The sequence below is a fragment of the Melanotaenia boesemani genome, chromosome 13 (assembly GCF_017639745.1).
Source record: "Melanotaenia boesemani isolate fMelBoe1 chromosome 13, fMelBoe1.pri, whole genome shotgun sequence".
In the NCBI taxonomy this organism is placed as follows: domain Eukaryota; kingdom Metazoa; phylum Chordata; class Actinopteri; order Atheriniformes; family Melanotaeniidae; genus Melanotaenia; species Melanotaenia boesemani.
The window spans coordinates 1,938,770-2,082,948 of record NC_055694.1 but is presented as its reverse complement, the minus strand read 5'-3'; the positions used below and the strand labels follow the sequence as shown (position 1 = coordinate 2,082,948).

Genomic DNA, 144,179 nt, shown 5'->3' with positions numbered 1-144,179 from the left:
TATTGTTAGCTTGGATTTGTTTTGATTATTAGAAGTCTGCCTGTGAGCGTGTATTTATTTTGTTTGTAGTATTCCGCCTGTGAGCGTGTATTTATTTTGTTTGTAGTATTCCGCCTGAGAGCGTGTATTTATTTTGTTTGTAGTATTCTGCCTGTGAGCGTGTATTTATTTTGTTTGTAGTATTCCGCCTGTGAGCGTGTATTTATTTTGTTTGTAGTATTCCGCCTGTGAGCGTGTATGTATTTTGTTTGTAGTATTCCGCCTGTGAGCGTGTATTTATTTTGTTTGTAGTATTCCGCCTGTGAGCGTGTATGTATTTTGTTTGTAGTATTCCGCCTGTGAGCGTGTATTTATTTTGTTTGTAGTATTCCGCCTGTGAGCGTGTATGTATTTTGTTTGTAGTATTCCGCCTGTGAGCGTGTACGTATTTTGTTTGTAGTATTCCGCCTGTGAGCGTGTATTTATTTTGTTTGTAGTATTCCGCCTGTGAGCGTGTATGTATTTTGTTTGTAGTATTCCGCCTGAGAGCGTGTATTTATTTTGTTTGTAGTATTCCGCCTGAGAGCGTGTATTTATTTTGTTTATAGTATTCTGCCTGTGAGCATGTATTTATTTTGTTTGTAGTATTCCGCCTGTGAGCGTGTATTTATTTTGTTTGTAGTATTCCGCCTGAGAGCGTGTATGTATTTTGTTTGTAGTATTCCGCCTGAGAGCGTGTATTTATTTTGTTTGTAGTATTCCGCCTGAGAGCGTGTATGTATTTTGTTTGTAGTATTCCGCCTGAGAGCGTGTATTTATTTTGTTTGTAGTATTCCGCCTGAGAGCGTGTATGTATTTTGTTTGTAGTATTCCGCCTGAGAGCGTGTATTTATTTTGTTTGTAGTATTCTGCCTGAGAGCGTGTATGTATTTTGTTTGTAGTATTCCGCCTGAGAGCGTGTATTTATTTTGTTTGTAGTATTCCGCCTGAGAGCGTGTATTTATTTTGTTTGTAGTATTCCGCCTGAGAGCGTGTATTTATTTTGTTTGTAGTATTCCGCCTGAGAGCGTGTATGTATTTTGTTTGTAGTATTCCGCCTGAGAGCGTGTATTTATTTTGTTTGTAGTATTCCGCCTGAGAGCGTGTATTTATTTTGTTTGTAGTATTCCGCCTGTGAGCGTGTATTTATTTTGTTTGTAGTATTCCGCCTGTGAGCGTGTATTTATTTTGTTTGTAGTATTCCGCCTGAGAGCGTGTATTTATTTTGTTTGTAGTATTCCGCCTGAGAGCGTGTATTTATTTTGTTTGTAGTATTCCGCCTGTGAGCGTGTATTTATTTTGTTTGTAGTATTCCGCCTGAGAGCGTGTATTTATTTTGTTTGTAGTATTCCGCCTGTGAACGTGTATTTATTTTGTTTGTAGTATTCCGCCTGTGAGCGTGTATTTATTTTGTTTGTAGTATTCCGCCTGTGAGCGTGTATTTATTTTGTTTGTAGTATTCCGCCTGTGAGCGTGTATGTATTTTGTTTGTAGTATTCCGCCTGAGAGCGTGTATTTATTTTGTTTATAGTATTCCGCCTGAGAGCGTGTATTTATTTTGTTTGTAGTATTCCGCCTGTGAGCGTGTATGTATTTTGTTTGTAGTATTCCGCCTGTGAGCGTGTATGTATTTTGTTTGTAGTATTCCGCCTGTGAGCGTGTATGTATTTTGTTTGTAGTATTCCGCCTGTGAGCGTGTATTTATTTTGTTTGTAGTATTCCGCCTGTGAGCGTGTATGTATTTTGTTTGTAGTATTCCGCCTGTGAGCGTGTATTTATTTTGTTTGTAGTATTCCGCCTGTGAGCATGTATTTATTTTGTTTGTAGTATTCCGCCTGAGAGCGTGTATTTATTTTGTTTATAGTATTCTGCCTTTGAGCATGTATTTATTTTGTTTGTAGTATTCCGCCTGTGAGCGTGTATTTATTTTGTTTGTAGTATTCCGCCTGAGAGCGTGTATGTATTTTGTTTGTAGTATTCCGCCTGAGAGCGTGTATTTATTTTGTTTGTAGTATTCTGCCTGAGAGCGTGTATGTATTTTGTTTGTAGTATTCCGCCTGAGAGCGTGTATTTATTTTGTTTGTAGTATTCCGCCTGTGAGCGTGTATTTATTTTGTTTGTAGTATTCCGCCTGTGAGCGTGTATTTATTTTGTTTGTAGTATTCCGCCTGAGAGCGTGTATTTATTTTGTTTGTAGTATTCTGCCTGAGAGCGTGTATTTATTTTGTTTGTAGTATTCCGCCTGTGAGCGTGTATTTATTTTGTTTGTAGTATTCCGCCTGAGAGCGTGTATTTATTTTGTTTGTAGTATTCCGCCTGTGAACGTGTATTTATTTTGTTTGTAGTATTCCGCCTGAGAGCGTGTATTTATTTTGTTTGTAGTATTCCGCCTGTGAGCGTGTATTTATTTTGTTTGTAGTATTCCGCCTGAGAGCTTGTATTTATTTTGTTTGTAGTATTCCGCCTGAGAGCGTGTATTTATTTTGTTTGTAGTATTCCGCCTGAGAGCGTGTATTTATTTTGTTTGTAGTATTCCGCCTGAGAGCGTGTATTTATTTTGTTTGTAGTATTCCGCCTGTGAGCGTGTATTTATTTTGTTTGTAGTATTCCGCCTGTGAGCGTGTATTTATTTTGTTTGTAGTATTCCGCCTGAGAGCGTGTATTTATTTTGTTTGTAATATTCCGCCTGAGAGCGTGTATTTATTTTGTTTGTAGTATTCCGCCTGTGAGCGTGTATTTATTTTGTTTGTAGTATTCCGCCTGTGAGCGTGTATTTATTTTGTTTGTAGTATTCCGCCTGAGAGCGTGTATTTATTTTGTTTGTAGTATTCCGCCTGAGAGCATGTATTTATTTTGTTTGTAGTATTCCGCCTGTGAGCGTGTATTTATTTTGTTTGTAGTATTCCGCCTGTGAGCGTGTATTTATTTTGTTTGTAGTATTCCGCCTGTGAGCATGTATTTATTTTGTTTGTAGTATTCCGCCTGTGAGCGTGTATGTATTTTGTTTGTAGTATTCCGCCTGAGAGCGTGTATGTATTTTGTTTGTAGTATTCCGCCTGTGAGCGTGTATGTATTTTGTTTGTAGTATTCCGCCTGTGAGCGTGTATTTATTTTGTTTGTAGTATTCCGCCTGAGAGCGTGTATTTATTTTGTTTGTAGTATTCCGCCTGTGAGCGTGTATTTATTTTGTTTGTAGTATTCCGCCTGAGAGCGTGTATGTATTTTGTTTGTAGTATTCCGCCTGTGAGCGTGTATTTATTTTGTTTGTAGTATTCCGCCTGAGAGCGTGTATTTATTTTGTTTGTAGTATTCCGCCTGTGAGCGTGTATTTATTTTGTTTGTAGTATTCCGCCTGAGAGCGTGTATTTATTTTGTTTATAGTATTCCGCCTGTGAGCGTGTATTTATTTTGTTTGTAGTATTCCGCCTGTGAGCGTGTATTTATTTTGTTTGTAGTATTCCGCCTGAGAGCGTGTATTTATTTTGTTTGTAGTATTCCGCCTGTGAGCGTGTATTTATTTTGTTTGTAGTATTCCGCCTGAGAGCGTGTATTTATTTTGTTTGTAGTATTCCGCCTGTGAGCGTGTATTTATTTTGTTTGTAGTATTCCGCCTGAGAGCGTGTATTTATTTTGTTTGTAGTATTCCGCCTGTGAGCATGTATTTATTTTGTTTGTTTGTAGTATTCCGCCTGTGAGCGTGTATTTATTTTGTTTGTAGTATTCCGCCTGAGAGCGTGTATTTATTTTGTTTGTAGTATTCCGCCTGTGAGCGTGTAGCCTGTTTTAGGGACATTTTGGTTTGTTTGGTTTGATTATTAGTGTTAAAATAATTGTTAATAACCCAGAAGGGACATTTTTGGTTTGTTTATTTTGTTTTATAGTTAAACCATAGCCAGAGAAGGATTGTTTGTTTGTTTTTAGGAACCCATTTTTGTTAATAAAGAACATTGTATTTTATTTATCCTTGGTCTGGCTTCGTCTGTGTTACTGTCCTATTGACCCCTGGACAAAAGGGGGACGTAACATAGTGGGGGCTCGTCCGGGAGTTTATTGTTATATTTAATAAGAATTTATTAGGTAGGTGTGTGTGACACGTGGTATGAGTATCCATCGTGGTGCGAGTGGTTGCTCATACTATTGCGTGTTTGTGTGGCTCCTTTTCAGGCACGGTAAGTAAAACTGAACTCAGTTTGTTTGGCATTGTACGTGTAAGGATAATTGTAAGTTTGTGAAATGGCTATGCAACGTGCTCCGTTTGATCTGGATCGGTTCATAGTGGAGCCGACCCTGGATTGTTTGGAGGAATGTCGTAAGGATGATTTAGCCTTAGTGGCAGACCACTATGACATTCCATGGCCGAAACAGAGTCAGGAAAAAGGAACTGAAGTCATTAGTGCTGGCAGGCTTGGTGGAACAGCAGGTGCTTCAGGTGCCTGAGGTTGCTGGGAAATCAGAGGATTCTCCTGATGAGGCTGTTCCCTCCACCAGTGTGGGTGGAGTAGAGGCTGAGCAGAAGGCTCAGCTGGGTCGGGTTGACATGGATGAGGAAATTGAGGATGGTGATAGGCCTGAGACGCCTGTCACGCTTCCCCGTTTTGATCCTCTCCAGTTAGACAGCGACTCTAGTGCCTCAACGCTGAGTGCACGTTATAGGTTGAAGCTTGCCAGACTTCAAATGGAAGCCCAGGAGAAGGCCAACAAGCAGCGACAATTTCAGCTTGAAATCAAAAAGCTGGAAATTGAAGCCGACAAAGCAGTGCGTTTACGGCAGGTCGAGCTGACTGCCCAGGCCAAGGTCACCTCGCCGTGGATCTCTGCTGCACCTTCGGGGTCTCAGAGTCCCATGGCTCCGTATGACATCTCAAAGATCATTCCTTTTGTTCCGGTGTTTGGTGAGTCAGATGTGGACAGCGTGTTTTGCAGTTAGCTCATGACGAGTTATGGTCGGGGCATATGGGCATCTCCAAAACCTTTCAGAGGGTGTTGAAGCATTTCTTCTGGCCGGGAATGAGGGCAGATGTAGTGCAATTTATAAAAAGCTGTCATCTCTGCCAGGTGGAAGGTAAACCCGATCAGCTAATTCCCCGAGCTCCGTTACACCCGATTACAGCAATAGGTGAGCCGTTTGAAAGATTAATAATCGATTGCGTAGAGCCATTGCCAAAAACACGTTCAGGGAATGTTTTCCTGTTGACACTGATGTGCGTATCAACTCGCTATCCGGAAGCCATCCCACTGCGCAGAATAATTGCTAGATCGGTGAGTAAAGCCTTAGTTAAGTTCTTTTCGTCATTTGGGCTCCCGCGTGTAATCAGGCCAATCAGGGGACAAATTTCACATCTAGGATATTTACTCAGGTGCTGCGCGATCTGAACATTTGTCACGGGACCTCTAGTGCCTACCACCCGGAGAGCCACGGAGCTCTCGAGAGGTGGCATCAGACATTAAAGGCAATGTTACGTAAATATTGTTGTGCCGACAACAAGCATTGGGATGAGGGAGTCCCTTAAGCATTGTTCGCCGCACGTCAGGCCCCGCAGGAATCCTTAGGATTCAGTCCTGCCAAGTTAGTTTTTGGGCATAACCTTCGTGGTCCCCTTAAACTCCTCAAGGAGGAGTTGTTAGACATACAGGCTTCCCCGAGCCGTAATGTTTTAGATTTCGTGACAACCTTCCACGATCGTCTCATTCACGCTCGTGAATTCGCCCCAGCTATGCTGAAGGAGTCGCAAAGTAATATGCAAAACAAGTATGATAAGACCGCTGTCGCTAGACACTTTAGAGAATGGAAGAAAGTTCTGGCATTACTCCCGCTCTCCAGTACTGCTTTGGCTGCTCGCTTTTCAGGGCCATATGTCATTCCGAAACAGTGAAGTGACACCAACTACATAATAGCAACACCCGATCGGAAACGGAAAACCAGAGTATGTCATGTCAACATGCTTAAGGCGTATGTTTCCCGTGATCCGGGAGCAGTGAGTGAACAAAACTCTGAGATTTCAAGTAGCATTGTGCTAGTGGTAACAGAACTTAATAGAACCGATGTTGGGCTACCCTCGCGAGTAGAGACCTTGTTAAAGCCTCGTCTGCCAAATTCCCAGATGCTGGAAGCTTTGTCAGCAGTGCTGCAGCATCTATCAGAACAACAAAGGGCTGATGTGTTACTTCTCGTTTCCAACTACTCGTGTTTATTCAATAACGTACCAACTCAAACGACTATTGTCAAGCATGACATTAATGTGCAAGGGGCTGTTCCCATTAAACAACATCCTTACCGCGCCAATCCAACCAAACGCGCTTGAATGAAAAACGAAACGGAGTATTTGTTAAGACACAGTTTAGCTAAATGCAGTAGCAGTCCTATGGACCACTGGACAGAAGGGGGACGTAACACTCGTTATCATGAGATAACAAGAAAATCACGGTTTCCATAGCCCTGGTCATGACCTGAGCCTCGTTTCTAAACCTGAGCGTAGCAAAGCGGACTACCGGTGGCGTGCGTAGGGGAAACAGGAAATGCGGCGCACAAAAACAATCACAATCAACCCTAAAGCTGTGCACATGAGGGAGCGCCTTGCCCCGCCCACATGGATCTATATAAATCCCAAAATTGACTATATTTGGCATATGCAGTTTTTGTACCTACACCAGCTTTAGAAATGAAGCCCTTGGACATTTATATCACCCGCCTCACACACAACGCAGTCAGCATTGTGAGGGACTCCAGCCCCCTTTGCTTAGCCTGTTCAGCCTCCTGCCTTCTGGAAGAAGGTACCGGAGCCTCGGGCTGCTCTAGCAGACCCTTGAACAGCTTCACCCTCCAGGCTGTTAGAAAGCTGAACTCTCCCCTCCATGCCTGGGTGCATGTATATGAAAGGCTGCTACATGGTCTGCAATCCTGCACCTGGCCACAGAAACTGAGAGACCTCCCTCTTTTTCCTCCTCCACAATGATTGGTCGCCTCCGGTTTTGCATTCCTTCGGGGGGGTCAACCCTAGAGACCTCGTTGGATGACTACTCCACAGCGCTTCCTCATCAACAGCCAACCAGCCTAAAGACTGGCCTTAAGAGCGAGGAGGCATCAGAAATCAGGGCAGCTGTGTTCCTTTGACCCACAGCTCGCCAACTCTGGGATTGGCATTAGTCGTGGCTGGTCTGAGTAACCTGTAGTGGTTTGTAAGTGTAGCTGAGTAAATTTTCTACATAAATGTAATAATCATTTAATTTTATGAACGTTCTCAAAACCTGTTGATATTCTTTATTGTGAAGTTATCATTGTCCCGTAGAAAACATTTGCTTGTTTGGTACTGTTGCCAAGGTTCCTAGTTAGCTGTTGTAGTGAGGGGGACTTAATTAACGACGCACTGCAGGAGCATGTGTGACGTTTTTCAGCTTCGTGGCAAAAGCTGGAAAACCATTGTGAGGGTAAGACGTGTTAAAATGCTGTCTCTCCCTTTGTTAAGCTAATTACTTGAAAAGCAACTTGTTTTGGTTTAAACTCCTAAAAAAAAAGTTATTAAATAGCTGCCGATCTGTGTTTTGAGTTCTTTTTTTGGCATTAAGTTTTGTTAATGTTATTAAATCTGTCGGGGATTTTCCCTCGCTGCTTTCTGGCCTGCTGTAGGAAACTGGGAGAGACCGTGTTGCTGTCTGACCGTGTTGCTGTCTGTGTCTGACTGCCCCTCCTGCTATCCGCAGGTGCGTGTTTTCAATAAATGTGCAGATCCTGATCCCTGCTGTGGCATCCTCATTTGTCAGCAACCATTCAAGAGCCGCTACATAAGCGCATTGATAATCCCTTTAAGTTTGAGTATAATTGAGAATCTGTGCTCTCTTCCTTTTGTGACTTTTGGTTCACAGATATCTCTTGGTTTGGGTTGAATAGATATTTGATTTGGTTTGTACAAGAAAGCTCTATTTTGTATTAAGGTTAATTGTGAGGGTAATATTTCAGTTTGTAAAGTACTTTTGGATTTAGATTTGGAAATAGTTTTTTTGTTTTGTAATTAGATTAAGGACAAATAAAGAGATTTTGGTTTTGTATTTAAAAGGGTTTTGTTATTGTTAATTATTTGGTTAGTTTTATGTTTAATTATTAGCTCAAATGAGGACACGTTTTGTTAAGTTTTCTTTTACTGAATTTGACTACTTTGGTTGTTTTGAAATTTGTTTTGTAATAAATAATTGTAAATATCTTTACGTTTGGCCCAACTTCTTTTGTTACCAACCTGAATATCCCTGGATTTGAGTAGGGGTCGTAACACTGAACTATATATATATATATATATATATATATATATTTAAACATACTCATATTTTTTCTTCTCTAATATATTTTTTCACACACTTTTTCTTTTCATTAAACTATTCTTTGTATTTTTGCACCGTGGGATGGAGAGAAACAACGTTTTTGACTCCGGTGTAGGTACTCCTGTAGGGCTGGGTGGTTAATTGAATTTTAAACTCAATTATGATCTGGATTTTCAACGATCATAAAAATGAAATGGTCTGATTATTTGCTCCATCTCAGTTTACTCTTATGCTATTTTAAGTTGCAAATCGAGCGCCACTCGCAGTGCTCTGCTGCAGACTCCTCCCCCTGCTGCAGACTCCTCCCACAGACCCCTAACCGCTTTGGTTAAATTCAACTCGAGCTGAACACACCTCTCAAGTTATGGGCTGGACACACGGGAGGCGACGTCGCTCCTTCTCAATCATTTTCTATGGAACTTGTGCGATGAGGTGAAAATCGCTGCCCTCTTCCAGCTCAGCAACATTCGTGCATGGAAAATATTGTATCGCTCAAGTGGACGTGCGACATGAGAGAAAAGAAAATGTTCAACTTTTCCCTGCTGCAGCGGTGCATCTGATTTAATCAGGAGAGAGCGGATTTATTAAAACGAAGAGACGTTTCTCTTTGTCTAAACCCATGCAGATAGACATCATGAAAACTGCTCCCAAAAGACAATGACAAACTTTTTATTTATTTAATTATTTTTTTAATAAATGCGGTTTTAATTTATGCCAGACAGCAAAGGTAAGACATGCTTTCTGACTTTTACAAGCGTGCAGCATAAATCGGGTCTTCTTCTGCTTCTGGTTCAGTGAATCTTGGTCATATTAAGATGAAACTTCCAGCTGTGGAATCTGTGAGATGTGAGCTTTCAGTAGAGGAGCCGTTTGTTCGTGTTCATGGGGAGACGCCATCTGTGTTTACATGTTTTTTGGACTTTGTGTACCTGGTCTTTGAATTTGTTGTCTTAACTGTGTTTGTTGGTGATAGAAATGGTTTTATTGAGCTGGTAGCTGAGATTCTGGACTTTCTGTGGACACCACACATGTTTATAGTTACATCTACAGACCTGACGCTACACCCGGAAACCAGATGTTAACCCTTAACTCCCGGTAGCGGAGGCTGCAGGTGCAGAGGTGAAGCTAAACAGTCAAGCTAAGAATGAAAGTTTAGAGAATTTATATCCAGAAATGTGGATAATGAAGCAGTGAAGGTGCATGGATGGAAGTTATTGTGCATATTGTGAATATTTCTCTCTCCTCACCATCTAGAAGCTGTGAGATTCTCATCCTGCTTTCTGTCTGTTCACCTGATGCTGATATTCATCACATATTGTTCCTTCTGTGTTTACAAGGAAGCAGCTTCACAGCTTTAAATGCATAACAATGCGATTAATCACAATTAAAATTTTTAATCGTTGCCCAGCACTATAACGAACATTTTTTTCTCACCAAAGACCTGCGCTCAGTTAACACGGTGAACAATCAGGATTTAAGAAACTCATCAACACTTCAGACTAACTGCATCGCTGCCACCAGTTTAATCGTGTCTCTCCTGCCCTGGATGATGAGTGTGGTGAGGGTGTTGTGAAGAACTCGGTTACAGTCCAATGTTTCTCCACCACTACGAACCTGTGGTCAAGCCGCACCAAAGAGCCAGATATGACTCACATTTCAACGTATTAACAAAATGTCTCCAGTTTTTTCCAGACCACACCGGGCAGAACATAGCTGCTCGTCTGAGACAAACTGTAGCTACTGGGACCTGGAGGAAAGAAACTAGTCTGGCTTACCACATACAAGCTTCAAATGTCACATTGGTGCCCTACAGGCCTACAGGAAGCTGAATTTCCTGCCCATGAAGACAAACCAGTCACTCTGATTTTTCTTACAACTATTTTTTAAAAACAAGAAAGACATTAATTTGAATACAAACATTGTCATTTATTTATTTTAAATTAATTGGAAAAGAAATGACAAATGTCCACAGAATAATTCATGAAATAACAGTGATAAAGAGCTTTACCCTCTCATTAAAAATATAACAAACACTGTAGTTAAACTATTCACTGAAGCTTGAAGCATAAGGCTGCATTAAATAAAAATGTCTGCAACAGACGTTTCTAAATCAAATTTTATTTATAAAGCACGTTTCATACATGAGGAGCACAAAGTGTTTCACATAATAAAATGCAGATAATATAAAATAATTAAAAACACACCTTCTCCGGCCCCCCACCCACAGCCATCCCCATGGCAACAGTCCTCCAGACCAAGCAGGAAAAGGTCTCAATGTGGTGGCTCTCCATGAGAAAAATGTTAAGAGAAGAAAATCAAATAAACCTAAAAACAATAAGAACAATTAGAGCGACAAGAATGAAAGTTTAGGTCAAAGAAAAAGATCAGCAACGCTTAAAGTTTCATTAAGTTGCACCAGGTTTGATCAGCTGTGCTGATCCAGTTGATCCTTACTTTGTCGGCCCAGGTCTTCCTCTCCGGGCTTCTGCTGGCCCAGGTCTTTCTCTCAAGGGTACTGCTGGCCCAGGTCTTCCTCTCCGGGCTTCTGCTGGCCCAGGTCTTCCTCTCCGGGCTTCTGCTGACCCAGGTCTTTCTCTCCAGGGTACTGCTGGCCCAGGTCTTCCTCTCCGGGCTTCTGCTGGTTCAGGTCTTTCTCTCCATGGTACTGCTGGCCCAGGCTTCTGCTGGTCCAGGTCTTCCTTTCCAGGCTTCTGCTGGTCCAGGTCTTCTTCTCCAGGCTTCTGCTGGCCCAGGTCTTCCTCTCCAGGCTTCTGCTGGTCCAGGTCTTCTTTTCCAGACTTCTGCTGGACCAGGTCTTCCTCTCCAGGCTTCTGCTGGTCCAGGTCTTCCTCTCCAGGCTTCTGCTGGTCCAGGTCTTCCTCTCCAGGCTGATGTTGGCCCAGGTGTTTTATAACAGGCTGTGGCTGCAGTTGGGCCGGTCTTTGTCGCTGTGGCTCCTGATGTAGATCTGGTCTTATTCTGGTTCTGTTTTCTTCGTGCAACTCCAGGTCTTGCTCTCCAGGCTGCTGTTGGCCCAGGTCTTCCTCTCCAGGCTGCTGTTGGCCCAGGTCTTCCTCTCCAGGCTTCTGCTGGTCCAGGTCTTCTTCTCCAGGTTTCTGCTGGCCCAGGTCTTCCTCTCCAGGCTTCTGCTGGTCCAGGTCTTCTTCTCCAGACTTCTGCTGGACCAGGTCTTCCTCTCCAGGTTGTGGCTGCTGTTGGCCCAGGTGTTTTATAAGAGGCTGTGGCTGCAGTTGGGCCGGTCCTTGTTGCTGTGGCTCCTGATGTAGATCTGGTCTTATAGTTCTGTTTTCTTCTGGCAACTCTCTCGTTTGTTGTGTAGAAAGTGGTGGTTTAACGGACTTTTCAATCAGCTCTTCAGTAAAATCCAGACATTCTGTCCATCTGCCTTCACGGATTTTGCTGAGATAGTTTCTAGTCAGCTCACCTTTGGCTGCTTGCCGCAAAGTTTCTCTCAGCTCGTTATGTCCCTCTTTCAACAAGAGTTTGTCATAGATAAGTTGAGATCTTTTTCCAGAACAGCATCTTTTCCATTCGCACATTGATGCCAAGGCTCCCAGAAAAAATAGTCCAAAAAGAAGCCAGTACCCAAAAAACTGCAAAGAGAAGCATCAGAGACGGATTCAGCAGGAATTTCATGGCTTGCAACTGGAATAAAACTGAAAACAAAGACTCACCCTGGAATCATTTTTCAGTTGAATGATGGCCATTTCCTCCCCAGCCGTCATGTTTTCTTTCTTTAAGCAGGCTAACGGCTTTTGTTGATCAAACCTATAGACTGCGAAGCAAACATACCAGTCTCCATCAATGAACAAAGAGACGACCCACAGATGGCCGACACAAAAAGCCCTGATAACACGAGCCACCAAAAAACAGCAGAAAGTCTTCCGGTAGCCTTTTCCTTTACCATTAATTTGACATGCAAATGTATATTTAGAGGCCTGGTGACACGTTTTATCTGTCCAGAGTATCAGGAAAATAAAAATACCACATGGCAGAAACATGTGAACTAAACAGTCCCGAACTACGTCCTCGCAGTTACACTCCATATCCCCGTTCAGCAGAATGTTGTAGGTGAAGCTCACAACGATTGTGAGGAAGACGCTCACTTTTGAAAAGGGAAAATTTGCATCTTTGGAGGACGGGTTGCATCTGCTGAGAGTTGAATGTGAAGACACAAAGACCCTGTCGAAGATACCACAAGCTTTTCCTTTTCTGTAGAGATCATCTGCAGAAAGCTTTGCAGCCCTGAAGTCGAAGAACATGTTGAGGTAGCTGAGCTGTGGAGGACTGAGGGTTTGTCATGGAAGAATAAATGTTTTCCAGTCTCTCTATAACCTTAATATAAAGATCAGGAACAAGACAAACATAAATATTTCCTGTAAAAGTCCAAACTGTCAAAGTATCTGACACGTTTTAGACTCACCTTCTGTACACTTCGGTCTGACTTTTGTCTTTTAGTTTAGATAATAATTTAGTACAAAGTAATAACATCTTAAAATTTGATTTAAAATGTAAAGAAAAGAATTGACTTTTGTTACCCGTAAAACATGCATGGTAAGGGTTATGTGCATGTGCAGAGCTGCAGCTTGTACCCTCCAGCTTATACCTACAGGAAGCTGTATTTCCTGCCCATGAAGACAAACCAGTCACTCTGATTTTTCTTACAACAATTTTTTAAAAACAAGAAAGACATTTCATTTTAATACAAACATTGTCATTTATTCATTTTAGATTAAACTGGAAAATAAATGACCCAAGTATAACCCAAGAAATAACAATGATAAAGAGCTTTACCCTCTCATTAAAATATAACAAACACTGTAGTTAAACTATTCAGTGAAGCTTGAAGCATAAGGCTGCATTAAATAAAAATGTCTGCAACAGACGTTTCTAAATCAAATTTTATTTATAAAGCACGTTTCATACATGAGGAGCACAAAGTGTTTCACATAATAAAATGCACATAATATAAAATAATTAAAAACACACCTACTCTTCCTCTCACACACACCCAATGCCGTGATGACATCCCCAAGAGGCAACATGTACAGATTAAAAAGTATTGGGCCTAAACTGGAACCTTGGGGAACCCCACATTTTATTTCCTTGATTCCTGAGGAGGAGGATGTGAGAATAAAACCAGTGAAGAACAGAGACATCCAGCCATGTTTAATAAAATGTGGTGATCTACTGTATCGAAAGCTGCACTTAGATCCAGCACAACTTGGACTGAAAGTTTTTGTGAGCCCATGTGACATCTGAGGTCATTAACAATCTTTAAAAGGTCGTCTTGATACTGCTGTTTGCCCTAAAACCAGTGATATTTTTTCTATAATATTGTGTTTATTCAAAAACTCATGTAACTGGATAAAATCAACTTTTGCTATGATTTTACTTTAAAACAGTAAAATGGATACAGTTCGTAGTTATCAAGAATGTTTGAATCTAAATTCCTGTTCTTCAGGAGGGACCTCACCACCGCCATTTTTCAGGCAGATGGAAAGACGCCCATCTGAAGAGAGTGAAATGTTTTTAAAGGCAATGTGGGAATTGGGTCTAAAAGGCAGGTTGTTGAATCTAATAGCATTCATTTTACTTGTGAAGTGGTCTGCAAATTCCTCACATGGGGTACATGGGGTGGCTACTCAACCAGTTGAGCGAAACGCTGCTCCGACTGGGATTTTAAACTCTATGTAGGAGCCAAATTATTGTGTTATGTTTTGATGGATTTATATTGTTTCTGAATGGCTGTTATTTGTTCTATTTGCTAGTTTATGAGATAAAAATGTGAAGTATTAGGATTTGAATTATGAGTTGAACTAAATTAATGAATTGTTTATTTTGATTGTTTACTGTTGCGCATGGTTGATGCCGTTTCTCATCTCCGCCCCCTCTTTATGGACAGGTGACTGCAGCACCTGGGCTATATTAGTGTTGGCTATTGGGGCCAGGTGAGCTCTCGGTTTCAGGCACGCAGCTATACAGTTTTAGACCGCGGCCAGCGTTGGTTATTTTTGTTTTGTTTTGATAAAAAGAAAGAAAGATGCCTGCCAGTCATGTCATGGTGCGGTAAGAAACGCTAACACTTTTGGAAATAAAATCATTGATCCAGAGGAAAGAAATGTTTGGACTTCATGATCATTTGTTTTGAACCAAAGAGCGCTGGAGCGCGTCGAACTTGGATGCATGTAAGCGGAGAGCAAAGAGCGTCTTTTATAAGAAAAGAACGCGCTAACATTTCGTCTAAAACTTAACTGCCTAAGGGATGTCAGCAGCTTGTAGTGGAGTCAAGCGGGACACACAGTTCAACTCTGCTTTGTAATTGTGGAATACGTGTACATACACGGAGGATCTTCAAACTTTTGTCTGCCAACTGGAATCATGAATGAATGAGCTTGTGGACACGCCCACACAGGAAGACGCTGTTAAAAGAATGATCCCGCAACAAGTCCTTGAATTCAAAGGAGTGAGCACTCAAACACTGGTGGTAATCAAACAACCACGACTGACTAAACTTGGAACAGAATCCATGAGAGGCCTTGTGACGTTTGGAATAAATAAATAAAAGAAATGGATGAAGAAGTGTCGGCAAAAAATCTGTCCAATATTCAGCCACAAGGGGGTGATGTTGAGTCATGTACTGGAACGGAAAATGAAAGTTTGACGGAACCCGAAAAGGAAAAAAGGGTTGTTAAACACACTGCAAAAGGTTTGGAGTTGTTTTTGGTGAATACTCAGAAATCAAGAAACTCAAAATGCAAACAAACTAAAATACTAATGGAAACAATGAAAGAGCTCATGCAATCAGATGGAAATGCAAATAAAATAAGACGTCATTTAGAGGAAACGAACAAGCTTTGTGATGAAGCATATGAATGTCAAAATTCACTGAAGGGTTTTCTGCCTGAAAATGAATTCGAAAAGCAAACCCAGTGGCTTAAACAAAGAATGGATAAATATTCTGCTTTTGAACAGGATGCGCAAATATGGTTGGGTGAATGTAAACAACCAAAGGTTTGTGATGAACATCAAATAAGTTTACCCTCCATTATTCAAGGTGACAAGCAACCCAGTGTTGTAAACTCGGACATTGGACCGAGTGACAGCGTTTCAAATGCTCCAAAATCAAAAGTCAAATCTAAGTCTCTTGCATCAAGCACGTCATCAACATCACATGCTCGCATAAAGGCAGAAGCTGAAAGAGCTGCTATCATGGAAAGGTTTGCAGCACTAAGTAAAAAACATGAGCTGGAAGCACAACAAGAGCAATTAAAGAAAAGGCAAGAACAACTGGAATTGGAAACAGAACTTGCAGCTGCAATGGCAAAAATCAATGTACTGGAGGTCATGGGATCAAAACTGGGCTCTGAAGCATCCAGTGGAAAGGATGGGATGGCTTCTTACTTCAGAAAGGGAGCTGCTCAAGCTGCACATGCTCATTTGGAGCAGCCACAAGTGGTGAAAGCAAAAGTACGGAATGGAACACGATCACCATATGTCAGCACTCAAGGGATGCAATACCACTTACCCTCTGGCAGGCCTCCTGATCCGCAGTATTCACTGAGACAAGACCTGCAACTGGACCAGAAGTCTGTTGTGCAGCAGCGCACACATGCCATGGTTGACAGGCCCAACATCATATCCAGACAAGAAAACAATAAAGCACACAATTTGACAGAGATCATGGAAAAACAAAACAGAATAACAGAAGCTCTTGTAAAACAACAAAACATATCATTGTTACCTTCACTCACCATACCAGTTTTTAGAGGTGATCCACTGGAATATCAGTTTTTCATGAGGGCTTTCGAACATGGTATTGAGGAGCGAACGGACAACCCTAAAGACAGACTTCACTTTTTAGAGCAGTTCACAACTGGCCAAGCACAGGAGCTGGTGCGCAGCTGCCAGTATATGCCATCAGGAACAGGATATGTGGAGGCAAAAAGACTGCTGAAAAAACACTTTGGAGACGACTACACAATTGCCACAGCCTACTTGAATAGGGCATTTAGCTGGCCAGCTATAAAAGCGGAAGACGCTGAAGCTCTAAAGCGTTTCTCATTATTCCTAAATAGCTGTCATAATGCTATGAACACTGTGGACTATATGGAGGAATTGGATCATCCAGCCAACATGAAAGTCATTATCTCCAAGCTTCCTTACAAGCTAAAAGAAAAATGGAGACTTAAAGCTTGGGAGCTACAGGACCAGACCGCAAGGAGAGCTAGATTTGCGGAGTTGGTGCAGTTTGTGGATAAGCAGGCTCAAATTGCATGTCATCCAGTATTTGGCAGTTTAAAGGAGATTGCTCCAACCACAAGAGGGAGCTCCTCTGCGCAACAACTGCCAAGGTCCAGCAGGGAGAGCAAGAGTGGTTTTGTCACCAGTGTGACACCAGTCACAGAACTCACAGCAGGAGGCATTGTTGTTCACGGCCCATCTGCTACAAGAAAATCCGACAAACTTTGTTTATTTTGCAATGAATTTCACAAACTTAACTCCTGCTCCCAAATTAAAAAGAAAGCCCACAAAGAAAGGCTGGAGTTCCTGAAAAAGAAAGGAGTGTGCTTTGGATGTTTGGAGGTGGGGCACATGAGCAAAGGATGCTCTCAAAGACTGACCTGTCAAGTATGTTTCCTCAAGCACCCCACCATTTTGCATATCACAAACAGTAAGGCCATAACAAACCTTCAAGACAAAGAAAAATCTATCACAAGTGGTCTGGTGGAAATAAAAAGCCAGATGCATGGGCCGGGTAAAACGGGGGCCGGTGTATTTGAATCTGTCCTGGCTATCGTTCCTGTGAAAGTAAAAAACAAAAGAGATGATAAAACAGTCTTGACGTATGCCTTCCTAGATCCAGGCAGCACTGATTGTTTTTGTACCAAGGCGCTTCTCAAACAGTTACAACTGACTGGAAAAGCAACTGACATACTGTTACGCACGATGAACAAAGAGCAAGTCGTCAAAACAGCTACTGTGTCCAATTTGGAGATATGTAGCTTGGACAGTAGTGAATACATTGATCTTCCTGATGTTTACATGCAGAAAGAAATCCCTGTACAAAAGGAAAACATTCCTGCAGAAAAAGATTTGGAACAATGGCCATATCTGAAAGAAGTTAAGCTCCCACGAATTGATGCAGATATTGGTTTGCTGATTGGCAGCAATGTTCCCAAGGCATTGGAGCCATGGAAAGTCATAAGCAGCAAGGAGGATGGACCATATGCCGTGAAAACTGCATTGGGTTGGACTGTAAATGGTCCTTTTCGAAAAACCAGTGTCTCAAAGACTGGTAAACAGATTGTCATGGCTTGTAGGATTTCTGTTGTCAAGTTGGAAGAATTGATGCAGCAGCAAATTGAACAAGACTTCCCAGAGCGACGGTATGAAGAGCATCTTGAAATGTCACAGGAGGACAGAAAGTTCATGGAAAGTGTCTCAAAGTCCATAAAATTGGTAAATGGACATTATAGTATTGGACTGCCGTTAAGAAAAGGAGACACCAAATTTCCAAACAATCGCTGTGTCGCTGAACAGAGGGCACTTAATTTGAAAAGGAAGTTTGCAAAGAACAGCAAGTTTTATGAAGGGTACAAAATGTTCATGATGGACATGCTGAACAAAGAATTTGCTGTTAAGTTGACACCTGAAGACAAGGCTAAGACAAGCCACAGTAACAGAATTTGGTACATAGCACACCACGGCGTGTACCACCCAAAAAAACATAAACTCAGGGTGGTATTCGATTGTGGTGCTAGCTGTCAGGGTACCAGTCTAAATGATCACCTATTGCAAGGTCCTGACCTGACCAACAGCCTTGTTGGTGTGCTCACTAGATTTCGCCAGAAACCTGTTGCCTTCATGGCTGATATTGAAGGGATGTTTCATCAGGTCAGAGTCCCTGAGGAAGACTCTGACCTGCTAAGGTTTCTTTGGTGGCCCGACGGAGATTATAGCAAAGAGCTTGAGGAGTACAAAATGGTTGTACACATATTTGGAGCTACGTCTTCTCCAAGTTGTGCGAATTTTGCTCTGCGGCAGTGTGCAACAGACAATTTGGAAGAATTTAATGCAGAAACCACCTCTACAGTGCTTAGAAACTTTTATGTCGACGATTGTCTCAAGTCTGTAGAGAGTGAGGAAGAAGCCCTGTTCCTTGCCAAGAACCTGAGCACTTTGTGCGCCAGAGGAGGCTTTAAGTTAAACAAGTGGATCAGCAATAACAGAGCATTGATTCTTACCATAGACGAGGAGGACCGAGCCAAGGAGGTCAGAGATCTGGATTTTGACCAAGACATCTTGCCTGTCGAAAGAGCGCTAGGTGTACAGTGGTGCATTGAGACAGACTCTTTTAAGTTCATGATTCAGCTCCAAGATAAGTCACTCACCCGGCGTGGGATCTTATCAATGGTTAGTTCCATTTATGACCCTCTTGGAATGCTGGCCCCAGTCATTCTTCCTGCTAAACAGATCTTGCAGGAGCTCTGCCGCTTGAATCTTGGATGGGATGAGATTATTCCTGAAGGTCTCCGTCAAAAATGGTTTACCTGGTTGAGAAACTTGAGCTTTGTGGAAGACTACAAGGTGAGGAGATGCCTCAAACCTGATGATTTTGGTCAACTTGAATCTGCACAGCTTCATCATTTTGCTGACGCGAGCGAAGGTGGCTATGGCACCGTCTCCTACTTGAGGATGTCAAACAAGTATCAGCAAGTTCACTGCGCCTTTGTTATTGGCAAAGCTAGAGTGGCTCCTCTAAAGCCTGTAACTATCCCAAGAATGGAGCTCACAGCAGCCACTGTAGCAGTAAGAATGGACCGGATGTTACAAGAAGAGCTTGAAGTCCCTCTTATGCCATCAGTCTTCTGGACCGACAGCACTTCAGTGTTGAAATACATAAGGAATGAAACATCTAGATTTAACACCTTTGTCGCTAATCGAATCGCAACTATTCGATCTGCTTCCAGTGTTTCTCATTGGAGATATGTGAACAGTGGCCTGAATTCTGCTGATTGCGCTTCAAGAGGGGTTTCTGTCCCCAGCTTCTTAAAATCAGGGACCTGGATTTCAGGCCCAGAGTTTCTGTGGCTACCCGAATCTGATTGGCCTAAGACACCAGATTCAGATTATACTCTCACTCCCGAAGATCCAGAGGTTAAGATACTTGTATCAAACGCTGTCATTGTGGAAGAGAGCGCAAGCGTTATCGGTAAGCTGTTCTTATGGTACTCTGACTGGCACCGTCTTAAAAGGGCTGTGGCCTGGATTCTTCGTGTCAAAGCTATACTAAAACTGACAATCTCAAAGAAAAAGGATTTCCCTAGGAATAAAAGGAATAAAAGGGACATACAAGCTCTATCTGTGCAAGATCTGCAAGAAGCAGAAGTTGCAATCATTAGTTTCTGCCAGGAGACAAACTTTGCTGATGAAATGACTGCCTTAAAGAAAGGACACGCAGTGAAAACAAGCAGTCATCTCCGCAAACTGTCACCAGTTCTTCAGGATGGCCTGATAAGAGTCGGTGGCCGATTAAGCAGGTCTGCTATGCCGTCGGAATCCAAACACCCTGTCATCTTGCCAAAGAACCACCAAGTGACACAGCTCATTATCAGACACATCCATGAGAATGTTGGACACAGTGGAAGAAGTCACACTCTGTCACGTTTGAGACAAAAGTTCTGGATACCAGGAGCCATCTCAGCTATTCGAAAGATAATCTCCAAATGTGTCATCTGTAAAAAAATAAGCGCAGTGAAAGGTGAACAATTCATGGCTGACTTACCAAAAGAAAGGGTCAGTCCGGATGAACCGCCTTTTACCAACACGGGTGTAGACTTCTTTGGCCCATTTGACATAAAGCATGGAAGATCTACTGTAAAGCGATATGGAGTCATCTTTACCTGTCTCAATATTAGGGCAGTTCACATTGAGATTGCACATAGTCTCAACACAGATTCCTGCATCAATGCAATTAGAAGATTTGTCTCCAGAAGAGGCCCAGTTAAAGTCATGAGGTCAGACAATGGGACCAATCTTGTCAGAGCAGAGCGTGAACTGAGAGAGGCTGTTCGAGCTCTGGACAACTCTAGAATTCAAACTGTCGCTTTAAAAAAAAAGGCATTTCTTGGCTGTTTAACCCACCTGCAGGATCTCACCATGGAGGAATCTGGGAGAGACAAATCCGAACTATCAGACGGATTCTCAGTGCTCTCCTACACCAGCAAACATTGGAAGATGAAGGACTTGCTACCTTACTTTGTGAGGTAGAAGCTATCGTTAATGATAGACCAATCACTACAGCAACCAATGACCCCATGGATTTGGAACCTTTAACACCAAACCATCTACTACTTCTCAAAACAGAACCTTCCATTCCACCTGGAGTGTTCAAACCAGAGGATTCTTACAGCAGGAAGAGATGGCGTCAAGTTCAGTACATGGCAGATGTATTTTGGAAGAGATGGATAAAAGAATATTTGCCTGAACTACAACAAAGACAAAAATGGACAAGGAAAACACAAAACTTTGACAAAGGGGACATCGTCCTAATCATTGATGATACAGCTCCAAGAAGTTCATGGCTTATGGGCCGAATCACAGAAACCTTACCGGATGCCAAGGGGCTTGTTAGACAAGTGCAAGTTCAGACCAAAACCAGCACTCTCCGTAGGCCTGTAACCAAACTTGTTCTTCTTATGGAGGCTCCATGTCGGGACTGAAATCCAAACAAGTACACACATGCCCCCCACAACCCCCCACGAGTCCCTTACACACACATGCACACATTCTTGGACGATTATGCTTACTGCCCACAAGGACCTGTGGACATCGTAATGGACTTTAAAAAAAAAAAAAAAAAAAGGGACTTTGGCTCCTAGGTCTTATTTTTGGTAATTGACATTCGTTCCTACATGCCAATTAGGGGCCGGAATGTAGGAGCCAAATTATTGTGTTATGTTTTGATGGATTTATATTGTTTCTGAATGGCTGTTATTTGTTCTATTTGCTAGTTTATGAGATAAAAATGTGAAGTATTAGGATTTGAATTATGAGTTGAACTAAAGTAATGAATTGTTTATTTTGATTGTTTACTGTTGCGCATGGTTGATGCCGTTTCTCATCTCCGCCCCCTCTTTATGGACAGGTGACTGCAGCACCTGGGCTATATTAGTGTTGGCTATTGGGGCCAGGTGAGCTCTCGGTTTCAGGCACGCAGCTATACAGTTTTAGACCGCGGCCAGCGTTGGTTATTTTTGTTTTGTTTTGATAAAAAGAAAGAAAGATGCCTGCCAGTCATGTCATGGTGCGGTAAGAAACGCTAACACTTTTGGAAATAAAATCATTGATCCAGAGGAAAGAAATGTTTGGACTTCATGATCATTTGTTTTGAACCAAAGAGCGCTGGAGCGCGTCGAACTTGGATGCATGTAAGCGGAGAGCAAAGAGCGTCTTTTATAAGAAAAGAACGCGCTAACACTCTAACTCTGACCAATGAGCTGCTGTGGATAACACAAAGGCTGCAGGATTTTCTCAGAGCGACCCACTGATGCAGAGCCCAGTCATATCGAGGCCATTGCTGGCATTCGTTTAGCTGGACGACCTTGGTAAGGCGGCACCAACTGTGCTAACACTCCGCCAACACTCTGCCAACACAAATTTTTGACACTGCCTTCATCAAATCAAATCAAACTTTATTTATAAAGCGCTTTTCATGCCATAGGCAACACAAAGTTCTTTACATGATTAAAAACATAAGAATAAAAACACTCAATGAAATCTTTCACACATTCACACGCTCACACGTGTACACACACATGCCAATCCCAATACCCCCCCCCCCACCCCACCCCACTTCCAGCTAAAAATGACTGACTGAGTAATTAAGTGAATAAATAAGTAACTAATTTTAGTAGTTTGAGTAAAATGAAAATAAAATAAATAACATGCTCCATTCATGTGAAGCATCGATGGGCAGAGAGTATTGTTTGGAAACAAATACTGTGAGTTCTATCCAAAGCATTTACTAGAATTTGAACTGACTGCTCAGGTTTATCCTTTTTTATCTATATTTTCCTATAATTATTTAATCTTGTATAGCAGATTTTATTTAGGTACATATTTTGATTGTTTGTCATTCTTATATATTGTGAAGTTTTGTAAGATATTGTGAGAACGAGCCAGTCTTTTGAATGGCTCTTTGTAAGGAACAGCTCCTCAAGATCCGGCTCCCTTCAAAGAGCCATAAATCCCATCTCTAGCCAGGACTTCACCAACACTCCGCCAATAGAATAGCTAGAATAATATAGCTATTCTAGTCCCCTGAGTTGGATCAGCTCTCTTGAAACCACCTGTATGTGTCAGCTATTATCAGCATGACTGAATTTCTTCTTTCAAATGAACTCCCACTAAGGGAATCCATAGATTCAGCTGTTTATGGAGTTCAGCAAGACGGCACCTGTAAAAGTTGAAGGAATGTTTGGGTAGTACGTCTAAATGATTTTCTCACAATAAAAACACACATTTCATTATGCAAACAAGTTTATTCCAGCACCACGCGACCCGATATACAAAGACAAACTTTACCACACAGTTGGAAAAATGACTGTTCACAAAATTGATAGAGATAAGGAAATAAAGCTGCTAGGGTTAGCATAGCAAGATCCTAAAAACCAAGAACACTTAAACAGAACACAATTTACTTAAAAAAAGAAGAGCTGTCTAAAGATTGTAAGGACATTGTGCAAACAAAAGAGATGCACACAGATGCTAACTCTCCACTTCCTGATTCGGCTCCATGAACAACTCTGCCGAAGAAAGGGAAAACAGAGCTGACGCTCTCTGAACTACAATATTGTGCAGCTGGTCACTGAAAACATGAAAGTAAGTGCTGAAAACCTGACTGCAATGGTCAAAAGAAATGCTACTGAGGATCTCAAGGAGACTTCAGATTTCCTATTCAAGGAAGCCCAAGATACCAAAAAGGATGTTGCAGTTATTATTATTATTATTAGTATTATTATTATTGTTATTGTTATTGTTATTGTTATTGTTATTGTTATTATTATTGTTATTGTTATTGTTATTATTGCAGTTAGATTCCAATGATGTATAAAAAAATGCTAAATTAACCTTTATTTGCATAAAACACAAGCTTACAACATGAAACCAACATGCAGAATAATTAGCATAAAAAGAGAAATACTGAACAAGATTAATGCACATTAGAAGACTTACAAGCTGTTAGACCAATGCTGTCTCAGTTTAGAAGTGAATCGACAGCAGCTTTTCAGAGGGCTCATCAAATTGATGAGTCATTGTGCAAAACTTAATAGGCTGTTGGATCCATTTCATTTGAGTAAGGTGTGTTGAAACAGGAAACATTGAAAACCTGCAGGACAGCGGCCCTCGAGGACCAATTTTCGGCACCCCTGCTGTAGTTTGACCATAGCTGACCAGTATAAAACAGTGTGACAGGTTCTGAACATTGTTCCATTGAACTGGGAATGTTTGATGGGCATACCAAAAGGCTAAAACTTGTAGGAACACCTCAGTCTAGTCATTTAAAAATAAATTTTTCATGACTGACTCCATCAAAAGAAATACTGATTAACTAAGGCTGTGTATCCAAATACAATCTCTGTAAGTGCATAGAAACACAGGTCAGTACTGTACATATAAACACATTTATAAACATACTAAAAATAAAGCTTTTTTTTTTTTTTTTTTTTAAAGGCCGCTGTAGGAAATAGCTGCCTTACCAGTGTCTCTTATGCACCCGAGTGTTTCTTTCTTTCTTTCTTATCATTTTATTCCTTATTATATATATATATATACATCCTATTGAATATTTTTTAACTCTAGTATGGCATTTGCAAGTCGTCTTGTTTATTCAAGAGATCAACTTTTTGCATGGAAGACTAATGTCGGAATGCAGCACAACGTACCGACAGAGCTGAGGAGGAAGTACAGAGGCTGGAAGTCAGGATCTAAGCTAAAGGCTGCTGGATGACGTTTGAAGCCAGTGATCCCCTCTGTTCTAATAGGGAACGTCAACTCACTACCTAACAAGATGGACGAGCTGTTGGCACTGAACAATCAACGGAGTTATTGTGAGTGCAGCTTCACTGAGACATGACTCACTGATGCGATACCGGACGCTAATGTGGATCTACCGGGTTTCACTGCTGTGAGAGCTGACAGAGACATGAACGCCTGCGGTGAGAGCAGAGGTGGGGGGCTCATCATATATGTGAACAAACGTTGGTGTTGCCCAGGACATGTCTCAGTGAAAAAGGAACTGTGTTGCCAGGACTTGGAACTGTTAGCCGTTAGTCTGCGGCCATATTACTTGCTGAGGGAGCTTAGTCACGTGATCGTGGTTTGTGTTTACATCCCGCCCAGCACGGATGCATCAGCTGCCTGTGAGAAGATACACACAGTAACAGCAAGGCTGCAGACAAAGCACCCCGAGGCGTTTATGGTCATATCTGGGGATTTTAATCATGCTTCCCTGGACTCTACCTTGGCCTCCTTCTACCAGGCTGTAGACTGTCCCACAAGAAACAACAGAACAATAGACCTGCTGTACTCCAATGTGAAGGATGCCTACAGAGCCACCCCCCCTCCCCCCACTTGGAAAGTCTGACCACAACCTGGTTCACCTACAGCCACAGTACACCCCCCTGGTCAAAAGGATGTCTAAAACCACACGCTCAATCAGGAAGTGGTCACCTGAGGCAGAGGATGCTCTGAGAGACTGCTTTGACATCACTGACTGGGATGTACTGCTGAGACAACATGGTGAGGACATAGAGGAGCAGACTCACTGTCTGACGGACTACATCAACTTCTCGCTGGACGTAGTCTCCCCCAATAAGACTGTCCGTTGTTATCCAAATAACAAACCTTGGATAACACAAGATGTCAAAGCTGCCCTCAACAGGAAGAAGGTGGCTTTCATGAACCATGACAGGGAGGCAATGCAATCAGCACAGCGGGAGGTGAAACAATGCCTGAAGATGGTGAGGGACACCTACAGAAGGAAGGTGGAGGATAAACTGAGTGAGAGCCGTATGAAGGAGGTCTGGGATGGTGTCAACACCATCACAGGCTTCAGATCAAAGGCCATAACAGCGGGGGGGACAGTGGAAGAAGCAAACAGGCTGAACATCTTCTTTAACCGCTTTGACCAGCCCACTGTCCCCCCTCCCCCACTGCAGTACACAACCCCCCTGACTTCATCCCCTGTGCAGCCCCCCTGCCAACCTTTACCCCTCCCCCCATCTCAACACCCTCCACACATAACAGCAGAACAGGTGAGGGGAGAATTGAGGAAGCTCCACCCATGGAATCAAGTTCATCTGGATAAGGGGAGGGGCACAGTGAGGATCCTCTTCTTGGATTTTTCAAGTGCCTTCAACACAATCCAGCCCTTGATGCTTCTGGACAAACTGAGGGAGATGCAGGTGGACCCCTGCGTGGTGTCTTGGATTGGTAACTACCTCAGAGAGAGACCGCAGTACGTCAGGCTAAAGGACACCACATCTGACACTGTTATTAGCAGCACAGGAGCACCCCAGGGGACGGTGCTGGCCCCCCTCCTCTTCACACTCTACACCTCAGACTTCTGTTACAACTCAGAGCTGTGTCACATCCAGAAGTTTGCAGATGACACAGCCATCGTGGGGATGATGATGATGGAGAGGACGAGTACAGGAATCTGGTCAGTGACTTTGTCACCTGGAGTCAGATGAACCATCTCCAACTTAACACCTCAAAGACTAAGGAGCTGGTTATTGACTTCAGGAAGTCCAGCCCACAACCACGTCCAGTGACCATCAGGGACGACAAGGTGGAGATTGTAGACAACTACAGGTACCTCGGGTTGTGGCTGGATAACAAGCTGGACTGGACATGCTGTACAGATCACCTGTACAAGAAGGGCCAAAGCCGTCTGTACTTCCTGCGAAGAATGAGATCTTTTAACATCTGCAGGAAACTCCTGTGGATGTTCTATCAGTCTGTGGTGGCTAGTACGCTTTTTTATGCTGTTGTCTGCTGGGGGGGGTAACATGACAAAAAGGTGTGCTAACAGGCTGGAAAAACTCATCAGGCGGGCGGGCTCTGTGGTTGGCATGAAGCTGGACTCCCTGGTGACAGTGGCAAAAAGGAGAACACTAAAAAAACTACTGGCTATTGTGAATGATGCCAGTCACCCTCTGCACACTGTCATCAGTGCACAGAGAAGCCTGACCAGTAACAAGCTGCTCCTCCCCAAGAGTAGGACCAACCGGCTCAGAGACTCCTTTGTCCCCCGAGCCATCAAACTGTACAACTCTGCATTAGGCAGGAGGGGGAGAAGGAGGGGGGAGAGGGAGGGGGAGGAGGAGGGGGGAGAGGGAGGTGTGCAGTCCGCCTGATACAACACATGCACAATAACCCATACAAACAGTTACAATAACTTATATGTGCAACAGTGAACTGGGAATCTGTACCACCTCTACTGTGTGCAATGCTTGTTTATATTGTTTTATTTAACTTATCTTATTGTTATTATTGTTATATTTATTGCATTCTATTTGCCTCTATTTTGCTTTGTACTTGTTTATATTGTGTCTTGTGCTTGTCCTGCTTTACTGTTGGTGTTGTATTGCTACTGGTACCCAAATTTCCCTGAGGGCTCACTGAAGGGATTAATAAAGTATTTCTATTCTATTCTATTCTATTCTATTCTATTTCTATTCTATTCTATTCTATTTTATATTACTCTATAAAATCTTAAACTCTGCTACCTGACACCTGAACAGAGGTGTCTGGTCTCAACCGGCTCCTCCAGGAAGAGAACGTTTAACCTCAGAGTGAACAACGATGCAGGATGTGCTTCATGTAAATTCAGACATGGTAGAGAATGAGCTAATACAGACACACCACCATTATTCTATAAAACCATGTCAACAACCATGCCTCAGTTATAGAAAACATCTTTTAATGCTTTATTAACATAAAAGTGCTTCCTGGTTTTATAAGTGTCTATGGAAATAAGACAAAAAAAGAAAGACATTTATGAAAATATGCTTCAAAAGAGTTTAAATAAACTTACATCAACAGTAGATATGACATAAATACTTAATACTAAAAACACATTTTTCACATATGCACAAATTTAATTGATAAACTACTGTTGGTAGTTTATAAAGTTTTATTTTTTTTTATAGAACTGTAATAATTTTTACACACAAACTTCAGAAAAGAATCTGAGTAGAAAAGGTCCACCTGAAACTTTCCCTCTGAGCAGACGTAGCCGGTTCAGGCTGCTGGACTACAAAGCATTAAAAACTCGAGGAAGGGTGGATTGGGAATCGGCGTGTGTTCGTCACATTGACGTCATGTCCTCGAGTTGTGCGGCTTCGCTGTCCGCACCGTACAGCAGACAGTAGAGGACTCAAACAGGTCCACTCTGGTACCTGCTTCATACCTGGTCGGTTTCATCGCTGCTTCGTGGGGATGAAAGGGTGGTTTGCTGAAATACTTCAGCAGTTTTGCTGCAATCCGGCATCGTAGGAGTGGCCCCTTAGTCTGAAACGTGTAAGCAGAGAAACTGAAAGTGAAAGTGGCCTCATGTGAGGATCAGCAGCAGGAAGCTTTAGTTTAAATAGACGGACTCTGCTGCCCCCTGCAGGCGGAGCCAGAAACAGCCCAACTGGAGAGGACTGAACCAGGAGATGAAGCACCTGGAGATGTTTCTGGACCAGAGCTGCAGGTTTCAGATCGTTTTACTTTTATTACAAATCCAAAGAGTTTATTGTGTGAAGTAAAATGAATAAATAAAAAATTTTAAAAACTCCTTTGAAGAATGAATTCTTCCAAAATGCATGAAAATGAGTTTGTGATCCTGGAGATGAGACGATGTCTTTTGTAACGAAGGTTCAGACCTTTACATTAAAACGTTAATGTTTGCATGCCGAAAAGAAGCCAAGGATCTTTTTTCTTTACATTCTTTACAGGAGCTATTTTTTACTTTTAGGGCGTTTGAAATAGAGACGGCTCAGACACGCTGGCTTACAAATGTTCAACCTCTTCATCGCAAGTCTTCCTCCTCTTTCAAAAAACAAATGAGATGTGTGAGATTATTACAGAAGTGTCAGAATCGAGATATGTGCCACTGTGTCCGAGTAAAAACCAGTAGAAAGTCTAAATATGATCTCCTCCTAAAAGTAAACCCCCTACTGCGCTCAGTCCAACGAGCCAGACTTTTTATATGATGTGTTCCTCTTTTTGCCAGAGGGGGCACTGCATCAAGAATTACTGAGGAATAAGACGAGACACAGAAGAAGTAAACTCACGCATCTATTGGTTAATGCAGGACAGAAAGGACACAATCCTGGATAAGAGGTCATACCAGAAGTTACTGGTTGCATCACAGGCTGTAAAACCCAAACAAAAGTTTTAATTAAAACAATAACTGGCCGGATTAACTGTCTATAATATACCTTTGATGAGATGACTGTTGTGAATCATTGTAAAAATTAATCTAAATTGAATCTTGATTGATCAAACAGTTTTGACCTCTTTATGCTGACGATGCGGTCACCTGGATGTAAACACCTGCAGAGATAAATGTGAATCATCATGACGCGTCCTCCAGTAGATGGCGCTAAACCTGCTGTGATAAAGAGCAACGATGTTCAGGTTTACCAGAGTCACCACAGGACCAAATAAACCATTTCTACTCGGGTTCACGAGACCAGACTGGATTCACATTTAAACTTTATTAATGATTTAAATCTCCAAATAACAAAGAAAAACTTCAAGATTAGTTCAAATGTTCTGATGTCTGATGCAGTAAAACCAGTTAGAAAAAAGATCCAGAAATTTTTTTGTAGTTTCAGTAGAAACAGAAACGTCATTTCATGTGAACAAGAGGAAAAAATTAAAATAAAATCAGAAACTATGGAAGTTCATTCCTGCCACTTATTACAAATATCATATAGTATATAAAGCATCTCTTAATTATGAAATTTAAAGTCATAAATTTGAGAAGTCATTATGAGATTAGGTTATTTATCTTATAATCATAATTTTTATTGTGACTTTTTATGTTTTGTATCGTAATTTTGACTTCACACAAATAGTTGTTTTTTTATTTAATTCATTCAGTTTACAGCAAGATGTTTAAACAGACGGCCAAACACGAGTCTGAGCTACTCATCTGATCCTGGATCTGCCCTCCTGCCGTTTTCTCCTCGTTCTGGCTGAGCCGACATTTTGATCAGCTGCTCAGCGACATTGAAACATTCCTCCCATCGACCATCTCGAATCTTACTCTCAAACTCCTCCGTCAGCCTTTCTCTGGCATATTTCCTCAGCGTTTCTTCCAGAACCTTCCCCTCCTGCTCCAAAATCAGCTTATAAAACAGCCTCTGTCTTTCCCATCTGGAAGGTTTCCTCCATCCGAGTGTTGACGCCAGCGCCGGGACACAGACGAGACCGAAGAGCAGAAAGGAGCCGATGCTCTGCAACAAGAGCAGAAACGATGAGCTGAGTACTTTGTTTTCACTCTGCAGAAGACACAAACTCACCCTGGACTTGTTCTTCAGCTCGGTGATGGCGGCTCGCTCGCCGTCCGTCAGCCTCCCGGCGGCCCTGCAGGCCAGCTGCTCTTCAGCCTGATCCTTCATGCAGCAGGCGTACCAGTCTCCACCAATCAGCACGTACACCACCCACAGCAGAGCGATGAACGCCGCCTTGATGACGGAAACGCAGGAAGAAGCCAAGAAGCTGCAGGTGTGACGACGGTCGAAGGACAGCAGGTGTCTGCCGACTCTGTGGAAGGATCTGTCCGTCCACAGCATGAACACGAAGGCGGTGAAGACCGGCAGCGAAATGTGCAGGTTGCAGTCGAACTGCTGAGGATTGCAGGAGCATTCGAAGGCCTGGTCGAAGACCAGGAAAATCACAAACACCCCAAAGTAGGTGGAGAACCGTCCAGAGGCCCAGCCAGACTCTGTGTTCTCCATCTCTGATGTTTGTCTGGCAATCTGCAGCTGAAAGCCTCTGAACATGCAGCCCACAGAGTCCTCTGCTTCCTGTTTGAGGGCAGCTGAGTCAGCGTTGCTAATGCATCACAGCTGGAACGTAGCTGAAGAGTTAGCGAGGAAAAGGCTTCATGCACAAACTGTTCAGCTTCCTGGTGTAGCGGCAGCCTGACGTATGTAAGTCTGAGAGCCAGTCGGGACCACATACCACAGCTATGCACACGTGGTTTGCTCATGAAGCTGCCGAGAACAACAAGCCACAACAAGCTTATTGAGAGGGAAGTCAGGAGCTTTTCTGAAATGCAATGAAAGTTGGGTCCTACAAAAGCTCAACAGCTTCACTAAAATATAGACTTTAATATCAGTTTGGGTTTAGATCAGTTACGTCTACTTCACACAGCCGGACAAAGACGTAGAAAAGCCTTTCCCTGAGGACCCCTACATGCAACAACCCCCCATGTTTAAACCATGCTTGGTCTTATGATTTATTAGCTGCTTCTCACCATAAATGATGAATTTTGATTCCTTTGATCCATGCCACGCTGGGAACCAGTAAATAACAATGAATATGCTGTGGGCTGTGGGAGACTTTAAAGAGCATTTAATTCTGTAGATCAAGCCTGATCTAAAGTTCCAGCTTCTGTTCAGCATTCCTGGATGAAGAAATCTTAACGTTACATGAAGTAAATATTGTCATTTTGCAGCATCTCAGTTAGCATACATAGATAAGAAAATAGAAATATAACAGGCAACATAAATCAGTAAAAAATATAGACAAAATAGACCACATACAATCATAAATGCTGTAAAACCCAGAACGTTGTAAAACTACGGAAGCTGTAAAACTTTGGACGCTGTAAAACTACGGAAGCTGTAAAACTACGGAAGCTGTAAAACTACGGAAGCTGTAAAACTACGGAAGCTGTAAAACTACGGAAGCTGTTAAACTACAGAAGCTGTAAAACTACGGAAGCTGTAAAACTACGGAAGCTGTTAAACTACGGAAGCTGTAAAACTAAGGAAGCTGTAAAACTACAGAAGCTGTAAAACTACGGAAGCTGTAAAACTACAGAAGCTGTAAAACTACGGAAGCTGTAAAACTACGGAAGCTGTAAAACTACGGAAGCTGTAAAACTACGGAAGCTGTAAAACTAAGGAAGCTGTAAAACTACAGAAGCTGTAAAACTAAGGAAGCTGTAAAACTACGGAAGCTGTAAAACTACAGAAGCTGTAAAACTAAGGAAGCTGTAAAACTACAGAAGCTGTAAAACTACAGAAGCTGTAAAACTAAGGAAGCTGTAAAACTACGGAAGCTGTAAAACTACAGAAGCTGTAAAACTAAGGAAGCTGTAAAACTACAGAAGCTGTAAAACTACAGAAGCTGTAAAACTACAGAAGCTGTAAAACTACGGAAGCTGTAAAACTACAGAAGCTGTAAAACTACAGAAGCTGTAAAACTGTGGACGCTGTAAAACTACGGAAGCTGTAAAACTACGGAAGCTGTAAAACTACGGAAGCTGTAAAACTACGGAAGCTGTAAAACTACAGAAGCTGTAAAACTGTGGACGCTGCAGGTGTGAAATCTGAATCAGGTGCCATGTAAAATGCGTATTAATCTTGCTTCTTTGCTATTTGCTAATTGCAACGTCTTAAATTGCTAAATAATTAAAATGATTCATCGTTCAGCCCTGCCTTGAAGCCCAACTCATCGAGTACGTACAATGAGAATTAGACCCAGGAAAGAGGTTTGAACTTAAGTTTGATTGATCAGTTGTGGCTTCTAAAGTTCAGGGATCCAGACGGTGCTGAGAGCACACAGACAGGTGAGTTCATGAAAGCCAGGAATTCCAGGAAATTTCCTGAAAGCCTTGGCTTGATGCAGCTGGTATGATGGGACCATGTGGGAAGCAGTAGGTTCTCTGAAGGTCTGCAGACACTGGAGGAGACAAGCAGGTAGTGATCAGCGGGATGATGGCCTCTGACAGGAAATCATGTAGACACAGTAATGCTCCAGCATGGAATGAAGATCAGCCTAGAGCAGCAAAGTGAAATTAGCTGGATTCACCGAAGCTAAGGAACATCAGCCACTGGACACACCTCCTGTATGGACCAACAGAAAGAGGAAAAAACTGCAGATCCTGGGGACCCATCACACACTATTAGTTTAACAGATTCTCTCTTGGTTTAGTATGTAATCAATAACTAAAGCAAGTCCACTTCCAGTTTAACAGCTAATACCTTGTCAGATACACAACATGATCTAAGGCAGGTTCATCTGAACGTAGTGTTAAATTCATCAACGCACATTTTTTACCAGACAAAAACTAGACTAGACGAGACTAAAACCCCCATTAATAAAGGATAACTGGGACTAAATCAGAATGCATGTTCGTGGACTAACAGCGACAAGATATAAAGTTCACTACATAAAGACTGGACTGAAATCTATGGACATTTTAGTTCACAAACAAAGACAAGATGAAAATTATATTATTTTACGATATGATTTAGTAAAATCCTGTCTCCTCCTTCTTGGTTCTCACTCACACCCCCTTTCAAACCTGCAGTGGGCAGGTGAACAAACACAAGGGACAGACGAAGTTAAAAGTTAAACATTAATGGCCATGCTTTGCACGGGGCCCAAGAGAAAGTGAAGATAAGATAAATGGACCCATTTTCGCTACACTGAAGTGGAGAAAAAAAAACCTGAAGCTGGATTTTAGTGGAAAGAAAGGACTGTGGTCTGGAAATAAAGCTGGAAAAACACAATAAATCTGAAGAGACACGTCGCAGTTCACCACAAAGACATTGTGGTAAGTTAACAAAAAGTTTGGTGGTGGTTGTTTATAATATAACATTAAACTACCAGCTGTAATGTTCCAACAATAACGTTAAACTGACCGCGAACGGCTGGCTAACTTACTAGCTTCGTAGCATGTAGCGACCATAGCCACTTGGTGATAGGATTGTGTGTGAAGTTGAATTTATGCTAACTTTACTACATTATTCTGGTCGGGCAACTATGTTTTCAGTTTTATTGTAAGTTTAATTAAAGCAGACAGAAGTATGAGCTAATCTAGAAGCTGACAGCGAACTATAGTGAACACAAAACACCTGGGCGGCTACACATGGATGCAAACTAAAACCTAAAACGTACTGAAACAAATAATCTAGATAAAGTAATACACCACACTTAATTCAAAACAACTTTAACCTACATTTTCATACATGAAATAGTCTAAATGTGCTATAAAAGTAAGTAAAATTGTGTTTTGAATGTTTGGGGTCGTCAGATTTTTGTGATATCAAGATGGGGTTCCAAGTTAAAAAAGGTTGGAAACCACGACTCCAGGAGTTTACATCCCAATGTTTTTATTTGGTGACATAAAATGCTGTTCTGTTTGTCTTCAGGTTACCATCACAAGGACATTTGATTTGAATTGGCATCAGTATTAATATAAATAAATGCATGTAAACAATTATTTCTGCATAAAATAGGATAGTTATGTTTTAAGTATGAATTTTAAATGGATGTAGTTTAACAATGTTAAACTACATTTAACAATGTTCTCTTAACTACTAACAATGTAAAATACTACTAACAATGTTCAGTATAATCTGCCTACAACAAAAAGTAAAAGTGTAAAATGATTGTCCTGACTAAAGCTAGACTAAAATGATGTTTCCTTGACTTTTAGTCAACTAAAACTAAATAAATACGAGATGAGGTTGACTAAATGTGATAAGCGCGATTGAAACTGGACTAAAATTGAGTACGTCACATTTCACAACTCAAAGCGCTTTACACAAAACATTAAAGCATTACAGCAGGGTGCAGAAGCAGCATTAAAATAAACTAAGAAATAATAAAAGACATGAAATAGAAACAGAACAAGCTACAATTGAGAGAAAAAGACACATATGAAACAAACAGATGTCTTCAGGAAAAATGCAGCGTTCGCAAGAAGGTACACTACCTGGCCAAAAAGAGTGGCCACCTGGATTTAACTAAGCTAACAGGTCGGAGCCTCCTATTGGATAATTCCTGCAGGGTGATCATCTTCCAGCTGCAACTAGTTATTTACCTCCAGCTGATGCAACGAGCAGCTTCTCATTTTTTAAATAAGCATGTGGAAAGACACGTCCTGTGGTCGTGGAGAAGATGTTAGTCTGTTTCAGAAGGGTCAGATCATCGGCATCAAGCAGAGAAAACATCTAAGGAGAAGCAGAAACTACTAGAACTGGCTTCAGAACTGTCCAACACGTGATTATAAAGTGGAAGGATGGTGGGAACCATCGTCTTCCAGGAAGAAACGTGGTCAGGAAAACATCCTGAATGATGGTGATTCAACGTTTGGTGGAACCAGATGGAAGAAAAACAGCAGTAGAACTCAGGACCATGTTTAATAGTGAAAGTTAGAACATTTCCACATGAACAATGTGAAGGAACTCAAGGGACTGAACAGCTGTGGAGCCAGAAGAAAACCACTAACCAGTGATGCTAACCGGAGAAAAAGGCTTCAGGTTGCTAGGGAGCATAAAGACTGGACTCTGGAGCCATGGAAGAAGGTCATGTGGTCTGATGAGTCCAGATCTACCCTGGTCCAGAGTGATGGAGCATCAGGGTAAGAAGAGAGGAGGATGAAGGGATGCAGCATCATGACTAGTGCTGCTGTACAAGCCTGTGGGGGCAGTCTATGACCTGGGGTTGCTGCAGTTATTCAGGTCTAGGTTCAGGTCTAGGTCCAGCAACACTATGTGTCAAAAAGAATGAGGTCGGCTGATACCTGAATATACTGAATCAGCAGGTTATTCCATCTTCCCTGATGGTATGGCCATATTCCGATGGCCAACATCATTGTGTAGCATCTTCTGATGCTACTTCCAGCAGGATAATGCACCATGTCACAAAGCTCAGATCATCTCCACCTGCTTTCTAGAACATGACGATGAGTTCACTGGACTCCAACGGCCTCCACAGCCACCAGATCTCAGTCCAGTAGAGCAGCTTTGGGATGTGGTGGAACGGGAGATTCTCATCATGGATGCAGCAACTGTGTGATGCTGTCATGTTAATATGGAGAAAACCTCTGAGGAAGGTTTCCACCACCTGCTTCATCTATTACACCAGGATTAAAAAGGTCCGACCCGGTACTAAAAGGTGGACCTGATGAAGAGGACGACCCGGTACTAGAAGGTGGAGCTAATGAAGAGGACGACCCGGTACTAGAAGGTGGACCTGATGAAGAGGACGACCCGGTACTAGAAGGTGGACCTGATGAAGAGGACGACCTGGTACTAGAAGGTGGACCTGATGAAGAGGACAACCCGGTACTAGAAGGTGGAGCTAATGAAGAGGACGACCCGGTACTAGAAGGTGGACCTGATGAAGAGGACGACCCGGTACTAGAAGGTGGAGCTAATGAAGAGGACGACCCGGTACTAGAAGGTGGACCTGATGAAGAGGACGACCTGGTACTAGAAGGTGGACCTGATGAAGAGGACGACCCGGTACTAGAAGGTGGAGCTAATGAAGAGGACGACCCGGTACTAGAAGGTGGACCTGATGAAGAGGACGACCCGGTACTAGAAGGTGGAGCTAATGAAGAGGACGACCCGGTACTAGAAGGTGGAGCTAATGAAGAGGACGACCCGGTACTAGAAGGTGGAGCTAATGAAGAGGACGACCTGGTACTAGAAGGTGGACCTGATGAAGAGGACGACCTGGTACTAAAAGGTGGACCTGATGAAGAGGACGACCCGGTACTAGAAGGTGGACCTGATGAAGAGGACGGCCTGGTACTAGAAGGTGGAGCTAATGAAGAGGACGACCCGGTACTAGAAGGTGGAGCTAATGAAGAGGACGACCCGGTACTAGAAGGTGGACCTGATGAAGAGGACGACCCGGTACTAGAAGGTGGACCTGATGAAGAGGACGGCCTGGTACTAGAAGGTGGAGCTAATGAAGAGGACGACCCGGTACTAGAAGGTGGAGCTAATGAAGAGGACGACCCGGTACTAGAAGGTGGAGCTAATGAAGAGGACGACCCGGTACTAGAAGGTGGAGCTAATGAAGAGGACGACCCGGTACTAGAAGGTGGACCTGATGAAGAGGACGACCTGGTACTAAAAGGTGGACCTGATGAAGAGGACGACCCGGTACTAGAAGGTGGACCTGATGAAGAGGACGGCCTGGTACTAGAAGGTGGAGCTAATGAAGAGGACGACCCGGTACTAGAAGGTGGAGCTAATGAAGAGGACGACCCGGTACTAGAAGGTGGAGCTAATGAAGAGGACGACCCGGTACTAGAAGGTGGAGCTAATGAAGAGGACGACCCGGTACTAGAAGGTGGAGCTAATGAAGAGGACGACCCGGTACTAGAAGGTGGAGCTAATGAAGAGGACGACCCGGTACTAGAAAGTGGTCCTGATGGAGAAGACAAAGAAATAATTAGGGTTTTCTCACTAACTTTATTTTATCCGTCCATCCATCCATTTTCTTCCACTTATCCAGAGTCGGGTTGCGGGGGCAGCTGCCTAAGCAGGGAAACCCAGACTTCCCTCTCCCCGGCCACATTCACCAACTCATCCGGAGGGATCCCGAGGCGTTCCCAGGCCAGCCGAGAGATGTAGTCCATCTAGCATGTCCTAGGTCTTCCCCGGGGCCTCTTTCTGGTGGGACATGCCCGGAACACCTCACCAGGGAGGCGTCCAGGAGGCATCCTGACCAGATGCCCGAGCCACCTCATCTGGCTTCTCTCGATGTGGAGGAGCAGCGGCTCTACTCTGAGCCCCTCCCGGATCACCGAGCTTCTCACCCTATCTCTAAGGGAGAGCCCGGCCACCCTGCGGAGGAAACTCATTTCAGCCGCTTGTATTTGCGATCTTGTTCTTTCGGTCACTACCCACAGCTCATGGCCATAGGTGAGGGTAGGAACGTAGATCGACCAGTAAATGGAGAGCTTTGCCTTTTGGCTCAGCTCCTTCTTCATCATGACAGACCGGTGCAGAGTCCGCATCACTGCAGACGCTACACCCATCCGCCGAGAACTTTATTTTATTTAAATAGAACCAAACAGAATCTGCTGCAGCTTCACTCAGTAGAAGTTGGATAGAGACACGTTTCTATTGTGGTTTCTGTTATTGTGGTCCTTCATAGACATGGACGTCCTCCATACCTTCCCACCTGCCTCTGATAAGATCCTGGACCATCATCTCTGGGTCTCTGCAGGATTTAGAGCTTCTCTCATTTTCCTGCAGATCATCTCGTTTCATCAGGCTTGATGGAAAAGTCTGTAAACTTCCATCTTCTCGGACCTGATAAACATATTTTGTTTTGTGTACAGCTCAGTCAGCAGTGAGGTGAAAATCTGTTAATGGATGTTAAGTGAATATCACACACATATAGAAAATCCTCTGGAAAGAGCTCCTCTCTGCCTTGGTGGACTTTCCAGCCTCACAGAGAAGCAGTGAGGCATCATCATGCTTTCAGTCTTTTCTGAGCGGTAAGTCCTGATGGGACAAGGATCCTGGGTTTCCTCTGTCAGCAGAAATATGTGCAGCCTCTCCTCTCTGCCTTTACTTTTCCATCCTTCTGCTTTCTGTTCCTGCTGGTTTTTCATCTTCCTCTTTTCTTTTTCTACTTTCATTCTACAGCGACCACGAGTATATCCAGAGCGTGACACGATCACACAGAAGGAGAAACAAGTAAATCAACAGGATGAGCTGCGGTTTAAAATAAGTCAACCTTCACTTTCATTTTATTGAAATGATGCATCGCCACCTCCAGCTACAAGAGTAAAACTCTGGCACACAAAGAGCTCAGATATCAGACCGACTGGAGGGTCTGAAGATTAAAAGTCTGCCTGAAGTCTGGTTTTTAAAAAGCTGAAATGTGCAGGTTTGATTAATTTCTTCAGTGTCAAAGAAATACCAGTTTCCTCTGCAAAGATCTGATTGGCTTCTTTTAGCTCCTGCAGCTGGAATAGTTTTGTTTGAACTGTAGCCATCTTTGAGTCTTCTTACCTTTTGCCAGGCGTCACCAGACAGCACCTGCACCACGAACAAAAGGTGGTGGGGCCACAACACTTGAGCCTTCAATGTGACTGACCACAAAATGCTCGACTGCAGAAACAAGAACCACTGCATCCGTCTGTGGTTTGAGCAGCTCTATAAATTGAGGAATGGCAATAGGCCAGGATCTGAGCAGACCCCCAAACGTGTACTACAGCCTACAGGATCTGCAGCATCCTGCAATGCCCAGATAATAAAAGAATAATGCAACTGGTATGAGGTTAACTTTGTAAAGAAGTCACAGGACTTTACTCTACTAAGGTCAGGCTGGATCAACACGGTGCTGACCCCCACCACAATGTTATACAACACAAAGTGGAATGTCCCTGAACACAGGAAACCGTTAATGAGTTCAGACTGATCCGCCCGACAGCCTTTAGAGAAATGCTCAAACAAAGAACTCGGACTACAAAGGGTCCTTTTCCACCGAGCTGGTTCCAGTGCTGGTTCAGAGCCACTGCCCAAGCTCCGGCTCCTGGCTCTCAGAACTGGTTCTTAGCTAGCTCCAACTCTTTGCTGGGCCAGATCTAAGAACCGCTTCAGGTAGGTTGAGTCAGCGGTTGGAGGCGGGGCTACTCTGCTCCAAGAGTACACTGAACTGCCGTCTTCAAACCAGAGAAGCCATGGATTGTTAAAACCATAAAATACCACTTTTATTGACAAAGCATGGTTGACCAACGTCCAGCACAACAATAAAACAGAAATGATTCATGTAAACATTAAAAAAACAAAGAAACAATAGAATCAGAAGACAGTAAAAGCCACGTCAAGCTCACGCCGGGTTAAAAGCCAAAGAAAAAATGTGTGTTTTTAGAAAAGATTTAAAAACATCGACTGAGGGAGCTCATCTTATATGAAGCTCATCCCAGAGCTTTGGGGCCACAACAGAAAAGCTCGATCACTTCTCATTTCTTTGTGATTTAGGACCCACCAGTAACATCTGGTCAGCTGATCGGGGGGAAAAAGAAGGGGTGCGCCAAGTCGGACAAATATGCCTAAAGAACTAAAAGCAAATAACAGACCCTTAAATTTCACCCTGAATAGAGAAAAACAAAGTTGTTCCAAAGAGGAGACCCCGTGTTTCCTCTGACATTCAGCATGAACTGGAGGGGTCCATCGGACAAACGCTGCTTCCAGACAGAAAGAGATGCTGCAGCAGCCTGCGATAAAAAACAGCTCGTAAAACACTGAAAAGAAGATTTCAGGAACATAATGGAGCTGGAAAGAAGCAGCAACGCTCCATGGGTTCAGAGCGAATGTCACTAAAAGGCCTGAATGTCTTTCCTGGTTTGAGGTGGAAAGCAGATTGTTGGTTGATGGTTTTCATCAGGACTGACAAAGACCCATTTGTTTTCTACAAAAAATGGTCTTTTAGTAAAAATACTAACTATTCTACAGGCCCGCTGATGGAGGTTGTTTTACCTTGTCAAAATCTAAAACTACATCAGTTAAATGTACAATTATTTTCTCTTCCAAACACGTTTCATATACACAACAATATATATGGTTTTAAAAAGACACTAACTAGAGGAAATTCTGGAAATGAGTAAGTATTTTTGGTGTGTAATGAACCTATGGGCATTTTATTTTTCTGTAATATTTTAAATTAATTGAATATATTTGTATATTATTATAGATTTAGTCGGAGCCTGTCAAAAGGTGTGTCTGAGTTTATTTAAATGTGTGATTTATCAATGTTTTAATTGTAGTAGATGTACAGTATGGTACGTTATGTATTTGTTATTGTATTGTGGTGGGCAGTGTGAATGTGTATTGTTGTATAGTCACCATGTAAATTGTGCAAACCCCAAAAAGAATAGCTGCTGAGATGCTGAAACTAATGGCAACCCTAAACAAACAGGTGACAAAGAACAAGCCTCATTTTAAAAGATTAAATTCTGCTCCAGCACAGCTCCGTCCGTCCTCCTGCACCTGGTGGACAAGTCCACGGTGGGAACCAGGAACACCACTGAATCCCTGTCTTATGCAGAGCTGCTGGAGAACCTGGAAAAGAGAGAGGAGTCACTGCAGGAGGACGGGGAGAAAGTTGACCTCTCATTGGCTGCAAAGTCTGAAATTATTGAGGACAACAGCAGTTCAGTATATTATAACACGGTAACTAATTATGTAATTAATTGCGTGGCATGACAAGCCTCATATATCCATCATTTCCCCGTTATGATGGCGGAACGTGGTGAGACGCCAAATAATAATCTAATAATACAATTAATGGTTTGTAAAGTTATGTAAAGAAGAAACGAAATGTCAGACAGTTTATTGCTTGTCAGGGTTAAAATACTCATTAAAGCCGACCGGACGTCAGTCCCTTCCACACTGGCTGCATTCACCGCCAGTAGCTCCTGATGTTGGACCAGGATAAACATTCAATGATGTCTCTTCTTCAGAGCTGTGGTGTGTTGCTGAGCTGGTCCACTGCAGAGTCCAGCACCGGGTTGAGGTCCCCTCCCTTAACCATCCGAGAGTGAAGCAAAAAGAGTGAAAAAGTCCATGTTCATTCCACGTGACAAGCAGAGCACTCGGGCTTTAGTTACCGGTGTGTGTGTGTGTGTGTGTGTGTGTGTGTGTGTGTGTGTGTGTGTGTGTGTGTGTGTGTGTGTGTGTACATGCGCATGTATGTAAATGATGCTGAGTGTTCTGTGAGTATGTGTATGTGTCCTGGCTAATCGTGTACTGAAAGTGTGTGTTAGACCCAGTAAAAACCTGATCTCCATTCTGGAACCTCCGTGTTTGTTAGTATTCCCATTTAACACGAGTAAATTAGCCAAATGGATTTTTATCACCAACACTAAGAAAACAGAAGCGATTCAAACCGATCAACTGAGTTTAGAAGTTTAGATAGACCCTGTAGACCAGCCGGTCCGAGATGACCGCACGTGAGCCACCCTCCTTCAGACTGGGACCAGAATCTTTCGGCGCTCCAGGATCTCCTGGGAGTTCTGGTCGTTAACGACGAAGGGTCATTTAAGGTTTATATTTATTCTTTCTCCTTTTCAACGTGTGGAAAGAAGGAAATGTAAAGGTGTAAATGCTGGAACATGTTTGAAACTAATTCAAGTTTCACCGCTTTCATCTGTAAAGTAAAATCCTGCCAGCAGCTTCAATTAAAAGTACCCTACATTCGTACTACTACTTGGCAACTTTTAAACTATGTCAGTATACACACACACACACACACACACACACATATATATATATATATATATATATATATATGTATATATATATAGTAGTTTGGACACACTTTCCCATTAAATCCAATAAGTAAGTGTTGTTACTGGTCAAGTACATAACTTCCATACAGACTGGATGGAGGCTGTGGTGACTTTCTTTTTCTGTCCTTTCACACTTGTGGTGTCAACTTAAAAATTCAAACAGAACTTTCTTAAATTGTCTAAATGTAAAGAAAACATGGGAAGAAAAGTATATAAATCAAATTTATAGCAGCAATCTGACAGAAACATATCATCAATAATCATTTTCAACTGTACAATGATGAAAACTATTAGAAACATCTTATTTTATTTAATAATAAGACACTGTTGATACTAAACATAAAAAGTCACGTTCAAACAGAATCCAAGGATAGTGCACTTCCTTCCTCATTACAGCTGCTTTAACCTATCAGTCCGTCCGTCCATCCAGTGGGGATATTTGTTTTTACAGTATTTGTCGTAAAAATAGCAGTAGATTTTTATCATTTTGTAGTTTGTACTTAATCAAAAGAGCGATAAAATCAGCTTAATTTAAAGGTCCCATATTATACACTTTATTCCCAATCTGAGACCATTCATTAATATCTAAATGAAATATTTCCGCCATGGTATGGACAAATCGACCCTCAGTTTGAGTGCAGCGGCTTCTCTTCACCTCCCTCTTTTTAGCAGCTTCAGAAATGTGCCGTTTATGGTGGGCGGAACCCTGGTGGAGCAGCTCAGCTGTTGGCTCCGCCCATCGCATCGCCCGTCATGAGGTGATTGACAGGTTAGGCCTTAGCGGTAACTAGACGCTGATTACAGCGTAGTGAAGGATAAACAAACGCCGGAACACCGGAACCCATTCCTGAAGCCCCCATTACCGACCCAAACCGCGACGCACGGAGAACACAGCCAGCTACGCTCATCAATCTGATGCACAATGGCACCGGATACAAACAGTAGAAACAGTGACTTGGCTACATTTACAACAGTGCTAATATATTTTCAAGCTATCAGACTAATAAGGCCGAAACGATAAAATAACTGCCAGCTCTTACCTCTCCAGCTGTGTCACGGACAGTTGGTATTGAACCTGGCTTCAGCTTCAAACGGTTGGCGAAGCCTGCTTTCCATGCCCCCATGTTGTGGAAACAGTCCTCTTTGAAATGCTGGCCACAGACATGCAAAACCTTTGGAAGTTTTCCGGGTACATTTTCTCCAAAAATAAAATTAATCCACTCAGTCCTCGTGGGTTCAGTGGATGGAAGTAAAAAAACGTTTTCGTGTTCATTTATGCAGCCACAAACAGAACAGTGCTTCTGTCGCTTAGCCATGTCCGCTAACGAGGGTTGCCGAAAAGGATAAACACTGGGCGCTAGGTGATTTTTAGAGGGCGGGCTTTGAGAGCCGGTAGACGGGTCCATCGCTCTGTGGGGAGTGGTTATTGTCCCTTATGACGTCATAACGTACACGCTTTCAAACAAGCTCATTTCAGCGCTTACTTCCCTAGAGGTGGAGCAGGGGGGAGAGAGAGCGCCTGAAAGAGTTTCACACTTACGGGTCTCCTACACATGCGGGGGGACCAGTATGACTGTTCCAAAACCATTAAAAAGTGAATTTTGCATAATATGGGACCTTTAAATCTGTTTGCATAAAATCAGAATGAACAATAACAAAATGTAGAAAATTGAGATCAGTGTTTCTAAAATATCTTTATAAATTCATCTGAAGTCCAAGATGATGTCAGATGTTGATCATCCTAGAGAAAAAGAAGGAAGGGTTAGACTGTAAGGCATAAAAGCAGAAGGAAAAGTTGGATTTTGGGCATGTTGGGAAAAAAATAGCTCATCTTAAATCCGATGGCAGCAAAACAATTTAAAAACAGCTGTGATGGAAAAGGAAGTTATTAAAAAGCAAACTGTAGGAGCATCGTTTCAGCTAATCAGGTTGATAATCAACAGGTCAGAAACATGACTGGTATAAAAAGAGCACCTTAGAGAGGCAGAGTCTCTCTAAGGTGTCTACAAACAGTAGAAAACTTAATGTGTTCCTCAATTTAAATTTGAGAATCTGGAACATCTCTGTGCACACAGGAGGAATGAAAATTATTTTTTCAGGGTTTTTCTTCTTGGCTTTATTCCAGCCATAGAGGAGCATTATTTTTCTTCTTTTCACACACACATAGAACTTTCTGCTCACTGGTTGATCTTTGGCTGCTACTGATTGGACGTTACCGTCAATCTAAGCTCTCTGATTGGTGGAAAGTCTGACAGGAAGTGGCTTCATCATCATGTCCAGGTCTAAATAGAGGTCTCTTAGCAACATAGTAGTGATGGTGATGTTTTTATGGTGAAATGTGATAAATAATGCTGTTATCATGGATCATTGTGGATTTACCAGATAGAGTCTCTGAATAAAACTACATTTAGTGGCTGGATTGTAAACCTCCTGGACGGGATAGAAATGCCTGGAAAACTTCCGTAGATCATCTAAAGGGTTAAAAATCCATCACATTTACCCCACAGAGACACACACCACCGCTCCTGAGACGCTGGTGAGGATAGACGTGATCTTTTTTATGAGCATTGATTAATCACCTTCTCTTCAGCTGCAGCATCAATCAGTTCTTCAGCAGCATTAAAACATTTCGTCCACTCTCCATCTTCCATTCTGCTTGTCATTTCTTTTTTTAACTCATGATTTGCTGTGGTCCTCAAAACTTCTTGCAGTACGTATTCCTCTTCTTCCACAATCAGATGGTCGTAGATCATCTCTCTGTCACAGCAGTTTTTAGCTCAACATTTCCACCATTCCATCGGAGACATTACGATGACCAAGATCAGGATTCCCAGGATCACGTAAAAGCCAATCTTCTAAAAATAGAGCAGAGGTGAAAGCGCTGCAGATCTGCTCTGATGCACAAGCTGAGCAGGTCAAGTGAGAAGCCTTGAAGTTTTAACACTCACCCTCAACTTGTTTTGAAGTTTGGCGATGTCAGTCTGCTCGTCAGCTGTGAGGCTGGTCTTGTCTCTGCAGGCCAGCTGAGGATGTGCAGTTTGATTGTACTTACAGCAAACAAACCAGTCTCCATCGATTAGCACAGACACCACCCACAGCGACCCAACCAGAGCTGCTTTTAATATGCAGATGAACAACATGTCCAGCAGAAAATTGTATGTGAAACTCACTACGATGGTGATGAAGACGCTGACTTTCTGAAATGGAAAATCTGACAGGACATTCTTCATCATCATCACAGTTTTCTTCTGCTAAGAGATGAACCCTGAACGTGCATCCACACAGAGACTGAGCAGGTTGTAATCCAAAACTAAAACGCTTTCAGTTTCATGAGCTCCAACCACAGGTTGAACTCAGGTAACCACCTTCAAATTGCCCTGGAATTTACCGACTCATCTCCTAACTTTGCAGCTAAATCTCACCTTGATTTGCCATAAAAGACTCAGGTGGTGAAACCTTTACAGCACCATCACAACCACAAGAACTAGAGGAAAAACTCTGATCCTTGAGGGTTAGGGTTTTGCAGGTTTTAGAAATCTCCCTGCTTTAACCCCTGCCTTAAGTCCCTTTTATGCTTGATGCAGAAAACTGATACGCAGACGGACACTTTTGTCCATCTCTTGCATCATTTACATGCAGATTCGGTGTGTTTTCAGGGGCCTTACGGATCCATTGCTTGACCCAGCAAATGGAGCAATACCACCGGAAACCACAGGGGGCAGTGTTGAGCAGTATAGCTGACATGTGACCAGCGAAATAAACAAACCAGAGAAGGGAGGAGGAAGAAAACAATGACAAGGACAACTGTAGAGATGGTTAGAGCTTTTAAAGAAAGGCTTTGTCAGTGTTTTTGGTGGTTGTAGAGGAACATTACTGTCACTAACCGGTGTCTGAAACTGACGTCAGAACTAAGAGTCAACCCAGAACTCAGCACTGCCTACTAGTGGATAAATTGACTTCATAACCATGGCAACGCAAAACATGCTTGGAAGTATGAAGGGCGGCAACGTACGACATGATTGTGGTGTCACTTATAATTTATAAGGGTACTATGTTTATGTTGTTATTAACCCTGTCCAGCACTTTGATAAATATAAATCAAATCATAAATAAAATTTGACTGATTGATTGATTGATTGATTGATTGATTGATTGATTGATTGATTGATTGATTGATTGATTGATTGATTGATTGATTGATTGATTGCGTTTGAAACGGACATATCTGTTTACGTATGTAAGGGTAGATAAATGGGCCTTTACTCCTTGTTTCTGCTGAAAGCGAAACTTTGGGGCTGTTGTGAGGCTTTACAGCTGATTGCTGCAACTTTAGCCAATCCAAGCGTTCGCATCAGGTAACTCTAGCCAATCAGAGGATTCCCACCAGGCGTGCCTCAGTGTTTCTGAAGCACTGTGATGCTCTGCTTCCCCAAAAAATAAAAGTGGATCCGTTTAATTTTAAAAATAAAAAACTATGTCCAGACATTGGACTGTGTTTTACTTTACTTTAAAACAACATTACATCAAAACCACCGATTCCAGTACAAAACCATTGAGTGAGAAAGGGTCTCACATGATACTTGACACCATTTATCTCTGAGATGGAAAGTCGGCATATTGTAGGACACAAGACATAAGTATAGCGCATGTGAGACGCGGGTCGGACTGGCCAAATAATCTTTATATTTCTCTTTACATGTCCATAAGTGCAGCAATGATTGCACCATGTTGCAACCCTTGCATGATGGAATGAACTGGAGAATTCAGCAGAGACGCGACATGCTCTGCTCTGAAACTCTCCTGGTGTGACAGGACACCAGGTGGAAAGCTCGACGTAGCCGCAACGCTTTGCTTTCATGATGCTACATCTTTGTGCGGAACTGAGGGGTCAGACTTGAACGCTGAAACCCAGGTGCAACATCACACGGCATCCTGTATTAAAAAGTTGTGAAGTGGTTTCTCAGCCTTGGGACGAGAAATGTAGATAATAAACATGACTGTAGCATCAAAATGAATTAGAAGCTCACATTCTTAAGGTCACAAAGTTACATAACGCTTCTCTAACAAGCAACAACAATAACTAGAGTGCAGTCATATTATTTAATTTATACATTTACATATATGTGTGTGTTTAGGACCCTTTAACAGATAAATCTAGAGTGCAGAAGTCGTCATTAACAACATCACTTTCTACCACTGGTTTATCAACACAGTTTGAAATCTGTTTTATAGTTTCAAGTATGTCGTGTCGACAGAGAGTGGAGACTCTGCAGCGGCATTTGCTGCTACGTCATCTAAAATCAGACGGGACGTGGCCCCATCGTTGACCCCAGAGGGTCAGCATGTAAAGCAGAAGACAACATCAGCCTTTAAAGACATGCTATTTTAATCTTGTTCATAGTTAAATAATAACAGCAGTTTTTACTAATCTTTGTGGGACTGTTTTCAGCATTTTTGGTAAATTTTAAGTCAGTAACTTTGACTGACTTTGAATTGAACAGCTCCTTTTCTCAGCATCGGATATGGTAATGGACCATTCTGCAGAGTCATCTGATATGGTCCATGTTCTGACTGGTTCTGGGTGCTTGATGGTGGTGGAGAGGGTGCTGGAACTTGTGGACTCAGCTCCCCCAACGTCAGGCTGAGGGTGTGAAACCTCTTCCAATCAGAGAAAGAACCGGATTAGTGCAATTAAACACAGGAATCATAAAAAGCTTCTCAGCAAATTTTTTTCTAGTCTACAATTTATCCTAACATAGTGAGGCTGTGTCTATGGCAGGTTCTTGTTGGAAAGAAGAAATATTTATGTAAATAAAGATAAGGAAATAAAGAAATAATATAAAGAAATAATAATTTCTTGTAAAACAGCTTAGAACGGGAATACCTTCAGGAATAGGGGAGATGTGATGGAGCGGCAGCTCTGTGTCTTTCTCATTTTCATCCTCTTGGCCCAAAAATTCTTTTAAAGTTGATGAAGCTTCTGCAAACAGTATAAACACAGAAAGAGAGACATCATCAAAAAGCGTGACAGTAAGTCCTAACCCTAACCCCCATCCTATTTATTGTATTGTTGCCTTATCTTGAGGTTACAAAGTTCTACTTCCTGTGATGTAAATTTTTCTCTTTAACCTAGAAGGGATCATCAACTCCGAACCTCTTGATCAGGGTCCTGCAGGTTTTAGATGTTTCATTGCTGCAGGTGACTCAAATAATGGGTCATCAAGAGGCTGGTGCAGAACTCAACAAGCAGTTGAAGAACTATTTCATGTAAACCAAGTCTGTCACAGCAGGAAACATCTAAAATCTGCTAGACACTGACCCAAGAGGTCCGGAGGTGCTGATCCCTGTCCTGCAACAGGAAGGTAAGAAAGTTCTGGGAGACGGCGAGATCCAAAACTGGCAAACGGCCTGCCACTCTCACTACAACAGTGCCGTTTCCTCACCGGTCTGTAGCTGCTCTAAAAAGGTCAAAGCCACTTCCCACCACTCATACAAATATTTAGGCGTCACACTTAACAATAAGCTGGACTGGTCCACCAACACAGACGCCATTTACAAGAAGGGGCAGAGCCGGCTGTACTTCTTAAGGAGGCTCAGGTCCTTTCACGTCTGCAATAAGATGCTGCAGATGTTTTATCAGTCTGTTGTGGCGAGCGCCATCTTCTTTGCTGCAGTGTCCTGGGGTGCGGGCATCAAGGCAAAGGACGCCAACAGACTGAGGAAACTGATCAGAAAGGCAGAGTCTGCTGTCGGCTCTAAACTTGTCACCCTGGAGGAGGTGGTGGAGGAGAGAATGCTGGCAAAACTGCTGGCAATCAGGGACAACCCCTCCCACCCCCTCCATAACACACTGGACAAGCTAAAGAGCAGTTTTAGCAGCAGACTGATCCAACCCCGCTGCTCTAAGGAACGGTACAGGAGATCGTTCCTTCCTGCTGCAATAAGACTCCATAACTCATCTACCTCTGCCAGAGACACGATCACACAACTGGACTAAGTCAACCACTGAACTTACTGCAACCTATAGTTGTCGCTCTGATATACAATTATAAAATATTTGTATCCTTTGCACATCATTCAACATTCTGTATTATCTTTGCACTTCCTTTATTTACATAGTCATATTTATATATCAATATCTGATAGCTATTTTCATTATTACTTCATCTTGCCACTGCACTTTATCTGCCAATTCACTCTGTATTCATATTTTTTTCTCTAATTTATTCCACTCTGGATTTTTTATGTTATTACTGGACTACTGTAACAACGCAATTTCCCTTCGGGGATAAATAAAGTTGTCTGTCTGTCTGTCTGTCTGTCACCAGCAGTCGCCGACCCCTCAGCGGTCTGCCACTGTGGGCTGGTTGCAGACCTTCCACATTAGTGCCAGCTCCTAATGCCTGTGCAAATTTCATAGCAACCACCCATATTTACAACAAAAATGCTTTTTGTGTTGGTGTGTGATGTGCTTTGGAAACATGCAAAAATAATATGATGATATGAAATTTCTGTTTAACTGTACCATCTCAGCATAGCCGCTCAGCCAGGCTGTTTCATCTATTTACGACTGAATGATCAACAAAATGAATGATGTCACCGATGGCGGCATCACTTTCTTTTTGCATCACCTGAGATACCTGACCTACCACCATCCTGGTATTTAAACTCATTTCTGCTTTCAATTGGTCAGTTTTGGTAATAAGTTTCTAATCCTGGCAACACTTTACTTGAACTAAATACCCAAGTATCTCTGAGTATCCAGCTGTCATACAGTCAGCTTACAATGTCTTTAGAAGGACCCTGTAAGGCAGGGATGAGCGATGGTGGTCCTTAGGGGACTACAGTACTAATGAATTTAGACATTTTCCTGTTTGAACCAACCTAATTCAGTTGATTGGTCATTGTGCTGTAGGATCCATTTGGTTTGAATCAGCAAGAAACACTTAAAACCTGCAGGACTGGCCCTAGAGGACTGGAATTACCCATCCCTGCCTTTAGGGGGTGTTAGAGTAGATGTAATGTACAGACTGGTGACCCGAGTGTGAAATGTAAACGAGGCTTGTTGTCATTTGAATGCCATTTTTATAGTTTTTCTGTTGGGGACCCCAACATTGGCCTGGTTTGATTGTCCAAACAGCGTCTGACTTGAGCTTAAATTAAACTAGTAACTAATGTTGGAGTGATGAGCTGTGACCTCCTGCAGGAACATTGCAGAGCTGATTGGTTTTAAATACTCACGTGGTTTTCTAGACGTTGGCTCGGCTTCAATCAGTTTTTGGGCCACATTTTCACATTCCCTCCACAGTCCGGCTTCAGTTTTATTTTTCATTATTTCTTTTTTTTTTTTTTTTTTTTTTTTTTTTTTTTTTTTTTTTTTTTTTTTTTTTTTTTTTTTTTTTTTTTTTTTTTTTTTTTTTTAAACTTGTCTTGTCCAGCATCGTTGCAAACAGAATGATTGTCTGGCTGCTGTCTGGTGCTGGGCAATTTTACTCTATCAAGCAGGGATTTATACTACATGTATAAAGTCCCTCTTGATGACATGAAAAACTTTATTAAATCAGACTCTTAATGCTGGACTCGACCGGAGGGGACAGAGAGAGAGAGAGATAGAAAAGAAAGTAGAGAGAAGAGGGAGGGGAGAGAGAGGGACAGAAAGGGTGTGGGGAGTGCGGGTGGGGACTTAAAACATTATACAGAAAACCATGTAATCCATACTACTTGCAACATATATAGCTAAGATCATCCTGGCCAGTAGGTCATTACACAACTAGTTGATAATAGTAACAATAATAATAATCACAATAATAGTAATAATAATAATAGTAGTAGTAATAATAATAATAAGAGTAAGAGTAATAATAATAATAAGAACAGAAATAATAAAAAAAAGAAAAAAAAATATGATAATAGATATAAGTGAAACTGCTGTATCCAAGAACACGCGCAGAGAAACCTGTGTGGATATGCTGGAGAACTCGGCCACATGGCGACGCAAAGACTGTGTGGAGACGTTCAGGAAGGAGTGACCATGCAGAGTGATCATGCAGATGCCACCTCACTTGAACAGAGGCCAGAGTCAGGCCAGCGGTCCCGAGACCCAGGCCACCAGCCCCCCCGTAGGCTACAGATCCCGACCGGTCCACAGAGACGACCACTCGCCCGCCCAGGAAGGCAGCAGCAGGAGACCCCAGCAGGAGCCGCCCCGCGGACACAGGGCACCGGCCCCGGCAGGCCGAGGCCAGCAGTCCCCGACCCCCCCGGGCACCGGCCGCCCGGGACAGACGGGGCAGAGGGCCCGGGCCCAGGAGCGCAGGGACACCCCCCACCCCCACAGGCCAAGGGCCAGCACGCCACCCGGGGGGACCCGGCCCGCCCAGACGGCCACCGCCAGAGGCCAGCCCCACACCCCAGCGCCCAGCCGCACACCCCGAGAACCAGTCCTGCCCCCCCCCCCCAGACCAACACACACAAACACACGCACTCTCCTTCCACTCCTCCATTCATCCTCCCACACATACACCATCCAACCCTTACATACTCTGTCCTCCCACACACACACACCATCCTTCCACCATCCATCCTTCCACACACACACCATCCTTCCACCATCCATCCTCCCACACACTCACCATCCTTCCACCATACACTCTCCCACACCTACCCCATCCTCCCACACACACATCATCCCTCCACCACTCATCCTCCCACACATACACCATCCTCCACCTTCACACCTCCCACACACACACACACACCATCCTTCCACTACCCATCCTCCCACACATACATCATTCTCCTACACATACACCGTCCTCCCTCTCCTACACCAAACATCCACCTTCACGTACCCCATCCTCCCACACACACACACACCACCCCTCCATCACCCACTCTCCCAAACATACACCACTCCCCCACACACACACCATCCTCCCTCCCATACACCATCCATCCTCCTGCACACACACCATTCTTCCACCATCCATCCTCCCACACACTCCCCCTCCCTGCACCATACATTCTCCCACACATACCCCATCCTCCCCCACATACATCATCCCTCCACCATTCATCCTCCCACACCCACACCACCCCCCCTCCCACACACCACACATCCACCTCCACACACCCCACCCTCCCACACACACACACCATCCCTCCACCACCCATCCCCCCACACACACACCACTCTCCCCCCCCCCCCCCCCCCCATACACACACACACACAAACAAACACCATCCCCCCACCACCATCCTCCCGCCACCCCACGCCGCGGGGGGACAGCCCCAGCCAGGAGGCGAGGAGACACGAGCCAGGCCCCCACCCCCCCCACCCCGCCCCAGTCCCCCACTCCCCACCCCCAAAACAGCACCTTCCCCCCAGGGCCAGCAGCCAAACCCCCCGGGACAGCCCGCCCACGCCCCGGGCCAACGCGACAGGCCACCCGGCCCACCCCGCCCCCGGGCCATCCATGGAGACAGGGGCGCTTGAAGACCCCATCGCCCCTCCCTCCCCCACTAGTGAGGGAATATATTATGTGCTGTTTGCAATTAAAAAAAGAGGGTTAAAATTGGGGGGCAGTAACTGCATTGAGGAGGGGGTGGGGCCACCTGAGCAGTCCCACCCACCTGACCTCGCATGTTCCACCCCCCAAAACGTGTTTGTATGTTGCAAATGTTATTTGTGCTCAGTGACTAAGTGGAATTAAAAGCTGGGAGGCATGCTGCCGCTCGGCGAAGCAACGGGGCCACTATGATGACCCCCCCTGCCCCGCCCAGCGCAACAAGCACACCCCCCACGGCCCTACCTGTGTATGTAGTGAAGAGTGGGGAGGGGAGGGGTCAGGAGATGTAGGTCCAGAGGGGGGTAAGCCTCCCCCCTGGAAGACGACCCGCCAGTGGCTCAGGGCGCCCCCGTCCCCCGCCGGCCCCGAAGGGCGTCACAGGCCCAGAGCAGGCACCCCAACCCAGGCACGCCACGAACCCCCCCAGGGGCCAGCCACCAGCCCAAGGGGCCACTTTCCTCTTTCTGAGTGGGAGGGGGGCGAGGCGAAGGAAGGGAACCCCAGGCCCCCGCCCCCAACACCCAGCCAGGGCGCCCCCCAGAGGACACGTCCTAACCCCCTGCAAACGCACACACTCCCTTTTTTTTTTTTTTTTTTTTTTTCTCCCCAGCCACTCACACACACTCTCACACACCTCTATATACCAACACCTCAATACGTGCACATACCTCCACACACACACGTCACGCACATACCTATAAACACACACACCGGTGCCCACATACACACACACTCTCATACCCCTCCATACACATACACCACTACACACACACTCACATACATACCTGCATATACACACAAGCACCTCCATACATACTCACGCCTCCACCCACTCCTTCACTCCTCCACACACACCTCGACCTCCACGTGCACACACTCATATATACATACCTTCACACACACCCACATCCCACATAGACCTCCACACACACACCCGCACACTACTCACACACACACATACACGCACACACCCAGACCTTCATACACACCCACACACACATACGGCACACACGTCCCTCTACACCCACCCACACACCAGCATACCCACAGACACACACACACACACACCCACACACAAACACACCCCCACCCAGGTTCCGGGGCTGCGACCAAGCACCAGGGCACGGACCAACCCCCGGCACGGCACATCCGGACGGGCCCAGCCCCCCCCAGCAGCGGCAGACCCCCCACCCCCAGGAGCGGGGGGAGACCCGACGCCCCAGAGCCCGGGGCCCCCACCCGGCCCACCCCGGGCCCGACCGGCCACCCGGCCAGGGGCCGACGGACACCGACCCAGGCACCCCGGCAGCCACCCCCCACCGCCACGAGGCAGCCCCACCCCGGGGCCCACCCAATGCCGCCCGCCCAGACCGGAACCCCCAGCCGACCCAGCAGCGGAGCAGCCTAGATCCCCACCCAGGAGACAACCGGAGACCTGAAGCCACCAGGGACCCCCCACCCACATCCGCCCCCATCCCAGCGAAGCCGCAATCCTCCACCTACATTAAGTGATGTAGCCAGTCACAGGGGACCAGAGGGAATGAAAGTCATCTGACTGGTTCCTGGAGGAGGCAGACATTGTCTCAATGCTGATGTGATCTAACAGGAGATTTCTAAACTGCTGGATAGACAAATTATTCTTATCTTTCCAGTTCACAAGAATAGTTTTCTTTGCGATGCATAAGACTGCGAGGACCAAGTTTATGGAGTGTATTCCTATGTTGGTGTCACCCAGGTCGCCCAGTAGGCAAAGTGTGGGGTTTGCAGGAAAACTAGTTTTAAACCATTTTGAGAGATCTTCACACACCTTAATCCAGAACCTTTGGACAGGTGTGCAGGACCACAGCGCATGGATGTAGCTATCAGAGGTGTTCTCAGAGCAGTGTGGGCAGATATCTGATGGTGAAAGGCCCATCCTGAACATCCTGTGTCCTGTATAATGAGTTCTATGGAGAATTTTGAATTGTATTAGTTGTATATTTGAATTCTGAGTCATTTTAAACGTGTTTAAACATATTTGCGACCATCTTTTCTGATCAAAGTTATTAGATAAATCATCTTCCCATTTTGAAGTCGGGAGAGATATCCTGTCTTCTAGCTTTGCAAGTAATCTATATATTTTTGATAATAATTTTGGAGTATTATGATTCAGGAATTCTGCTATTCTGACAGGAAGCTGCAAGTCTAACTGTACAGGGGTATACTTCTTACATATAATTGATTTTAGTTGGTGGTACTCTAAGAATTTATTGCTGTTGATTCCATACTGTGAGACAATTGTGTTGAAAGATACAAAGTTTCCATTTTCTATTATCTGTCCTAACTGTTGTATTCCTTTAGTCTTCCATTGAGTGAAGTTTATCATCTTTTTGTTCTGCAGGATGTCAGGGTTGTTCCAGATGGGTGTAAGTCTACATGGAAAGAGGGAAGATCTGGTTATCTTACAGAATTCCCACCAAGCCATTAAGGAAAAACGGATGTTAAGGCTTTTAAAGCACTTATATGGTTTAATGGTTGAGCTGATGAACGGCAGGTCAGAGATGACTAAGTCCTCACACAAAGCCTGCTCCACATCTAGCCACGGCTCATCCAGATAACTGGGTTTGAGCCACTTGGAGATGTACTGCAGCCTGTTAGCTATAAAGTAGTTATTAAAGTTTGGTAGGTCCAGTCCTCCTCTATCTTTAGTCTGCTGTAAGGTTTTAAGACTGATACGTGACGGCTTGTTTTTCCAAAGAAACTTGGATATGAAAGAGTCCAGAGATTTAAACCAACTGGTGGAGGGTTTAGTGGGTATCATTGAAAATAAATAATTAACTTTAGGTAGGATCATCATCTTAATGGTGGCAACTCTTCCCATTATTGAGATGGGTAAGCGCCTCCACCGTAAGAGATCATCTTCTATTGTTTTTAGTAGCTGAACATAGTTTAATTTTGTTAAATCTGATAATCTGGGGGAAATATTTATACCTAAATATCTAATGTTTCCTGTCTGTATTTTGATATTAGGGATGTTTTGTAGGTCACAGTTGATGGACATGGCTGTAGTCTTAGACCAGTTAATAGAATAATCAGATATTGATGAGAACTTATTAATAACCGTGATTGTCTGAGAGAGTGATGTTTGTGAGTTCTGAAGGAAGAGTAATACATCATCTGCATAAAGACTTATTTTATGTTCTATATTTTTGCCCTGGATTCCTTTAATTTCTATATTTTGTCTAATAGCAGCTGCTAACGGCTCTATGAAAATGGCAAAAAGTGAGGGGGAGAGTGGACAGCCCTGTCTGGTGCCTCTCTGTAAGCGGAAGCTTGGAGAAGTTTGATCGTTGGTTTTCACACATGCATTTGGGTTATTATATAATATTTTAATCCACTCTATGAAAGAAGGTCCAAACCCAAATTTGTCTAGTGTTGCAAATAGAAACTTCCAGTTTACCCTGTCGAAGGCTTTTTCTGCATCTAGAGAAATGATTGTGGATTCTAGATTATGTAAAGTAGAGTAATCAATGAGGTTAATTAGTCTACGTGTGTTAGTAGATGAATGTCGACCTTTTATAAAACCTGTCTGGTCCGGATGTATTATAAGAGGGGTTATTTTTTCTATCCTTCTGGCAAGAGCTTTACTAATTATTTTCAGGTCTACATTTATTAAAGATATGGGACGGTAACTGGATGGAAGTGTGGGGTCTTTGCCTGGTTTTAGCAATAGTGTTATATTAGCTAAGTTCATATTTTGCGGTATTTTTTGTTTTTCCTGTATTTCTAACAACATATTATAAAATGTAGGAGCTAGCGTTGTCCAGAATTCCTTGTAAAATTCTGCTGAGTAACCATCTGGACCCGGGGCTTTATTGTTGGGCATATGTTGGAGAGCTTCGTGGAGTTCATCTACAGTAATAGGTGCATCTAAATTTATTTTATTTTCATTTTTTAGTTTTGGTAGATTAATGTTGTTTAAAAATTGTTCAATATGTTCATCTGTTGGATTAATCTGTGATTCATATAATGTTTTATAGAAGCTTCTAAACGTGTCATTTATCTTGTCTGGGTCATGGCTGATGTTTCCGTCTTGATCTTTAACAGAGGAGATTGTTGTTTTCTCCTTGTTTGTTTTTAGTTGATTTGCTAAAAACTTTCCAGATTTGTTACTGTGTTCAAAGTTCTCCAAGCGAAGTCTTTGCACTAAAAACTGTGTTTTTTTATCTATAATTTCTTTAAGCTGCAATTTAGTTTTCCTTATATTATTCATTGTGTGCTCTTCGGGGGAAATGCGGTAAGCCTCCTCCAATGATTTAATCCTGAGTTCTAATTCTAAAACTCTTGCTGTTTCCTTCTTCTTCTTATGTGAGGAGAAGGAAATTATTTTCCCTCGCATTACTGCTTTTCCTGCTTCCCATAGGAGACACGCTGAAGTTTCAGGCATGTCATTTTTTTCTATATAAATTGACCATTCTTTTTTAAAATAATCAATGAACTCAGGATCTTTCAATAAAGAGGTGTTGAATCTCCAGCTTTTACCAATCGGTTTATTATTTTTGTTTCTCAGAGTGAATGAAACTGGTGCGTGATCGCTAATGCTGATTGGATGTATCTGAGTCTCTGAAATGTCGCCCATTAGTGAGTTACTATTTAATATATAATCTATTCTAGAGAAGGAGTGGTGAACTGAAGAGAAGAAGGTGTATTCTCTTAGTTTAGGATGGTGAGAGCGCCAAGCATCGCAAAGACCAAAATCCTTCATGTACTGTTTGATAGTTTCTGACGACTGCCAGACTCGATGACTACCTGATGTGCTGCAGCGATCTTGTTCAGTCAAGACTACATTAAAATCACCAGCTAGCACTATTCTGTTATCTGAATAATTCTGGAGTGTAGCAAACAGGGAGTGGAAAAAGGAGGGATCATCTGCATTGGGGCCGTACACATTGGTAATACATAATTTGATATTACAAATAGATAATAAAGTTATCAGAAATCTGCCTTCCGGATCCGCTACTGTGCTATCTATGTCAAAATTTAGTCTCTTATTAATAAGAGTAGCTACTCCTCTTTGCCTAGAATTGTAACAAGCTGAGTAAACATGAGGAAACTGAGCTGTTTGAAGAAGGTCTATGGTTGAGTTTGTTAAATGAGTCTCTTGTAGTAAGACAATGTCAGCCTGCAGCTCCTGTAATTTATTAAAGATCTTCAACCGCTTCTCCCTGGAACCGGCTCCATGTACATTCCAACAGACGATTTTTAACATGGTTATTGTGAACGGTTTAATGCTTCATGCGTGTTACTGACGCGTGTGTCTTTGTGCGCCCCTCTTGCGTGTTCGCGCGTGTTTGCATGCAGCCTGATTGCGCGCGTTTGTCCGTATGTTAAATGTCCGTATATGTACCTTAATGCGTGTTCTCTCATACATAAAACGCGAGTGTTTATATTTATCATGTATGGTGCGGCTGTGCGTCCTGACGGTTTTTCGACCGGCCGCGTGCGCTGCTGATATTACGAGCTGGATTACAATTAACAGTGAAAGCGTGAAAGATAGTGAAAAGTGAGAAAAGTATTTGTGTGAAATATAAAAACAAAACAGAAAAAAATACATCGATCTAGATGTAGAGGCTGTGGTGAGACGAGCAGTGTGTTCTACTGTCAGTGATCTATAATGGCGAGTTAAGAGTGATCATTTGGAGAGATTGACATACAGCACCTGGGATCAGAAGAGCCACGGAGTGACGTCCGGGTCGCGGTACAGTTGTCCATTAATAAACAGTTTATCCACCGCGATGACAGCGCGAGCGCCATTAGCCATAGATTTCCTTCTGATGGGAAACAGGACTCTCCGTCGGTCCAGAATCTCTCTCGGATATTGGTCGTTTACTCCGAAGTTGGTCCCCTTCAGTTCGCGGCCCTGGTTCTTCACCTGCTCCTTCTGTTTGAAGCTGACGAACTTCGCTACGATGGGTCTTGGTCTGCTGGACCCGGGTTTCCTCCCGCCGAGCCGATGGACTCTGTGAAAGGAGATGTTTTTCACCGTTTCCTCCGGGAGCTTCAGGTGGGTTTTGATGAAGTTTTTCACCGTGGTCTCGGGGTCCTCCTCCGTCTGCTCTGGAATCCCTGCAAATACCAGGTTCTCTCTCATGCTCCGCGCCTGCAGATCGATCACCGTTTCCTTAATCTTCTTATTTTCATCTGAGAGACGGGTCAAGCCCTCGGTGAGGGATTTTACTGTCTCTCTGAGACCGGCATTTTCTGCAGCCAGACTTTCCACCTGCTTCTGGCTGAATTCTAATGATTCACGTAGCGCCTGGAACTCTTTGTGGAGAATTTCTACCAGACTCAAACGCGCATCAAAACTACTGAGTTTCTTATCTATGGAGATCAGAACATCTGTTGAGTCGTTCCCCGGTGGTGAAATAGCTCCAGGTGAATCCTCATTTCGCTGTCTCTTGGATTTAGATGAGGTGGAGGGGGTGGAGGTGTTGTTTGGTTTCCCCATGACGATTCTGTCGTAACAACGATCTATAAAATCTGTCAGGCTGGCCAAATCCTCCCCGCTGTGCTCCAGAGTGTACCTTTTAAAGACACTATAGTCCTACTTTAAAGAATATTTTTTGATTAAGTTGGCACAAAATACAATCGAATGAAAGTAGAAATGTTTGGGCGCGCCTAGTTTGAATCTGCCGTCTCCCCCGGAACTACGTCACCTACAGCATTAGCGTCACTTACCTCTTAGCGTCACTTACCTCCTTCATTATTTCACTGAACCCATCTTTAATCTTTTCCCTCCAAATCTGCTCCATTACTTGTTCTTCTTCTTCAAAAAACAAGTTAAAGTACTGAATGTGACAGCGTTGCATCCTCTCAAGCGGAGAGATCAGAGAGGCCAAAGTTACAACAGCAAGGAGCAACCCGAAGCCGATGGTCTGAAAATCAGAAATACTCCGAATAGAATCACACTGACTCATTCTAACTACAGTTTCATCAGGGAAGAAAGAAGTAAGACTTACCTTAGATCTGGTTTTCATTTCAGTGATGTACAATTTTTCCTCGCTTGTAATGTTGCTTTGGTTTTTGCAAATTTGCTGCATCTCATGTTCACAATGATTCTCATTACAACACACATACCAGTCTCCATCAACTAACATGGCGATAACCCACAGCAGAGCAACAAGCAATGCTTTAGAAAAGCCAAAGAGAAATACTCTTGACAGCATTTTCAAGTATAAAAATCGAGTACACAAACCCTTAAATACAAATATGAAGGCTCTCTGAAACGATTGATCTGCCCACAGTTTCAGAAAAAAGAGGACGACAGCTGGAACAACCATGTGAACGTTGCAGTCATGAACAGAACTGCCCGACAGAGTTTCATCAACCATTGCATGATAAGCGAAGCAAGCAGTTATGGTGAAAAAAAGGGTGAACTGTCCAGATGGAAAACTTGTTAAAAAGTCTTTCATCTTCAAACGTGTATAAAGATCTCAGCAGCTCCTTCCTCCTGCAGAAGAACAAAAAAATGACGCTGTCTTTTAAGCTTTGAAACTTTGCCTCCAGGTCTGAAACGTGAAGGTTTTCTCCTGTGTTGCCATTTTATTCCCTCGAAAGAGAAAGTAAACAGGCATTATTACTGAGAAATAAAGCTCAGATTTAGATCCACCCTTCACTAAGAGACATTTGTGGTGTAAAAAATTCCAGATGGTCACCGGTCACAGTCACCTGACCAAACTTTGACATCATAGCGGTTCTGTTGATTCTCAGGCTGAAAATCATGCGGTCATGTGATTTACAGAACACCATCATTGACATGAAAGCCACAATGCTATAAAGCTTCAAATTCCACCTAGAGTTGTAATGATATTGTTTAAAATTTATTGATATTTCAGGAATTTTAGCTGCTGACACCAATAAAAGACACAAATCAGATGATTAATTTTATTTATTTTTTATGCAGATGACTGACAGATATATGCCCCTTAAAAGGACTTAGGAGGATGTTCTACTGTGCCTCAAGCCTGGTCCACATAAAGATTTTCGGACTCTTTTTGTCCTAATTTTGCCTCTTCCTGACCAAGGATGGCAAATCATGAGTTATTATGAGTCTTATAAGGTTTCCCTGTACAATTATCATGTGGTCTGCGGTTACGAGCAGATTTGTCCCGAAAAACAGGCCGTAGCCAAGAATCGGAAATATTGAACACGTTCAACATTTACAACCCGATATCTTCGTATGTGTGAGGAAAGCTGACGACTCATGAATTGTGACTGTGTGGATGGTGACGTGGTGCGGAATATAGCCAATCAGGGAGCGAGCTGGCTGGGGAACAAGGAAGTAAATGAAGTCCGTGTTCACGTCGTCTCCAGTCTGTTATTTTTTTCAGTTGTGGCGTTTTCTGTTAACAATAGTCCCAAGACCTCCATCATTCCCTCATCCTGTATATCCCCTTCCATGATGGTGTTATGTTTTCCAGTTGTTGCTATGGTTCTTCTTCTACGTTTTTTGCCGGTTGTTGCTATGGTTCTTCTTCTACGTTTTTTGCCGGTTGTTTCTATGGTTCTTCTTCTACGTTTTTTGCCGGTTGTTTCTATGGTTCTTCTTCTACGTTTTTTGCCGGTTGTTTCTATGGTTCTACTTCTACGTTTTTTGCCGGTTGTTTCTATGGTTCTACTTCTACGTTTTTTGCCGGTTGTTGCTATGGTTCTTCTTCTACGTTTTTTGCCGGTTGTTTCTATGGTTCTACTTCTACGTTTTTTGCCGGTTGTTTCTATGGTTCTACTTCTACGTTTTTTGCCGGTTGTTGCTATGGTTCTTCTTCTACGTTTTTTGCCGGTTGTTGCTATGGTTCTTCTTCTACGTTTTTTGCCGGTTGTTTTTATGGTTCTACTTCTACGTTTTTTGCCGGTTGTTGCTATGGTTCTTCTTCTACGTTTTTTGCCGGTTGTTTCTATGGTTCTACTTCTACGTTTTTTGCCGGTTGTTTCTATGGTTCTACTTCTACGTTTTTTGCCGGTTGTTGCTATGGTTCTTCTTCTACGTTTTTTGCCGGTTGTTTCTATGGTTCTTCTTCTATGTTTTTGTTAGATCATGCTTGGTGACGTGAGATGTCCGGCTCGGAGGACTAGATTGTAGATCAGTTGTGGAACAGCATTGTTAAGTGTGTGTTCTTCTGTGATTAGATTATCGGAGGACACCACACACAGTATGATCAAAACTGTTAAATGCCAGAATTTTTATCTTCATGTGTGAGGTCTGGACCAGATAAAAAATCTTATAAGATTAAAAAAATCCTTGTGTGTACCAGGCTTTAGGGACATTAAGGAGATGCTGGACTCCCAACTTCGTGAGTTTTAATGAAAAGAAGACTGAGGTAATTTTGTTCAAACCCAGGGGTTCCTCGAACGGTTTCCATGACTGATCTGATCTCTGGACTCCTTGTCACCTTTTGTTAAGCCCATTGTTATGAGTCTGGACAAAGGCTGACTGAGTTGAAACTGGACCAACAGATTCATAATATGGTTAAGTGTAGCTTCTTTCAGTTGAGGCAGCTAGCAAAAATTAATCTTGGTTTGTTAAGAAAGGAGAGAGACTCATTCACACTTTCATAGCGACAAGGCTGGACTACTATAATGCTCTGTATGTAGGGGTTAGCCAAACTTCTCTCTCTCGCCTGCAGATGGTCCAAAATGCAGCTGCTCGCTTGCTAATGGTCACCTGTAAGTCATAGAACGTCTCGCCTGTTCTGGCTTCCCTTCAATAAATTCCTGTTAGTTTTAGAGTCCATTTTAAAGTTCTTTTAATGTATAAATCCCTAAATGGTCTAGCCCCACCCTATTTATCTGACTTGCTTCGGCCCTACACGCTGTCAGGACTTTAAAGGTCTGCTGACAGCAGGTCCTGGTGGTTCCTAAGACGAGGCTGAAACGTAGAGGGGATCAGGGTTTCGCTGTGGCAGCACCAAAGCTGTGGAACCAGCTGGCTTTAAACATAAAACAGGCCTCCTGCTGTGTAGTTACAAAACTGAGCTGATGCTTTTTTGCTTTTAATGTTTTTTATTTTGGGGCATTTTATAATTACTTGACTGACAATGTTTTAGTGTATTTATAAATGATTTGCTGTTTTGGTTTTCGGCACTTAGGTCAACAATGTTTTAAGTGCTCTATACTGGAAAAACCCTGATTTTTAGTTTCCTTGAATTCCTATTGAATATGATTGAAAAATCAATTTTTTTATTTTTATTTTTAGTTGTTTTTTTTACTTTTTAATCTGTATGTTGTGTCAGATTCACACGCATTTTTAATATTATAAAGAGTTTCACATCATTTATATTTAAAATAAATCTTTTGATTTGGCTTTATGTTTGCATCTTATACATTAGCAACATCTTGCCTAAACGGTTTAGGTTATTATAAAATATCTAAACTCAAAGAGCAAATAATTTTTAGTTTCAAATCAGTTTTCACCCATCACAGCTCAGCAGAACCAACCGTCATATGATGTTTTTGTGCATTCACATTTTACTTTCTGTTTCACATCAACACAAAGTTAATGGTGTAGAGTTTCCCGACAGCATGCAAGTCGACCACAGGTGTACCAACTCATGCACAATAAACATTATCTGAAAATGTTTCTTTAACAGAAAAGTAAGACAAAGGCTGGTTATGTTAACCAGTTTTAAAATCAAATGGAGAAAAAATCTGAACAAAATCAGAAAGAGGCCTTGGAGAACCCAAAGAGAAAAGCGCCAGTTCAACCCCCCAAGACATTTTTCTATTTATTTCCTCCTGTTTTTTTTTGTTTGTTAGTTTTTTGTTTTTTGTTTTGTTTTGTTTTTGTCATTATTTTATAAACCAGTTTGTAGCAGCTAAACCTTTTAATGACAGTCAGCATGCACACATGATGTTTCCAGGACAGCCTCAGCTGTCAGATTATCAATGATGGAAAATAAATGTTTTAATAGATATAGCAGCATAAAGATCATTTAAAGTATCCATGTCAAGACTTCCCTCTACCCGGTCCACCTTTTCCAGCTTGTCTAGGGGGGGATCCTAAGAAGTTCCCAGGCCAGCCAAAAGATGTAGTCCCTCCAGCGTGTCCTGGGTCTTCCCCGGGGCCTCCTCCCTGTGGGACGTACCCAGAACACCTCACCAGGGAGGCGTCCAGGAGGCATCCTGACCAGATGCCCGAGCCACCTCATCTGGCTCCTCTCAATGTGGAGGAGCAGCGACTCTACTCTGAGCCCCTCCCGGATCACCGACCTCACTGCCGACTAGGAGAAAGCACTACACCCTTTTCCGGCTGAGGACCATGGTCTCGGACTTGGAGGTGCTGATTCTCATCCCGGCCTCTTCACACTCAGCTGTGAATCGCTCCAGTGAGAGCTGAAGATCACGGCCCGATGAAGCCAACAGAACTACATCATCCACAAAGAGCAGAGACCCAATCCTGAGGCCACCGAACCGGATCCCCTCAACACCTCGGCTGCACCTAGAAATTCTGTCCATAAAAGTTATGAACAGAATCGGTGACAAAGGGCAGCCTTGGCGGAGTCCAACCCGCACTGGAAACGATTCTGATTTACTGATTCTGATTCAGCACACCATACTCCCGGAGTACCCAGAAGAGGGGACACAGAACCCCTTTGCTCTTCTCCAAGTACAACTACAAAGCACATGTAGACTGATTGAGCAAACTACCATGTCCTCTCCAAGACCCTGAAGAGGGCGTAGAGCTGGTCCACTGTTCCACGACCGGGACAAAAACCACACTGTTCCTCCTCAATCCGAAGTTCGATTAGCCCCTCCTCTCCAGGACCCTTGAATCACCCTTACCAGGGAGACTGAGAAGTGTGATCCCCCTGAAGTTCCCCGATGTCCACGTGTTGCTGCAGGCGTGTGTCAACAATATTGTAGTGAGTGGGCATGGTGACGTGCCCTGATTACTGGAGTGGGATCACCTGTGGTGGAGGGGAGTGGTGAGAGGTATGAAAAGGAACTGTGTGTGTGTGGCCAGGTGGTTCTGGAGAGTGGAGCTTGGCGTGTGTCAAAGGGGAAACCCCGCCAGGCAAACCGTAAGCGTTCACGGACTTGGACTGTTTGGGAGGGTGCCGATCGCAGCCAGGTAGGGCTCACAGTATTTGTTTCCAAACAAAACTCTCTGCCCATAGATGCTTCACATGAATGGAGTGTGTTGGACATCAGATTTCTATGATGTCACATGTTATTTATTTTATTTTCATTTTACTCAAACTACTTTTTATTTACTTATTTATTCATTTATTTATACATTCAGTCATTTTTAGCTGGAAGGGGGATTGGGCTTGGAGTGTGTATACATGTGTGCGTGTGACTGTGTGAAAGATTTCATTGAGTGTTTTTATTCTTATGTTTTTAAAGAACTTTGTGTTGCCAATGGCATGACAAGCGCTTTATAAATAAAGTTTGATTTGATTTGATGAAGGCAGTGTCAAAAATTTGTATATAAAAAGAATGGCTCACAAAAGAACGGCTCACAGCTGTGAATCGGTTCCCATCGTTCATTTTAGAGAGTCGTTCAAAAGAATCGATTCGTTCGTGAACGTCACAAATCTACCAAAAACAGGAGAGCCAACTCCCGGGTCCCCAGACTTCCTCATCAAAAGACATTTTGGTTGGATTGAGGAGGTTTTCAAATTATTACTTCCACTGACAACATCCTGAGTCAAAGTCAAAAGCCCCCCATCGAATTTCCTCAAAGCTCTCTGGAAGTCATTCTCCATGGCATGTTCAAGCTCCTCCCATGTCCACATTTTTCCCTTAGAGACTGTTAAAGCTGCGCTTTGTTTAAAGGCAAAATAAGTAGCTTTGACACTTAGTGTTTCAAATCAGAACTGCAGTCAAAAGAGAAAAATACGGACAGCGTTTTCGGTTTAGTTAAGCAAAATTCTGGTACTTATCTACTTTGCCAGCTCTGCATCCATCTTGAAATTAGTTTGGTTTCTCAGATTTCCCACCTTTCAAAAGAATTTCCCTGCAAGGGATTAATAAAGTATTTCTGATTCTGATTCTGATTCTCCAACATTGATCCTGGTTTTATTCTGTTTTTGGTCGTTTGCTTTTTTAGCAGGATGCCGAGGCTTTTTAGGTTTTTCTGAAACTGTTTCTGGTCGCTTCTTTTACCAGCTTCCATACCTGCAGGCTGCTGCTCTTTTACCAACATAAAACACCAAACGCTGCCTTTTGTTGCTAGGCAACCTTGAGAAGTTGCATATGATTGCTTAAGGAACCAGGAAGTAGGAAAGAGCAACGCGGTGCACCCAAGTTATTCCGGCATGGATCTCTTATTTTGAAGGAGAAAAACTTAACAAAGACATTGTTGATGTAGGAGACATATTGTTTTTAGGGAAGCTTCCTTTTGTCCCTCACAACAAATGAGAATATTTTAAATGATTTTTACAGAAAAAAAATCCTAATTATTCAGCCTTTAACTTGCCTGTACCCATTAGCTGCCTCTGGAGTCTGACAGGCCGATAAGACTCATCCTCTTCTTGTTACCCTATTGCCTGTTTCATAATCATGAATAAATTATCCTGTATTTACCAAAGTAATAACCATGTTATATCTTTACCAGGCTCTAAGGCTGAACATCCAGACTCATCTGAGGAAAATGAAATGAACGATCTTCATTCCTTATATGCTTAGATGATTAACTCCATCTATCCAGGATACGACAACATGAACCGTTAGATGTAAGCTGACCAGTTTTTAATCCTGTGAAAGTTACAGATATTCCTGCTTCATCAGATAGTACAGATCACTCATTTATCTTTGTTTTATTACTTTAACAAATAGAATAGACCCTCTCATCAGAGACCACACCCAAACACCTCCAAACGTTTATCTTAGCATCTTTAACCACTGAAAAAAAAACTACTCAACTGGAAAGACAAAGAAATTATCAATAAATTAATGAACCATTGGCTGAACTCGTTAACTGATTGTGTAAGTTTAGGGAAACTGACTTATATCTCAAAATAAAAGAAACACTGGTTTCCATCCAGAGCTGATTCCTCTTATAAAAACCGATCATGAATGCTGCATAAATAATGATAAATAACAAAAGAGCTACCAACCTTTAACCTGCCCCTCCTGTTATAGAAAAACAAATTATTAAGAGTCTGGATGAGTGAGGTTTACTGGTAAGTTTACTTATTCTCTTGGTTCGGGTTCGTCGGTTTCAGCCATGACTTTCCAGAGAACCGAATGAGGGGTCCCCCTTTCAAAAACAGAGGCTGAAATTCAGGTTCAGGTCGATCAGACGCTGTCGCTGGGTTCTCCTCGGTCACTCGAGAAAGGAAAATAAATAGAAAAATAAATGATCCTGAGTCTTGATCCTCGTTTTTTTCCATTTTTGGTCGTTTTTAGCAGGATGCCGAGGCTTTTTAGGTTTTTCTGAAACTGTTTCTGGTCGCTTCTTTTACCAGCTTCCATACCTGCAGGCTGCTGCTCTTTTACCAACATAAAACACCAAACGCTGCCTTGTTGTTGTTAGGCAACCGTGGGGAGTCGCATATGATTGGATAAGAAACCAGGAAGTAGGAAAGAGCAACGCGGTGCACCCAAGTTATTCCAGCACGGAACTCTTATTTTGAAGGAGAAAAACTTGATAAAGACGTTGTTGATGTAGGAGACAGATTGTTTTTAGGGAAGCTTCTTTTTATCCCTCCCAACAAATGAGAACATTTAAATTATTTTTAAGGAAAAAATCCTAATTATTCAGCCTTTAAGATTAATAAAGTGAATAATCAAAAGAATAATGAATAACAATGAAACTTCTTCCAGACTCCGGGTCCATCTTTGCTTTTATTATGACTGTTTTGGTTTTGTAGTTTTATTGGGATTTTACTTCATATTTTGTTTTACGTTTTGTCATTGTTTTTATTTGCAATGAAAATAAATAAAATGACATTTTTGTTACTGAGTTCATGTTTTAAAGAAACATTTTACCTTAAAATGTTTGCTATAAAAAAACAAGACTTTTATGTAAGTAAGAGTTCGGAATTTGAGTTGATCTGAAAACTTGTTTTTTTCTTGCCTGCAAAATTTATAGTAAATATGATAGAAGCTTCTTTTAGTTTCTATTCATAAAATTGTAATGTCGAACATTTTGTTGGATCAGTTTCATAAAATGGGAAAAACTTAAATGTCAGACCGTACAAAAAGGTTCAAGCTTAAAAATAAAAACAGATGAAAATTAATTATAATTGTGTATGAACATAATTTATCTCAGTTTATCAGCAACTAACGGAAAATATGATATGTATGTATTTAGTTTATTAATGTTTCTAAAAATGCATAAATTTAGATTTATTGTTTCTTAAAAATAGTTCGAATATACAGCAGTTTGTACGGAGAAGATGAATTTACTATGACAGAAATAGCTGAGCGTTGAACAGTTTTACACAAAAATCTGCTTTTTAAGTTAATAACCTGAAATAAGTTCAAATAATTATACAAAGAAAAAATGTTTAGTTCACAGTCAGATGAGCCAAAACCACAAACATCCTCCAACAGAAGAGAAAATAAATCAATATATTAATATATTAATGTACACAGTCACAAGAGGAACAAAAAGTTGATTTTTTTCTTTTTTTTAAATGAAAGTAAACATTTCCCACAGAAACTTTTCTCCAAAATGTTCATACCAGACCAGAATAAACCCAGGATACAAACCAGGATAAATCTGGGATAAAACCAGGAAAAAACACAGGATAAATCTGGGAAAAAACCAGGAAAAAAACAGGATAAATCTGGGATAAAACCAGGAAAAAAAACTGGATAAATCTGGGATAAAACCAGGAAAAAAAACTGGACAAATCTGGGATAAAACCAGGAAAAAAAACTGGATAAATCTGGGATAAAACACGGGAAAAATTAAGGATAAACCCGAGAAAAAAATGGGATAAAACCAGGACAAATAAATCTTAAATCATAACTGAGCAAGTGCAGTTTATACAGGAACAGTCAACACATCGAACACATGAAAACAGCTTTACAAGCAGAGAACCAATAAAAGGATCAATATTTCTAAGCTAACGTTGGACGTCCACCACTGATTCACACGACTGAATATTAACACCTGATCAGATTTAATTATCATTAAACTCAATGAAACGTTCTTGTTCTGTTGGCTTTTCTACCATTAAAAACTAAGTGAGGCCCCAGTACAGCTCCCTGAGGAACTCCAACATGAAGTAAAGAAGTCCGAGACGTTTTCTCCTTTTCAGTCCATCCAGAAAAACCTGAAAGTTCATTCCTGACTTGTTTATGTGCTTATCGTTGGCATTCAGCGGCTTGATGAACAAAACTAGTTTTCAGAGATGAATCCCTTCTTCACGTTCTGGTCGTCAACAGAGAAAAACTACTAATCTTAATCAAACTCTACGGATGCAGAGATTGGCCATAGTTGACATTATTTTCTTTTTTTATTGTGATGTTGAGGTAACGAGTTAATCCTCTAACTAGGTCGAGTTGTAAAATTACATCAGAATAAAACAAGGTGTTACTCCAGGAAGAGCTGAAAGCTGTTACCACTTCCCACCACTAGAGGGCAGACATCTGCATCTTCCATCCTAATGTTACTTTTAACTCCTAACGTTACTGCAGTCCTTCCACATTTCCTCGACATCACTGAGAAAATAGTCCGATGCTCTTCTGCTCCGACACGTACAAAAATGCCACCGCAGCGATGGAGGGTCTACTTCTGGTGCCTGGATTCGTCTATTAGCCCATTTAAAGGAAGCCATGCTGCGTGACGGACGTGTGATGATCCCCATACATGTACAACAATGGAAACGGGTTAACATGCTGGCTGGTTGCAACCGTTTTAGACCAGATTTCTGCTCCAACTTAATCAGATTTCCCCTTGGACTGAATTTCATGAATCACCTTCAGCTCATTTATCTACACCGTCCAGTTTTTACGCAGCCATCAACACTGCTCTGGATTTATTCCTGTTGGTCGGTTCGTAGAAGCCAGTCGTGTCGTGGATTGTCGCACTTTGCTCTGAAAACACAAACAAATCCAGGAATTTCCCAGGATGCTAATCTTTTACCTGGTATCAGACGGCGAATGCTCCAACCTGAGGATGTCTGTTTAGTATTTTTGTTTGAAATAATCCTGAGAATATTTTTTAAAATCATCTCCACCTTCAGCCTCACTTCGCCTGGAGCTCAGTGATCAGAAATAAGACAATAAAATGCTTTAAGACCAGAAGAGCTTCAACAATTTAGAGTTTTCAACTTGTCTGCAGGTTTGATCAGTTACAGCAGTTCTCAGCACAGCATTTTCATCTATCTACCTACCTACCTATCTATCTACCTACCTACCTACCTACCTACCTACCTATCTATCTATCTATCTATCTATCTATCTATCTATCTATCTATCTATCTATCTATCTATCTATCTATCTACCTACCTACCTACCTACCTACCTACCTATCTATCTATCTATCTATCTATCTAGCCAGTAGCATAAGCTTGTCTCAAAGATTAAGCCATGTCAATGTAAGTAGACACGGCCTGTACAGTGAAACTGTGAATTGACCATTAAATCAGTTATCAATACATTTAGTAATCCTGTTTGTTCTGGAAGCCGGTTCAAAGTGGCCGAGGACAGGAGAATCCCAGGAGGCTACACAGCTCCTACACTCCGCTCTTCTCCTTTATCCAGTTCCGGAATTTGGTAATCCGGGTGTAGACGCCCGGTTTGCCCCGGACGCCGCAGCCTTCACCCCAGCTCACCACGCCCGCCAGGAAGGCCCGCCCACCGGGGTTGGTGACAGTCAGAGGCCCACCAGAGTCGCCCTGCAGGAGTCAGAGAGGAGAGCTGGATTACATTTCAGCCATTTTATCCTCAGATTCAGTCAGAAAACAAACTTACTGTTGGACTGAATAGAAATTTAACCCTTAAACCTCCTACAGACGTTTTCCAGCATTTCTTTCCCGTCCAGAAGGTTTACAATCCAGCCACTAAATGTAGTTTTATTCAGAGACTCTATATTAGGGGTGCCCAAGTCCGCGAGATCTACTATCCTGTAACTTTTAGATGCTTGCCTTCTCCAACACACTTGAATATATATATATATATATATATATATGTACATATATAAACACATTTTTATTTGCATTTTTTTCTTTTAAATCGAGCTTTGATTTTGCACATTTAAACTAATGAATGGCAGATTTTCCTAGCAAGTTGTTCCTAACAACAGCTAATTCAGCATCCATCTTCATCCCATCTCTTCTCTGAGATCTCTCCGGCCAGTGAAAGTCAGCAGTCTGATGTTGACTTGTCACTTTATTCCTATTCCTCTCCACTGCTATAATGTCCTCTTGGGTTTATTTGGTGGATCAGCCAATGGTGCGTGTTTAAAGCGCCCGGTGTGTTGATATCCAGCTGTTAGCTTGTGACGCGGTGTCATACAAGCGAAACCTGGCTAAAAAATGATGCAACATCCCAGTTCAACAACAGCTCCAGGAATGTAAAAAATAAATGTTACTGCACCATCAAAATGAACCATAAACACATACTTTTACAGGTCAGAACATCGCTTTTTTTCTTGGAGATAAAAGTTAAATTAAAATACTGAGGACTATTTTCAGCCATGGATTAACACACATCTGCCCACAGAGTGGTCGGTACCTGACAGGCGTCCACGCCTCCTGTGAGGACTCCAGCACACAGCATCCTGTCGGTGACATCGTCCGTCATCAGACTCTTACACACCGTGCTGTTGACGATCCGAACCGCCGCCTTCTGCAGGACGCTCACTGAGGACCCTGAAACACATCATGAGACCAAACGAAGAACGCTGAGTCTTTTCAAACTGCTACCGGATCCACAAAATAAAAACAGGGTCAGCGAATAAATCTGATGGTCAACAAAGAGATTTATTCTATTCTACAGTCATTGGGGCGAATGAAGCAACTTACATCTGAGAGTAAACAAAGTCTTTATAAAGATTTACAAAAGTCTGCAGGAGGAACCGATGTACAAGCCTGAATCAGAAATAGTTCAACAGCTGGTTGAAGTGGTGATCTGGTATCAAAGATCAGCTTCCAAGAAAGAGAGGCGGATCAAAGATATTCAGAGAATCAGTGTCCTGTGATGGTACGGGGTAGGGCTGCAACAATTAGGCTACGTTGTCGACAGTAGTTGACAATAAAAATAGTCGACAACGAATTTAGCCGTCGACTATTGTCGGCAAAAAAAAAGAAAAAGAAAAAAAAAGAAAGAAAGAAACTACAGAGTGAGATATTGTCTTCTAATCCTATCTCTGCTGAGAGTTGCACAATGCACATGCGCAAAGAGGGGAAAAACAAAGAGTGAGACGTCGCCTTCTTTTTTTTTATCTCTGCTGAGAGTTGCACATGCGCCATAAAGTCCGCCAGGGGAAAAACATGGTGTCGGACCAGGGAGGAAAACCGCGGCGGAGATCGTTAAACGTCTGGGATAACTTCACGTTAAACTTACAAAATAAATTAAATACATGTGAGATTTGTAAAGCGGACCTTGTGTACCACGGAAGTACGTCTGCAACGCTCGAATATTTAAAGTGGAGACACGTCGGACTTACTTAACAACCTCATGCAAGATTTCAAAGCTGAAAGTGAAATAAGATCCATTTAATAATCATGAGATACATAATCCGATTGGTCGACTAGTTGTTTTAATAGTCGGTGACTAATCGACCATCAGAATAGTCATTATTTGCAGCCCAAGTACGGGGTGGGATCAGGGTTTTGTGATGGTACGGGGTCGGATCAGAGTTCTATGATGGTACGGGGTCGGATCAGGGTCTTGTGATGGTACGGGGCCGGATCAGGGTTCTATGATGGTACGGGGCTGGATCAAGGTTCTATGATGGTACAGGGTCGGATCAGGGTTCTATGATGGTATGGGATCGGATCAGGGTTCTATGATGGTACAGGGCTGGATCAGGGTTCTGTGACGGTACGGGGTCGGATCAGGGTTCTGTGATGGTACGGGGTCAGATCAGGGTTCTATGATGGTATGGGGTCGGATCAGGGTTCTATGATGGTACAGGGCTGGATCAGGGTTCTGTGATGGTACGGGGTCGGATCAGGGTCTTGTGATGGTACGGGGTCGGATCAGGGTTCTATGATGGTACGGGGTCGGATCAGGGTTCTATGATGGTACGGGTCGGATCAGGGTCTTGAGATGGTACGGGGTCGGATCAGGGTTCTGTGATGGTACGGGGTCGGATCAGGGTTCTGTGACGGTACGGGGCTGGATCAGGGTTCTATGATGGTACGGGGTCGGATCAGGGTCTTGTGATGGTACGGGGTCGGATCAGGGTCTTGTGATGGTACGGGGTCGGATCAGGGTCTTGTGATGGTACGGGGTCGGATCAAAGCTCTGCAGAATTAATCCTTTACAGCAACATCGGAGGTCTGCATACATCGACATGGTTCTCTTCCTTCTAAAAACATGAACTACATCACTTCCTGTGTCTTAGACTGATGCGGCTGCTCTGCACGGCCTCACCTCCCTCTGTGGTGGCGCCCCAGCCGGTGATCCACGCCTCCTGGCCCGAGGGGAAGTCATAGGTGGGGGAGGGCAGGCAGATGGGCCAGATATGCTGGTTGAGGGCGACGCTGGCGTCGAGCTCCATCAGGGCGATGTCGTTGTCATAGGTACGAGGTTCGTAGTCCTCGTGGGCGATGATTTTTATCACTTTCCTGCTCACTGTCCACTCATTGGTCTGACCCTGCACATGCAACCCCAGGAAGACCTGCCATTGGTCAGTCTGGGAGAATCTGGATCAACACAGTAAAGTCAGATTTTACTGATTTTTACTGACAAGAAACTTTATTAATGTTAATATTAAAACAAAAAAGTCTCTGCATCTAAAGAATATGCAGACAGTCCTGATCCAGAGTCCTGATCCAGAGTCCTGAGCCAGTCCTCACATCTTCTTCTCTGACTTTGTGATCTTTTTAGCGCCTCTGGAGTTCAGTTGTTTTTAGCTTTATATTTCAGCTTTAAACCAGTTTACCTCCCTTGTTTTTTCATTCTTTTCATCACAAACACACACGTGTAGTTTTAGTTATTTTTTTACTCTGACCTCTTAATCTTATATTAACACACTGGACCAAAAATCTAGACCTTTAAACTAGATTAAACTAGATTTTTAGGTTCTTTGTTCCAAATTCTTTAGTTTCATCTGTAAAACCAGCAAAGATGAGACAGTCTTACAGAAAACAGGATTTCAGCAGCAACAAGGTGCAAACAGCTGGTAGCTGGAAACCTGGCATATCTCAGCTTGGAGGCTGAAACTGGACACGTGGAGGACAAAAGATGAAGAGTCAGGACTAAAAACCATCTACAGCAGATGAACAGAATCTAAAATCCAGCAAGGACTTGAACCAGGACCTGAGAGATGCATCTGGACCTTCAGCTGATCCATCGACTGTTGGCCGAAGCCTCATAAGAAATCATCTCCATGGAAACATGGCTGTCAAGAAGCCTTTCTTAAGGAAGGAAAACAGGTAGAAATGGCTGAGGTAGGTCACATGACACAAGAACTGGACTGAGGATCAGTGGAAACAGGTCTGATGAAGGAATGGATGCTCCCTAGAACCTGGACCTTAACACGTCTGATGGAGGGATGGATCCCAGAACCCAGACGTCAGCATTACTGAAGCAGTGTGGGATCATCTGAACAGAGAACAGAACAAAAGACAGAAACATCCAAAGAAGAGTTTTGGAAAGTCCTTCAAGGATCCTGGAGAACTATTCCTGAAAACTATCTTGAGGATTGGTGGTAGTTTAGATTTCAGCTATTAATCATGTGACCTAGGACCCTTATCAAAATTCAGCATCATTATTAATGACAAACTTTAAATAAAGGCACCACTGGAGGAAACTGGAAACTAATGTCTAAATATCAGTATTGGTCTCAAAGGTCTGTTAGTCTGTTCATGTCAATCATTCCAGCTTTAGAAGGTCCTTCAAGAAGCCTGGAGAACTGTTTCTACCAGGGTTCAGACGGAAGAAGAATAAAGCTACTCAGACCTAACATTTACCTTCAAGATCCTTAGAACTGGACTGATTTCCTGTTGTCATGGAGACGTGAAGAAATGATGGATCAGGAGTTTGGAACAGAACTGTGTGGCTCCTAAAACTGTCATGACCATATTGATCCCAGTAACTCCAACATTGGAACCAAACTGCTGATTTTGTTAATAAAAGGGACACAAAGTGGAAAACTGGGAAATTCATTCAGGAACGTAACATGTCAGTGTTGAAACTGATCGGGCTCGTACTTGTCCTGGACACAGTGAGCGGCAGTCAGCAGCCAGCGGGCGTTCAACACTGATGCTCCACATACGTGTCCAAAACCGGTGGCGTGGAGGCTGACCTGCCATGGCCACTCCCCCTCCCGCGAGATCTCCCCGCCCACAATCCGGCTGCTCTGGAATGGTCTGATCCCACACGCTGAAAACGCACACATAGGTTACCACACGCCCTGCGTCGGCTCTGACCATGTGTCCGCGTGTTGCAAACATACAGCAGTCGGCCTCATCGGACCCGTCCTCACAGTCGCTCACATCATCACACTCGGGGTTCTGTTTGCTGATGCAGCTTCCGGTTCCACAGCTGAAGGTGAACTCGGAGCACGGCAGCGGCAGGGCTAAACAACAGAAACACAACATAAACACACACATTTCCACTGAAACACACACTTGTAAGTAAGTGGTTGTTAACATATTCTAAACTCTGATACACAACCCAAAGAAACAGATAAATACCAGAGAAATGTGGCTAGCCCTGGCTAGCTCTCCGGTTAGCTCTTTAGCTCGCTCTCCGGTTAGCTCTCTGGCTAGCTCTCCGGTTAGCTCTTTAGCTCGCTCTCTGGTTAGCTCTCTGGCTAGCTCTCCGGTTAGCTCTCCGGTTAGCTCTCTAGGAAGCTCCACTCCATTAGGTCAACGTTCTAGTACCAGATTGGACCCTGTTTTTACTTCAGAACCTTAATTTTTGGAAGCTTAGAGTCAAGAGGTTGTAGGTAATTTGAGCTTTGTGACATGGTGCATTATCCTGCTGGAAGTAGCATCAGAAGATGCTCCACTGTGGTCATAAAGGGATGGACATGGTCAGCAACAATACTCAGGTAGGCTGTGCTGGTTAAACCAGGCCACGCTGGTACTAAGGGGCCCAAAAACCTTCACATTTCAGCATCAAATGTTTCCTCTGGGACTCAAATATTGATGCTTTAATCTGTTTTTATTCAAGAAAGGTCAAACACTAAATGTCTCAATTAACTTTAAGTTTCTGATGTTATATAAAGAGACTAAAACCAAAGAATCTGATTTATTCCTTTCCTTTAGTTGTAGAATGTTTCTTACATTTCAGACACCGGGACTCATCAGATCCATCGCCGCAGTCGTTTTGTCCGTTACACTTCAGATTCTCTGAGATACAGCGACCGTTTCTACAGGAAAACTGAGTGCCTGAGCATTTACCTGCAAAACAGAGGAAAAGACTCCAGCTGAGAGTCTTCACAGAGATTTCAGACTTGCTTGTTTGTGCAGAAACACAGTTAAACTCAGTAAACTACCAGAGGAACTCACCACAGTTTTCTTCATCAGTGTTGTCACCACAGTCGTCCATGCCATCACACCTCCAGATCCCCGGTTTACAGAGTCCGTTTTTACACTTCACCTGAGACTCCTTACACTCTGAGAACACAGAAACATGTTGGTCAGGCCCATGCAGGGAAAGATCATCCCCAACATCATCATCATCATCAGGACTTTTCCCCTAAACTCAGACTGAGGTTGCTGAGAACCTCAGGAAGACCCTCTAGATATGGAGATCCTCTGGATGTCTTACCTTGGCTTCAGTGAGGAGCTTTGGAGTTCTTTTAGACCAGGATATGTCCTTTCCATCTAATATAGAAAAGGTTTCTACGACCACTTTATGTCACTGATTAGACGAAGAATGGACAGACCCGTCTTTCCTGTCCTCACAACCCTCAACCGGTCCAGGAAGATGGCCATTCTTCCTGGTTCTGGTCCTGATGGAGGTTTTCCTTCCCGGTTCTGGTTCCGATGCAGGTTTTTCTTCCTGGTTCTGGTCCTGATGGAGGTTTTCCTTCCCGGTTCTGGTTCCGATACAGGTTTTCCTTCCTGGTTCTGGTTCCGATGCAGGTTTTTCTTCCTGGTTCTGGTCCTGATGGAGGCTTTCCTTCTCGGTTCTGGTTCTGATGCAGGTTTTCCTTCTTGGTTCTGGTTCTGATGCAGGTTTTTTTTCCCAGTTCTGGTCCTGATGGAGGTTTTCCTTCCCGGTTCTGGTTCCGATACAGGTTTTCCTTCCTGGTTCTGGTTCCGATGCAGGTTTTTCTTCCCGGTTCTGGTTCCGATGCAGGTTTTTCTTCCCGGTTCTGGTCCTGATGCAGGTTTTCCTTCCCAGTTCTGGTTCTGATGCAGGTTTTCCTTCCCGGTTCTGGTTCTGATGCAGGTTTTCTTTGCCAGTTCTGGTCCTGATGCAGGTTTTCCTTCTCGGTTCTGGTTCTGATGCAGGTTTTCCTTCCCGGTTCTGGTTCTGATGCATGTTTTCTTTGCCGGTTCTGGTCCTGATGCAGGTTTTCCTTCCCGGTTCTGGTTCTGATGGTGGCTTTCCTTCCCGGTTCTGGTTCTGATGCAGGTTTTCTTTGCCGGTTCTGGTCCTGATGCAGGTTTTCCTTCCCGGTTCTGGTTCTGATGCAGGTTTTCCTTCTCGGTTCTGGTTCTGATGCAGGTTTTCCTTCTCGGTTCTTGTCCTGATGCAGGTTTTCCTTCCCGGTTCTGGTTCTGATGGGGGTTTTGTTGGCTCGGTAAATATTTTATGAACTGCTTTTTGTGAACCAAGTTATAACAAACCGCACTAAAGCGAATCAGACTTTTTCTGTAAAAGTGTTTCCGTCATGAATGGATGTGTAAATAAAGCTGAGCTGAATCATCACAGATGATGCGACTTACTGCAGTTGTGCTCATCGCTGCGGTCGTCACAGTCGCTCCAGCCGTCACACTGCAGAGTGGTGTTGATGCACATGTTGTTCCTACACTGGAATTTCCCCGGACAGGCTGCTCGACACACAGCACACTCCGTCTGAGACACGTCAAGCTTACAGCCGGCTTTAAGATGCCAGAAAACTAAATTCTGCCTTACGGTTGGTCGGGACAAAAGCTTCATACTGGGCGGTGAAACCCAGGTCCACGTAGGACGCGTTTGATTCAAACTTGATGGTCATCTTGTTGCTTTCGCTGGTGATTACTGTGTTTTTTAACTTCCTGCCACACAACCTGCAACACAGGAAGAGCTGTCAGGCCACAGGTGTTGTGCCATAAAGTGATCGTCTGCCAGAAACTGTTTAGGTACTAGTACGATACTAGATGGTCAGTCATCTGTACTTATAACTCTAGAATTAAAGCAGGCCACTTTCATGAAGATGCTGCAAATGTACTATAATCAATTAAAAAAGCTGTGATCTGTGGAAATGAAACTTTGTAAATCAACACATAAATCAAACTAGTTGGACTTTACATTCTAAAAATGATCAAGAATAAGGCAAACACATGAAGCCCAAACAGTGAAGCAACGTGCATGAATAACAACAGCAGCTGTAATTAATCTGTGTTATGTCAGAGAAACAGCCGCAGACCAGAGCGAAAGCTGAGCCGTTAACAGGCCGTCTCCTCCGTTTCTGCCAGATATTCACTTTATGGCACAACACCGGAAACCGTGCAACGTTCCGCGGTGTTTGGAACGCAAACTTTTAATTAATTAATTAATTGTAATTAACATGTTAAAGTCCCGCCCCCTAGTCCAAATCAAAATGACCAAATAAGTAATTATTCAAATCATAATCTTTTTAATTTGTAATTTCGTTGCATTTCTTGTTGCAATGACAATAAATTTCTAATCTAATTTTTTTTTTTTTCAAAACAGGGCTTTAACTCTAATGACCCAAAAGGGTCAGAAAACAAGACATTTGTAATTATTCAAATGTAGTTATCATTTTTCATTTTAAAAAGAAAAAAACTTTTAATATTCAATTTCAAAATAGAAATTACATTAAAATTTTACAATTAAAATGTTAAAAATTGAAAATGTGATTAACAAAATGTAATTTGAAATAAAATTAATGCATCAAAATCAAAACACATGCAGAATTTCCCAACTTGAATTAATAAATCAGGTTTATTACTTTTTTTTGCCATTAAGACAAATTTTTAAATTAAATCTGGAGTCACCCGAAATGTATTATAAGGAAAAAAATTCTCTATCTTATAATATTTTATTATATTTTCTTTTCATAAGAGCTAACATTATGTCATCAAACTGGCATTTAAAGGGTAAAATGACTGGAATACTTCTATTTGGTTGTTTTCATTAGGGCTAAATTTAATTAAAAGATTTGAGCTAAAAGAATCTAAAATACTTGAATCTGTATTGTTCTGGTAGCTTCGTCCTCTACTTTCATCCAGAAAACGAAGAGACCTTCGAGGGTTAACTGTGCTGGAACGTAAAACACACAGAAAACAACCAAAACAAAGAAAAGTGCTGTTTTCTCACCGATTCCCGTCGACTTCAACGTAATCACCGACACATTCGCTACCCGGAGACCCCACAGAAAACTCGTGGAACTGAACCTTCACAAACTTCTCCGCCGAGACCTGAAAAAGAAAAATGGAGGAGGTGGAGTTACGAAACGTGAATCCATCAGCAGTCGGGCTGCGATGATGGACAGATCTGAAAAGGAAAAGAAATTAAACAGTTAATTCTGAGACTTGTAGTTTCTTCTCTTTGTGAGTTTTAGGTCACCAGTAAGGTAGAACGGAGGGGGGATCCCAAGTCTAGAGTTCAGCCTGGCTCGACCCAGGACCAGATTGGTCCATTTATCTCCACAAAGGAGCTATTGTTTTATTAAAAACAAACTCCAACCATTTCTGACAGGTCAGTTCTGACCTCATTCTGACCCCGTTCTGACCTCATTCTGACCCCGCTCTGACCTCGTTCTGACCCCGCTCTGACCTCGCTCTGACCCCGCTCTGACCTCGCTCTGACCCCGCTCTGACCTCATTCTGACCCCGCTCTGACCTCATTCTGACCCCGTTCTGACCTCATTCTGACCCCGCTCTGACCTCGCTCTGACCCCGCTCTGACCTCGCTCTGACCCCGTTCTGACCTCATTCTGACCCCGCTCTGACCTCGCTCTGACCCCGTTCTGACCTCATTCTGACCCCGCTCTGACCTCATTCTGACCTCGCTCTGACCCCGCTCTGACCCCGTTCTGACCTCATTCTGACCCCGCTCTGACCTCATTCTGACCCCGTTCTGACCTCATTCTGACCCCGCTCTGACCTCATTCTGACCCCGTTCTGACCCCGTTCTGACCTCCTTCTGACCCCGTTCTGACCTCATTCTGACCCCGCTCCGACCTCATTCTGACCCCGTTCTGACCCCGTTCTGACCCCGCTCTGACCTCATTCTGACCCCGCTCTGACCTCATTCTGACCCCGTTCTGACCTCATTCTGACCCCGTTCTGACCTCATTCTGACCCCGTTCTGACCTCATTCTGACCCCGCTCTGACCCCGTTCTGACCCCGTTCTGACCTCATTCTCACCCTGCTCTGACCTCATTCTGACCTCGCTCTGACCCCGTTCTGACCTCATTCTGACCCCGTTCTGACCCTGCTCTGATCCCATGCGGTGAGGACCATATTTCACATCCAATATGGTCCTCACCACATGGGAATCATGTACTTTTGCACATGTGGTTCACATGTGTTTTTCTGAGTAGGGGAGTGTCGTGGTGGACATCCTCAGACAGGCTTTTCCTGTTCCTCTGATTGGAATTCCTGATGAAATGTTGGAATAATGTGGACTTACCTCGATGGTCCACACACATGAGGTTCGTGGAGGGTAGTTTTCAGGATAGAAGGGTGAAGAGAAGGAGCCTTTATCTCCCCTCAGCGCTCCTCCACACCCTGAAGAACAAACACAGTTAACGCCGAAGTCTTAGATCCTCCAGACATACAGGAAGTTTAAAGCACATGAAACAAACGAGGTATTTAACACAGTAAAAACAGGTTCCTAGGTCCTCCTTCTTACACCTACATATTATTCCCAAAATGAGGAGCATCCTGTCTGAGTGATAACATGGAAAACTAGTCCATGGATTTCTTTCTTCCAGATTAGATGAAGGAAATAAATCTTATAGCCTGATCCCTCCTTTAGTCCTGCTGCTATGAAGTTTACTTCATGGGTTTAGATTAACGGGTCAGTAGAACAGAAAGAGAGATCTCAGCTTTTCTTGAGCAGTTTGCATTAAAATAAATTCAATCACACTATATCAATATTTTATCATCAGACAAATAAAAACAAATCAAATCAAGAGGAAACTGCTTCGGTTCACTCTGGTGTCAGAAATAAACGTTCACCAGTTCATCTTATTATGACTTTCACAGGAAAATCCAGTGAACAGAAAAGATAAAAATGAAATCTTCGGAGTGGAAATCAAACCGTGAAGCTCACCTCCATCATTCAGGGGAAGCTGCGAGTAGAAAGCTCTGAATCCGGGGAAGTTCTTCTCCTTGTTGGTGACCAGCGTCAGCAGCATGACGTTCCCGGACGACAGGAAGGACAAGGAGTTGAAAGGATATCCACACTGTCTGCAGAGGGACAGACGAACAGGTGGTTTCCATGGAGACGAATTAACCAAGATTCAGACCATCTCACCTGACCGATACCTGGGACTGTCTGAGGAGCTCATTTCAAAACAACATTTTTGTATCTCTTGAAACCCGAGAAAACAAGTTTCTGTAAATCTTTCCAAAATGAACTGATTATATTTATGTGACATCGAATCCTCCTGAGAGGTAAACAGGAAGTGGTGGTCGACCAGAGAGAGTGGGAACATGGGTTGTTTTTGGTGGTTTCAATGATTCAGATCATGGTGGAAGCTCCTTCACGGTTCCTCATGAAGTCAGATAAAGGAGAGCGATCCAATGGGTTGTCTGGATTGTGGTTGCTAAGCAACAACAGGTGAGTTGAGCTACTTTTAACTTGAACTAATGTTTTAGTTTTATCCTTCAAGATGTCCTAATAACCTTTCTGATGAAGACAACAGACTGGAAGAAGCTAGGATTTTCTTCTTCTATCATAGATGATTACATCAAAGAGAAAGATGTTGCTGTTACTTTATTTTTTCTTCTTAATGCACAGAATGAAGTAATTATTATTAGGCAGCCTGTTTTCAAGTTCATTCAGACTCAAATGTTCCAACAGCCGGACACCTTGTCTTACTTTTTAAAAAGGGGGGGTGTCAGGTCATCGAACACCAATGTATGTTATCTTGAAGGTCGTGGCTTAAAAAGCTTTGGTTTCATTCTGGTTTTACTGGTTTTTCAACACCGTTTATAAACTGGTTTGTATTTTAACGTCTGGCCTGTGGACAGAAGATGGAATGGAGGCGTCGTCTTAAATCAGAAACGCGATCCGGTCACAACGACGCGTCCGTTGACCCCAGAGGGCTGAATAAATCGCTTCTTGTTCTTCTTCTTCCAGCACAGCCTCTCTGCAGCACGCCGATGTGGGGGCGCACACTCCACTAAAATGACATGGGAATGAGCTGCAGTTTGGAAAACTGGTTGGAGCCAGTTTTTTCCGCCTTTCACTTGTACATCCTAACAGATTCACTCGGAGAGCCTGTTCGCTTCATCCAGAGCGAAAGCCGGCTTCACAACGACCACAAGGAACCCACTGAAAAGAAATATGTGCTGATCAATCTCCGGAAAGGGCGGACACAAGCTGAGCTGCTTTCAGCGCCACGTCTGTGAAATCTTGTGTCAAACAACTGGCGGCGATGACTGATTCCCAACGTGCTGCCAACATCAGATCAGACCGGGTGATAGTTCAGGTACCGATCACCTCTCTTCTCATAGGAAATTAGGAAACAGCCGCTTCTCACCTCATTTTCTCTCCCTCTAATTTATTTCCTTTCTTTCTTTGGTAAGACGTGACTTTTTCCTTCCTCCTGTGGCTGTCCGATCATTCCAAACATCAGCTATGTAATGAGTGAGAGAGGCTTAAGAGAACATCTGTTACCGTTAATGGATAATTCAGAGCTTATCTAAGCTTGTATTTCCATAAAGCTGTTTTATTTGACATATCAGTCTAAGATAACTGTTACTGTTACCTAGATCACCTCATCCCTCACAAATAAAACATATTTCTTCTAATGCAGCGTTTTGTCACCAACTGAAAAGAGTCAGAAAACGGACTCGACCAGAGAAATGAAGCAAGCTCGAGTCTCACTCTGTCAGAGCGCGGGGCTCCATAGGAGCCAGCGAATCGTAGATCTTGATGAAGTCGTGCTGACAGTCGTCTTCCAGGATCAGGGTGTGGAAGCTGAGCCGGATTCTGTGCTGCGGGTCGGCTCGAAGCCGCCACTGCCGGTAGATGTTTGGAGGATACGAAGTGTCTGGAAACCCTGGAGATTGGATGAGGCCCTCCTTCCTGACGTGGATGTTGGTCAAGTCTCTGTCTAAAAGTATGAAAGGATGTCAGAGGAATGAAATATTTTAATCAGTCTCGTTTTATGCAGATGATGCACACAAACATTTTAATGTGATGCAACCACACAGACAAAGTTCTCACCAGATATCGAGGTCTTGGTCAATCGAGGATCCAGAGCTGAAAACAAGACAGAAGGATTTACTCAGCTCAGATTTGGGAAGAGGAGGATTCTGTCTGGATCCTCACGGTGGTTCTAAGGTAAATGTGTGGATATCCCTGGATCCTCCTGACTCTGACCATTGATAGAGATGTCCCTCATCATCATCATCATTATTGACCGATGGCTTTTACCTGCATAACACCTCTATTAAAACACCTGGAAACCTGCTCAGGTTCACTTTTACCTTCTACTGTACCACAGTTACTCCTCAGATATTACTTTACTCATTCCTAAGACTATGAGCCCAGCGTATCAAGATGGTTTTTGATCAGGTGGATCTTTTTATCAGTAGCCATTATCAGTTTCTGTTTTGCTTGAATTTATCTGAAGGTAATTTTAAGAGAGCCAGTTTTTGATGTAAGACATCAAAAACATTCCAGGAGCACCAACAAAAAGTGAAACTCTGACTTATTGAGAGAACAATACAACTGAATATCATCAGCATAAAAATGATAAGACACATTTTTAAACCACAAATCAGATGACCAAAGGGAATCAGGTACAAAATAAATAAATATATAAAAAACAGGACCAAGAACAGAAGCCTGTGCAGCGCCACAAGACAGGTTGGAGACATCAGACATTACATTGTTGATAACAACATTAAAGGTTCTTCCTTTTATATATGAGGAAAACCACTGGAGGACAGATCCATAAAACCTCATCTCTGATCGAATCAAAAGCAGGTATTAAATCCAGTAAAACCAAAACTGTTTAAGGACCAGAGTCCGCAAACATCATCACATCACTGGAAACTTCACTAGAGCCGTTTCAGTGGAGCATTTTCCAAAAATCCGATTGAAAATGATCATTACTTCACTCATTCCAAGATGAACTGGGCTGCTTTTCTCTGGTTTTCAATGAAAGTAATGTGGTTTTCTTTTAGGAAGAGATAACGTTTAGATTTCCTACTGTGTTCCAAGTGAATTTACCCTCACACAGTAACTTATCTTAAATCTGACCCATCTGTAGTAATCTCACATGTCTCAGCTTTCTGTAGAGACCAGTTTTATACATACAGCCGTGGTAGTTGTGAAGACACTTTATTTTGGGGATGTCATTTCAGACAGGAGGCAGAAAATAGACCTTGTGATGAAGAGATGAACCTTTTTCATTCATTTCATTCATCCTAATGGCATAAAATGGCATCAAAGTTGGAGCTGAGTTTCATGAAGTTGGAAAGAAAGGATGGAAAATGGTCAAACCTCCAGACGTGACGCTGCTGACGTCCAGAAGGTCTTTGGGTTTCAGCAGTAGTCGTCCCTGTCGGCCCTGCTGACTTTCCTCTGGCGGCTCCAGGGACTCGATGGCTTCATCCAGCGAGGTCTGCTGGGGGACGGGAACTTCGAACTCTGACTCATAATATGCCATGATGCCGTCGCTGCCATCTCCCTCACTGAAGCAACACACACAGATCCAGACTTTATTCTGAGAGAAAACAGTAGCTGGCTGGACCCTGTCTGAAACTCAAACCAACGCCTCTAAAACTGGCTTCATGTTGGAGCAGGAAGTGGGTGGGAGTGTACCTGAAGGCCTGGACCGTGGAGCCTCGGAAGTATTTGGACAACACCAGGTTTTTGGAGTATATCAGATGGAGCTGAAAGAGAAAAGGTCACATCTCATTAGCTCACTTCCCCCATCACAACCACAGTGAGGTGAACTCCCATGATGCTCCGGGGCTGTTGGGTCTCACCTGCTGGTTGACCAGATCAGCCAGTTTCTTGAACTGATGACTGCTGGGATCCTCGTGCTCGGCCAAGAAGGCCTGGTTACTGATCCCCAAGGAGCCGATGTAAAGTTTCTTCACCCTGACGTCGCTGCGCACTGATGGGATGGACAGTTAAAAAACTTTATGTACAGCTGAAGGTTGAAGATGTTACAGCAGCTCCAACACAAAGAAACACTCACCAATCACACAGGAAGTCTGTTTCTAGCTTTTTATTCAGTTAAAGAACAAAGAACAAAGTCTGGAGTCACAAATAAACATCAGTGTGCTGAAACACATGAAGGTGACAGGGCAGCTGCTTCCACAGCTCTGGGGAAGAGGCCGTCTCTGAATCTGTCTGTCTGGTTTTATTGTTCCTGTCCAGCTTTCCTGATGGAAGCGGAACAAACAAGCATTGCCCAAGTGGGTGGGGTTGGCTGCAATACATCTGGACCTCTTCTGGACTCTGACAGGTGAGGTCTTTCAAAACCAGAAACCATGATGAACAGCGAAGTACAATCACTCCTGAAGAGATGCAACACTGCTTTCAAGGGACAAGTATTGGCCCCTGTACAGTTCGGCCCTCCAAAGAGGCATCAGGGTGGCCAAGGCAGCCTACAAGAGGAAGAGTGAGGACTACTTCGCTGAGAATGACCTCAGGAGGATGTGGCAGGGATCAAATAAAAAAACCAACTACAGAAACCGTAGTCAGGTGACTACTAGGACTGATGCCTTGCTGACACCAGAGTTGTTTTCAGCGACGATGACGATGATGAATTTATTTTGTTGGCAAACCTTTTTTTTCATGACGATAACGAGACGGTGACGAGCTTAAAATGGCTCTGATGACGAAAATATGACGAGACGTTGGTAAGATTTTGTTGACGAGACGAAAATGTTCAAGGGCTGATTGTTCGACATTAAAAACACGACATTTCTGCCTGTTCTGAGCTCAATCTGTCAATCACAATGCTGCTGCACCTTGGCCACGCCCACCAGCAGACCTGCAGCACAGACAGACGAGCAGTTCATTCGTTCATAGATGAATCATGGCGGCAGCAAGGACGAAGGGGTTCGGTGGGAGCGATGAAACAATAAATGGACATATTTTAACTATAATAATTCCACTGGCAGACCAGGTCACGTTCAGCATGTGTTCCTCATCCTTTGCTCATATTTTGGACATGTGTGTGTTCAGGGTGGAGTTTTACACTTCAGAAAATTCTCAGAAATAAAGCCACAGTTACCAAAATCAGGATGTTGTTGCTCTTTGCTTTTTAGAAGTAATTGATTCCATAGTTAGGACTTTATCTGTGCAAAGCACCATCCTTAGTGGATCATAAAGTATCTGCTGCTGGTTGGAAACCTTCTAAGTCTAAAAACATTCCTTTTAATTTAGTAATTATTGATGAAAATAACCAAACAACAAGCTCAGTGTTGCTCTATGTTGAACTTATAGATCTGCTATTTTCTTGTGTGACATGTTTGTATGATGAAGTCGGGCATCAATTCCTGAAAAAAGGTTAAATATAGAAATAAAAGGTTTCTGTCCAGCAGCAGGTAAGTAAAACACGTCAGCATCGCTTCCATGTTGGTGGGAAAGTCTCGGCTAAAGCTTCCAGTCTGGTAAAGGACCTGGTTATTATGTAAAAGCATTAAAGTTAACTTGTTTTATGAATTAATTCTTATAACCTGTCAACCTTGATTCCACTTTTTAATATGTATTATTGACCTAAATTCATTTGTTAAAAACTAATACTTTTTTTTATTTGACTAAAACTATCTGTGATGACTTCAAAAACCACCAAAAAAAAGTCACCCAGAGGCTGAAGTTGGGCCTTTCCTCTTTGTCCGACGTGCACATAAAAAAATCCGCTGAGATCCCAAATTATACGTTTTATAACTTTATTGAAAAAGAATAAATTTAACTTAATACAACGTGTAACTTAATTCAAAACAAAGAAATAAATCACAGCGATTAACTAAGGTGGCGGTCAACAAAGAATACTACGACCAACACACCCTCTCTCTACCAGACCACACACACACACATCACAGGTGTCTTAATTAAACTAGAGAACCACCGCCCACAACCATGTGACCAACCCAAACCATAATCACTGTAATAAACTAATACAAAACTGATCAAACACCCCCAGCAGCCACCTCCACCACCACTACCCACCACAGCACAACGGCACTACAGCAGCAGGAGGTGAGACTTGTGCTAAAGATGGTGAACCCTAAGAAGGTAGCAGGCCTCAACGGTTTGCCAGGCAAGGACGTGTGCTGACCAACTGACTGAGTTTTCACCACCATCTTCAACCTGTCCCCGTCACAAAGCAGCATCGAAACCTCAACCATCATCCCCGTCCCAGAAAAACAGCCTCAAGGACTACAGGCCTGTGGTCATGCCTAGAGGGCGAACTGATCTATAGGCGTCATCTGATCGACAGATGACACGATCACCACTCTGCACTGAGTCACCCGCAGCATCGGGGAAGCTGTGCAAACCTCTTCCTGGACTTCCGCTCAGCCTTGAACCATCATCATCCCAGAGATCCTGGTGCAGAAACTCCTGGATCTGAGCCTCTCCTCCTCACTTGCCAGTGGATTAAAGACTTCTTAACTGACCACCCACAATCCGCCAAACTCGACCCCCAACTCTCCTCCACCCTCACACTCGCCACTGGTTCCCTTCAAGGTTGTGTATTGAGCCTAGAGCTGGGCCTATGGCCTAAAAATAAAATCTCAGATTTTTTATAACCAAATCCGATTTTAATAATTTTTTTTCTTTCACATTTTTTTACATTAAATTTATTAAAAACATTATAACAATATAAATGAATACCAGCTAAAATAAAGCATGTAATGTCGTAGCTTTTCCACCATTTAAACAACTTCATATCTTACATAAAAATATGCAGCCGTGATCTCTTTCCATCGGGATCCTTATCGTACAGGATCCACTGCAGGAATAATTCCTCTGATGAAGGTTGTCTCTTAACTAGAGTTTGTTTGCTAAAGTTGACTTCTGCATCTCGTGGAGAACATTTCTCACTGCAGCTAAATCCCAGGAGTGAGTGAAGGACCACGTCACTGAAAGTCTGTCAGACAAACACCGTTCTGGTGTGGAGGGAGGGCGACGTCTGCTACTAACTAGCTATGGAAAAAAATCCAGATTTCATAAAAATAAATCTCCAGAAACGGAAAATTCAACCGGCTCAACGTGGTGCTCAGAGAACTGAACACCACTGAACACGACAAAAACTAAACCTCCCCCCGAACACGACAAAAACTAAACCTCCCCCTGAACACGACAAAAACTAAACCTCCCCCCGAACACGACAAAAACTAAACCTCCCCCTGAACACGACAAAAACTAAACCTACCCCCGAACACGACAAAAACTAAACCTCCCCCCGAACAAGACAAAAACTAAACCTCCCCCTGAACACGACAAAAACTAAACCTCCCCCCGAACACGACAAAAACTAAACCTCCCCCTGAACACGACAAAAACTAAACCTCCCCCCGAACAAGACAAAAACTAAACCTCCCCCTGAACACGACAAAAACTAAACCTCCCCCTGAACACGACAAAAACTAAACCTCCCCCTGAACACGACAAAAACTAAACCTACCCCCGAACACGACAAAAACTAAACCTCCCCCTGAACACGACAAAAACTAAACCACCCCCCGAACAAGACAAAAACTAAACCTCCCCCTGAACACGACAAAAACTAAACCTCCCCCTGAACACGACAAAAACTAAACCTCCCCCCGAACAAGACAAAAACTAAACCTCCCCCTGAACAAGACAAAAACTAAACCTCCCCCTGAACACGACAAAAACTAAACCTCCCCCTGAACAAGACAAAAACTAAACCTCCCCCCAAACAAGACAAAAACTAAACCTCCCCCCGAACAAGACAAAAACTAAACCTCCCCCTGAACACGACAAAAACTAAACCTCCCCCTGAACAAGACAAAAACTAAACCTCCCACCGAACACAACAAAAACCTAACCTCCCCCTGAACACGACAAAAACTAAACCTCCCCCTGAACAAGACAAAAACTAAACCTCCCCCTGAACACGACAAAAACTAAACCTCCCCCTGAACACGACAAAAACTAAACCTCCCCCTGAACACGACAAAAACTAAACCTCCCCCCGAACAAGACAAAAACTAAACCACCCCCTGAACAAGACAAAAACTAAACCTCCCCCGAACAAGACAAAAACTAAACCTCCCCCCGAACAAGACAAAAACTAAACCTCCCCCTGAACACGACAAAAACTAAACCTCCCCCTGAACAAGACAAAAACTAAACCTCCCCCCGAACACGACAAAAACTAAACCTCCCCCTGAACACGACAAAAACTAAACCTCCCCCTGAACAAGACAAAAACTAAACCTCCTCCCGAACAAGACAAAAACTAAACCTCCCCCTGAACGCGACAAAAACTAAACCTCCCCCTGAACAAGACAAAAACTAAACCTCCCCCCGAACACGACAAAAACTAAACCTCCCCCTGAACACGACAAAAACTAAACCTCCCCCCGAACAAGACAAAAATTAAACCTCCCCCCGAACAAGACGAAAACTAAACCTCCCCCCGAACAAGACAAAAACTAAACCTCCCCCTGAACACGACAAAAACTAAACCTCCCCCTGAACACGACAAAAACTAAACCTCCCCCCGAACAAGAAAAAAACTAAACCTCCCCCTGAACACGACAAAAACTAAACCTCCCCCTGAACACGACAAAAACTAAACCTCCCCCTGAACACGACAAAAACTAAACAAGTCATCCTGAACGTCAGGAAGGCCAGAACGGATCCCTCACTACATCAACGTTCATTCATCGCTCCATCCCTTTCATTCATCGCTCCATCCCTTTCATTCATCACTCCATCCCTTCATTCATCACTCCATCCCTTCATTCATCACTCCATCGCTTCATTCATCACTCCATCCCTTCATTCATCACTACATCCCTTCATTCATCACTCCATCCCTTCATTCATCCCTCCATCCCTTCATTCATCCATCCAACCCTTCATTCATCCATCCATCCCTTCATTCATCCCTCCATCCCGTTCATTCATCCCTCCATCCCTTCATTCATCCCTCCATCCCGCTCATTCATCCCTCCATCCCTTCATTCATCACTCCATCCCTTCATTCATCCATCCATCCCTTCATTCATCCCTCCATCCCGGTTATTCATCCCTCCATCCCTTCATTCATCCCTCCATCCCGTTCATTCATCCCTCCATCCCTTCATTCATCCATCCATCCCTTCATTCATCCCTCCATCCCTTCATTCATCACTCCATCCCATTCATTCATCACTCCATCCCTTCATTCATCACTCCATCCCTTCATTCATCTCTCCATCCCTTCATTCATCACTCCATCCCGTTCATTCACCCCTCCATCATTTCATTCATCCATCCATCCCTTCATTCATCACTCCATCCCTTCATTCATCCCTCCATCTTGTTCATTCATCACTCCATCCCGTTCATTCATCACTACATCCCTTCATTCATCACTACATCCCGTTCATTCATCACTCCATCCCTTCATTCATCCCTCCATCCCTTCATTCATCCCTCCATCCCTTCATTCTTCCATCCATCCCGTTAATTCATCACTCCATCCCTTCATTCATCCCTCCATCCCTTCATTCTTCCATCCATCCCGTTAATTCATCACTCCATCCCTTCATTAATCACTCCATCCCGTTCATTCATCACTCCATCCCTTCATTCATCCCTCCATCCCTTCATTCATCACTCCATCCCGTTCATTCATCACTCCATCCCTTCATTCATCACTCCATCCCGTTCATTCATCCCTCCATCCCTTCATTCATCCATCCATCCCTTCATTCCTCACTCCATCCCTTCGTTCATCGCTCCATCTCGTTCATTCATCACTCCATCCCTTCATTCATCACTCCATCCCGTTCATTCATCACTCCATCCCTTCATTCATCCCTCCATCCCTTCATTCATCCATCCATCCCGTTCATTCATCACTCCATCCCTTCATTAATCACTCCATCCCGTTCATTCATCACTCCATCCCTTCATTCATCCCTCCATCCCTTCATTCATCACTCCATCCCTTCATTCATCACTCCATCCCTTCATTAATCACTACATCGCTTCATTCATCACTCCATCCCTTCATTCATCACTCCATCCCTTCATTCATCACTACATCCCTTCATTCATCCCTCCATCCCTTCATTCATCCATCCATCCCTTCATTCATCCCTCCATCCCGTTCATTCATCCCTCCATCCCTTCATTCATCCCTCCATCCCGCTCATTCATCACTCCATCCCTTCATTCATCACTCCATCCCTTCATTCATCCATCCATCCCTTCATTCATCCCTCCATCCCTTCATTCATCCCTCCATCCCGTTCATTCATCCCTCCATCCCTTCATTCATCCCTCCATCCCGTTCATTCATCCCTCCATCCCTTCATTCATCCCTCCATCCCTTCATTCATCCATCCATCCCTTCATTCATCCATCCATCCCGTTCATTCATCACTCCATCCCTTCATTCATCCCTCCATCCCGTTCATTCATCCCTCCATCCCTTCATTCATCCCTCCATCCCTTCATTCATCCATCCATCCCTTCATTCATCCATCCATCCCTTCATTCATCACTCCATCCCTTCATTCATCCATCCATCCCTTCATTCATCACTCCATCCCTTCATTCATCCCTCCATCCCTTCATTCATCACTCCATCCCGTTCATTCATCACTCCATCCCTTCATTCATCACTCCATCCCTTCATTCATCCCTCCATCCCTTCATTCATCACTCCATCCCTTCATTCATCACTCCATCCCTTCATTCATCCCTCCATCCCTTCATTCATCACTCCATCCCGTTCATTCATCACTCCCTCCCTTCATTCATCACTCCATCCCGTTCATTCATCCCTCCATTCATCCCTCCATCCCTTCATTCATCACTGCATCCCGTTCATTCATCCCTCCATCCCTTCATTCATCACTCCATCCCTTCATTCATCCCTCCATCCCGTTCATTCATCACTACATCCCTTCATTCATCACTCCATCCCGTTCATTCATCACTCCATCCCGTTCATTCATCACTCCATCCCTTCATTCATCCATCCATCCCGTTCATTCATCACTCCATCCCGTTCATTCATCACTCCATCCCTTCATTCATCCCTCCATCCGTTCATTCATCCCTCCATCCCTTCATTCATCCCTCCATCCCTTCATTCATCCCTCCATCCGTTCATTCATCCCTCCATCCCTTCATTCATCCCTCCATCCCTTCATTCATCCATCCATCCCGTTCATTCATCACTCCATCCCTTCATTAATCACTCCATCCCTTCATTCATCACTACATCCCTTCATTCATCACTACATCCCTTCATTCATCCATCCAACCCTTCATTCATCCCTCCATCCCTTTCATTCATCCCTCCATCCCTTCATTCATCCATCCAACCCTTCATTCATCCCTCCATCCCTTTCATTCATCCCTCCATCCCTTCATTAATCACTCCATCCCGTTCATTCATCCCTCCATCCCTTTCATTCATCCCTCCATCCCTTCATTAATCACTCCATCCCGTTCATTCATCCCTCCATCCCTTCATTCATCCTTCCATCCCGCTCATTCATCCCTCCATCCCTTCATTCATCACTCCATCCCGTTCATTCATCCATCCATCCCTTCATTCATCCCTCCATCCCTTCATTCATCACTCCATCCCTTCATTCATCACTCCATCCCTTCATTCATCCATCCATCCCTTCATTCATCCCTCCATCCCTTCATTCATCTCTCCATCCCTTTCATTCATCCCTCCATCCCGTTCATTCATCCCTCCATCCCTTCATTCATCACTCCATCTCTTCATTCATCCCTCCATCTCGTTCATTCATCCCTCCATCCCTTCATTCATCGCTCCATCTCGTTCATTCATCCCTCCATCCCTTCATTCATCCATCCATCCCTTCATTCATCACTCCATCCCTTCATTCATCCCTCCATCCCTTCATTCATCCATCCATCCCTTCATTCATCACTCCATCCCTTCATTCATCCATCCATCCCTTCATTCATCACTACATCCCTTCATTCATCACTCCATCCCTTCATTCATCCCTCCATCCCGTTCATTCATCCCTCCATCCCGTTCATTCATCCATCCATCCCTTCATTCATCACTCCATCCCTTCATTCATCCCTCCATCCCCTCATTCATCCATCCATCCCTTCATTCATCACTCCATCTCGTTCATTCATCCCTCCATCCCGTTCATTCATCCCTCCATCCCTTCATTCATCCCTCCATCCCTTCATTCATCACTCCATCCCTTCATTCATCCCTCCATCCCGTTCATTCATCCCTCCATCCCTTCATTCATCACTGCATCCCTTCATTCATCCCTCCATCCCGTTCATTCATCACTCCATCCCTTCATTCATCCCTCCATCCAGTTCATTCATCCCTCCATCCCGTTCATTCTTCCCTCCATCCCGTTCATTCATCCCTCCATCCCTTCATTTATCCCTCCATCCCTTCATTCATCACTCCATCCCTTCATTCATCCCTCCATCCCGTTCATTCATCCCACCATCCCTTCATTCATCACTCCATCCCTTCATTCATCCCTCCATCCCTTCATTCATCCCTCCATCCCGTTCATTCATCCCTCCATCCCTTCATTCATCACTCCATCCCGTTCATTCATCACTCCATCCCTTCAGTCATCACTCCATCCCTTCATTCATCTCTCCATCCCTTCATTCATCCCTTCATTCATCACTCCATCCCGTTCATTCATCCCTCCATCATTTCATTCATCCATCCATCCCTTCATTCATCACTCCATCCCTTCATTCATCCCTCCATCTTGTTCATTCATCACTCCATCCCGTTCATTCATCACTACATCCCTTCATTCATCACTACATCCCGTTCATTCATCACTCCATCCCTTCATTCATCCCTCCATCCCTTCATTCATCCCTCCATCCCTTCATTCTTCCATCCATCCCGTTAATTCATCACTCCATCCCTTCATTCATCCCTCCATCCCTTCATTCTTCCATCCATCCCGTTAATTCATCACTCCATCCCTTCATTAATCACTCCATCCCGTTCATTCATCCCTCCATCCCTTCATTCATCACTCCATCCCTTCATTCATCCCTCCATCCCGTTCATTCATCCCTCCATCCCTTCATTCATCACTCCATCCCGTTCATTCATCACTCCCTCCCTTCATTCATCACTCCATCCCGTTCATTCATCCCTCCATTCATCCCTCCATCCCTTCATTCATCACTGCATCCCGTTCATTCATCCCCCCATCCCTTCATTCATCCCTCCATCCCTTCATTCATCACTCCATCCCGTTCATTCATCACTCCATCCCGTTCAATCATCACTCCATCCCTTCATTCATCACTCCATCCCGTTCATTCATCACTCCATCCCTTCATTCATCCCTCCATCCCTTCATTCATCCATCCATCCCGTTCATTCATCACTCCATCCCTTCATTAATCACTCCATCCCGTTCATTCATCACTCCATCCCTTCATTCATCCCTCCATCCGTTCATTCATCCCTCCATCCCTTCATTCATCCCTCCATCCGTTCATTCATCCCTCCATCCCTTCATTCATCCCTCCATCCCTTCATTCATCCATCCATCCCGTTTATTCATCACTCCATCCCTTCATTCATCCCTCCATCCCTTCATTCATCCATCCAACCCTTCATTCATCCCTCCATCCCTTTCATTCATCCCTCCATCCCTTCATTCATCCATCCAACCCTTAATTCATCCCTCCATCCCTTTCATTCATCCCTCCATCCCTTCATTAATCACTCCATCCCGTTCATTCATCCCTCCATCCCTTCATTAATCACTCCATCCCGTTCATTCATCCCTCCATCCCTTCATTCATCCCTCCATCCCGCTCATTCATCCCTCCATCCCTTCATTCATCACTCCATCCCGTTCATTCATCCATCCATCCCTTCATTCATCACTCCATCCCTTCATTCATCACTCCATCCCTTCATTCATCCATCCATCCCTTTATTCATCTCTCCATCCCTTTCATTCATCCCTCCATCCCTTCATTCATCCCTCCATCCCTTTCATTCATCCCTCCATCCCGTTCATTCATCCCTCCATCCCTTCATTCATCCCTCCATCCCTTCATTCATCCCTCCATCCCGTTCATTCATCCCTCCATCCCGTTTATTCATCCCTCCATCCCGTTCATTCATCCCTCCATCCCTTTCATTCATCCCTCCATCCCGTTCATTCATCCCTCCATCCCTTCATTCATCCCTCCATCCCTTCATTCATCACTCCATCCCGTTCATTCATCACTCCATCCCTTCATTCATCACTCCATCCCGTTCATTCATCACTCCATCCCTTCATTCATCCCTCCATCCCTTCATTCATCCATCCATCCCGTTCATTCATCACTCCATCCCTTCATTAATAACTCCATCCCGTTCATTCATCACTCCATCCCTTCATTCATCCCTCCATCCGTTCATTCATCCCTCCATCCCTTCATTCATCCCTCCATCCCTTCATTCATCCCTCCATCCGTTCATTCATCCCTCCATCCGTTCATTCATCCCTCCATCCGTTCATTCATCCCTCCATCCCTTCATTCATCCATCCATCCCGTTTATTCATCACTCCATCCCTTCATTCATCCCTCCATCCGTTCATTCATCCCTCCATCCGTTCATTCATCCCTCCATCCGTTCATTCATCCCTCCATCCCTTCATTCATCCATCCATCCCGTTTATTCATCACTCCATCCCTTCATTCATCCCTCCATCCCTTTCATTCATCCCTCCATCCCTTTCATTCATCCCTCCATCCCTTCATTCATCCCTCCATCCCTTCATTCATCCATCCATCCCGTTTATTCATCACTCCATCCCTTCATTCATCCCTCCATCCCTTCATTCATCCATCCAACCCTTCATTCATCCCTCCATCCCTTTCATTCATCCCTCCATCCCTTCATTCATCCCTCCATCCCTTCATTCATCCCTCCATCCCTTCATTCATCCATCCATCCCGTTTATTCATCACTCCATCCCTTCATTCATCCCTCCATCCCTTCATTCATCCATCCAACCCTTCATTCATCACTCCATCCCTTCATTCATCCCTCCATCCCTTCATTCATCCATCCAACCCTTCATTCATCACTCCATCCCTTTCATTCATCCCTCCATCCCTTCATTCATCCCTCCATCCCTTCATTCATCCATCCAACCCTTCATTCATCACTCCATCCCTTTCATTCATCCCTCCATCCCTTCATTCATCACTCCATCCCTTTCATTCATCCCTCCATCCCTTCATTAATCACTCCATCCCGCTCATTCATCCCTCCATCCCTTCATTCATCACTCCATCCCGTTCATTCATCCATCCATCCCTTCATTCATCCCTCCATCCCTTCATTCATCACTCCATCCCTTCATTCATCACTCCATCCCTTCATTCATCCATCCATCCCTTCATTCATCCCTCCATCCCTTCATTCATCTCTCCATCCCTTTCATTCATCCCTCCATCCCGTTCATTCATCCCTCCATCCCTTCATTCATCACTCCATCTCTTCATTCATCCCTCCATCTCGTTCATTCATCCCTCCATCCCTTCATTCATCCATCCATCCCTTCATTCATCCCTCCATCCCTTCATTCATCCCTCCATGCCTTCATTCATCCCTCCATCCATCCCTCCATCCCTTTCATTCATCCCTCCATCCCGTTCATTCATCCCTCCATCCCTTCATTCATCCCTCCATCCCGTTCATTCATCCCTCCATCCCGTTCATTCATCCCTCCATCCCGTTTATTCATCCCTCCATCCCGTTCATTCATCCCTCCATCCTGTTCATTCATCCCTCCATCCCTTCATTCATCCCTCCATCCCGCTCATTCATCCCTCCATCCCTTCATTCATCACTCCATCCCGTTCATTCATCCATCCATCCCTTCATTCATCCCTCCATCCCTTCATTCATCACTCCATCCCTTCATTCATCACTCCATCCCTTCATTCATCCATCCATCCCTTCATTCATCCCTCCATCCCTTCATTCATCTCTCCATCCCTTTCATTCATCCCTCCATCCCGTTCATTCATCCCTCCATCCCTTCATTCATCCCTCCATCTCGTTCATTCATCCCTCCATCCCTTCATTCATCGCTCCATCTCGTTCATTCATCCCTCCATCCCTTCATTCATCCATCCATCCCTTCATTCATCCATCCATCCCTTCATTCATCCCTCCATCCCGTTCATTCATCCCTCCATCCCTTCATTCATCCCTCCATCCCTTCATTCATCCCTCCATCCCGTTCATTCATCCCTCCATCCCGTTTATTCATCCCTCCATCCCTTTCATTCATCCCTCCATCCCGTTCATTCATCCCTCCATCCCTTCATTCATCCCTCCATCCCTTCATTCATCCCTCCATCCCTTTCATTCATCCCTCCATCCCGTTCATTCATCCCTCCATCCCTTCATTCATCCCTCCATCCCTTCATTCATCGCTCCATCTCGTTCATTCATCCCTCCATCCCTTCATTCATCCATCCATCCCTTCATTCATCCCTCCATCCCTTCATTCATCCCTCCATCCCTTTCATTCATCCCTCCATCCCGTTCATTCATCCCTCCATCCCTTCATTCATCCCTCCATCCCTTCATTCATCCCTCCATCCCGTTCATTCATCCCTCCATCCCGTTTATTCATCCCTCCATCCCGTTCATTCATCCCTCCATCCCTTTCATTCATCCCTCCATCCCGTTCATTCATCCCTCCATCCCGTTCATTCATCCCTCCATCCCTTCATTCATCCCTCCATCCCTTCATTCATCCCTCCATCCCGTTCATTCATCCCTCCATCCCGTTTATTCATCCCTCCATCCCGTTCATTCATCCCTCCATCCCTTTCATTCATCCCTCCATCCCGTTCATTCATCCCTCCATCCCTTCATTCATCCCTCCATCCCTTCATTCATCCCTCCATCCCGCCAACACCACGGGAGAACATCACATTTACCAGCAGCATTAAACACCATGAATCATGAATGTTCCTCAGTATGAGACCATGTCTGAACCAGAACGGCAACACAAACAGAGTAAAATGATTCATCAGATGTGTCGTCCTGCACGAGGTAGCACGTTTCAACAGAACACCGGCAGGTTGCTTCCTCACCTGATTGTTTGGTAATGAATTTAGAAAACTGGTTTTCAGCCTCGAGTCCTGCATGCTCAGAATTCAGGACTCAGGGTCCAACGATGCTGGGACACGTTTTGGCCTCTCGTTGCCAGGGTAACAGAGTTTAAGGTGGATGAAACACAAAGGTTCTGTTAAAATGCAAGGTGAATCCTGTCTGCATCAACACCAGCGATGGCGTTGGTCACGTCATCACCATGACAACAATGCAGACCTTCATGTTCTGTTGATGCTGATGAATCTTTTAAGGTTATTTGGTCTCTTTAAATCAGGGGTTCTTAAACGTTTTTATGCCAGGGCCCAACTTTCCAGTAAGAACTGGTCCAGGTCTCATTCGCATATTAACACTGTCCTGGTTTAATTAATCTCATTCTTGGTTTAATTTTTATTCAATAACTAACCCATATAAATCCATGAAGGCAGGACACAGCGACAGTATAAATGAAGCTATAAAAGTAGGATAGTTTATACATTTCTGCAGGCAGGATGATCCACAATAAGAATGATTGTTTCTATTAGGCTTTTAAAATAATAAAAAACTCTATAAATATAAAATTTACTCTATAAAATAGTGTAAATATAGGCCTTCAAATTTCTATGAAAGTACATCAAAAATATGAATGAAGTAAAAGTTCTTAGTTTCTTTGACGAGGTCCGTTGGAGACAGACTGGAGGGTAGCGATGACAAATGGGCGTGTCCTCCCCGCACATTTACATGATGATGTCATGTTACGAGCATGTGCAGGCAGGTAGGACATGTGGATGAGTAGGCTGAACATCGGCTGGTTCTGGACACACCTGTCACCTGTCACCTGTCACACCCCACTCCCACACACAGTTTCACTGGTGGAAAACAGAAAGTAGGAACCGGTTGAATTCCTGTCCTCCATGTTTCTATAGCAACCGTGTGGAGGAACTGGTCTGAGGTGTGACTGTGGAAATTCCTCTTCAGTCAGTTTTAATGTGTCATGTACAGCAGACTCGCCCCCTTTCACCTTATATCTTAAATTAAATTATATTTAATATTAAATAATGTTTTACTTTGTTCTAGTTTTTAACTTTATTTTCCCCTGTATAATTTTTTTTGTTTGGTTTTTTTTGTTAATAACTTTGGGCAATAAGGGCTTAAGGACCCTGCAAAGCATTGATTTCCATCTGGGATTAACAAATTATTTCTGAATCTGACTTATGTTCTAAAAAGTGAAGAAAATAAAAACAAAGACAATCAAACTTAAAGGCTTAAAGTCCTTAAAATACTCTGAATGTTTGGTAAGTTTGAGCAGAACTAAAGTTTTACAAGAAACTTGTGCAACAAAGACATAAATCTGTAAAGTTTTATCAGGTTCGTATCAGTTTGATTGACAGCAGCTTACGGTGGAAGTGCCACACCAGCAGCCCGGTCACCAGGGTCAGGGCGGCAGCCGAGGCCAGCAGACCCAGGCCGATCCACATCGTCCTCCTGCGACCCGGTTCCTTCTCCAGCTCGTTGTTGTCCGACGCCTGCAGGAACTCAATGGAGGGGTCCCCATCCGGATTCGGGGGGAGGAGCGGATCTTCGTTAGCTTCCTGCAGATAAATTCAGAAAAACAGCGTTTGATCTGGAACAAGTCGCTGACAAGTTTCTGATCCTTCAGACACGTTTCTGCCCACAGCGCAATAAAACCACAACTTTCACTTTTTTATTGGAGGGAAAAACATCTGTAAACTTATTCACGCTGGGATCCAGCACACACAAGACCACAGGAAGCACCCAGGTCAGGGCAGGCTGGGGTCCTGCACCGCAGCCATAGGGCTGCAGTGCGGGACCCCAGCCAACCAGACAAGGTCAATCACCACGGTAACGGGGCTGCAGACGAGCAGGCAGCGCCCTGCAAGGAGGGAAACACTAGACTTAAAAATAAATAAAGGATGGACAGTAAGACCACAATAAAGCAACAGGTATAAAATATAAAGTTCATAAATACAAAAGCTAGAAAAAACTAGAAAAGAAGCTTAAAATCCCTCCTGAAGCAGACGGGGAGCCAGCCGAGTCATTTTAAACCTGCTGTAACGTCTCAATGGTGTAAACAGAACAAAGTTTTGAAGCAGGAAACCTTTAATCTTCTGGGGATCTGGATAACTGACCCGGAGGTTTTCAGCTCCGAGTCGACCCCGGCCTGACTCTGCAGGCGTTGATGCATCATGAAGGTGGTAGTAGAGAGCTGAAGCAGGAAGATGTGAATATGTAAATGATTCCGGTCCAGTCTGATGGTTTACCGTGTTCCACCAGTCAGCTGGACTTCTGCCTCTCACATGTCCTCTTTCCACCAAATGAAGAACTAACAGAAAATGACTGGAAGTGGTTCAGTTCCCCCCGGGCTCGACCGCCCTCCTGACTTTTAGTGGAACTGGTTTCTGGACTGGAAAAACATGTAAACAGTTGTTTGTAACTTTGTTGTTTTTTTTTGTAAAGAAGTTTTTAAAATCAACTTTTATATATATATTATAAATGAAACTTTAAAATCACACGAGGCTGATATAACATAAGAGAGCAGTTTGACCCCAGACGGTGGACATTCAGGACAGGACTGATCTGGATTTCAGAGTTTTTGGAGACTATTCCAGGACTTTGGTGCATGATAGGAAAATTCATTCAAGAGCAGCCAGATGGAGCTACAGAGAGAGAACGGTGCTGCAGTATTAACCTTTACCAGTGCTGCTGGTAAAAGTTAGTAATACGTTTCAAACGGAACACGAAGCTTGCTGGACTGAGGGGCGGCTGCATGCCTGGAAACAGAAAAGTGGCTCCTACAAGCAGAAAATGTGAAGCATGATTTATTTCTAAAAACAAAAAACAATCTTTACTTTGAGTTTCTGAGCTAAATTAGAAATACTGACATTAAATGAAAGCTTTAACCAACCCACATTCCCAGATCAGATTCCATCAGACGTAAAAAGTCTGGGTCACAGTTTTGCAAACAAGCTTTTAATAAAACTATAAAAACTTTGTTTTCTGTGGATTTAAAACCAGTTTCAGACCTTCTAAAGTTCCTTAAATAAACTAAAGCTTGTTCATGGTCCTGTAGCTGCAGCATGTTTTACCAGGAACACTAAACCTGTACGGTTGTGGTAAGTTAATGGAGGGAAGCAGCTGGAATATTGATGCAGATGTGGAGTAAACTGGTTCTCCTCCACAGCACCAGGAATCATGGTGGGTACACCCAGACTTTTCTCAGAACTGTTGAGACAGAACTGGTTTTAGTTTCTAACAAGGGGGCGTGGAACACTAAGCTCATCACAGGGAGGGTTCTGGGATGGAAAACAAACTAGTTAAAGCTTGTTCAGAGACAGATCATCCATCATACTGTGCCACCCATAGACAGAAACGTCTTTTCAGACCTGCATGGATCATCAGTATCACCAGTATCACCAGTATCACTACACCAGTTCGAAGTAAATTTTAAAGTAACTTCCTAAATATTCAGCCTTAAAAATTCTGACATGTAGCTGCACATTTCTAGAAGAGATTTTGTTCCTACTGATACATAACTACTGATGTTATGTAAGACTGTTAACCTGATATTAGCATGAAGCTACGCAGCAGTGCTACTCAAGTTCTATGCTAGCACTAAATTAGCTTTAAATAGTCATTTATTCCTCTACAACCACATCAAGCACCACATACAGCACCCCTACTCGCTGCAAAGCAGACCTTCCTGCTTCTGTTCCCTGCTTCACTCTGCTGCTTCAATGCTTCGCTCTGCTGCTTCGCTCTGCATCCAGTCCTCACTAAGACCAGGAAAGTAGATCCTAGACCTCCAGTCCTCACTAAGACCAGGAAAGTAGATCCTAGACCTCCAGTCCTCAGATCTTTACACTGACTTCCTGCTGTTAGTTTACAAAGACCTGAATGGTTTAGGACCAGAATTCATTCAGGATCTTCTGGTTCATTATGGACCAATCAGATCCCTCAGGTCATCAGGGTCAGGTCTACTTTCTGTTCCCAGAGTCAGAACTAAACGTGGAGAGGCAGCGTTCAGCTTTTATGCTCCTCACATGTGGAACAAACTCCTAGAAACCTGCAGGTCTGCTGACTCAGCAGTTTTACATCAGAGTTAAAACTTTTCTATTTGCTGATTTTTATCTGTTAATTCCCCACACTGGAACTTTATCTCTATTTTATCTATTTTAGCTTTTTTCTTTCTGTTTTTAATTCATTTTATTTTAAAGTTTGCATTTATTGCACTTGTTATTGCTTCCCCAATGTGATGCATTTAATGTTGTATGTAAAGCAATTTGAATGAACTTGTACATGAAATATGATGTACAGATAAACCTGCCTTGCAAATATTTGCCTTTGGTGATTCAGATAATTAACCCTTAAACCTCCATCGGGTCCCCCGAGGTCTACCGCCTCCTCCTCTGCCGGTGGTGTTAACCAAAGTCCACCTCCTCCTCCACCAGGAGCGGTGGTGTGTATCTCTGTGGGGTAAATGTGACGGATATTTTACCCTTTAGATGATCTACAGAAGTTTTCCAGCATTTCTATCCCGTCCAGCAGGTTTACAATCCAGCCACTAAATGTAGTTTTATTCAGAGACTCTATCTGGTAAATCCACCATGATCCATGATAACAGCATTATTTATCACATTTCACCATAAAAACTTCAACTACTATGTTGCTGAACGATCTGCTGGTTCTGATCCAACAACGAGCCCAGCACAATCCCCAGAACCAGCCCACAACAGCCCCGTATCTCAGCAGAAGCCTGCACGCGCGGTTTCAATCTCAGGTAACAGCTGTTCCGGACTCACCTGTTTCAGACCGAACTTCTGTTCTGACTCCATCGGATCCATAAGGTTCCGGTTCTCCTGCTTCTTTCTCCTGGGTTGGGTCTCTGGTCTACTGGTCCGACCGTCCGGCCGTCATGGCGGTAACAGGTGCGCTGCGACAAGTGTTTCTGGCTCAGGTGAAACCGGGAGCTGCTTTTGGTTCCTTTAATCCGGGTTTAAACTACCTACCTGTGTACGTCGGTTCAGGACGGAGCTCGGTTCTGTGAGAGAAACGAGGAAACGGGAGATAACAGAAGCTAAAAGAGGAGGAGACTCACCTGATGCATGAACTCCCCCCCTCCCCCTCCCTTACAGGTGTTCTGGCTCAGTCGGTTGTCACGTGACTTCAAGTGAAAACATCAGGAGTAAAAACGGACTCAGAGTTTCCACACAGCAGGACACAGTAACATCAGAGCAGGAAGGTAGCCAACATGTCCTCAGCAGGTTTTCAACAGAAGGGTCCGGGTCCGGGTCCGGAAACCTCCTAATGGGGACTGTTTAGACAAAATGTTGAACTTTAGATCCATTTACAATGTGTGAGTAGTTTATCTCACAATGATAAGGATTAATTGAAAATATCTGTTTCTACATTCCAGGTGAAGATCTTGTGTCTGGATCATGGCCTCTGAGCTCTGGATCACTTCTGTTCCATCATGTGGACTCCTGGGTTGTTTTATAGCTCTTCCTCAAACTTTCAAAGATCACCTGTCTGCCATCACCTGGACTGATGTGGTGGGAACAGACAGTTCTTTGTTGCACCTGAATAAATGGTTTTTACATTTTTTAAATATTTTCATTTTTGAACATGTTGTCTTATATATACATATACATATATTTATATGTGTGTGTGTGTGTGTGTGTGTGTGTGTGTGTGTGTGTGTGTGTGTGTGTGTGTGTGTGTGTATAGAAAAGTAGTAATATTTCAGGCTAAATAAATGATGATGAGACCAGTTTCCATCCTCACAGGAAACTGATCTGCCATCTTCAGACTCGGCAGGTGTGAAGACAAACATCAGCCTGACACCAGGACGTCATTTCTTCTCACTTCTTTAGTTTCATCTGTGAAAACCAGCAAAGATCAGACAGAAAACAGGATTTTAACGACAACAAGGCGATTCCAAGGAGGAAATCCAGCAAAGACCTGAACCAGGACCTGAGAGACACATCTGGACCTTTAGCTGATCCAGCTACTGTTGGCCGAAGCCTCATCAGTAATGGTCTCCATGGAAACGTGTCTGTCAAGAAACCGTTATTAAGGAAGGGAAACATGGAGAAAAGGATGAAGTATGTCACCTGACGCAAGGACTGGACTGAAGATCAGTGGAAACGGGTCTGATGGAGGGATGGATCCTCCCAGAACCCTGACGTTAACATGTCTGATGGAAGGATGGATCCTCCCAGAACCCGGACGTTAACAGGTCTGATGGAAGGATGGATCCTCCCAGAACCCGGACGTTAACAGGTCTGATGGAAGGATGGATCCTCCCAGAACCCGGACGTTAACAGGTCTGATGGAAGGATGGATCCTCCCAGAACCCGGACGTTAACAGGTCTGATGGAAGGATGGATCCTGCCGAGAATCTGGACCTCAGCTTTATTGAAGCAGTGTGGGATCATCTGGACAGAGAACGAAACAAAGGGCAGAAACATCCAAAGAAAAGTCCTTCAGGATCCTGGAGAAAGACTACTTTGGGAAACTGGGTTCACACTGAGGTGAAAAATAAAAAATATTCATTTTGAGCTCCTTAGAACTGGACCGACTCTGCTGCTGATTCAGATCCTGGATTATAGTTTTTTTAATGAAACACTCAAGAAACAACTGGACCAGGAATTTATGCGGCTCCATCAGCTGCTGTTACACATGTTGGACACCAGGGGTCAGCGTCGCACCAGTTTCTACTCAACCATCCTCTGAGTTCTTCCTCCTCTTCCTCTTCATCATCCAGCATATTATCCAAACATGATATATAATAATAATAATAATAATAATAATAATAATAATAATAAGAATTATTATTATTATAATATATATTATTATATAATGTATTTTAAAAAAAATAATATAATAGTAACCAAATAGTCGTTGAAATGTGTTTTATGGAAGTTGTTTTATTCTTTTTTTTTTTTGTTTTACCCCTAAAAAACTGTGGAATGATGTAAAACTACTAGTTATAAGTATTTATATGTATATTTTAGACTGAAGTTGATTGGAAAGACTGACTCATTTATGATATTTTTATTAGTTTCTTTTTAGGAAGACTGTGTGATGGGAGGAGCCGTGAGGACCTGTTTGTGTTTCCTAACAACACATTAACCTCAGAAGACAAAGACAGGACACACATTCTGGTTTCTGTTGTCTTTATTAGTGGAATGGAATATACACCTGTGTGCTTTGATGCTGTTTTCTCCATCATTCATTCATTCATTCAGCAGTCCTCCCTCACAGAGACTGAACATCTTCGTCCACCTTCCTGCAGCCTCGCTGAGACCTGAGCTCTTCATCCTTTCAGCTGTTTAATCCCACAGACAGGAAATGAAAATACAACCACATCCGAGACGCTAGAAAACACAAACGGCTGTTAAAGAGCAACGCGGCGCCCGGTCCACCTCCAAACATCCTGGTCGGGTGGTCCGGGTCTCAGAAGACCTCAGGAGGGGGTCAGATCCTGACATTAGCCTGATGCAGGAAAGATGACTCAGAGCCACGTTGCTCTTTAAATTGTGAGAAGTTGTCAATAAATTACAGTTAAAAATGATCTTAGAGCTGCCACAGCATCAGAACCACCAGCAGACGAATTCCTTCCATCTCTGGATGCTCCAGTTTGGATTCTTCATTTCTTCCTCCAAACTCCCAAACTCAGCGTCAGTGGGACTAAACTCCGTCCTACAGGTGGTCTTAATGTTGTGGCTGATCTGTGTTCCCCACAAAGCAACAAATAAGGTGACCAAACTGGCTTTATTACCTTTAAAATGGCCAAAAACATGACAGGTTTGGTGATTTTAAATGCCATAAATCCACGGTCATTAATGTAAATCATGCTTATTTCTGATGAGCAAACTTCACAAAAACTGCTAAAAAAAATTTGTATTTCTGAGAAATTTAGTCTTCATGTCATGAATTATTGTTTGAAGTTACATTTTAAAAGGATTATTTTCATGCTAGGCCACTTAACCAACAGCATAATAAGATTATTAGCTAGTCATCACGTTATTGGCTGTAATTATTGGTCCTCGTTACGTTAGTGGGTGCTGAGGAACTACAACAGCTCCACTTTTAATGATCAAAACTAGAAGAAAAGAGTCAAGAAAACCTGGGATGAGTAAATGTGCATGTTTTGTGTCCTGGCAGGGACACCGGAAGACGTCAGCATCTGTACGGAATACCGAACAGGACATAAAAGTCAAAAATATTTCACTCAATATTAAACAGAATAAAATTTGAAATAAGAAATATGGCTGTGAGATCAGTCATAAAACATACATGATGACATAAAAGTCCCTTCTTCACATTTAAATAGAAATATTAACTTTACTGAACTAAACAATCTCCGTGTGATGTTTTCATTTATTTCATGTCATTCGTAACCATATTTTTTATTTCAGGACCAACTTTATTAATATCAAATTCATTTAATAGTTATTCCCTCTCGTTCACTTAAAACATATTTTCTGTACGACCTCAGTTCCAAAAAGTCGGAACGCTGTGTAAAACATAAATAAAAACAAAATGCAATGATTCCCATATTTTTTTCACAATAAAACAAGCGTTTTACTTTTCCACCTGAGCTTTAACCTGCATTTGTGGGTTTCAGGGCGAACTGTGTTCACAGACAGTGGTTTCTGGAAGTCTTCCTGAGTCCATGCAGTGGTTTCCAGTAGAGAATCATGTCTGCTTTTAATGCAGAACATCACCAGCATCCAGCCTTTTCCCCAGCACACAGAGATTCCTTCTGATTCTCTGAATCTTCTGATGATGTTCTACACTGTAGATGGTGGATCTTTTTCTGAAATTGTTCCAGTTTTAGATCCAGTTTGTCTCAGATTGGTGAAGCTCTGTCCATCCTTCCATCTGAGAGACTCTGCCTCTCTGAAATGCTCCTTTTATACCAGTCATGTTACTGACCTGTTACCAGGTAACCTGGTTAGCTGTCAAATGCTCCCCCAGGTGTTTCTGGTTTGTACCAGGTACTTTTCCAGCCTTTTGTTGCTCCTGTTCCAACTTTTTCCATCAGATTCACCATCAGCTCATATTTTCATCTCATGGTGAAACGTCTCCGTTTCACCCTCTGACATGTTGGCTGGAGATGAGGAAATCATTGCATTCTTTATTTATTTACCTTTTACTCAGCTTCCCAACTCTCTTTGGAATTGGGGTTGTAGTTTTGAAAAGATAAACTAATAAAAAACTAACTTGCATGTTTGCATGAAATTAATTTAAGTGCTCAAATGTGCAAATATGTGCAATTTTTAGCTTAAACGGTCATAAATATTTTCTTTAATAAATAAGTTTTATATATAAATGAAGGAGCTATGTTAGCATCACCCTCAGGTCAAACTGGCTGGGGGCCACAGGATGAAGTGAAAACATCTGCAGGAATATTTAGAAGAATCTCCGTTCAGTCTCGTCTGGCTGCAGTCGGAGAAAACAGGTAAAATACCTACAACGGTATCCATGCATATTTGTGACAGCTCGTCATACAAACACACGGTCACACGAACAAACACTCGCCCGTTGTCACGCACACACACACTCTGGCGAGGAGCATGCCCAGACTTCCTGGATCGCTCCATCCACACGACCAGATCCTCCTCGTGGTGCAAAGACTCTCCTGGAAGAGTTTGGGGACGGGGGAGGAAACAAAGCAACAAATCAACGTCGTCATGCAAAAGAACAGCTGATGGATTCTTCTTCTCCACCTTTAGAGTCTTTTTCATCTCTTTTTCTGGGATAATGTTGATAAATTCCTAGGATCAGTAGTGCTACTTCTACTGTACGAGGCTCATGCACGAGGGACGCCAGGCAGGTACCGATGACTTTCATCTGTTTTTTCTTTTTTTTCTGGTTGGATGATTTGATTGGATGATGCAGGTGAAGTTTATGATACAAAATATGTTACAGTGTGTACGTCTAGTCTCCCGTTTGTCTCCCACTCGCCTCTGAAGGGATGAAGGAAATGTTTCCCAGGAGCTCCGTGCACGTTCCCGACGCCGTGCACTCCTCTGGATGCGACTTTTCTAAGTCACGTGGGACTGGGGATGGGCGGAGTCAACATCTGTCAGTCAAAATGTGGGACTGGATCAGTTTCAAGCACTGTGTTGGTACAAAACACGCAACTTGTTTCACTTCTCAGAGTTTTGGGCTATAAAATGTCTCATGAAACCCATGATTATGGCAGCCAGAGCCGGACCCAGCTAAAAGCCAACGTAGAGGCTGCTTGGGGGCCTCACCTCACCAGGGGCCCCACAAGCGCTTGAAATGTCAAGATAGTTTGATTAAAATGTATTAAATCAAAAAATAATTAGGGAAAAATATAAATATACCAATAAATAATTTCAATAAAAATGATAATACACAGAAAAACTCCATTTTATATGAAAGTAAACGTGGTTGCATTATTATAAAAAAAGAGCGAAAAGTCGCTAAATAAAGCGACGCGGTGGTGAAGCTGGAGACTGCCTGGACGCTGCCGCTGTTACAAACACGTGGAAAGGAAAAGTGCACGTCATCGGGAGCACGTGGCGCACACACGAGGAGCTCCGGGTTGTAACGTTTCCTGTCCCGTTCAGGTCTCTGCAGGAAGCCGGTGATCCCTGCGGTCGCTGCTTTTACGTTATTATCGGTACGATGTTGCTCCTTTCTTGATGCTATTTTCCTGCTTGTTGTAATGTTGCATATTTGAAGATTAAAAGGCTCTCGATCCCGGTCTCGGAGCTACAGTCAGACCAGACCAGTTCATGTCAGACCGGACCGATCCGGTTCTAGACTCGTCTGTCCACAGTTCCTTTGGGAAACCTTCAGGAGTTTGTTTCAGCTCCTTTAAGGTGAGATCAGCTCAGATCTGTTTGAGATTTATCAGTTTCTCCTCCACCTGGATTAAAGCCTGAGATTTTTCCATTCACCACCTCCTTCCTAAGCACATGAATAGTCCACAAATTCTCCATTTAACTCTGAAGATCCATCCTTCAGCCTCTTCTGGGTAAAATAAGAGAAAACCTCTAGTCGGTTGGTAACGAACCCTCCAGAGTTGCCTGACATCCACTGAGAACCTCAGCAGGCCGGCATCTCCCTGCTTTTGTTTTCTAAGCATTAAGGAAAGAAGAAAGAATCAAAACCAAGTTGTTTCTGTTCTGGAGATCTTCCAGGATCAACCTGCTGCAGTTTGTGCATCTAAAAGGTTGAACTGTGCAGGAGGGGGTCAGTAGAGGGAGGGTTGAAATTCTCAGGGGAACAGAAGTTTCTCTCTAACATCAGCCTTCCAGCTTCCTGTCGGTTCATGTCTGCTCATTCTTTCCTCCTCAGAAACCCGCTTCCTGACCACGTCACAAACTCATGAGGAAGTAGAAGGAACCCGCAGAACTCCATCAAAGTGGTCGTTGGTCTCAGCAAGCAGTGCCCCAGGTCCAGGATCGGGGGGGGGGGGAGTGGCGAGGGTTGGGGGTCGGGATGGAGGTGAGGTCAGAGGTTATAAGGAGGAGATTTTGACGGTCTCGTGGGTGAAAGCGGTGGCCCGGGTGTTGCGCAGGATGCCCGGGATGGGGGCGGGAGACGGGGGGAGGCTCTCGTCCGGTGTGTTGGCGGGCGGGGTGGGGATGCTGATGATGGCGGCGGTGAAGTCTTGCTCCCCGCAGTTCAGCTTCAGGTCGCCGGCCTGGGCGTTCAGACTGGAACGACTTGGACAGGAAACAGAAAAACAAGTTAACTGGGAAAAGTCGGCATTAAAAAGGAAAAACTGCAGAAAATCTGAGTAAAATGTTGCTTAAAACAAGAAAAATGATTTTAATTTTGTCTTGCAATACTTATTAAACTTATTATCAATAATCAATATTCTAGTTTCAAGCTTCTACTTATTCATTATAGGTGATAAAATCTCAGTAACAAGGCTTTATGTCTTATTGAGGAAATTAAGGATAAAAAAAAAAAACCTAAAATAAGTGAAATTCTCCTAAAACAAAGAAGTAGAAGAAAATATCTTACAAGAAAAATATAAACATTTATGACCCTGATCTAAGATATTAAAGCTTATTAATATTATTTCTCAATGTATAATTTCTCTTTGGAGGATGAACTAAGTATTTGTCACTTAAATTATTGAAGGAAAAAATGAGATTTTCTTCATTCCAGGTGGAAAAAGATAAAGGTGTGAATGACTAGTACACATTGTAATACACGGTGTACCACAAGGTTTCATTTCAGGCCCTTTTAACTTGTAAAACTGCCAATTTTAGTCTGTTTTGTTTTATTATTCTTTTTTTTTTTACATATAAAAATGGATGTACAGGTTCAACAAATCTAAATATGATCAAAATACATGTTTGTTTCCCAGCTGTCAGATTGGGAGGTAAAATGATGTAAAATGAATGTATGAATAGATGTAGCAGCATAAAGGTCGACCAGAAGAAGAAAGCAGAATTTATTACTAACAGAACTTTGTAGAAATAACACACAGACCAACAGTGACCAAACCTTTTCTCATCTCATCGTTCTCTCAAGTCTTGGCTTTCAGGAGAAAAAATATTGTTATTGAAACAAACACACAACAGAAACTATTTCCATGTTTCCACTTTTCCTCATTTCCAGTTATTCCTGCTACTATTTACCTGCTATCCTCACTAAACCAACTCCAGCTCAGCTGCTTTGTGGCGCCACCGTGCATCAGAAACGTCTTCTTGGCTTTATTCCAGCCATAGAGGAGCATTATTTTTCTTCTTTTCACACACACATAGAACTTTCTGCTCACTGGTTGATCTTTGGCTGCTCCTGATTGGACGTTACCGTCAATCTAAGCTCTCTGATTGGTGGAAAGTCTGACAGGAAGTGGCTTCATCATCATGTCCAGGTCTAAATAGAGGTCTCTTAGCAACATAGTAGTGATGGTCATGTTTTTATGGTGAAATGTGATAAATAATGCTGTTATCATGGATCATTGTGGATTTACCAGATAGAGTCTCTGGATAAAACTACATTTAGTGGCTGGATTGTAAACCTCCTGGACGGGATAGAAATGCTGGAAAACTTCCGTAGATCAGCTGAAGGGTAAAATATCCATCACATTTACCCCACAGAGATACACACCACCGCTCCTGGTGGAGGAGGAGGTGGACTTTGGGAGTGTTTTAAGGGTTAATATTTAATCTATTAAAATCTTGTTTCCGTTCAAGTGTTTTTGGATGTTTTGTTAATTTCTCCATCTTTTTTCTGAGGTTTTTATGTGTGTAGAATCTGCTTACGTTTGCGGTGGTATGGAGGTGGTTTTGATGTGCAGGGTGTCCAGCTCCTGGACGCTGCCCCGGCTTACGGACACCGTGGAGTTGGCCAGTCGCATCGCGGCTCTCCTCCTGGCTCGGCGGGGGCAGCAGCCGGTGGAGTTGTTCTGCCCGCCCTGCTGGCTGGACAGGGAAGTGCTGCGACTGGTCCTAAAGCCCACCGACTCGGTCATACACACCTCGCTGTAGGTTATCTCATCTGTGAACTCGTGGTTCTATAAGGAAGCAGGAGGAGATATGCGTTGCTTAAAGTTAGTGCTGTTTGCCTATACTTATGCACTTATACATACTTGTACACTTTTCTCAAAGAAAAAACATGAAATTATGTGGCTCGATCGGGAGAACGTGGCTTGGTAGCGACACCCTGCAGGGCATTCGTCCCACAGGGGTTTGGCTGAAATGAGTGAAAACACAAGCCCACTTTGCAGCCACATAACTCAGGTATACTTTAATGTAAAAACTTCTTTTAAAGTTTAAACAGCTCATAAAAGCTTGAAGCTTTTGTCTCTCTAGGAGTATTTTGAAATCTTTCACCACTGAGACACAACTGCAGTTTAACTTTTATGAATTTTTAGAAATTGCCAGGGAGAGTCCAGACTGGGAGATGATGTCCCACTAAGTTTACTCTCCAAAATTTTAAAGAAAACTACTTAAACTTCATTCACTACCAGGCTCTCCTGTACGTATACAAATTGTACATCAAAACGTAGGTGTTTTTCTCTTCTTTAACCCAGTATGGCCATCGTTGTGATAGTCCGTACGATCTTGTCTTAAATCTTCACAGAGCGCATGGTGCACCCACCATTTTCTCCGTTAGGTTCAATTAATTTTTGACTCCTTAACTCAGGAGGTGAGGGCTGTTTTTATCCCACCATAAAAATCATGAAGCTTACATCTATGTTAGCAGCAGAGCCTTCTGCTGCTTGCAGTTCAAGAATTGTTCTGATACGACTTATCGTTTTCAAATGGTGACTGTTTGTTTGAGGGGCGCACCGAGCCAGAAGTCCACTGAAATCTGAGCATGAAAGAGAGATTTTCCAGCTGTGTGATAAGGGATCATCTAAGGAAGCTGGGATACATTTTCATGTGATTCTTTAAGCGCTTCTGAGGCTGTTCCAGCCAGACGTGCAGAGGCAGGTGGAGGTGTGCAGCCTCACCGTCGTCTTCTCCAGACAGTGCAGCAGGTGGTGGTGTTGGTGCTCGAACGCCGACCGGTTCTTCACACACAGAGCCGTGCAGTCGCTGTCCCGGTCCTGAAACACAACAAATAAATCATTTCACTTCCTGAGGAGCATCAATCATTTATCCTACGCAGCCACTTGTGTGGTTGTGATGCATTTGTCATGAGAACACATTTAGTATTCTACAAACGTGAATGATTTTCCATGAATTCCTGCAACTTATGTTATTTTCCTATTTTTACCTTTGTTTCTTACTTTACGCACATTTGCATGAATACATATACCAGGAATGAGTAAAGTAATCCTAGGAATGAGTAAAGTAATCCTAGGAATGAGTAAAGTAGTCCTAGGAATAAGTAAAGTAGTCCTAGGAATGAGTAAAGTAGTCCTAGGAATGAGTAAAGTAATCCTAGGAACGAGTACAGTAATCCTAGGAATGAGTAAAGTAGTCCTAGGTTTGCTGAGCAGGTTTCCAGGTGTTTTAATAGAGGTGCTACACAGGTAAAAACCCATCGGCCGATGATGATGATGATGGACAACTCTATCAATGGTCAGAGTCAGGAGGATCTAGAGATAGCCCTCCATTCACCTTAGAAACACCATGAGGATCCAGGAAGAAGTGAAGCTCAAGATAGTCCATGATAGGAAGAGAGAATCCTTCACTATAAAACCTTCTTCATCTCCATGGAAACCAGCAGGACCTTCATGGTTCATTTCAAACGAAGGCAGAGTCTCCTTGTTTGTGTGGTTTGCTTGAAGTGGAGAAATTAGCAGAAGCTCTAAAGTGGACAGTGATGTCTAAACTGTGTTTGGTTTGGATGCCGATGCTTGGTAGTCTTTTATCTGAATTTCTCCCTGATGTTGCTATGCTACATGTTACCATTGCTGCTTCCTGCTAGTCATGTTGCTATGCTACATGTTAGCATTGCTGCTTCCTGCTAGTCATGCTGCTATGCTACATGTTAGCATTGCTGCTTCCTGCTAGTCATGTTGCTATGCTACACGTTACCATTGCTGCTTCCTGCTAGTCATGTTGCTACACTACACGTTAGCATTGCTGCTTCCTGCTAGTCATGTTGCTATGCTACACATTAGCATTGTGCTTCCTGCTAGTCATGTTGCTATGCTACACGTTACCATTGCTGCTTCCTGCTAGTCATGTTGCTATGCTACACGTTACCATTGCTGCTTCCTGCTAGTCATGTTGCTATGCTACATGTTACCATTTCTTCTTCCTGCTAGTCATGTTGCTATGCTACACGTTACCATTGCTGCTTCCTGCTAGTCATGTTGGTATGCTACACGTTACCATTGCTGCTTCCTGCTAGTCATGCTGCTATGCTACACGTTACCATTGCTGCTTCCTGCTAGTCATGCTGCTATGCTACACGTTAGCATTGCTGCTTCCTGCTAGTCATGTTGCTATGCTACACGTTACCATTGCTGCTTCCTGCTAGTCATGTTGCTATGTTACACGTTAGCATTGCTGCTTCCTGCTAGTCATGTTGCTATGCTACACGTTAGCATTGCTGCTTCCTGCTAGTCATGTTGCTATGCTACACGTTACCATTGCTGCTTCCTGCTAGTCATGCTGCTATGCTACACGTTAGCATTGCTGCTTCCTGCTAGTCATGTTGCTATGCTACACGTTACCATTGCTGCTTCCTGCTAGTCATGTTGCTATGCTACACGTTACCATTGCTGCTTCATGCTAGTCATGCTGCTATGCTACACGTTCCCATTGCTGCTTCCTGCTAGTCATGTTGGTATGCTACACGTTACCATTGCTGCTTCCTGCTAGTCATGTTGCTATGTTACACGTTACCATTGCTGCTTCCTGCTAGTCATGTTGGTATGCTACACGTTACCATTGCTGCTTCCTGCTAGTCATGCTGCTTTGCTACACGTTACCATTGCTGCTTCGTGCTAGTCATGCTGCTATGCTACACGTTACCATTGCTGCTTCCTGCTAGTCATGTTGCTATGCTACACGTTACCATTGCTGCTTCCTGCTAGTCATGCTGCTATGCTACACGTTAGCATTGCTGCTTCCTGCTAGTCATGTTGCTATGCTACACGTTACCATTGCTGCTTCCTGCTAGTCATGTTGCTATGCTACACGTTACCATTGCTGCTTCCTGCTAGTCATGCTGCTATGCTACACGTTAGCATTGCTGCTTCCTGCTAGTCATGTTGCTATGCTACACGTTACCATTGCTGCTTCCTGCTAGTTATGTTGCTATGCTACACGTTACCATTGCTGCTTCCTGCTAGTCATGCTGCTATGCTACACGTTACCATTGCTGCTTCCTGCTAGTCATGTTGCTATGCTACACGTTACCATTGCTGCTTCCTGCTAGTCATGCTGCTATGCTACACGTTACCATTGCTGCTTCCTGCTAGTCATGTCGCTATGCTACACGTTACCAGTTGCTATGTTACACGTTACCATTGCTGCTTCCTGCTAGTCATGCTGCTATGCTACACGTTACCATTGCTGCTTCCTGCTAGTCATGTCGCTATGCTACACGTTACCATTGCTGCTTCCTGCTAGTCATGTTGCTATGCTACACGTTACCATTGCTGCTTCCTGCTAGTCATGTCGCTATGCTACACGTTACCATTGCTGCTTCCTGCTAGTCATGTTGCTATGTTACACGTTACCATTGCTGCTTCCTGCTAGTCATGTCGCTATGCTACACGTTACCATTGCTGCTTCCTGCTAGTCATGTTGCTATGTTACACGTTACCATTGCTGCTTCCTGCTAGTCATGTCGCTATGCTACACGTTACCATTGCTGCTTCCTGCTAGTCATGTCGCTATGCTACACGTTACCATTGCTGCTTCGTGCTGCCTGCAGGATCTCCTGTTTTTAGTCAGATTTTATTAGATCTGATATTAAATTTGCTACAAAATAATCTGAATCCTTCAACCAGAAGCGTTAATGTCTAAATATTCCTGAAGTTTTCATCTCAGTGGCGATATTTAAACTTCCTCCATAGTGAAGGATTTTATGATCAGTGTGTTTCCATCGTGGTGTTACGTCTTGGATGTTGGAGAAGGGATTTTCTGTATCCTGGTTAAATTCGGTCTGAATTAAATAAATCTTGAAAGTTATGATGCAGGTTCCTCCTCTCTTCGTCTCGATCTGACGGTGCATCAGAAATATAAACTGAGTTCACTTTGGGATCAGATCTGAGACTCTGCTTGGAATTTAATCGTTTCTCAGCTTCCTCATCTCATTTTAATCTGACATTCTTTCTCTTTTCTGCCCTGCATCGTTATCTCGTCTACTCGTTTCTTCATCCTCTTATTTTAAACTCCCTCCTCCTCCTCCTCCAGCCTCGTCCCTCTGTCGTGTTCACAGGGATTAAGGCTTTAACAGTACGGGTGTGCGTCTGTGTGAGATCTTTTCTCTCCACCTGGAGCTTAAATCAGTTTTCCTGTCAGAAGGCTGAGACCGGCTCAGATTTCATCCTCAGAGAAAATCTGGAAAAAGCTCCTCAGGTTTAAACACCAGCTCCACGTCGTCTTCATCAGGCAGCAGAGTGTCGGCCAGATCTGAGGCGAACAAACTTCCGGGAAATCTTTAATTTTCACTTTGGTTGTCAAATGTAGCCGATGCAGAAAGTTCTGAATAAGAAGCATCTTGTGTTTTCATTAGGGTTATTTATGTGGGAAGGAAGTTAAAGGTGATCTTTGTTTCTCTGGAGGAGCTGATTATAAAGTGTAATAATAGGAAGACTCATTGACTTCCTCTCCCCAGCCTTCCCTATCGATGGGTCCTGTACACTGTAGAGGAGTCCAACCTTCACTCATTTATACACAACTTGGTTTATCAACGTCTGCAATGCTGTGTCTAAAGACCGAACTCACAGACCTTAGTTTAAAGATCATTAACCCCAAGATTACTTTACTCGTTCCTAGGATTACTTTACTCGTTCCTAGGATTACTTTACTCGTTCCTAGGATTACTTTACTCGTTCCTAGGATTACTTTACTCGTTCCTAGGATTACTTTACTCGTTCCTAGGATTACTTTACTCATTCCTAGGATTACTTTACACGTTCCTAGGATTACTTTACTCATTCCTAGGATTACTTTACACGTTCCTAAGACTACTTTACTCGTTCCTATATATGCATGGAATCACATATTCTGGATGTTGGGAAGAAATGATCCTTCCTGTTACATCAGTGATGTCACCCTGTTCTTTAAGTTGCGGCTGGTATTGTGCTTTTTCCTTCACTCCATTTTTTATTTTTTATTTTTATTTTTTGGATAAAAAAGTTTGGTCTGGTGTAAGGCGCAGCAGGACCAACACAGAGCTGTTTAGTATGTGGTACAAATATATTACTAGAGATATGAAAAGAATTTAAAATGATTAAGGAGCAGAAACTGAAATCAGTAAGACGGTAATAAAACACACACAGCGATGTTTGTTCGTCGGAAATCACCAAGTCTCTTTTTTATTTTTTGTCAAACACGAGTAATTTTCATTTATTTATTTATTTTTTTTTCACTTTAACACATTTGTGACGTCTCTGATAGTCGAGGAGTCAGTATGATCCTAATCGGAATTATTTCTTCTTCTACTACTTCTGTGCATGTCAGCTTGATTTATTCTGCCCAAACATGTGACGCATGTAAACACACGTCATGATCAGAGTAACTTTTCCAGGCTCGTGTGAGCAGGTCTGATTGGACCTGGAACCCCACTGAAGAAATTTCATGCATGTAACAATGGAAATGTGAGACCTAAAACCTGTCATTTGTCTCACTTTCTCCTTCATCCCTCCATCATTGTGAGACTGCTGCAGCGTAATCTGGCCATGCTGCTGGATCCTGAGCGGCTATCAGCTGTCAGTGTGTATGTGTGTGTGTGCGTCTCACCCCGATAGCTCGGTCCTCTTTGTATTGGAGGAAGGCGTTGGTTGTTCCTTTCTTCGCCATGCGGATGCGAGCCAAACGCACTTTCTGTCAGACAGAAACACAGGAAAACAGCAGCGTCAGCACATCTCACACACATACACACACACACACACACAGGAAGGGCAGGGAATCCTCTTCTGTTTCTGATCTCACCATCTCTCAGGTAATTTCATTGAAAAACCTTCAACACTGTCTTGCATCGTGTTGCCTTCAGGGAACACGACAGTTTTTAACCTGGTACGTTTCCAACATGCATCACTTTAAATGAGTCTTTATTTTAAAAAGATGAGAAAGCACAAGAAGCCAAAAACAATGCTTTAATTTGCCACATGACTCCCAGGAAGAGACACTAAAACGGAAACAGCTTTGCTATTTCGCTCCACAAAAAGGGTCTAAAACATTTTTTTTTGTCTGGAAAAAATATATACATTACAAGAGTAGACCTTTATTTTTTTATTATTTGATGCAATTTGTTTTCTAATTAAGTAATAAAAACTTGTTGAAATGTAGCTGTTGAAGATCACCTACAGGTTAAGCTACCATCACAGTTCACCCCACAGAACTACACACTACCGCTCCTGAGACACTGGTGAGGACGGAAGTGAAGCAGAAGAGTTTTAAGGGTTAATTAATTAAAGACTTCTTGTTTGGTTCCGATGGATTAACAACCAGGTTTTTCTTTTCTACAAAGTTCTGTTTCATGTTTTGCCAACCTCCTGATATTTCAATGACTCCAGAAAAACCCACAAAGAAGAAAACTGCATGAGATATTTCAGCCATTCTGTCTTTGTGGATGGAGGCCACGTGCTTGATTGCAGGATGTGGATCCAGGTTTATGGCAGTCCGGTACCAAACCGCCATCCTGACTTCTCTTTGTCTCTTCAGGCTGAACCATCTCTGATCTGTTCTGCGGTCCCTGACCTTGTCTCAGTTTCTGGCTCAGACTGGCCTGTCTTGGGTTCATTGGAAGCCTCTCGGGCACCGTGCACAGGTTTACTTCATCTGGGCTTTTATCTATACTGAATTTTAATCTGAAAGTGTAATAATCAAACCTGCTGTGCTCTCATCTTGTCTGCTCTCTGGTTCTGGTGGTAGATCCGGCTGAAGTTGGACACAATGACGGGCACCGGCAGCGCGATCACCAGGACGCCACTAAGAGAGCAAATGGAACCGAAGATCTTCCCTGCGATGGTGTTTGGAACCATGTCCCCATACCTGCAGAGAAAAGAAGAAACAAACTACTCAAACATCTGTTTATTGATGTTCTGCCGTCACCTCGGAACCAAGACCAGACCAACAAACCAAACTGACTGGTCATAACGCGGACAGGCTCTACATCAAGCCCAAAGTCTGGTCTGGTCTGGTTTCTGAAGACTATTTACAGATACAGCAGAACTCCTGGTGTCTGGATTTAATCTGTTTAAAGAACAGAGTCCAGGTAGAACCGGTCCAGACCTCCAGAGGCAGAATGGTCTGGAATGAGACTGGTTCTGACAGTGTCAGAGGTCCAGAAGGAGCATTTACAGCTTTACAGCTGTAACAGCTGCTTTAGAACTCAGTCTCTCTGAATTTGTTTCAGGCAGCAATGGACAGGCAGTGGAGGTCCATGAAGAGTAGGGGGTCCTGTTAGATGCACCTAAAAATTAAATATGTTGAACTAATGAAACATAATCATACAAATCATAATCACACCATGTTTATACTTTAAAATATTGTAAAATTCTCAAGGAATGGAGAAACTTACAGTGGGCCTAGACCAACATTTGCAGCTATCAGCTGTAACATCTGCAGCTAACAGCTGTAACTTCAGCAGCTAACAGCTGTAACATCTACAGCTAAGAGCTGTAACATCAGCAGCTAACAGGTGTAATATCTGCAGCTAACAGGTGTAATATCTGCAGCTAACAGCTGTAACATCAGCAGTTAAGAGCTGTAATGTCTGCAGCTAACAGGTGTAATATCTGCAGCTAACAGCTGTAACATCTGCAGTTAACAGCTGTAACTTCAGCAGTTAAGAGCTGTAACATCTGCAGCTAACAGCTGTAACTTCAGCAGCTAACAGCTGTAACATCAGCAGCTAACAGCTGTAACATCAGCAGCTAACAGCTGTAACATCAGCAGCTAACAGCTGTAACTTCAGCAGCTAACAGCTGTAACATCAGCAGCTAACAGCAGTAACATCAGCAGCTAACAGCAGTAACATCAGCAGCTAACAGCAGTAACATCTGCAGCTAACAGCTGTAACATCAGCAGCTAACAGTTGTAACTGCAGCTAGGGATGTTATACTCGAGCAGTCTGCTCGATCACGTGTCGAGCATGTGACACGGAAGTGTTGTGAGCATTGTCTCTGAGCATTGATTCAGCATGCCAAAAGTCACGTGATAGACCAAACGAGGCCTCGTTACGTCATCAGCGCGTATCGAGCAGCAAGCGGGATCTTTGAAGGGACCGGGCTTGTCAATCTCTCAGATTCCAAACGCTGAGGAGATCGCGGGTTTTTGAGAGGAGATTCTGTAGCGATTGTGCGACATTGCATTTTGAAAACAAATTTAGGAAAAGCATCACATCAGCATGAGCTTATATTGAATCACATTTAGCTTTTAGAGATTTGGGGAAACAAACGTCTGCGCGAGACGCCGTTGCCAGAGTAACTGCTGAAGGAGCTCGGAGTATGAGAGAAGGACGGAGCAGGTGGTGCCTTCAACATCACAGGTAAGCTTAATTCCCCTTTCTTTGTATAGATGTTTTTAAATAGACTTTAAAGTTAATCATAAACTTCAACCAGAAGCATCAGAGGAAACGTCTCAGTCTGCAGCTGCAGAGGAAAAACCACCACCTGCAGGACCTTAGACACCAAGCTGGTTTCTGATCACCATAAGCAGAGAATTTAATGATTTTAAACTTGGTTAATTACCATTTTGTTCTTGTGTTTCTTTCAGGTACAACCTCTCCAAAGCTGGGGAGGTAGTGTGCCAGAAGAGGAGCAGATTGAAGCCTGACAGAAAATACGTTTTTAAATAAAAATCTATGACACATCACAAAGTTACCAAAGTTGTTTTTCTCATCATACATTTCAAGATTCAAAGTGTCTTTGTCATTTGCACAGTAAGGAAACAAGTTTCCCTGAACAATGAAAATCTTACTTTGCCGTCCAACCTGAATGTCATAAAACATAAAATAAAAATAAACAATTTGAAAAAAAAAACTAGACAGACGATAAAAAAAACTGAGTAAATAATCTATGTACATAAATGTGCAGTGTGCTATAAACTGTTGTTCCATATTTAACAACGATCAGCTATACAAAAGAAAACAACTCATGAGGTAGACGAAAACACGCATTTGCAATTTCTATTATAAATAATAAGACACATAAAACAGTAAACAATTTTATTACAACTGTATAAAATAACTAACACAGTCACTATACCCGTTGCACAAACACTCCTTCCCTCATGCCTTCCCACTGAGTAACTACTATCATTACAGATTGGTTTACTTAAGTTACACCACAATTCTGTTACCTAAACAAATGTTACCTAATACCCCTCCTTGTTATTTATATGAACAACAGAAAATAAATATTCACTCGGATGGTAGACTACGTATCGTTTATTGAACACGTATTCAAAGTTCAGATAGGAATGACAGATGTGAGGTGTCAATGCTGTCCTTCTGATACATCAGACTCCCACAGCCAGCAGATGGAGCTCTTTCGTTTGGTCAAATGATTCAGAACACTAAGCCATTTTCAAGCATTTGGGTCAAAGTTGGCTCGATGATTCATGAGGCCTCGCTTTCTCCATCCCTAACTGCAGCAGCTATGAGCTGTAACATCTGCAGCTAAGTGCTGTAACTTCAGCAGCTAACAACTGTAACATCTGCAGCTAACAGCTGTAACATCTGCAGCTAACAGGTGTAACATCTGCAGCTAACAGCTGTAATATCTGCAGCTAACAGCTGTAACTTCAGCAGTTTAGAGCTGTAACATCTGCAGCTAACAGCTGTAACTTCAGCAGCTAACAGCTGTAACATCTGCAGCTAACAGCTATAACATCAGCAGCTAACAGGTGTAACATCTGCAGCTAACAGGTGTAACATCTGCAGCTAACAGCTGTAACTTCAGCAGTTAAGAGCTGTAACATCTGCAGCTAACAGCTGTAACTTCAGCAGCTAACAGCTTTAACATCTGCAGCTAACAGCTGTAACATCAGCAGCTAACAGCTGTAATATCTGCAGCTAACAGCTGTAACTTCAGCAGTTAAGAGCAGTAACATCTGCAGCTAACAGCTGTAACTTCAGCAGTTAAGAGCTGTAACATCTGCAGCTAACAGCTGTAACTTCAGCAGCTAACATCTGTAACATCTGCAGCTAACAGCTGTAACTTCAGCAGCTAACATCTGTAACATCTGCAGCTAACAGCTGTAACTTCAGCAGCTATGAGCTGTAACATCTGCAGCTAACAGCTGTAACTTCAGCAGCTAACATCTGTAACATCTACAGCTAACAGCTGTAACATCTGCAGCTAACATCTGTAACATCTGCAGCTAACAGGTGTAACATCTGCAGCTAACAGCTGTAACTTCAGCAGCTATGAGCTGTAACATCTGCAGCTAACAGCTGTAACTTCAGCAGCTAACAACTGTAACATCTGCAGCTAACAGCTGTAACATCAGCAACTAACAGGTGTAATATCTGCAGCTAACAGGTGTAACATCTGCAGCTAACAGCTGTAATATCTGCAGCTAACAGCTGTAACTTCAGCAGTTTAGAGCTGTAACATCAGCAGCTAACAGCTGTAACTTCAGCAGCTAACAGCTGTAACATCTGCAGCTAACAGCTGTAACATCAGCAGCTAACAGGTGTAATATCTGCAGCTAACAGGTGTAACATCTGCAGCTAACAGCTGTAATATCTGCAGCTAACAGCTGTAACTTCAGCAGTTAAGAGCTGTAACATCTGCAGCTAACAGCTGTAACTTCAGCAGCTAACAGCTGTAACATCTGCAGCTAACAGCTGTAACTTCAGCAGCTAACAGCTGTAACATCTGCAGCTAACAGCTGTAACTTCAGCAGCTAACAGCTGTAATATCTGCAGCTAACAGCTGTAACTTCAGCAGCTAACAGCTGTAACATCTGCAGCTAACAGCTGTAACTTCAGCAGCTAACAGCTGTAACATCAGCAGCTAACAGCTGTAACATCTGCAGCTAACGTGTAACTTCAGCAGCTAACAGCTGTAACATCTGCAGCTAACAGCTGTAACTTCAGCAGCTATGAGCTGTAACATCTGCAGCTAACAGCTGTAACTTCAGCAGCTAACATCTGTAACATCTGCAGCTAACAGCTGTAACATCTGCAGCTAACAGCTGTAACTTCAGCAGCTAACAGCAGTAACATCTGCAGCTAACAGCTGTAACTTCAGCAGCTATGAGCTGTAACATCTGCAGCTAACAGCTGTAACTTCAGCAGCTAACATCTGTAACATCTGCAGCTAACAGCTGTAACATCTGCAGCTAACAGCTGTAACTTTAGCAGCTAACAGCTGTAACATCTGCAGTTAAGAGCTGTAACATCTGCAGCTAACAACTGTAACTTCAGCAGCTAACAGCTGTAACATCTGCAGCTAACAGCTGTAACATCAGCAGCTAACAGGTGTAATATCTGCAGCAAACAGGTGTAACATCTGCAGCTAACAGCTGTAATATCTGCAGCTAACAGCTGTAACATCAGCAGCTAACAGCTGTAACATCTGCAGCTAACAGCTGTAACATCAGCAGCTAACAGCTGTAACATCTGCAGTTAACGTGTAACTTCAGCAGCTAACAGCTGTAACATCTGCAGCTAACAGCTGTAACTTCAGCAGCTATGAGCTGTAACATCTGCAGCTAACAGCTGTAACTTCAGCAGCTAACATCTGTAACATCTGCAGCTAACAGCTGTAACATCAGCAGCTAACAGGTGTAACATCTGCAGCTAACAGGTGTAACATCTGCAGCTAACAGCTGTAACTTCAGCAGTTAAGAGCTGTAACATCTGCAGCTAACAGCTGTAACTTCAGCAGCTAACAGCTTTAACATCTGCAGCTAACAGCTGTAACATCAGCAGCTAACAGGTGTAATATCTGCAGCTAACAGGTGTAACATCTGCAGCTAACAGCTGTAATATCTGCAGCTAACAGCTGTAACTTCAGCAGTTAAGAGCAGTAACATCTGCAGCTAACAGCTGTAACTTCAGCAGTTAAGAGCTGTAACATCTGCAGCTAACAGCTGTAACTTCAGCAGCTAACATCTGTAACATCTGCAGCTAACAGCTGTAACTTCAGCAGCTAACATCTGTAACATCTGCAGCTAACAGCTGTAACTTCAGCAGCTATGAGCTGTAACATCTGCAGCTAACAGCTGTAACTTCAGCAGCTAACATCTGTAACATCTACAGCTAACAGCTGTAACATCTGCAGCTAACATCTGTAACATCTGCAGCTAACAGGTGTAACATCTGCAGCTAACAGCTGTAACTTCAGCAGCTATGAGCTGTAACATCTGCAGCTAACAGCTGTAACTTCAGCAGCTAACAATTGTAACATCTGCAGCTAACAGCTGTAACATCAGCAACTAACAGGTGTAATATCTGCAGCTAACAGGTGTAACATCTGCAGCTAACAGCTGTAATATCTGCAGCTAACAGCTGTAACTTCAGCAGTTTAGAGCTGTAACATCAGCAGCTAACAGCTGTAACTTCAGCAGCTAACAGCTGTAACATCTGCAGCTAACAGCTGTAACATCAGCAGCTAACAGGTGTAACATCTGCAGCTAACAGGTGTAACATCTGCAGCTAACAGCTGTAACTTCAGCAGTTAAGAGCTGTAACATCTGCAGCTAACAGCTGTAACTTCAGCAGCTAACAGCTTTAACATCTGCAGCTAACAGCTGTAACATCAGCAGCTAACAGGTGTAATATCTGCAGCTAACAGGTGTAACATCTGCAGCTAACAGCTGTAATATCTGCAGCTAACAGCTGTAACTTCAGCAGTTAAGAGCAGTAACATCTGCAGCTAACAGCTGTAACTTCAGCAGTTAAGAGCTGTAACATCTGCAGCTAACAGCTGTAACTTCAGCAGCTAACATCTGTAACATCTGCAGCTAACAGCTGTAACTTCAGCAGCTAACATCTGTAACATCTGCAGCTAACAGCTGTAACTTCAGCAGCTATGAGCTGTAACATCTGCAGCTAACAGCTGTAACTTCAGCAGCTAACATCTGTAACATCTACAGCTAACAGCTGTAACATCTGCAGCTAACATCTGTAACATCTGCAGCTAACAGGTGTAACATCTGCAGCTAACAGCTGTAACTTCAGCAGCTATGAGCTGTAACATCTGCAGCTAACAGCTGTAACTTCAGCAGCTAACAATTGTAACATCTGCAGCTAACAGCTGTAACATCAGCAACTAACAGGTGTAATATCTGCAGCTAACAGGTGTAACATCTGCAGCTAACAGCTGTAATATCTGCAGCTAACAGCTGTAACTTCAGCAGTTTAGAGCTGTAACATCAGCAGCTAACAGCTGTAACTTCAGCAGCTAACAGCTGTAACATCTGCAGCTAACAGCTGTAACATCAGCAGCTAACAGGTGTAATATCTGCAGCTAACAGGTGTAACATCTGCAGCTACCAGCTGTAATATCTGCAGCTAACAGCTGTAACTTCAGCAGTTAAGAGCTGTAACATCTGCAGCTAACAGCTGTAACTTCAGCAGCTAACAGCTGTAACATCTGCAGCTAACAGCTGTAATATCTGCAGCTAACAGCTGTAACTTCAGCAGCTAACAGCTGTAACATCTGCAGCTAACAGCTGTAACTTCAGCAGCTAACAGCTGTAACATCAGCAGCTAACAGCTGTAACATCTGCAGCTAACGTGTAACTTCAGCAGCTAACAGCTGTAACATCTGCAGCTAACAGCTGTAACTTCAGCAGCTAACAGCTGTAACATCTGCAGCTAACAGCTGTAACTTCAGCAGCTAACATCTGTAACATCTGCAGCTAACAGCTGTAACATCTGCAGCTAACAGCTGTAACTTCAGCAGCTAACAGCAGTAACATCTGCAGCTAACAGCTGTAACTTCAGCAGCTATGAGCTGTAACATCTGCAGCTAACAGCTGTAACTTCAGCAGCTAACATCTGTAACATCTGCAGCTAACAGCTGTAACATCTGCAGCTAACAGCTGTAACTTTAGCAGCTAACAGCTGTAACATCTGCAGTTAAGAGCTGTAACATCTGCAGCTAACAACTGTAACTTCAGCAGCTAACAGCTGTAACATCTGCAGCTAACAGCTGTAATATCAGCAGCTAACAGGTGTAATATCTGCAGCAAACAGGTGTAACATCTGCAGCTAACAGCTGTAATATCTGCAGCTAACAGCTGTAACATCAGCAGCTAACAGCTGTAACATCTGCAGCTAACAGCTGTAACTTCAGCAGCTAACAGCTGTAACATCAGCAGCTAACAGCTGTAACATCTGCAGTTAACGTGTAACTTCAGCAGCTAACAGCTGTAACATCTGCAGCTAACAGCTGTAACTTCAGCAGCTATGAGCTGTAACATCTGCAGCTAACAGCTGTAACTTCAGCAGCTAACATCTGTAACATCTGCAGCTAACAGCTGTAACATCTGCAGCTAACAGCTGTACCTTCAGCAGCTAACAGCAGTAACATCTGCAGCTAACAGCTGTAACTTCAGCAGCTATGAGCTGTAACATCTGCAGCTAACAGCTGTAACTTCAGCAGCTAACATCTGTAACATCTGCAGCTAACAGCTGTAACATCTGCAGCTAACAGCTGTAACTTTAGCAGCTAACAGCTGTAACATCTGCAGCTAACAGCTGTAACATCTGCAGCTAACAGCTGTAACTTCAGCAGCTATGAGCTGTAAAATCTGCAGCTAACAGCTGTAACTTCAGCAGCTATGAGCTGTAACATCTGCAGCTAACAGCTGTAACTTAGCACCTAACTGTACCATTAACAGATAACAGCTCTAACATTAGCCACTAGCAGCTGTAACATCTGCAGCTAACAGCTGTAACAGTAGCTGCTAACAGATCCATGAATTGTTATTATTATCTTTATCAATTCAATTGACTAAATATTGTCGTTGTTTGCTAAAAAAGTGATGCTGAAAGCATGGGGCTTCTAGTCCGACTAGGTTTTTCTCTTGTATAATGAGATTTTCGTTTTCTTATTTTGTGATTTAAACCAGTTTCCTGAAAGCAGGAACTCCCACTGGAAGGCAGTTGTAAATGTTTCTATTGGCGACTGGTCTGATGATGATCAGCTGAGAGAAGTTGGGTATAAAGAGTTTAGAATATTTCATTAATTAAATCGTGAACCATTTCTCCTACAAAGTTTGAGATAAAGGAGATGATTGCTTTTTCCTTTGTATAATGAGGTTGGTTTGTCAGATATTTGCCTGTTTTATTACTACACTGATAATGTTCATATTTAAGTTGTTGAATAAAAAACAGTCTTTTTATGTATAATAATTCGAGCTGGTTTTTTAGGTTAACTAGCTCTTTTTCTGCATGTTTATTTGAGTAAGAATGTATAAAAAGGTTAATTTGTTCTGAAATTCTTTTTTTTTCTGCTGTTGTTTTTTCTTGTAAGATGAGTTGGATGGGGAGCCAAAGTTTGGGCACCCCTGGTTAAAATTCATTGTAATGTGCAAAAAGAAGCCAAGGAAAGTTGGAAAAATCTCCAAAAGGCATGAAATGACAGATTGGACATTCTTTTAATATGTCAAAAAAAAAGTTGGCTGGCTACAAAAAGTATTTACAAGCTGTGGTACTTGCTAAAGGGGGCGGTACAAGGTATTAACTCTGCAGGGTGCCCAAACATTTGCAGATGCCAATTTTTTGTTTTCTGTTATTTTGAAAGTGTAAATGATGGAAATAAAATCTAACTTTTTTTTTTGCACATTACAATAAATTTTAACCAGGGGTGCCCAAACTTTGGATCCCCACTGTACAATCTACCACATATTGTTTTATTATATCCGTTGAACGCCAGCCTTTAGGTTATTTTGTGAATTTAACGAGGTATTTTTAGAATAATTACAGTATTAAAAATGACCTGCTATAATAATATTATTTGCATCGAGTAGCAATAAAAAGAAATCATTAAAAAAGGACGGGTTGTAAGGCCCATAAAGTTTGGTTTGTGTGGACGTTTTTTACTTTATGTTTATGTCAGTTATGATAAATCTCACCTCCGGCTCTATTGTGGACAAATAAAAATATCTACTTTTAATTTATTCTGGGGATTGATGATCTTAGATTGAGTCTAGAAGCCACACACATTCCAAGATACTAATTTTGGAGAATTCATGATTTTTATTTATGGATTGATTTTTAATTTCCTTTTAAATTTCTTCTCGCCTCCTCACTTCACTCCATCTTCACTCTATAATAAAAATTAGTAAAGAGATACGTACATACACATGCATATATAGCCTCAGTAGTGGTGGTGTGTTTGTGTGTGTGTGTGTGTGTCTGTGTGTATGTAATGTGTGAGTGAGATACAGAAACAAAACAAATAGAAAAAACAAAAGAAAAGTAGAGAGAATGAAAAAAAAAAAAAGAAAAAACAAATCAGCTGATTGGATTTTCTTGATTCCACAGTGAGTTTAGTTCCTCAGTCAAAAACTTAACATTCCTGGTATGAGGTGTGTGAGTGTGTCACACAACCTCCGTGCGGCCCGCGCTGCGGTGCCCGGTGCCCACTGGGCCTGCCCGCCGTCGCCCCGTGCTGCCCGGTGCCCCTGTCCCATCGCGCCGGGGGACTCAGGTCTGGGGGCCCCTCTGCTCTGTCTGCTTTGGCTGTCCCGGGCCTGGTGCTCTGTGGACCTGCTGGGCCTTTGGAGCCTCGGCCTCCCCCCGTCCCCCGCTGATGCTTCGGGGTGTGGTGTAAACACGGCCCCCTTGCAAGCACACATTTCTTCCTTGTTGCATGGCCACACACGCATGTTCACACGTGCACGATCACAAATGTGCTCGTCTCTCCATCTGCTTCTACTAGATGTTGCTGATGTTTGTGTGTTGGTACGTTTCTCTGCAGGTACGTTTGATGGCTACTGTACTTTTTCATTATCCTGTTTTCTTTATGTATCATGTAGTACTGTGGTACTTTATATTGTTTTTTTCTAGCAGCCTAGAAAACTGTTATTTACACATTTTAATCCAGTTCTTTCTTCTTTTTCTCCCTCTTCCTCTATCTCCCTGTCAGGTTCGGCACTGACATATAAAGACTAAAGAAAATAAGATTACAACAAAAATAATAAAAATATCAAGAGCAGCCATGTATATAACATGTCTCCCTTGGTAGGGCAACATATGGCACACGCACCACTGTTCTGTATGTCAGGATGCTGGACAGGACAGGGTTAAAAAAAAAATTAACATTCCTCATGATTTCATTTAAATGTTTCCCAAATTCTCCGGAAAGCCCAGAAAATGGTTCTCATCCTGTCCGAGTCTGTGAAGCAGCCGATGATCCGGTTGTTACTGATAAAGCTTCAGATGAAGTCATGTCTGAACTTTCTGTTGGTTTAATGTTAAATGAGAAGCTGCAGAATTTTACTGTCGCTGCTGCAAAGCTACAAACACTCACAGCTCGCTGCCTCACACGGCCTTCACCTTTCATTGTACTGAGCCATAAATCACAGGTACTGAGACGAGGAAGATGAGGAGGAGGAGGAGGAGGAGATAGGGGAGTGGGCTGGAGGCCAGGATGGTTTGTATGATTCAGCTCAGACACAGAGTTCAAACCTCCTCACAGCTGCTCTCATCCATATTTTACTGTACAAAGAGACGACATCAGCTCCTCCAGTTCCTTCAGTTTAAATCTGATCAGGAAGAATTTTTATCAGCTGTAAAAAAAACTCATTAAAAGTCTCGTGGATGATTTATTCTGTGGGGTTTTATGAGATAAATACTCCTGGTGTGTCAGAGTCTGCAGATTTGTTCTGCTGAAGCTGCTTTTAATTACCTGTAATATGAACAGTTAGTTTAATGAAGCGGTTGGAAAGGTTCAGCGGAGGTCAGGTGTCTGTTGTACATTATTACAGGGAGTTAAATAAAAGCAGACAGCAGCATCTGGCTCGGTCCCAACTCCTCCTCACCAGCCCCGACTTCCATTTTTCTTTTTTCCTGACTTTTATTAGAAGCCAGACTGTAATAACTTCACACATTTTAAATGGCTTTTATTAGAGCTTGTTTCTAGATAATCCCCAGTTTAATCATACAGTTATGTCCATAATGGCTACTCCTTCATCCCTAAAAGAAAAGAATAGAAGGGAAAGGAAAGGAAGGGAAAGGAAGGGAAAGGAAAGGAAGGGAAGGGGAAAGGAAAGGAAAGGAAAGGAAAGGAAAGGAAAGGAAAGGAAAGGAAAGGAAAGGAAAGAAAAGGAAAGGAAGGAAAGGAAAGGAAAGGAAGGGGAAAGGAAAGGAAAGGAAAGGAAAGGAAAAGAAAGGAAAGAAAAGGAAAGGAATGGAAAGGAAAGGAAAGGAAAGGAAAGGAAAGGAAAGGAAAGAAAAGGAAAGGATGGGAAGGGAACGAAAGGGAAAGGAAAGGAAAGGAAAGGAAGGGAAAGGAAAGGAAAGGAAAGGAAGGGAAGGGGAAAGGAAAGGAAAGGAAAGGAAAGGAAAGGAAAGGAAAGGAAAGGAAAGGAAAGGAAAGGAAAAGAAAGGAAAGAAAAGGAAAGGAAAGGAATGGAAAGGAAAGGAAAAGAAAGGAAAGAAAAGAAAAGGAAAGGAAAGGAATGGAAAGGAAAAGAAAGGAAAGGAAAGGAAAGGAAAGGAAAGGAATGGAAAGGAAAGGATGGGAAGGGAACGGAAGGGAAAGGAAAGGAAAGGAAAGGAAAGGAAGGGAAAGGAAAGGAAAGGAAAGGAAGGGAAGGGGAAAGGAAAGGAAAGGAAGGGAAGGGGAAAGGAAAGGAAAGGAAAGGAAGGGAAGGGGAAAGGAAAGGAAAGGAAAGGAAAGGAAAAGAAAGGAAAGAAAAGGAAAGGAAAGGAATGGAAAGGAAAGGAAAGGAAAGGAAAGGAAAGAAAAGGAAAGGATGGGAAGGGAACGGAAGGGAAAGGAAAGGAAAGGAAAGGAAGGGAAAGGAAAGGAAAGGAAAGGAAAGGAAAGGAAAGGAAAGGAAAGGATGGGAAGGGAACGGAAGGGAAAGGAAAGGAAAGGAAAGGAAAGGAAAGGAAGGGAACGGAAAGGAAAGGAAAGGAATGGAAAGGAAAGGAAAGGAAAGGAAAGGAAAGGAAAGAAAAGGAAAGGATGGGAAGGGAACGGAAGGGAAAGGAAAGGAAAGGAAAGGAAAGGAAAGGAAGGGAAAGGAAAGGAAAGGAAAGGAAGGGAAGGGAAGGGAAAGGAAAGGAAAGACAAGGAAAGGAACGGAAAGGAAAGGAAAGGAAGGGAAGGGAAGGGAAGGGAAAGGAAAGGAAAGGAAAGGAAAGGAAAGGAAGGGAAGGGAAGGGAAGGGAAGGAAGGGAAAGGAAAGGAAAGGAAAGGAAAGGAAGGGAAGGGAAGGGAAAGGAAAGGAAAGGAAAGACAAGGAAAGGAACAGAAAGGAAAGGAAAGGAAGGGAAGGGAAGGGAAGGGAAGGGAAAGGAAAGGAAAGGAAAGGAAAGGAAAGGAAGGGAAGGGAAGGGAAAGGAAAGGAAGGGAAGGGAAAGGAAGGGAAAGGAAAGGAAAGGAAAGGAAAGGAAAGGAAAGGAAAGGAAGGGAAGGGAAGGGAAGGGAAGGGAAAGGAAGGGAAAGGAAAGGAAAGGAAAGGAAAGGAAAGGAAAGGAAGGGAAGGGAAGGGAAGGGAAGGGAAAGGAAAGGAAAGGAAGGGAAGGGAAGGGAAGGAAAGGGAAGGGAAAGGAAAGGAAAGGAAAGGAAAGGAAAGGAAAGGAAAGGGGGATGGGGGGGGACTGTTATGAGGCTTCGGTTTTGTAAATTCTGTTGAGTAAAACATTGCCCCTCCTATGGAATACTGTAACATGGAAAACTCCTGGCCTGCCTCACTTCTTTACATGTTTCCATGACAACAGAAAACAGCTGATTTATTGAAACGCGTTCAAACATAAATATAAATCCAGTATGTCAGTCAGAACCAGAATCGGTCCAGTTTTAAGGAGCTTGAAAGTGAATATTTGTCTGAGCAGCTTTATTCTCCAGCTCAGTCTGATCCCTCTTAGAAGAGTTTTCTGTCATGTTTTTAGTTTTTCTAACATGTCCAGCACGGTGGCGGCAGAATGATGGTCTGGCTGCTGCGATGTACCAAACAAATCTGCTTTGCTGAGGGGAGCTTTATGGGTATGAGGCTCCTCTTGATAATCAGATTTATTTTTATTAATTAATCTTTTTTTGTTATCTTATTTACTATGAATTATAGAATTTATGTAATCTTGCTGGACCTGACTGGAGGGACAGAAAAAAGGAGAATAACGAAGAGAAGTAAAAAGGAAAGTAGATAAAAGGATGAGGAGACAAAGAACCGGAAGAGAGAAACAACGACCTCCCATCCAACCTAACAGCCGACAAGCAGCTGCTACACCTGAACAGAAACACAGCAGAGAATTTCCTACAGCTGTTACAGGTAAACTAAACAGACAATCATCAGGAGTTCCTAAAAAATAACCAAGACAACAACAACATGTATCACAACAACAACCAAAGAACCAGAAACACACACACCTGAACCAAAGCATCTCTTAGTGTATAAACACACTGGACACCTCAGTGCTGAGTCAGCATGCAGAGGATGAGGAAGGAGGAAGAGGAGTGTGATCCTGCAGATGTGACCACGCCTCTACAGAGGCTAGAGGAAGACTAGGGCGGTCCGGAGACCCGGGCCATCAGCAGCGATCCTGGAGCACCAACCCACCATTCACGAGTTTTTATATTCCAGAAATCTGCCCGTTTTTACTTTATTGTATCACCAGAACGAGTCGATGCCACAAATATTTCCTGTTAACTGACCTTCTCTTGGGTAAATGTCAGATGTCCAAGGGTCAGTAAATGCAGCATGTAATGAATGTTTATATGTTGTTCTAAATCATCTCCACCATGTTCTAAACCATAGTTCAGAATTCTTATATCATCATCTCACCAAGCGTCTCCATGGTGATAATTTCTGTCCTAAAAGCAGCAGATGTGACGACGACGATAAAACTGATGATCTGGATAAAAACAGCTTTTTCTTTTTATCATTGAAGTGTGTTTGTGCAGCCGTGATAAAAGTCCTACAGCAGCTTCACCAAAAGTAAACACCTGCTGGTAAAACACATCATTGGCTGCTTGTTTCACTAGTTTTTATTGACTTTTTACATTAGATGATCACTTTAGTTGTAATAATTAGTTCAATATTTCATAAAATCTAGACCTAAAAAAGGTCTAATTTGTGCAAACGGATGAAGATGAAGCAAACGGCCTGCGAGACGTTCATCTTGGGGACCTTAAAGTCCTCACCGCAGTAAATCTGAGAGACTCGATCAGCTTCAGCATCATCTTGGTCATGTTTTATATTCCTTCATTACATTGAGGTTCAGCTCAGAGGAAAAACTACTTCTGTGTGATGAAAACGATGATGAGCGGCTGTTTGAGGTGATTACTGAGGCCTGAAAGCTAAACTTTCTAAGCTAATATTCCTTTTATTAAGTCTTTAGTGAAGTGAGCTGCGGTGACCAGACTGATGTTTCAGTTTTCATCCACTCGTCAGAGCCGTGCCGCCGTTCTTCCTCCACCTCACTGTGGAATTAAACTCTGTATTTTCCAGATATGCAAATCTGCAGCAGCGCCACAGTGAATCAGATAAGAAGGGAATGAACGGCTGCTCGTCTACCTGCTGCTGGATTAGGACTCAGCCCTTCACGAGGAGGTCACGACCTCGTCGCTGTGTTAATGCTCATATCTCATAATTCAGCTTAAACCCAGAAGATAAGTTCAGTTTTTCTCTGGGAAGACGACTTTTATAAAATCCCGACTGCTTGTCATTTGAATGTTAAATGTATTTACTCTGGTACAACATAAAAAACAATATGATTAACTAATCTTATCAACCCATCTTTTATTCCCAGTAGAAGATAAACAACATGAAACTGATGTTTCACCATGTGATGAAAATATGAGCTGATAGTGAATCTGATGGAAAAAGTTGGAACAGGAGCAACAAAAGGCTGGAAAAGTACCTGGTACAAACCAGAAACACCTGGGGGAGCATTGGACAACTAACCAGGTTACCTGGTAACAGGTCAGTAACATGACTGGTTTAAAAGTAGCATTTCAGAGAGGCAGAGTCTCTCAGATGGAAAGATGGACAGTACATGTTTCTATTATTAATGAACGTAGAATATTTCCTTAAATGTGCCAGATTTAGTGAGGTGCAAAGTTCCATCCTAGTTCCATAAAGGAAACACGTAACATTAATAACACAGTCCGGCCGTCCCACAACCCCAGCCACCCACACACAGTCCGGCCGTCCCACAACCCCAGCCACCCCCGCACAGTCCGACCGTCACGATACCCCAGCCACCCCCGCACAGTCCGGCCGCCCCACAACCCCAGCCACCCACACACAGTCCAACCGTCCCACAACCCCAGCCACCCCCGCACAGTCCGGCCGCCCCACAACCCCAGCCACCCCCGCACAGTCCGGCCACCCCACAACCCCAGCCACCCCCGCACAGTCCAACCGTCCCACAACCCCAGCCACCCCCGCACAGTCTGGCCGCCCCACAACCCCAGCCACCCACACACAGTCCAACCGTCCCACAACCCCAGCCACCCCCGCACAGTCCAACCGTCCCACAACCCCAGCCACCCACACACAGTCCAACCGTCCCACAACCCCAGCCACCCCCACACAGTCCAACCGTCCCACAACCCCAGCCACCCACACACAGTCCGGCCGTCCCACAACCCCAGCCACCCACACACAGTCCGGCCGTCCCACAACCCCAGCCACCCCCGCACAGTCCGACCGTCACGATACCCCAGCCACCCCCGCACAGTCCGGCCGCCCCACAACCCCAGCCACCCACACACAGTCCAACCGTCCCACAACCCCAGCCACCCCCGCACAGTCCGGCCGCCCCACAACCCCAGCCACCCACACACAGTCCAACCGTCCCACAACCCCAGCCACCCCCACACAGTCCGACCGTCCCGCAACCCCAGCCACCCCCGCACAGTCCGGCCGTCCCACAACCCCAGCCACCCACACACAGTCCAACCGTCCCACAACCCCAGCCACCCCCGCACAGTCCGACCGTCACGATACCCCAGCCACCCCTGCACAGTCCGGCCGCCCCACAGCCCCAGCCACCCACACACAGTCCGACCGTCACGATACCCCAGCCACCCCCGCACAGTCCGGCCACCCCACAACCCCAGCCACCCCCACACAGTCCAACCGTCCCACAACCCCAGCCACCCCCACACAGTCCAACCGTCCCACAACCTCAGCCACCCCCACACAGTCCAACCGTCCCACAACCTCAGCCACCCCCGCACAGTCCAGCCGTTCCACTTCCACAACTCCCCATCCAAACCACCTTGAGGTCCTGCCCAGGAACCTGGTGCTGCTCGCTCCCCACCGTAGCACGCTGATTAACCCTTTAAATCCTGATCCAAAGAAAAAATAGAAAATTCTGATTGTTTTCCCTTCAACAAAAATAAATAAATAAAAAACTTTTTTAAGTGTAAAAGGTGTCCACTAGGGGGCAGAAGACAAGGTTCAGATTTGTTCAACAGGGTTTTACCCAAGTTTTTAACACAAAATGATGCTAAAGGTTTCAGAAACTGAATGATGGGTTAGTAAGTAAGTAAAGTTTATTTATAAAGCACTTTTCACAGATAAAAATCACAACATGCTAGACATGAATATGATAATTACATAATAATTACGGAGTTGATGGTTGACTGAGACTTCTTGTTGGATTTGCACGTTTTTTTGTCTTTCGTGGATCAGTTCTCTCACCCAGATTCCAGACGGTCAAACAGCAAAGTGGTCGATAAAAAAAGTTCGGTTCAGACTGGAGTTCATGGAGAAGTGAGCTGTTGCTGCTGCAGCCGTTTCCTGCTGCCGAGTGACTGCGGAGGTTAAGTGCCACAGAGAAAGGCACATTAGCAGAGAAAAGCCATAATTATTGATCAGAGAAACACTGCAATGTTTGCTGGACTGCTGTCTGCCTTCAGCACAGTCATGTGAGTCATCAGGTCGGCCTCAGGCTGAGAGGAAGATGAGAAACTTCTTTTAGCTCGACTTCAGTTTGATGTGAAAATGCTCAATATTTTACATTTCCAGCAGGTTTCATGACATAAAGACTAACAGAAGTTTTTTAAGAGGTTCTCACTCTGCAGTCTTTTATAAATCACTACATTTCGTCTGAAATGAATGACTTTGTTTTCTTTGTGATTATATTTCCAGGTTATTAACGTTACACCAGGTGTGTTGTTGACTGCAGGTTATTTTTCATCCGTTGCCTTTAATGCAGACTCGGTCCCATAAAGCGTCCTGCTGGTGTGTTTTTATGGCCAGACAGCAGCAGTCCTGAGACAAACATCACACCGTGCAGCTTTAATGGACCAGACACTGGCATCGTGGTCCCGCTGATGTGATCTCAGGTGGGCATCTGAGTCCAGGTGTCAGAAAAGTTCAGTGAACTGAGGGACTTCGTCAGATCACAGACCTCCTGCAGGCGGTCTGGTTCCTGCAGGTCTAAATAGAGGTCTCCTAGCAACAACGTAGTGATAGTGATGTTTTTATGATGAAATGGGATAAATAATGCTGTTATCATAAACCTCCTGGACGGGATAGAAATACCTGGAAAACTTCCGTAGATCAGCTAAAGGGTAGCTATCCATCACATTTACCCCACAGAGCTACACACCACCGCTCCTGGTGGAGGAGGAGGTGGACTTCGGGGAACGCCGGAGATCTAACGGAGCTTTAAGGGTTAAACCAGGACTGAGCCAGAGTTCAGCCTCACATTCAGCTACAGTTCGACCAGATGCTCGGCCAGCAGAGGTCAGTAAAATCAAGCTTTTCTGATGTTTAAATGATGAGGATTGTGTCTGCAGAGAGATGAAGGTGTGTGTTTGTGTGTGTGCTCGCAGCTACTAATGTTGAATAATGGATGGCAGCATTAGAGGGCTTGTAGCTGGTTAGCCGAGCGAAGCATTAGACAGTTCATATTGTCTTTCTTCTCATAACTCCCTCCTCTCTCTATACATTTACTTTTTTTCCTTCCACTCTCGTGCCCTTTCTGTTCTCTCCTCCATTTCCCCCATCTCCTGTTTCATCCTCCTCTCCTCCTCGTCTTCCTCTGGGGTCATTATCTGCAGCTGCTGGAGCCAAGTCTCCGTCCTGCAGCAGGAGGACAAAACACCGAGTGGAGGCTTGACACCAAGCCAGGGGAGAGGGATGGGAGGAGGAAGAGGAGGAGAGAAGGTCAGGAGCAAAGTGTGAGAAAGGAGGAGGAAAGACGGGATGTCTGCAAAGCGACAATCTGTGTCTGTAAATCTCCAGAGATCAGGAGTCAAGTAAAGGAAAGTGTCTCATCATTGATTCATTTAACTCTTCAATTATGCTTTTCTAGTCTGGAGCTTTGTTTGAACTCGTCTGGTCTACAAGTCCGAAGCCTCCTCACCGGTCAAACTACGGAGGCCCGAAGCTGCCACAGTAAAAAATAAATATGGAAATATAAAAATAAACAGATATAGAAAAATGGCTCAATTAAATAATAAATGTGCAATTATATATTAAAATGTATATGATTTTTTCATCAGTGTATTTACGGTATAAGCAGAGCAGCAGTGACGATGATGAAGTTTAATTCGTAGCTGTATTTTATTTTATTTTTTAAATTTTGTCAGTTTTGGTCCTCCACAGCTGTGTGAGAAAATAAATGTATTCCTGCTTGTAAAATGGTTAAACTGGTGAAATGTCAAGCAAACATGATGATAAATATCTTAAATAAATAAATAAAGCTGCTGAGCCTTAAAGCAAAAGTTGAATTATGAGAAATAAAAATTCTCATTTAGACGGAAAAGAACAACTTTATTCGTCACTGTAACAATAAACAACAGCATCAGTACAAAAGACCTAAATTATGAAACATGAGTCATGGATGGACGTGACTTTGCAAGTTTGCATCCAAAATCCCAAACATGGATGAAATCAGATCCGTCTGAACCAGAAGCCTAAGCTGAGCCTTTGAGCAAGGCACTGATCCTGCAGCCCTGCAGAGCTGGAGTCAACCGTGGTCATAAAGACGGTCTCCGGAGGGGCCGGGTCAGCCCGTTTATTCTGAGCTGCTCTCAGTACGTTAAATATTTCATGCCCGGGATAATGTCATCCTGCATCGAGCAGCCACACCGAGAAGCAGACAGACGGCAGCAAGAGACGGACGGAGAGACCGGAAATCTAACGGATCTAAGACGTGGAGCCAACGAGGAAGAAGGATGACTGGGATTTACGGATGAATTCAGGAGTTCTTCTAAAAGCTGGGGCACGAAGACGCTTTCTGACTGGAGCAGATAGGAATCTGGTCATGCTGACTCAGCAAAGTGGGCCAACGGACTGATCTGTATCTCCCACCTGTAATACAAGAGCCAGCCAATCACAATCTAATAGAGGGACAGTAAACCAATAGAAATTAGTTTAGCGGAGAGCAGAAAGGTCAGTGTCAGTGTGGGTGATTCCTCCCAGCTGACAGTAACAAACACAGCTTTTATTATTCTTTACTGATTTATTCTAATGAAATCTCATCCCCTAAAAGAAGTGAAACCATCCCTTCTTCCTCTTCTTCTTCCGAACTGGAACGGCCTAGAAAAAAAACGTAACTATAGCTGCTATTCTGATTTGCGAATTGCAGGTGTTTCCAAAGAACGGTGTTTAACGCATTAGCTGTTTTTCTGCTAAAATCTCGTCCTGCGAGACTCCACTTTGAGGAGGAAGGAGGTTATAATTCCCTGTAAAGCTGCTTTTCGCTTGTGTTTGCTATCAAGAATGACGGTTGTATATTATTACCTCTCATCCTGCATCTACTCTTACTGCGTCATTCTTACTTAAAATGAACAGGTCACATGACCGCTACGTCACGTCCTGGGACATGTAAATACGAAAAAGTGTTATCATTGCAATTTTTGAGACATACTTCTTTATCGACTCGTCTGAAAAACCACCTCATGAGAAGGTAAAAACTTTTTAGCGATATCTGATTTCCATTTCCAGTTTTTTATTGTGATATTTCAGTTTTGCGTAATTCTAACGGTAATGAAAACGCAGCAAACGAAAGCTGAAAACAGGGCGAAAAGCAAAGCTGCTGAAGGAAGTTCCTAAAAAATAACCACAAACATCCGACAAGCAAAGGATCCAAAAACAAAAAACAGCTTCCAGTTTGGGTCCGATAAACTCCAGTCAGCAGAACCATCTCTGAGGAACCAGCTACCAGGTTGGCCAAGAACCAGTTAACCAAACCAGGAACCAGTTAACCAAACCAGGAACCAGTTAACCAATCCAGGAACCAGTTAACCAAACAAGGAACCGGTTAACCAATGCAGGAACCAGGTAACCAATCCAAGAACCAGTTAACCAAACCAGGAACCAGATAACCAAACCAGGAACCAGTTAACCAATCCTGAAACCAGTTAACCAAACCAGGAACCAGTTAACCAATCCAAGAACCAGTTAACCAAACCAGGAACCAGTTAACCAATCCTGGAACCAGTTAACCAAACCAGGAACCAGTTAACCGATCCAGGAACCGGTTAACCGATCCAGGAACCAGGAAACAATGGCTCGTGACGTTTTAAGGGTTATGATGTCATCGTGGAGCAGCTGATGTTGACGTCCATGTCGACCACGCCCAGACGGCCGTTTCATCGTCTGAAATATGTTTTTTTTTCTACGAACAGCAGAAAACTGGGAGGAAACTGGAGTTTTACTGGTTTGTTCTTCCTCCTCTGCCTCTGGAACTGCTCTTCACAAGGACACCAGTATCGATCGGACGAGTTTGATCAGCTCAGTTTGTTCTTCCTCTCTGAAAACTTCTATTCTGAGTTTCAGCAGGCTGCCTGTCCTCCTCCTCGTCTTTCCTCCTCCTCCATCCTGTCACCTCCTCCTCCTCCTCATCCTTTCCTTCTTCCTCTAGTGTAATCTGCAGCCATGTTTAATTGATGGACTGATGATGAAAGTTGCAGGAGGAGGGATGGTTGTTCCATGTTTTCTCCTCCTCTGGTGAAGAAGATCCAGCTCCCTCTTCCTCTTCCTCATTTTTCCTTTTCTTTTTATTCCTTTAATTTCTTTACCTTTGTTTTACATAATGTCGCTTTTTTAAACAAGCGTCTGAAATGACAACATGAGGTGGAACTTTGTCAAAGATTGATTGATTGACAGCTGTCATGGAGTGATTGGCAGATCTTTAAACAGACAGACCTGGAGCTGTGGTTTCTGGCCTGGGGGGGTGGGGGTGTCCAACTAGATTTAATCATGTCTAACACTCAGCGTTCAGCTTGTTTTCTACAGAGATTCCCCAGACTGATAATTAAAGACGTCCATGTCTACTGTTGTTGATGATGGATGAGGTTAATGCAACAGGGAGGACAACTAGACAGGAAGTAAGGTAGATACAGAGAACCAGTCCAGAAACCAGAACCAGGAGCTAGAAACCAGGAACCAGTAGCTACAAGCCAGATACTGGGAACCAGGAACCAAAAACCAAGAACCAGTAACTAGGAATTTGAAACCAGGAAACGCCACTACAAGCCAGAAACTGCAAACCAGGAACTAGAAAAACAGGAAAATAAAACCAAGAACCAGGAACTTGGAACCAGAAAAAGAACTAAAAAACAGGAACCAGGAACTAGAAACTAAGAACCAGTAACTATACACCGATAACCGAGAACTAGAAGCCAGAAACTAAAAACCAGGAAGTTTAAAAGAAAAAAACTATAAACTAAGAAACCAGAATCTTGAAACCAAACCCTACAAACAAGGAACAAGACTCTGGGAACTAAATACCAAGAACCACAAAGAAGCTGGGAATTGTAAACTAAACACTAAATTAACTGGATCTAAAAACCAGAAACTGGATACTTTAAACCAGGCACAAGAAACCATAAAATATGAGCCAAAAACTCAAAACCATGAACTAGAAGCCAGAAGCTAAAAACTAGAAACTAGGAAGCAGGAACTGGAAACCATGAACTACAAAACAAAAATTCACTGAACAGAGAGCAGATTGGAGGAGAAATGAGGTGAAAGGGAAGCAGAGAGAGAAAAACGAGGAAAATAAAAAGTTATTTTCAGTTCAGTTTTTATTTGAAGCTACAGATCAAACGTTCTGTCTGTCCAATCAGAGCTCACAGCTCATTTCTTCACATTCCTTTCATCTTCTGAGCGTTTTGTTTCACGACGAATATGAATGTGAACTCAGAGTGGGTCAGTCCACAGACCGTCCACAGAGGAGCATCCACACAGCATCCATAGATTGTCCACCTAGCCTCCACAGAGCGTCCACAGAGGAGCGTCCACACAGCATCCACAGAGGAGCGTCCACAGAAAGCCTCCACAGAGCGTCCACAGACCGTCCACAGAGGAGCTTCCACAGAGGAGCGTCCACAGAAAGCCTCCACAGAGCGTCCACAGACCGTCCACAGAGGAGCTTCCACAGAGGAGCGTCCACAGAAAGCCTCCACAGACCGTCCACAGACCGTCCACAGAGGAGCATCCACACAGCATCCACAGAGGAGCGTCCACAGAAAGCCTCCACAGAGCGTCCACACAGCAGCGTCCACAGAGGAGCGTCCACACAGCATCCACAGAGGAGCGTCCACAGAAAGACTCCACAGAGCATCCACAGAGGAGCATCCACACAGCGTCCAAGAGGAGCTTCCACAGAGGAGCGTCCAAAGAGGAGCGTCCACAAAGCATCCACAGAGGAGCGTCCACAGAAAGCCTCCACAGAAAGCCTCCACAGAGCGTCCACAGAGGAGCGTCCACACAGCATCCACAGAGGAGCGTCCACAGAAAGACTCCACAGAGTGTCCACACAGCAGCGTCCACAGAGGAGCTTCCACAGAGGAGCTTCCACAGAGGAGCGTCCACAGAGGAGCGTCCACAGAGGAGCGTCCACACAGCATCCACAGAGGAGCATCCACAGAGGAGCATCCACAGAGGAGCATCCACACGGTGTCCACAGAGCAGCATCCACAGAGAGCCTTGACAGAGCGTCCACAGAGGAGCTTCCACAGAGGAGCGTCCACAGAGGAGCGTCCACACAGCATCCACAGAGGAGCGTCCACAGAAAGCCTCCACAGAGCGTCCACACAGCAGCGTCCACAGAGGAGCGTCAACACAGCATCCACAGAGGAGCGTCCACAGAAAGCCTCCACAGAGTGTCCACACAGCAGCGTCCACAGAGGAGCTTCCACAGAGGAGAGTCCACACAGCATCCACAGAGGAGCGTCCACAGAGGAGCGTCCACACAGCATCCACAGAGGAGCTTCCACAGAGGAGCTTCCACAGAGGAGCGTCCACACAGCATCCACAGAGGAGCGTCCACAGAAAGCCTCCACAGAGCGTCCACACAGCATCCACAGAGGAGCTTCCACAGAGGAGCGTCCACAGAGGAGCGTTCACACAGCATCCGCAGAGGAACATCCACAGAGGAGCTTCCACAGAGGAGCGTCCACAGAGGGGCGTCCACAAAGCATCCACAGATTAGCATCCACAGAAAGCCTCCACAGAGCGTCCACACAGCATCCACAGAGGAGCTTCGACAGAGGAGCGTCCACACAGCATCCACAGAGGAGCGTCCACAGAAAGCCTCCACAGAGCATCCACACAGCATCCACAGAGGAGCGTCCACAGAGGAGCTTCCACAGAGGAGCGTCTACACAGCATCCACAGAGGAGCATCTACACGGCGTCCACACGGCATCCACAGATTGCCCACAGCGCGTCCACAGAGGAGCGTCCACAGAGAGCCTCGGCAGAGCGTCCACAGAGCATCCACAGAGGAGCGTCCACAGAAAGCGTCCACAGAGCGTCCACAGAGCGTCCACAGAAGAGCATCCACACAGCATCCACAGAGGAGCGTCCACACAGCATCCACAGAGGAGCGTCTACAGAGTGTCCACAGAGGAGCATCCACACAGCATCCACAGAGGAGCGTCCACACAGCATCCACAGAGGAGCATCCACAGAGGAGCATCCACACGGTGTCCACAGAGCAGCATCCACAGAGCAGCATCCACAGAGAGCCTTGACAGAGCGTCCACACAGCAGCGTCCACAGAGGAGCGTCCACACAGCATCCACAGAGGAGCGTCCACAGAAAGCCTCCACAGAGTGTCCACACAGCAGCGTCCACAGAGGAGCTTCCACAGAGGAGAGTCCACACAGCATCCACAGAGGAGCTTCCACAGAGGAGCGTCCACAGAGGAGCGTCCACACAGCATCCACAGAGGAGCGTCCACAGAAAGCCTCCACAGAAAGCCTCCACAGAGCATCCACACAGCATCCACAGAGGAGCGTCCACAGAGGAGCGTCCACAGAGGAGCGTCCACACAGCATCCACAGAGGAGCATCCACAGAGGAGCATCCACAGAGGAGCTTCCACAGAGGAGCATCCACAGAGGAGCGTCCACACGACATCCACAGAGGAGCGTCCACAGAGAGCCTCGACAGAGCGTCCACAGAGCATTCACAGAGGAGCGTCCACAGAAAGCCTCCACAGAGCGTCCACAGAAGAGCATCCACACAGCATCCACAGAGGAGAGTCCACACAGCATCCACAGAGGAGCATCCACAGAGCGTCTACAGAGGAGCGTCCACAGAAAGCCTCCACAGAGCATCCACACAGCATCCACAGGGGAGCGTCCACAGAGTGTCTACAGAGGAGCGTCCACAGAAAGCCTCCACAGAGGAGCATCCACAGAGAAGCATCCACAGAGGAGCTTTCACACAGCATCCACATGGCATCCACAGATTGCCCACAGAGCGTCCACAGAGGTGCGTCCATACAGCATCCACAGAGGAGCATCCACACGGTGTCCACAGAGCAGCATCCACAGAGAGCCTTGACAGAGCGTCCACACAGCAGCGTCCACAGAGGAGCGTCCACACAGCATCCACAGAGGAGCGTCCACAGAAAGCCTCCACAGAGTGTCCACACAGCATCCACAGAGGAGCGTCCACAGAGGAGAGTCCACACAGCATCCACAGAGGAGCTTCCACAGAGGAGCGTCCACAGAGGAGCGTCCACAGAGGAGCTTCCACACAGCATCCACAGAGGAGGGTCCACAGAAAGCCTCCACAGAAAGCCTCCACAGAGCATCCACACAGCATCCACAGAGGAGCGTCCACAGAGGAGCTTCCACAGAGGAGCGTCCACAGAGGAGCGTCCACACAGCATCCACAGAGGAGCATCCACAGAGGAGCTTCCACAGAGGAGCGTCCACAGAGGAGCGTCCACACAGCATCCACAGAGGAGCTTCCACAGAGGAGCGTCCACACAGCATCCACAGAGGAGCGTCCACAGAAAGCCTCCACAGAAAGCCTCCACAGAGCATCCACACAGCATCCACAGAGGAGCGTCCACAGAGGAGCTTCCACAGAGGAGCGTCCACAGAGGAGCGTCCACACAG

General features: G+C 43.7%; 5 protein-coding genes across 11 annotated transcripts; all 5 read right to left on the bottom strand.

Annotated features, from left to right (window-relative positions):
- Positions 1-10,432: 10,432 nt before the first annotated feature.
- On the bottom strand, positions 10,433-12,916 carry LOC121651080. 4 transcript variants are annotated; one of them, XM_042002949.1, is made up of 4 exons: positions 12,773-12,916; positions 12,024-12,684; positions 10,783-11,942; positions 10,433-10,653 (listed from the first exon to the last, which is right to left on the bottom strand). In XM_042002949.1, exons 2-4 carry the CDS (start codon positions 12,609-12,611, stop codon positions 10,644-10,646), a joined length of 1,758 nt encoding a protein of 585 aa, XP_041858883.1. In that variant the 5' UTR covers positions 12,612-12,684; positions 12,773-12,916; the 3' UTR covers positions 10,433-10,643. The 4 variants fall into 4 exon arrangements, with proteins under 4 accessions (XP_041858883.1, XP_041858885.1, XP_041858882.1 ...); XM_042002951.1 differs by having other exon boundaries at positions 12,024-12,626; positions 12,773-12,907; XM_042002948.1 differs by having other exon boundaries at positions 12,024-12,594; positions 12,773-12,907.
- A 16,187-nt stretch (positions 12,917-29,103) lies between these two features.
- On the bottom strand, positions 29,104-30,527 carry LOC121651686. Its single transcript, XM_042004051.1, has 2 exons — positions 29,934-30,527; positions 29,104-29,867 (listed from the first exon to the last, which is right to left on the bottom strand). Exons 1-2 carry the CDS (start codon positions 30,414-30,416, stop codon positions 29,556-29,558), a joined length of 795 nt encoding a protein of 264 aa, XP_041859985.1. The 5' UTR covers positions 30,417-30,527; the 3' UTR covers positions 29,104-29,555.
- Positions 30,528-43,324: 12,797 nt separating this feature from the next.
- LOC121651089 lies at positions 43,325-59,814 on the bottom strand. Of its 3 annotated transcripts, XM_042002971.1 has the most exons (7): positions 59,262-59,814; positions 59,010-59,177; positions 49,937-50,030; positions 47,580-47,675; positions 44,644-47,353; positions 44,275-44,550; positions 43,325-43,436 (listed from the first exon to the last, which is right to left on the bottom strand). In XM_042002971.1, exons 1-5 carry the CDS (start codon positions 59,712-59,714, stop codon positions 47,160-47,162), a joined length of 1,005 nt encoding a protein of 334 aa, XP_041858905.1. In that variant the 5' UTR covers positions 59,715-59,814; the 3' UTR covers positions 43,325-43,436; positions 44,275-44,550; positions 44,644-47,159. The 3 variants fall into 3 exon arrangements, with proteins under 3 accessions (XP_041858905.1, XP_041858903.1, XP_041858904.1); XM_042002969.1 differs by having other exon boundaries at positions 59,010-59,810; XM_042002970.1 differs by having other exon boundaries at positions 44,275-44,547; positions 59,010-59,810.
- Positions 59,815-67,543: 7,729 nt separating this feature from the next.
- On the bottom strand, positions 67,544-103,141 carry LOC121652324 (suppressor of tumorigenicity 14 protein homolog). 2 transcript variants are annotated; one of them, XM_042005050.1, is made up of 20 exons: positions 103,089-103,121; positions 102,882-103,012; positions 99,461-99,653; positions 84,731-84,861; positions 84,564-84,634; positions 84,243-84,433; positions 82,959-82,994; positions 82,617-82,845; positions 80,835-80,971; positions 80,190-80,287; positions 78,872-78,972; positions 77,465-77,598; positions 77,275-77,379; positions 75,886-75,993; positions 75,661-75,777; positions 74,826-74,948; positions 74,581-74,752; positions 72,800-73,071; positions 70,934-71,070; positions 67,544-70,095 (listed from the first exon to the last, which is right to left on the bottom strand). In XM_042005050.1, exons 2-20 carry the CDS (start codon positions 102,921-102,923, stop codon positions 69,934-69,936), a joined length of 2,559 nt encoding a protein of 852 aa, XP_041860984.1. In that variant the 5' UTR covers positions 102,924-103,012; positions 103,089-103,121; the 3' UTR covers positions 67,544-69,933. The 2 variants fall into 2 exon arrangements, with proteins under 2 accessions (XP_041860984.1, XP_041860983.1); XM_042005049.1 differs by having other exon boundaries at positions 102,882-103,141.
- Positions 103,142-109,172: 6,031 nt separating this feature from the next.
- On the bottom strand, positions 109,173-128,318 carry LOC121651623 (potassium voltage-gated channel subfamily D member 1-like). Its single transcript, XM_042003960.1, has 6 exons — positions 128,236-128,318; positions 118,550-118,712; positions 117,459-117,542; positions 112,541-112,636; positions 111,348-111,598; positions 109,173-109,790 (listed from the first exon to the last, which is right to left on the bottom strand). Exons 1-6 carry the CDS (start codon positions 128,316-128,318, stop codon positions 109,583-109,585), a joined length of 885 nt encoding a protein of 294 aa, XP_041859894.1. The 3' UTR covers positions 109,173-109,582.
- Between the last annotated feature and the right edge of the window lie 15,861 nt (positions 128,319-144,179).

What these genes read in the sequence shown, in the direction of transcription:
- LOC121651080 (XM_042002948.1), bottom strand. Translation starts at nt 12,840, where the DNA reads ATGTTATTACTTTGTACTAAATTATTATCTAAACTAAAAGACAAAAGT. An exon ending in CAGACCGAAGTGTACAGAAG is followed by an intron (nt 12,595 to 12,772) that starts GTGAGTCTAAAA and finishes CTTCGACTTCAG; the next exon opens with GGCTGCAAAGCTTTCTGCAG. An exon ending in AACTGAAAAATGATTCCAGG is followed by an intron (nt 11,943 to 12,023) that starts GTGAGTCTTTGT and finishes TTCTCTTTGCAG; the next exon opens with TTTTTTGGGTACTGGCTTCT.
- LOC121651623 (XM_042003960.1), bottom strand. Translation starts at nt 128,318, where the DNA reads ATGGGACAGGGGCACCGGGCAGCACGGGGCGACGGCGGGCAGGCCCAG. An exon ending in GCAGCGCGGGCCGCACGGAG is followed by an intron (nt 118,713 to 128,235) that starts GTTGTGTGACAC and finishes TTTTCTCTGCAG; the next exon opens with GTATGGGGACATGGTTCCAA. An exon ending in ACCTCCATACCACCGCAAAC is followed by an intron (nt 109,791 to 111,347) that starts GTAAGCAGATTC and finishes TTCCTGTCCAAG; the next exon opens with TCGTTCCAGTCTGAACGCCC.
- LOC121652324 (XM_042005049.1), bottom strand. Translation starts at nt 102,923, where the DNA reads ATGGATCCGATGGAGTCAGAACAGAAGTTCGGTCTGAAACAG. An exon ending in CAGCAGCGTCACGTCTGGAG is followed by an intron (nt 82,995 to 84,242) that starts GTTTGACCATTT and finishes TCTTGTTTTCAG; the next exon opens with CTCTGGATCCTCGATTGACC. An exon ending in TGAGTCCCGGTGTCTGAAAT is followed by an intron (nt 74,949 to 75,660) that starts GTAAGAAACATT and finishes TCTGTTGTTTAG; the next exon opens with CCCTGCCGCTGCCGTGCTCC.
- LOC121651089 (XM_042002969.1), bottom strand. Translation starts at nt 59,714, where the DNA reads ATGAAAGACTTTTTAACAAGTTTTCCATCTGGACAGTTCACCCTTTTT. An exon ending in GCCAACGTCTAGAAAACCAC is followed by an intron (nt 47,676 to 49,936) that starts GTGAGTATTTAA and finishes TACTGTTTGCAG; the next exon opens with AAGCTTCATCAACTTTAAAA. An exon ending in CATCTCCCCTATTCCTGAAG is followed by an intron (nt 47,354 to 47,579) that starts GTATTCCCGTTC and finishes TCTGATTGGAAG; the next exon opens with AGGTTTCACACCCTCAGCCT.
- LOC121651686 (XM_042004051.1), bottom strand. Translation starts at nt 30,416, where the DNA reads ATGTTCAGAGGCTTTCAGCTGCAGATTGCCAGACAAACATCAGAGATG. An exon ending in AGCTGAAGAACAAGTCCAGG is followed by an intron (nt 29,868 to 29,933) that starts GTGAGTTTGTGT and finishes CTCTTGTTGCAG; the next exon opens with AGCATCGGCTCCTTTCTGCT.